Below are 144179 nucleotides of genomic sequence, written 5' to 3' on the forward strand. Positions count from 1 at the left end.
ACCTGCCTGAGACCTGAAAAACTCGGCCAGTTACAGACATGCTCATTCACATCTGGGACAACAGTTTGTAGCACAAAGCACCAGAAGTTTCCTCCTTTCATCCAGCTCACTGAATAGGAGGTATTCTCAATATGGGAAAGGTTCCCCCCACTCTTCCTGTTTTTACAGGTGCTGATCTTGCTAGACAAAATAGCATTGATAGGATGACAAGGATAATGGCTAATAAAGCCTTTTATTCTGGGTAGCCTCTTCAAGAGATCAGAGCTATTTCCTTCAGAGGTGTCACCTTCCCTCCGCAAATGACTGGGCTGATGTGAATGAGCAATACATAGTTTTCAAGTTCCTAGGCAGAGGGATATGTACTTGGCACGTTGGGATTTTAGACTCAAAATCTCCATACCGACATCAACACCAACACTGTTGGTGATTCTTAGTCTGTAATAATCAGGTATGTGACTCAACTACATATTAATAGTGTTTACTGCAGTCAATAATACTAGTAATACTAATAGCTTTAGTCCTAAACCAAAGTGCAACTACATCATAAATGAGGTGAAAGAAGGACACAGACGCACATTTCGGCCTCTTCTCCTCACGTTACTTAAAATTGAGAGAGATCACGCAGAGCCACGTGGGAACAGTGCCTTTTGGAAAGCATCTGTGGAAGGCCACGGAAGAGGGCTGTTTCCAAGGCCTCTCTGTGCACACAATGACTTGGCAAAGTGATCTGTAAATCTTCATCGCCCTCTCACACAGATCACCACTCTGATGCTGGTCCTCGTCTGGGACTGGGAGATACCATTTTGATGGTCCAATAGGTAGGGAACTGTTTATCAAAAATGGGTGGTATCATGACTGTTTCTGGGAACAAAAGGCTCGGGACTGCAAATGCAGAGATGTATTTTTCCTAAGCTGTTAACTCTGAAAACCACTGAAACAGAAACACCTCTCCAATTTCACAGTTTGGATCAGAAGCAAAGAACTGAAGACGACGTGCACTCTTAAAGCTAATCTGCATCATACACTGTATAGGGCAGGATCTCAGACACACTGATTAGCTAAATAGTGCATACAGAGGAAAATACAAGCTATTTGGGCACTGATGAACTGCAGAGCCGTATCACAAATTGATCTATATATAGTGCTCTGCTTTGCTTTGCTTTCACCAACTCATCTTCAAAAGGATTTATTCTGAAAATAAATCAACCTGCCAGAGAAATATTTCCTCTTCTTCTTGCAAACATGGCTCCCTCCCATACAATGTGATGTAGTTTAACTGGCTGTAAAACAGGTTAGTTATTACATGGCATTTTTTCAGATAAATTTATATCACTGTTCTGATATGGCAACACTTAAGGAAGAGGTGCTATCATTTTCAATACATAACATTAACATGATCAGCTGCATATAAACACCTGGTCAGTTCCTCCCCCTCTGAGTGTTTTACAACTCAAGTAAATCTCATGTAGGACTTACCAATTTTTCTAACATAAAATTTCTTAACAAGATATTGTCTTTTCTTTACAAATAGTGGAACAACTGTTGCATTGACAAGTACCCCAGATCACATGTTGCTCTGGACTGTGTACCTTGAGGCACTTCGGAAAAAAGCCTTTTAAATTAGATTTTCTGAGAGTGGGGTCTGTCAAATACGTGGCCACCTTTGGCAAAACACAACATTTGAAAAAAAAAAAAGAGGCTTAATCTAACGAAACCAGACTGTCCTTGTAGCTATTATGTGTCTGAAAAATCTATGATAAGGTTAATATGCTTTGTCACTTATTTGGATTCACTTCTTTGCTATGGGCAAGGCCTGTGGTTTTAAACAATCCTGTTTGTGTGTAAATAAATGCCCTTTTAATTTGCCATAATTTCAAGTATTTTGTTTTGTAGTTATAAATAATTAACATACCTTTTATGATTTTTTTACTCTGTTTTACCTTACGGGGCATACTTTCTCTTCTACGCACATGTGTAACCTCCAATAGCAATAATAACAGTTATGAAGTATGTCCCCAGGGGAGACAATTTCCCTAAAAACCTTTAAAATGTAAATCTATGCACCATTCTTGCCAACATGTATGCTCCAGTAAGTGAAACTAATATTCTGTACTTGCCAGCATAATAATCCAAAAATTGAAAAAATTCCAAGCACCAAAGTTAAGAGAAAGTTCCTAATTTTAACTCTGCATAATAACATGCATGGTGTTACCTCCAACTGCATAGTTACTTCTTGCCACCTGACTTTTGAAGCGTAACTTTTATGGAGGACAAGAGTGTTGTATTTAATTTGACTGTATGCTTCTGCTAGTATAACTTCTGGAAAATGTAGTACAAAAGTGTTATATTCTAAAGAGCTCCATGAAAAAGAAGAAAGATGGTGATCCAGCCTTATTTGGATAGATAAGGAGAGAATGCATAACCACACACTTAATATATTTAGATTAGCAGCTAGAGCAATTAGGATCATAGTTACCTTTGATCTCAGATTGGTTTTCCACAGTTTAATTCCACTTAATGCAATGGATGTTTACACATCTGGGAAAAAAATTTGATCTATAATAATTATTACCATTTGCCAACATGGAAGATTGTTATTAGTTGTGTTCAACCTAAAATTTGAGTACGTGCCCTGCTGAAAACTGTAATACTATGTCTATGTATGCATAAATACACACGAATATACATTAACAAAATGATGCTGTAATATTGAAGAGTAAGGTTATAGAAGCAGAAACGCATTCAATTTTTAATTAAGGTAGTGATTATGAAAAGGGTTTATTGGTCTCTTTTTATGTTTTATTCTAAGTTCAGAGATGGAATTTTTCAAGCATAAATATAAAATATATAAATATTTCTGAGTCCTTCCTCTCCCAATTCTTCTAGGTCCCTAAAATATATATCTTACCCATTCTGCAGCGGGGCATGCAATACTAACACCCATACCAAAATATAATACTCAGAGTGATGAAATTACACAATTACTGTTGTGAATGCACCTTTTTTTGTTAGGAAATAAATTGGCTTGTACCATAAATGTTGACAAATGTGTTTCATAGGCAATATCCTTCTCATAGTGAAGTCAATGTTTGTTACTCAGACAGACTGGGATCAGACTCTCATTGTCATTTAATTTGCTAGATCCTGTTCCCATTACTATTTTAGAAGAATGCATTCCCAACAGTCATCTGATGAATGATTTAATGGACACATAGCCTTGTTTCTGGTGCCCCTGTTATTTTTGTAAAGACTGCTTCTCTGAGTTTACTTCTCCTTCATGGTTTCTAACAAATCTAAGCAGTATATCATTAATATTAATCACTGCTATTTTACCAGCAGTAAGTAAATCAGGAAGGCAGACATCTCATCCAATATTGATACTTCTACCATAAGTATATTATAAATTGGCCTGAGAAATGAAATATTACTGGAGATTAATACTTGAGAAGATAAAATTTTATTTTTGTTTTAGTTCCCTTTCATCTTCTCCTTAAGAGTGCTTTCTGACGGAGTATTATATTATGGATTTTGAACAAAGCTAATGTTTTAAAAAACTGCTTGCAGTTTTAATTTAAAATCATGTGGATAAATGTATGTAGATATATCAATTATTTTTTTAGTTTGTAAGCACATTTAAACTTGAAATACAGGGTAGATTCTCTTTCCTCACATATTAAGGACATTTTTAGGACAGCATCTCTCAAAATTACATTAATGGTCACACTACTTACACTAATGCAGCCATGACATAATTTAAACATCATGTGTCACCGTACATCACCTAACGCACCCTGGGGAATCATTAATACTCTGAGACCCTCTTTTTCTGGGAAGGGGCTGGAGAGGTAACATGGTTTCCGTATTGTAAAATCAGTGAGATGACTATCTTGTTGTCCTGTTTTATAACACTTCTGGGAAAAAGAAGAAATGAAAAAATATTAATTGCGGGTGTCTCTCTAGTTATCTTTCTAAACCTATTAACAGGTATATCCACAAGACCACTGGTGTGCTCCAACCCCTAATGGTTTGCTTCATATTTGCTAGAACTGCGTCTGCATGACTCTTCATCAGCTTCTGTACATGAGAGCTCATTAAGTTACTGTGATGCAAATTCCCGTCACAGATGTGTTGTATGCTTACTGAGAGGGCTATGTTTGTGGGTACATCTATGTTAGCATAATTATACCCATGCAAATATTTTTAATACAGGCAAGGCCTAAGGTAGCATGATGTTTTGAACTTTAGTAGGTATAATCTACTTAATATATACTTCAAGGTACTTGACAAAATCTGAATATAATTGAAAATGCAATTCTAAACAGCAGTTTGCATGTTAAAAAATTATCTGAAAGGTATATCCCATACAAACACAAATTGCACTGGGAAGAACTATTACACAGCTTATGTTGTTATACATCCGGAGTAAAGTACCATTGCACCTCATTTTGACTTGTTCTTAGCTCCAAATAAACGTTACTAGAGTCACTGTATTTTACTTCAGTGGGATGCCATGGTTAAAGCCTGAACCACAGAAAAAATAACAATAGCTGTCTGATTTTGCACTTACCTAATCTACTGTGGCTTATTTATTGAACAATGATACATGCAAACAAATTGTGCCTTATTTTTTAAGATTTCATTTTGGATTCAATAAAGGCTCATGTAACACAGAAAGCTGGTGGGACAGTTTAAAGAGTATCCAATGTTCTAGCTGTAGCAAACAGAGCAAACATCTGATTTTAAAAGGCAATATGCTCCCCAGCACATGCTGGATCAAAACCCGTAACCTGTGAATAAAATCTTGAAAATTATTTTTTCTTAGTTAAGAAGTGAAAGAATGATTGTTAAACAGGTGCATTTACGGGCATATTTTAATACACAGCAGAGGAAAAGGTAGCTAATCATTTGGAGTTCTTCAATCTGCCAACTGCATTAAGCAAGAGAAATATTGTTTGGAGGGTCAACTTTTTTCAGAAGTTACTCTTCCAAATTAAAAAAAAATAAATACATGCAATGTACAAAGAGCTGTATTTCTTAAAGTTTACATGATAAATGTTCTGCTTGTGAAAGTGTTTGTGCCCGGATTGCATTTATTGATCCTCTCTCACATAAATACAGCAGTATTCCATTCTATCTCCAGAACAGTGACTTTCTTTAAATTGTTCATGGGACAAAAAAAAAAAAAAAAGCACCCCAAGCAACTATCACTTGGATACGATGATGCTTGCAGTTGAAATCCATTTGGAGAAAGAACCACACCAGATCAGAAGGCAAGCAGATGAAGAGCGTGCCCAGCCTCTGCAGAGCCAGGGCCGACGTGCCCAGCAGAACAGCCCGGAGTCTTTCACGGCGCAGGGTGTTATCTCAGCGCTGCCGCCCGAGCTCATCTACAACAAAGAATTATCTCCTGGCAAAGAAAAATGGAGACCGTGATCCTGAGCACGTCTGCTAGGTGAAGCAAAGTTAACAAACAGCAAAATACTTCCACTTTTTCCGGAACTTACTTTTTTTTGCGGTCATTGCGAATGCTCCTGCATTATGTGCTTTATTTCTACGATGTACATACACACGCGGACGGTACGCAACATCTTCTTTAATGTTAGTTAAGGCACTAACCGGCAGTTGCTTGCAGGGGAAACAATCCCTTCATTAGCCCGATGACCTTATTCATCCTTTTGCCTAACTTCGTCGTGGATTGTTTGTTGGGGCTTATATTTGGGTTGGTTTTTTTTTTTTTTAACACTTCATAACGTTTCCCATTTTCCTCCGATCCAGCCTGGCCTTGCCTAGTTGATCCAGTAGGGGTAAGCCGTTGGCTAGTGGGGCAGCAGGAAGGGCCAGTGACCCCCATATCCGCCGGCCCCAGCGCAGCAGGGCCGGGCCCAGCCGGAGGCGGCCCGGCACCGGCTGGAAGAGTTGGGGTGACCCGCCCGCCCCCGCCGCCGGCATTTCACCACCAAACCGTCGGCCCGGGAAGGGAAAACCCAGGGCAGCCCGGCTCCTCGGTGTCACCCCCGGGGAGGCGTGCGCTCCGCCGCTCGGCCCCGGCTGCCGCCTCCCCTGCGGCCGTGGGGGCCGCGGCGGGAGAGGAACGTTGCTTGGAAGGGCTGCGACGCGCCGCGCCAGGGGGGGAGCGGGCCGGGGAGCCCTCCAACGTGACCCCCCCATCCTCCTCTGGTACTCCCCTTTTCGGGATGCAGCTGCAGTCCCGCTTGGCGCGGCGGGCGGTCGCCCGAACCAGCTCCGGGGGGCGCCGCGTCCGGAGACCCGCCGGCGGCCTAGGGGGGGACGACGAGGGGGACGCGCCGGAGCCGGGGCCGGAGCCGGGGCCGGGGCGGGGGGGCGGCGGGGCAGGATTAGGTTTCAGGCCGCCGGGGCGTGCCTGAGCGCGCTTCCCCCGCGGCGCGGCTCGGCGCCGTTACTTGGGGGCGGGAAGGGCGAAGGCGGAGAGCGGGGCCGGGCCGCGGGGCCCACCGAGCCGCCGGGGTAAGCGGGGCGCCGGGGCCGGGCGGCGGAGAGGAGGGGTGGGGGACCACCCCGCCTGTGTCGTCCTCGGGGGATGCGGGGAGGGTCCCGCCGTATCGCTGGAGTTTTGAGCGGCCTTTTAAAACGTATTTATCTCGCGAAGTTCTATTTATTGTTGTTCTGTTGATCGGGGGGGGGGGGGGGGGGGAGGGAAGACGGACGGTTGGAGGAGGAGAGAGGCCGCCGCCGGCGGCGGGGGGGGGCTGGGCCTGTTGCTCCTCGCTATCCCCCGCCCCGGGCCGAGCCGGCGGCGAGCGGCGCTGGGGGCCGGGCCGGGCCGCGGGCCTGCGGCGGACGGTCGGGTGGTCGGTCTGCGGGCTCGGGCGGCCTGGCGGGGAGTCGTCCTCACGTAAACAAAGCCGAACCTCCCCCAGTTGCGGCGGGCAGCGCCGCTCGCCCCTTCCTCTCCCCGCCTCTTTTTTTTTTTTTTTTTTTTTTTAAAAACCCCAGCCGGAGCGTGTCACGCCGGGGGAGGAGGTCTCCTCACCTGCTGTCGCTACAGACCGGCGGGCGGCCCTGGGGCCGGGAGGCGGCGGGCTCCTGGTCGCAGCGGCCCTTGCCCAGCGCTTGCGGTCGGCGGCGTTGAGACTCGGTGGGAGGCAAAGCCGGCCCCGAGCCCCGAGCGGGACCGGCGGTGGGTGTGCGGGCTGCGGGCGGAGCGGCGGCCGCCGGTGCTGGTGGGCTCGTGCCGGTACCTGTTGCCGTGCCGGTGTTGGCGCTTCTCGTAGGTCCGGAGCCCGCTGTAGGTCCGTCTGTAGCATCCCCCCCCTGGGTCTGCGTTTAAACGTGACCGTGTTGGCAGAGTGGAAGCGGAGGGGCAAGGCGCAAGCTTCGGTTGTGGCCTTTGATGGGTCTGGTTGTGCAAAGGAAAGGGTCTGCTTTTTGGGGTGGTTTGTTTCTCCTGTGGTGTCTGTCCTGTCCCGTCCCGTCCCCCCCCGTCCTCCCCCCCCCCCCCCCCCCATTTGCTGACTACCTCCATATGTTACTGGAAAGAGGAATAGGAAGAAAGAAAATAAAAGAAAAACTCTCAAAAAGCCGGCCATTTGATCTCCGTGTACCACATGTAACAGACTTTTATTGCCACTTGGCTGAATAATGGATTTTGTTGTTTTTTGTTTTTTGTTTTTTTTTTCCTCCCCTTTTCTGTAGTTTTTATAAACACTGCCTCATCCCTTTGTGGTTTTGCTTCTTAACACATGCAGATTTTGTTAGTAAAAGCTGTTGAACAGAAAATGTCCTTACTGTCTTTGGAGCCAGAAAGGATAGCAGGAATCTCCTGCCGGAGCAGAGCAGTGATTTACCGTAATCAAGCTGAAGGGGTCTGAATTCTGCCATTGCAGAAGTCTATTGTGTAATGCTTTGTGGTTTCCATATTAGCACTGCATTTTCCAAGATAACAGCAACTCGTTGGGAGAGAAGAATCTAAACTGGAAAAGAGGAAAGTGGTATAATATTTTTTGGAAGTGTTATTTGATGCTCCCGTGGAAATTGAAAGTAATGTAACATTAGAAGATAAGAATGCAGAATGGGAATGTCTAAGGACATATCCACCTTAAGTAGCAATACTTTTTATGACAGAGGACATCACCTTATTCTTTTCAAAATTGTTATCCACTTTCAGTATACTTTTTTTTTATCTCTCCATATCTTGTTAACAGTAACATGCATATAACAATTACTGATTAGCACTGGTGTTTCTAATGGCTTCCTTTGTGCTTTCAAGAAGCTTTTTCATCATGAACTGGATCCATTCTGCCCTCTCAGAACAAAAGTGCACTAGGAAAGTTAGATCAATATCAGCACTAGGGAAAAGAGAACTGCACTACTTACGTACTAAAGGGTGATCTTTATATTCCATCTGGCTGTGTCTGTGGATTCTTCAGAGAGGAATGCCATACAAACTTTCAGTTGTGTGGATCATTCTAAATGGTTTTATTTTAATAGAGAACGCTAATCAGTCCATTCAGAACCATTATAAAGACCTTTTAAATCATCAATTCCAAGTTTCATGTAAGAAAATTTAAAATTCTGTGGAGTTTATCCAGTAAATTTTCTAATTGGCTTCATATTTGAGCACACTGCTGAAGCAGCTTAAGTCAATACAATGCCATGTTGGCAGTTTACTGTATTGTCATTGGTAAGGACAGTTTTGTTTCATAGTTGGCATTCCCAACAAGTCAATATATAAACATGCCATTTTTGGTGAGACGGTGTTGGAGTATTTCTTTCGTAGGCTTTTCAGACCCCATCCTTTCATCTGAGACACCTTTCACGGTAGTCTTGTTATGTGCTGTAATGATTTTCTGTATTACTCGCCTGTTATTGTCACAATATACAATCAGAAGTTTGTGGGTTTAGTTTGTGAGGAAAATGACAACTCTTTGTTGAAGCTTACTGGCTTCAATGGGGCTTCTTATTCGTTTACGTATGGTGCTGTCACCTCTGTGAAAAATCCAGTATACACTAAGAAGTGCAACTCTTATAGGAAATATGTTTCATCAGGTTTAACTGAGTTTAATGAATATGGTAATCAATTGCCTATGCTGAAAACATAAAGAGGCAATATTAACCATGCCCGGGTTTCATACCTGAATTCAGTAATGTAGTGTCACATATATTCTGCATATACTAAAAAGTTGCTTTTCAGTTTCTGAAGCTAATCCTGTATTTCAAAAGTTAGAAGAAAGTAATTCCAATTAATCTCAATTTAAAATATTTACTGAAAGATTGATATTTTTTTTTGTAAACAGATGATCTGTTAGTTTCCTTAACAAAAAAAAAAAAAAATCCCCAAATCCCGTCAGAAAAATTTCCTCTACTATGTTGTTTTTTCAATACTCTACAAATTACTTTTGAATACCCTGTATCACACACGTTTAGCAGTAGCTGAAAACATTAAGTATAGTTTAGGCCCATTTCCAGTTGCAATTATAACTTGCACATCAGCTAACGTAGATATTATGTTCCTGTAGGGCTCCTTACAGTGTTAAAGAACATTACTAATTAAACACAGCAAACAGTTTGCTTGTTCATCCAAGAGCATTGTACATTAGTGTGATGTGTACAGAAGCTTAAAAAATAGTTGAACATTCAAAATTCTATTTTCGTAGTTGCTTCAAAATACATAATGCTGTTCAGCTCTATCACAGTACTTTTCTCTAACATGCAGAGCCACTACTGTAATCTTTTTACATGTTTTTGATGCATTCAGTGTTGTGCTGAATTTCAAGAGGCTAGTAACCTCACTTTTCAAACAAAACTGCTTGTAGTCTTAATATAGGCTGTGTGTTAGTTTCTGAACTGCCTTTTTATGTCTGCTTTGAATGTTTCAGAACAATTTCCATTAGCATAGCTTTTAAATGTAAATTTCAGGCTTCTCGTGCTTGCCTGTTACACTCCAGGTAGTCAGTGGAAATCTGCTTTGTTCCTTGTGGAACAGCGCGCGTTACTGTTGCTTGTATTAAATCCTTAATTTGAATCAGTTCTCTGTCACCCAGAAACATGGAGTCCAGGGTCTCTCTGGTGGTAAAACCAAGCAGTTGATGTTAATTTGGCAAGCTTATCTCCTGTCAGTAAAACGGTAGGCTAGCCTTTTACCCCCCTTCTTTCTTCCTTTCCACTTTTTGTTTATCCTCCTTACCCTGTTGTTCACTGCTCTCCCGCGTTTACTTCCACACCCTTTCGCTGCGTGCTCAAGTATGTGTCTCTCTTTCATTACAAGTAGTGAAGGCTATACCAGTCAGGCTACAGTTGTCAAGTCCTTGTAATATTGATAGTAATCCTAGACAGTGCTGTATGCAGCTGCAAAATTGCCTTTGTGACAGTGGAAGAGTACATAAAAAAGCATGAGATCGTGCAGTTTACCGTGAATGGTTTCTGCTGCCTTTATGCTGACAAGTCTCCCCTCAAGAAGTCTGGGGCTCACCTTAATTTTCTTCCCGAGGATGGTGGCCAGCGTGCGAGAAGTAGCTGGGCGAAATGGAAGAGCTCCTGGAAAATGCAGGCAAAGCAGAAGGTTTAGCAGTAATTAGTATCTTCCCTTTCCTGTGCTGTTTGGTTTCCGTTCTCATGCCAGGCATTGCTAACACAACATGCCTGTTTGAGTGATAGCCAGAAAGTGTGCGGGGGGGAAGCGACATGGGATAAAAATCAAATACTCAAGGATATCTCTAGCCCAGCTAAATCCAGGCCCAGGTGTTGAAATTTAGATCAGAAGTACTCTGTTTAGCAGCTATAAAATGTGTGTTGTGATTATCGTGCTGCTTAATTGAAACAGATTTAGTTTTAATCTCAAGCAACTCCTAGCCAAAGTTGGGACCTAGAGATCACTCTTAAGATAGGTACTTCTTCTGTATCCTCAGAGCAGTCCAAGTAATGCAGGAGCTACAGGGCAAAGCCTATTACTGTGTTTTCTATCTTTGGCATCGCATGTTTGCTAATCCAGTGCTATGAGCATTGGTTTCCAGGGTATTATCTGAAATGGCTTTGTGAAATAGTAGATGGAGTATCTGTCAATGAAACAGAGTAAGTTTCCTTGTAGGAACTACATGATCAGGTGTAAGGAATAATCATTGGAAGTGGGTCATCTTTCTCTTTTTCTGAATCTTTTGGCTGTCATGCTAAGTGGCTTGGGTGGTTGCAGTGGAAAGGAGGTGATCAACATACATTTCATGTTCTGACACCTGTGGATTTTAGTGTTTTGGGAGGGGCACAAAGAAACCAGAGCTGCAGCATGCCAGCTGTTTTCTTGCAACTGACCTTATAGTAAGGCAGCATAAAGAGTGGAGAAAGGCATATATAATGCATTTTTGTTTATTAGCATGGGAAGAATCAATTTTCAGAAGTGCAAGTTTGAAAGGGATTATCTTTAATTTTTGTGCATGCTTAGTAGAAGATGGCATGCTTCTCACCATGTACATGTCTAAAATGACTTATGTTTTCTACTTGCCTGCTATAAAACAGGAGGAAAAAGAGAAGGTGCTTTTTTTTTTTTTTTTTTTTTTTTTAAAGGCGTATCTTCCAGGTATCTGTGGCTTTAAAAACTTGAAAGTGAATTTAACTCTGTATTCCTTTAACAATATTTCTTCAAGTTGCTAATAAAACAGTCTAATTCAGTCAGTCTATGTTTTTATTACTGTGATGAGATTAATGAACTTTAGCCCTGAAATAAAAAAGTTAAATCTGCTTTGAGCTAATCTAGTAAGCTCTTTGAGGCATGAGCAGTATTTGTATCATGTATAGAAGGGCTGGTTTTGGCTTCAGACTCCTGTGATACAGACTGCCAGGAGTATGCAAAATTAGAGTCAGAACTAAACCTCCCATTTGTGCATCTAGAGGTCTGTGATGGCATTATAAAAAATATTCACTGTAGCAAATGATAGACATACACCTTTCAGCAAATAATCATGCATGCCTCCATACTTCTGCCTAGTGCATTAGCGTTAAAATACCTAGAAGCAAGCTGGTTTAAAGGCCAGGAGTTGCAGCTGGGTGGTGGTGGTTGTGGATATGTCTGTGTGGTGCATTTTGGACAGATGTATGCTTGCTTCCCCTGTACTTCGGCTATGTTAATGTGCCACTAAGCTTGTGCTGACAGATCCCACTTGTTAGCATGGATGTGGCACAGCAGGAGCACAGTCACGTGGCTTTTCGCCATTTCAGAGCGCGGGCAGAGTGAACAGGGGTCATCTTGGACTGCGACATGTAGAAATGCTGGTGTGCCTCAATGCATTGCATCTGTGTCAGGGGAAGCATCCAGAAGGAAAACATCCTGATGGCAGTTTCGGTCGTGCTCCCGCTTAGTGCCATAATCGACAAAAGCATTAAGCTGGTCAGCTGAGGAGGGATTCCTTGCTAATATAAACACAAAATAAGGAGAATTAAACTGAGAGTTAAAAATGGATTTGCTGACGCTAAGATAGCTCTCAAGCAGGATTCCTACTTCTAAAGCATGAAGTAAATAGAAAGTATGAGTGGCTTACCAGAGCTAAGAACCTCTTTTCATTGGAAATTAGATAGGATTGTCTCCGTCTATAGAGCGTGTTTAGGACTTGTGTCTGCTTTTAGAAAGCTTCTGTTATATATCATTAGAGTTCATACTTCTAGCATTGCACGAACACAGTGGTGACTGTCACTTGTAAAACAGGCCTCTTACAGCACACCAGGAATGAGATTTTAGGCAAGTTGAATCATAAGATAAGGCAATATCCTGCTACTCCAAAAGATACAGACTTTTTACAGCTGCTGCTCTTCTTGAGGTTCTCAGAGAGCTAAAGCAGAAGAACGTTAACCCTCTATTTTTCTTGATTAGTTTCCTCAGAAGCTGAGAGTTGAACATACGATGCTATGGGCTTGTGCATATAGTGCTGTGATGAACAGTATAGTGGCACTGAAATGGCTGAAAAATACTCCACATTGTTTTTTGTTTTTTTTTTTTTTCACAGTTGTTTGGTTGCGCTCACAACATGCCCCAAGAGTAGCTGTAGAGGGAGAACTAGAATGGTGAAACAGGAAAGAACTGCTTTGATTGGCATTGCCACTGAGAAAAACGCCTGTGAACATGACATAAATGCCTCTGTTTGTAAACAGGGGCTCTGAATAGAGGATGTGATAGTAGTGTGTTAATCTGTAAGGAAAAGCTATGAGTGATGAAGGTTTGGGGAAGCCGGTTCCTTCACATTGTTTAAATAATCCCATCCAGTCCTTCGCATGTAAAATAGATTTTTTTTTTTGTCTTGTTTTTGTAGAGTGAAAAGGTGAAAACACAAGATACTTGGTTTGGTTTTCAGATAATGTGCTAGGATTTGCCTTGCCAGTGAGAAAACAAACTCATAACAGCTTGTTTTTGTTAATTACTGATGATATGCATAATTTGGATCATGGAATAAGGTTACTTTGACAAAGTCAGATTCAAAGGATTTGAATGTCTGTCCCTAAGTGGTACATTTTCCTAAAAACGATGATCAGTGGTTCTATACCAATGTATTGGCATATTCAAATGCAATAAAATAAACTGGTGAGAAGCCTTAGGCATATTGAAACTAGGAAAATCTTGGCGATAGGACTTGAGGCCATTTTAAACCCACTTGATTTGGGTTTTCTGCACAAACTGCAAACAACATAGGCTTGTCAGAATGTTCATCCTGGCTTGTGTTCCTTCTGAGTGAACCTATGTTAATGGCTGTTTTCTTGCTTTTATTGTGAGAATTGATTCACGCTTGTCCTGCTCAGATTCTGTAACTAATGGTCCTGTTGAATTTTAGTTAGGCTGTCTTACCCAGATATCTGTCAACACCATTCCTTTCCCTATTTTTCTCCAAAGTTTCAAGAAAAAAATAATTTTTCCTCTGTTCTTAGAGATCGCAGCTCTCTGCATATTGGTAAGCTCACCAGATTCAAGTCAGGATGCTACGCTGAAGTGCTTTCCTATTATGAAGAAAACAAAGGTACCATTGTGAAAGATAAGGCGATCAAATGCACAGCTCAGTTCATACACCTGCAATGATATTTGAACTCTGCACTTCTCCTCAGCTATCTATCTCCAACAAACATATTCCGTCACTACAGATTTCTGAGCAATTGCAGAAAGGCTGATGGAAAAAAAAACAAAAACAAAAAAACCCAACAACCCAAAAAGCAAAAAAAAAAAAGAAAAACAAAGCAATTTCATAATTTCTTTCTTCCAGTGTAGAGTTTCCTGCCTGGAAACCCATGCTGGTGAAAACTCAGCCATCATCCAGATCTGAGCCTCAATTCCAATAGGTGTTAATAGTAGAGGCTATAGTGTTGAGTCTCCTGCAGGCCTGTGTAGCATGAAGACTCGGTGACTTTTCTTTTAAAAAGGGTGACTTTAAAAAATGTGCTATGGCTCATGCACCTGAAATTTTCAACATAAAGCTTGAAAACTGGTCCCGCAGGGGATGTTTTTTATGAATCACTGAAAAGGAAAGCAATGAAACTGTGTAAAGTATCAGTGACAGCTATGATTCATAGCTTCTGATTAAAGCAATGCAGGACATGTTGTGCAACAGTATGCAGACAGCAGCTTTGATATGGAAATGCAAAAATATTACAAAGTATATTCCTAAAAGCAATTTTCAGGTAGGTTTTAAGCTCCAAAGTGACTCAGAATATGGTCACCTCTGAGGTCATTTTAATTATCCAAGGAGATGCGGGTTTTGTGGGTTGTTATTTTGCGGGACTGTTTCTTGTTTTCAGAAGTCAAGCTTTTTTCTTCTCATTCAGAGCTTAGTGCTGCTCTAAATGTGACCCTTTTCCCTTTCTGTTATTTTTCAGGGAAATACTGTATTTGCTGCCTCATACCATTATTGGAATAGAAGCTGAGAAGCAGAAAAGATGTTGGAAACAATTGGTAATTTTTTTTATTTGTATCACTATATTTTTGTGGCCAAATCAAGTGTGCATGACAGATTTAGGACATTGGCATATACTCCTGAGGGAGGTTTTATAATTAATATCTGTGGTGCTTAGAATACATAGTGTATTTGGGATTTTGTATTTGAAAACAAAAGATGTACCATCATTTGTTTAATGTATTTAATTTTTAGCCTGTTGCCTTAATTTATTTTTTTTGATCTATACCAGAATTAAAAAAATTTGTATTGAAAAGGCAAGTGTTTTCTATTATGGCTATTTTTGTCAGTACTTATTTACAGTAGTCTGTAGCCACAGTTCCTGTAACTGAATTTTAATGAAGGCTCTTTCACTTTTATAACCCAGTTCTTGATGACAAAAATGTAGTTTTTGTTGGCTTCTGTTCTGTGCTCTGCTTCTGACTTCCTGATTCATTAGACGTGTTTGGGCTGTGTTTTTTATTCAGAACTGAACCATTCAAGTCCTCTCTAGTTTGAACAATAGAAAGGGATACATTTAAACCCGTTACCTGCTTGTATGTGGCTGTTCCTAAATTGCTACTGACTAGGAATGATTATCGCTACAGATACACATCGGGCTCTCCAGGCCATGGAACGCTTACAGGCAAAACTTCGGGATCGAGGTGACACTGCAAACGAGGAGAAACTGAGCTTATTAAAATCAGTGCTGCAGAGTCCTCTCTTTAACCAAATCCTCAACCTTCAGACTTCTGTTCAACAACTGAGGGATCAGGTAGGACAAGCAGCCTCCCAGGCGCAAGAGGAAAATTGCTAAGAGGGTGCTTTTAAAACGTATGTGTGTCTGCATGTTGAATAGTGAAATTAAATAGCCTAAATTAAATGTCTGATCCAAAACTTCAGGTCACTGACGGGGACATACCCATTGACTTCCCTGGCCTTTGTTGAGGCCCATAGCTTGTGTAATGTTTTTTATGTATACGCTTGTTACTTATGATGTGCCACGGTAGGGAACTGGTGGTAATAGGTGGGGAGTTAACATAAGGCTTTCTGCCTCTGTCCTTCAAAAGGAACATGTTTTGTATGAGGTCTTAGGATATTTTTTTTCTAGGACCCTTTTGTTGCTCTCTTGTGTCTTACTCTGCTAAAATGAGAATATATGAGGGAAGCTGTGGAATGTTGACTTCAGAAGGGCATGAAGATCTGTTGGGTTTTTTTTTTTTTTTTGTATAGGAATAAAAGATCAAAGAGAAGCAAGAGCTCCTACCTCCTTTTTCCTTGCTCATGATTTTAAATAAAAGTATTACTTTTCTGCACGTCTTCGGTGAGGATAAGAAAAGGGGCAGCTACTCGGCTATATTGACTTTATTATTTTTTGCTATAATTTAATTCCCTGATCAGCAGAATAAGAACTTGAAGAATATAAAAAATAGTTCAGTAACTGAATTAGGATTGAACTGGGTGTCTGGCTTTGCAAATAGTTGTTCCTGTTGACTCCTGCAAGATGAACAGCTCTGTGGCTGGTATGCAGAAATGCTGAAGTGGGAGGATGCATGCAGCCCCTGCATACTGACCTTATCGTCAGCGTGGAGCCTCATCTGGTCTCTGACTGGACTGTGGCTGGTGAGGAGTCTTCATAATCTTGATGCTACTTCAACTGTGTGTCAGAAGAGCACAATCTGGCCCTTTATTGCTTCTTGTGGATCATCTTGATACTATTTTACACAGACAAGAAATGAGTTAGAATGATGTCTACAGTGTTATACGTGGCCATGTTTTTCAGATTTTACATGTTTGGTATATAGAGACTTGATGACATTGGGGTTATTTTCAAAAACCTAGGAAAAAAAGCTGTTCTCCTCGAGGATTTGTTTGCTTTGCTATTTGAGGAGGATAATTTAACAGTGACATCCAGAAATCACATGAATTATTTGGTGATGACTCTGGGAACATGAAGTGAGAAATGAAAGTCTGCCTGAAACATTAATGGGAATTTGGTGAAAAGGCAAATTAATTTTTCACTGCCAGGCATCAGCTGTGAAGTTAAAGGATGCTTCTTTTTTTAAATAGTCACCTAAATTAGTAAAATGAAGCAGATGATAGTACAGATTGGTAATTTCAGATATGTGTTTTTTAAAAAACAAATAATAATTTTACCTTTTACCCTAACCCTGCAGGTTTGTCTGTGCAGTGACTTTAGTGGCCTGTGCATCTTGCATGGTACATATCCAGTCTAGTTGACAGGGGAGCTACTTAGATGTGAATTCCCTTCTTGAAATGTGAACACTTGCACATGCAAATGTATGCTTCTGTCCATCCTTAGATTTCAGTCAGCTCTTCAGGAAGTATCCTGTATTTTCTTTATACAATCATTTCTTCCCTACAATATAACATGAGGTTGTCTGTCCCTTCTTTGCTTTATTTAAATGTTTATAAATTATATTGAAACAGGACAAAGAATAAAATCATGAAATAGGCAGTCATGTTAAAAACCTGTTTCTTGGCATTTTCAAAGGCTCAGTTTTGTTCAAGGACACCCTTTAGTTTTCTTTTTATGGCTGGGAAGGCACTGTGCTCTTGTAACTCTTAAACTACAGGCTGGTGAAAAATGCAAGGCATGTGAATAGTGACCATGCCTTTCGTCCAAGCTGTGCCAGACTGAGGAAGGAGACAAGTTGTTTCCCAAGCGCTTGCAGCACTTGGAGCTGTGTTTGAGATAGGGTGACAAGTGGTGCTGACCTGTGCAGTGGCTAGGTGTTGCAGTCTCAACCCACTCAAGACTAAGATGGCTAAATTTTTTTAACGATTCATGATGAGCTGCACTGAAAGTTGAAAGGGGGTCTGTTTCTTCTCAAGGTGAAGTGTAAGTGACAGTCTGTTAAACTGCTCCTGTGCCTTTAATTAGTCCATGAGTTTTTTAAAGAGCTACAAAACTATCGCAAGATTCTCAGGAGGCGGCCATCTTTTAGGAAAATACAGGTTGAAAGGGTGGGAGCAGAGAAGCAATAATGACAATTTACTTTCCAAGTCAAACTGATTCCTTGCAAGCATCCCAGCAGAGGTGGATCACTAAGTGGGCCCGACTTGTGCGTCTGTAGTGGCCTCAATAAATGCGAGGGTAGGACGTATTCCTGTCTTGAGGCGCTCAGGAAGGCATGGAGATGATAGTGAGATCCCTGCCTTCTGCTTGTGCAGTGAGTCTGGAAAATGAGCTGGCAAATCTTGAAAACATCTCTCATGTTTTCCTAGCAAACAATAGGATGCAAGTATACAGTTTTAGCAGACAAATATTCCTTGCATTCCAGTGAGAGTTATTACCGTTTTTTATGGCTTAAAGTAGACTTCCTTCTCACCCCCCCCTAGAAAAGTGATCTTTTAAGCACCAAAAGATCAGAAAGAGTGTGTGTTTCTGCATGCATGGAGGTGTTTCAGATTTGCTGTCCCATTTCCTTAAAGCTTCTGTGTGTTAATCGGAAATTGATCCCCTTAATTGTTGGTGTGTGCTTAAGAAGAGCCTCTTGAGTTTGCACTTGTGTTACATACAGTGGTGTGGACTGAGTAGTATGTTGCTTTATCTGGATGTTTGGTGAGGCATGATGCTAAATTCAGCAAAACTGATGCTTTGGTGCTTCCTGGTGCTTTAAAGTTTGTTTTTTTTTTTTTTTTTTCTCTTAAATGAGCAAGCAGGATTTGTTTGCACTGAAGATACGTCATTGTGAAGTTAAGAAGTGAAGTGGGAAAAGTAGAGGCACAGCAAAGGGATGTTTTTTTGAGAATTACTGTCCTGACTTCACTAGTCACTGGAGTTGAGGAGCACTGAAGGAGCCAGTATTTTTTCTGCCTCTTCCTATCCTTACCCTTCAGTGAATGAATGATTGTTTTCTCGTGCTGAAGAGCAATCTCGTTTGAAGATAAGGGAGTGACAGAAAATAAAAATAGACATAGTGATGTTTTGAACCTCTCAATAATATTTTCTTTATAAAATATTTTAAAGAAAACGCTCAAATTGTGCTGGCAGTCCTCTCCTGCTTCTTTTCCTTGCCTTTTTGTCTGTCCCTTGTCTACCCCCTCCTCCCCTCCTCCTCCCACCTCCACTTCACTCAGGGCTCTGCCAGAACAAAATACCCTTCCCTTGGCTGGGCTGCATTCCTCAGATTTTTTTTTTTTTTTTTTTTTTGCTTGTGCGTTTGACCATAGTTTTTTGTTCACACTGCAGTGGTGAGGAAGACCCCCCCTGCAGCACAGCACGTACTGGGTTACATGGAATAGATAGGTGTCAGTGCTAGAGGGGATTTAGGGAAGAGGTGGAGAAACTGTCTTTTCATATTGCCTGTGAACAGTCACTTAACTCTGTGGTCTGCACAACTGGAGGAGACCTCTAGTTCCTGTCCTGAACCCCTTTCTGCAACAGCACCATTTGTTCTGGGTTTTGAAACAAAATGCTTATAAGAAATCACTTAGGATCTGCTCCACCGCCCTGAGGAGGACGGAGATGTCAAGGAGCAGCCAGCAGGGCGGTGCTGGTGCCAGTGCCAGTGCCTGTTCCTGGGGAGCCCCGGAGCCTTTGGCTGCGGCGCAGGCAGCGTGCCTGCGGGGAGCACCTGGCAGGGTAGGGGACATGGCAGTGCTCACCTCCCTGCAGGGCTGGCATGGCGGCTGGCTGGTGCTTCGTCGCTCTGGTTGCTGTTACAGCCGACCTTTTTGCTATGCAGGACACTTGTAGTCAGCTGGAGTGCTTACTCTGTGCTTCTTGGGGTCCCCAGGGGCCAAGGTCCAATGGCTTGAGTGCAGAAACACCCAGAATTTGTTCTTATCCAAGTTGAGACCTAGCAATGCTGATTACATTGCTTTAAATGTTGATACACTGCAGACATGGTTTGGATAGCTCCTTTTTTTTCTTAAATATTTTGAGCAACTGCATGTAAGCACTCTTTGATTATCTGTGTGACTCTAACATTTTTATCATACTCGGTGGTATTTATGAAATTTTCTTTTTGTCTTATGCCAAATTATGTCCACATTGCAGATGTTACATACAGTAAGGAGAAAGCCAATCAAGGAAAATTAGCATAAACCAGATTATAAAGCAAAGCAATATTCCTTCATATGGTACTTACACAATCACAGTGCTATGAAGCTACTTCTTGATGGAATTATGGTGATTTTATTACTGCAAAGTAGTGCAATTTATATGTTATGAAAAATATTTTGTGCAACCACAAGAGCATCATTTTTCTAAGATTTCCACTTGTGGTTTATTGCTCCCCCTGGAATGACCTATACTTCTGTGGTTAGCAAGAATGTATACCAGTTCTCAACTTTTGCATTGTATAAGCTTGTGTTTCAGGAGGGACTGGGAAGAGAGTGGTCGTCCTGTTTCTGCTTGTAGTTTTTCTGGGGCTTCTGAACTTCTACCTTTAGGATCATTATAACTGTTATTATAAAACAAAATTTTTTTTTTAAAGTGTAAGTGTGTGTGTGTTTCTGGAGAGGAGGCACTCTGAAGTCTAAGTTTTTGCACACACACATACACAAAACTTGTTCTGTTAACAGTTTGACTTTTTTTTTTGAGTTGTGTTTTTTTCTTTGGGTTTCATAAGTCAGAAGCCACTTTATGTGAGGTAGGCTTCCCATGTTAAGCACATCCCCCGTTGAATGTATAGCTGTATCTGTTTAAAAACAGTGTGATGAAAATGAGGTGTTGCTGTCAATTGCTATTGAAGAGCTGGTGTTTGATACTGCGTTGTACCTGTGCCGTAATCGTAGTTGTACTGAAGATGTGAGATGAAGCTTTTTAAGGTTGTAGTTAAACTGGTGTGGATTGGAGGGTCATTTTTGCCTTTTCCTGCTCTATGTAGTATGCAACACTTCTTTTCAGTGGTATTTCAACCATCATGCAAATAAAAAAACATCCAGTGTCTTCAGAATAATGGAATTAATAAGTAGTTATGGAAAATGTCTTAGAAAAACATGAACTTCTGTTTTGGAAGGCAGAAGGAATGGGAGAGGTCAGTCAATTCCCATATATTTGCAGTCATGTCCCAGCTCATACAAGTATGCAGAAGGGATGAAATGTCAGACTGAGAAGGTGGGCAGTTTGAACAGGATTTGGTCTATGAAAACGTATGACGTAAAACTAAAATATGAGTCGGCCTGGTGCTACTTCTATTTTAGCATGGGGATGTGTGAGTTTTCAACCAGAGAGAAAAATGAATATCCCTAAGGAGACTGTCATATCTTAATTGAAGAAATCCTTCAAACTTACATAGAGAAGAAAATGGTGATACTGAGCACATGTTCAGGTGGAAGTTTATGTCCCCGTCATGGTTAGCCTGCTGTTGGAACATTACAAACAGTGCAGGGAACTACCTAAAGTAATCCTCTGTTAAGCAGTACTAGCAGAACATATATAGAACATAGTACAGCATGGGCACAGAGCTCCTCTGCACGCGGAAGGTTGTGCTGTGTGGGGTATGGAGTGGTAGAAGAAATATTTTAGATTCAGAGAAGGCATATAATGCAATTCATTGTAAGGGCAACATGTCATGCTCAATAACCTTTTATTTTTGATGTGTAGCTCCATTTTTTTCTTTGTTGTTTGTGCATACAGGAAAGTGTTTTATTGTATATTAGAGAACAACAATATCATGATGTAAACACCATTTGTATCATTCATACTATTCTAAAAATGTCATATTTTAGGATTACTGTGGCTTGCTTGATCTAGTTTTTGTTCATTGCATGGTTTTTCTAGTGTTGCAACTTGCTCCTTACACATTTCTGCTGACTTTTTATCCAGAGAGAGGTTTCACAGACTAGGATTGTCTCTATGTTAGCAGTCTGCACACCATGTGGTAACATGGAAAAAAATTAAAGTGAAATTCATGAAGGAAGATGGAAGGAAAATAGACAGTGGGGTGGGCACAGCAGCACTTCCTCAGCTAGTCAATTTCTGTGCCTTAAAATTCGGCATGACTCTTTCTTTGTGAAACAGAAGGGATTCTAGCTTTCTGTATACAGTCTCAATTTTTGCTCTTAGCATTATTGTAGGATTTTCCTTCTTTTCCCTTTTTTGTCTTAGAAGGTGACTGCACACTCCATTCAAAGCAGGGAATTCGTGCACAGTTGGGTTTTATGGGACTATCAGTAATACCAGTGATGCTTCCCCTTCTGCCATCTTGAAGGATGGCAGGAAGCTCCTGTCACATTAAAACGGTCCCAAGATAGAGTAATGCTGTGCTTAGAACGGTGCTAAATGAAATTGAAGGCATTTCATGTATTTTCTCTAGGTTTAATTGAATTGACTGAGTCATTACAGCTCTCAGCTGCTGAGCCTTGCCTACTTTGTTTGAGGTTACCACTCCAAAGGCTTGTACCGAAGAGGTTGTGTGAGCTCTCACTAATCTACATTGGGCAAAATCAGCAGGTTTTGCTCGTACTGTGCTGTTGCTTGTTTTGGCTAACCTTGCTGGCTTTGCCTGAGCAGGTGATGAGTTCTCTAGTGACTCCTTTCACCAAGTCATCTCTGAGGATGGTAGCTTTCAACAGGAAGGGCAGTTCAGTGCTCATTGTAGAAAATAGCATTGCAATTTAGAAAATGAATCTATATCCATGACTTACTAACATTTGTGATATCAGAACCATGTAATATGGTCTTTGAGTGCACATGAGAAGTAGTTTGAGTTTGCATCTCACACACTCTTTGGCTGCTTTATCTTGGTGTGGAAATGTAAAAATGTTTTTAAATAGAAGCAGTGCAACACTGGCTGATTACAGCGGTGTTAAATGCTCTTACAAATAATAATTTGACCCATGACAATTTTTTGTGGGAAGGAACACGACTGTAGGATGTATAAGAAGATTTGAAGGTGGAAGAGAACAAGAACTGAAGCACATTAATTGACTGAGTTCAGTGATACACTTTTATACATTGACATGGATGACGTGGGGAATGAATTAACCTATTATATGGACTTATGCAGATAAGAAACGCAGTATGGCATAGACTTTATTAGTTTCAAATCCATGCATGTAGTGTAAGAGGAAATCTTGTGTTCACAGAAGAGCAGAATTTGATTACGTCTCTGGGTGTTACATGTAGTAAACTGCGAAAGAAGGCTTAGCTACCTGTGCCTTACAGGCTTGCTGAAATGACTGTGTGTAATTAAAGAAAGTGCATGTGTGCACATTTTAGCCATTATTACTTGTTTGAAATATAACCCAAGTGATTCCTCACAAATACGGACAACAGAACATAATCACTCTGTGGTGGAAATCACTGAGTTCCAAACATCCTGGTTTTCTTCTCTCCGTTTTTTACGGCAGAGCAGGCTAAGTGCTGTTGTGGACTTTTCTGTCCAGTGCCGACTTGTGGTATTTTTTTATGCAACTTGAGGGTCTTCTGAGGCACATAAGGTGTTCAACAAATGACATTTGTTCTATTGTATTTTCCTGAAGCACCCAGATGAGAAGTAATTGTGTGATGGAGAACAATACTGACCTTTTAGCAACCAGACTGTTAGGAGAATGATATGATAAACCTAATGGAAGTAGTATGCTTAAACAGTTGAGACTGGTGTAGTCAACATTTTAGAATACGTTTACAGTTTTGAAATTTGTTGTTGGTGAGGTTTATTCTTTTTCATCCAAATATACATACTTTTTTAATTTTCTTGTAAAATAATTGATAATTTTGTTTTTAAAAATACTGGTACTATAGAAAAAGCTTGTTCACACTTCTTTACCTCTACCACTGTGTTGGAGTACTTCAAGCAGCTATGCTGATGTGAACAAAAGAATTTTAGGCAGAGTATGGAAAATAATTTTAGATTATTTTCATGAATTTCTTTCATGTTTTATGCTGATAATTCACAACTAAAAGATAATTTTTCTTTTTAAAATGTCTTTTTAAAATTGCAAATTGGGATTTCAAGTATTTTTAACAAGCAATTGACTTATCATGATGCTCTTGAATAAGGAGGAGGTTTCTGCTGTGTCTGTAAATCTGTGTTGCTATTGACTTTTACAGGTAAATATTACACCTTCCATACATTCAACTGGTGAATTCCCCCAGCTTCTCCATCATGGTGTAAACGTGGGGTCCTTGCCACATAATGAGTCATATTTGTTGGCTCAGCAGAATGGCAGCCCAGCTAATGTGCTAGAAGCATCGATGAGATCCATTACTCCTCAGATGAATGGAAAGTCTCCTAGTGATGACTTTGAGCAGCTGATCAGAAATATGTCCCAGGTAAGCATGTCGTCTGGTAACCATGAAATGTGGTTACCACTACTATTACCTGGAAGACTAAAATACATATATGGTTATTTAAAAGCAATTGAGTTAATAAACAAACCAGAGCTCACTTGCTGTATGAAACAAAAATAACCTTTTAATTTGAGGAACAATTGGTAAATGAGAAAACAGTTGGAAAAGTAGGCTTGACATTATCACTGCTGAGTTATTGTCCTTAGGTGGGCAGTGTGCCTCTCACAGATCAGCATGCCATGATCTTTTTGTGCTCATTGTAGGACTGCCTCTCTATGCGTGAGGGAGATGCTTTGTCAAAGCATGCTCTTGTGTGCGTAACTAATGAAAACTAGTTCTGTGATTTGCTTGGAAATAAGATGGGAAATTCCTTTTTGGCCTTGCTACACATTGTTCTGTGATCTTACTGCTTTCCTGTGGTAGGCAGAAATGGTGTACGAGTCCCTGCAGCGGCTGGAGCTGAGAATGGCCAGGCATATATTATAGCGTTTTTCAAATTAATCAGTAACGGAGCCAGATAGGGGAAACCTGCTGTTCTCCTGGAGAGCCTTTTGCACGGTCCTGCTTTTTCCCTCTTTCTGAAATTCATCCTCTTTCCTAGTTTGGCTTGAGAGTTGACCTGTACCCACTAAAATTTTATAGACACATATATCCTGTCACTACTGATCTTAAACTGTGCATATTTAGATACTGTTTCCTGATTTCTTCTTCTGGGCTGTAATAATCTTTGTTTCTCACATCTTTCATAATTCTCCCTTTTCTGCATGATAGCGAGAAATAGGAACTGAACAACTGTGTTTCAGTTATTAGCTAGTGTAGCCTTGTCTAGCTGTAGCTGTCAAATTAGAAACTCATTTCCAACTTGTTTACCACATTCATTAATGCTGCTTTTCAACATTTTTAACATTTGTACCCCCTTTTTTTTTTGTGCTCAACAGGGTCGTCTTGTTGAGACCATTGAGCTCATTAAACCCTTAAGCGGTGGTCTGGGCTTCAGTGTCGTAGGACTGAAGAGTGAAAACAGGGGAGAACTAGGAATATTTGTGCAAGAAATCCAGGAGGGAAGTGTGGCACATAGGTAAGATCACTACTGGAATATTTTGCTGCACCAGGTGTTAAGATGACACTGCAATTCAGTTGTGTTGCTTCTGTTGTTTTTGTGGCACAAGGGCACATTTTTCTCGTATTCTAAGCCACACATCATAGCAGATTTGAAATTACTTATCACTACAGTTTATGTAATGTTGGAACAGGGCAGCAAATGACCTATTCTGAATTTCTAGAAACTACAGATGTAGTTTCTCTGTTATTTTTTTACAATATCTTCTTTGCAACAGGGAAAACGGGGAGGTTACTCTTCTGTGTCTTTGTTTTTAAAGCTGAAATACAGATTTTGCCATCCTTGAATGCACTGAAAAACAACTTGGTGCAAAAAAATCAGTTGTAACTAGCAGGGTTATTTGTTAGGTAGGGTCCCACTCAGTAGGTGTGAAACCCAGCTTTTAAGTCAAGCGAGGCTTGACCAAAAGTTGTTGGACTCTTAAAAAGAGATATTCAGCTGATGTTACCAGAAACTCAGCAATAATAATAGCTTGTTGAAAATATGCTTTAGACTTTAATCCTGATTCCACAAGTAGTGTTGAGAGAAAGGGATTTCTGCTGTAAGGAGAGCCCGAGGGAGCAAATGAACTTAGTAGTGAATGGCAGCAGCACTGGTTCACTGCAGAGTGGTGGTGTGTATCACTGTGTGTGGATTTGCTGATCAGGATCCTAGCTAGAGCTGCTTCGTGGTGTAATCTCTGTGTTGTGTGGGGTGGCTGAGTCATCTCAGTGCTATTTCTCACTGTGCTGTAGGGAGAAATTTTCTGGTTGTTTGTGGTCTGAACACTATTCTTCTAACAGAGGGCAGAGTGTGGCCCACAAGTTAATTCAGTTATGAAAAGTGGCATGCTCTATGTCATTACAATATTTTTTAATCTGCCTAAATTCCACTTCCTTTCTTTTTTTCTTTTTTCCTTCCTTTTCGAGAGGTCTTTGCTTTTAGTTCTCTTATTCCATGGAGTTGAAACCTGTCTACTGAATCAGGCCCTGCCTGATTCACTGGTGAGAAGAGAAACATTCAACTACTGTTACAAGGCTCATAAATCAGAAAGGCTCTGGCAGTAATAAGTCTTTGAGAGCACTCTGAAAAACAGTTCAGATTCACAAGTGAAATATTATGGGTTGGAGCTAAATAGCATTTTTCCTGAATGCTGTTGCGTACCTTGGCTTCTAAGCTGTAGGTGCTCACAAAAGCTGGTGTAATAGGTATCCTTGTTTTTGTTGCTGCCCTTTGTTTTCAAAGTATTGCCACCTCAGGATGTTGAAGACAAGACTCCAGATTTTCATTCATTTGTTGCAGAAAGTGTAGAAGCAGTGGTGGAGGCGTAGAGTAACTCATCTGTGTAGGCTTCATACACTTCCTTTGAAGTAGATCTGGGGAAGAGCTCAGTATGTAATTTTACAGTAGTGCTTCCTTTGTCAGAAAGTGAAGAGGTATTTTTTAATTTTTTCAGGGCTTTTTTTTTTTCCCCCTCATTGAGAAGGGATCTGTTTTACCATTTTCTTTCTGTTACTCTCTCTGCCTTCCCTTCTTTTTTCTTTTTTTTTTTACCCCTCTTGGTTTTGTGCAAAGCAAAATTTGTTTCTGTAACATCTTGATGAAAGTGTGTTCCACTCCACGGTTTGATGAATATTCAGAATGGGTGCACTGAACAAAGTGGAACACTTGGTCTGTTAAGCAAGAGACTCAAAGTCAAGAACAAACATAAGTTCCCAGGCTATGGTTGGGAGCGGCTGAGATCTAATATGCTTAGTCTCGCATGGGGGTACAGGGAAAAGAAAACTAGCTAGGGGGTAGTAGCCAGGGAGAGTGGCAGTGGGATTAGCTTCAAAGGAAGCGATCACCAGGGTGCCGCATCAGCTCCTTTCAGCAAAACTGCAGGGAGAGATTAAAAAGTGGGGGGAATAGAGAACAGGTTATTAAAAATATTGGAAAATTGTCAAAATATTGTAATTTCTGTGGCAACACTTCTCTGGTTTATCTTGTTTGTTTATTTTGTTGTCCCCTTCCCTGTTTACACATATGTGACAGAGATGGAAAGCTGAAGGAAGCAGATCAAATCCTTGCTATTAACGGACAAGCCCTTGATCAGACAATTACACATCAGCAGGCTATCAGCATCCTACAGAAAGCAAAAGATAACGTCCAGCTAGTTGTGGCTAGGGGCACTTTCCCTCAGCTCATCAGTCCTGTAGTTTCCCGGTCTCCATCTGCTGCTAGCACAGTTTCAGCCCATTCCAACCCGGTGAGTATACCCCAAACGTCTATATATTCAGTTCTGGGCACGTATGTGCTTACTGCATCTAGTATTTTGAGCCATTTTTTTTGTAACTTGTATGTACATTTCCTTCACTGTTGTTGAGGTTTTTCTTCTATTTCTTTGTTGTACGTTTTCCCATGCAAAGACTAGAAAATATTCAGGCTCTAGGGAGGGGGGGGGGTTATCTTGAACATTTTCTTTCTTCCCATCTGCCACATTCTCTGTATCCACCAGTGCAAGTAGACCATGTTTGCCTTACTTTATGAAGCTTTATTTGGAAGTAGCAGTAAACAGGATCTGTTTTTTCTCTTTGCCTTCTGCTTGGGCAAACAGAAATTTTTGGGGCGTTGCGATCTGATCTTCACCACCAGCTGAATGGATGCTTCTCTGTTTCTCTGTTGTCTCTTGGTGGTGGGGCTCAAGTAAAGCAACAAGAGAGCGCCACCAAAATGCCACGTGTAGGGACAATCTTCAGGACCTCCAGAAAACAGCTGTGCTTCATTTCCTTTCTTTTGAAAGCTTTTGCACATCTAGGTGCAGAGAACATAGCTCAGGAACATGGTGATGTTAATTGCACTTTCTCTTCCTGGTATCTTACTCATGTAATGGCTTGTCCTGGGGTGAAACAGCCTACCTTTGGTTTCTGTAGGTTTCACTGTTCAGTCATCTGTGGCTCTTCTTTAAAGGAATTGATAATCAGAAGTATATCGAGCAATCAGGCTGGAAAAAGTAGCTTTTAAAATGTTTATTGTAATCGTTATCATAAAACCTTTAGGGAAGAAATTGCAGAATTATTCTTTTCTTCTGCGTGCAGAAATAAAGCTGGTTGGCCATACTTTTCCTGTCAGCTCATAGGAGAGGCCTGCTCTCTTCCAGTGTTCCTGTGACACGCTTCTTCCTCTATATGATTGCCTCTGTATTCTCTGAACAGCTTCCCTTGCTTGAGAAAACATTCCTTTCAAACCTGCCGCAGCTTCTTTTTTTTTTTTTTTTTTTTTCCTCTAAGAGTGCCTTTCCCAGTCCTTGTGTTCCTCTCACTTTTGAATGCTGGGGGAAAGCAGCTTCTCTGAGCTGCTCTTTTTCCTTCAGGCTTTGCTTGATCATCATTGGTTTATGTTAAGACTGTGGATTTCCAAACAGGTACTACAGGGCTTCATATTTGCAGTACCTTGATTATTTGAAAATAACTGCTTATTTTCAAGATCCTACCTGGTGGAGCACCAGCTGCAGTTTTAAATTTCAGATGAGTTTACAGTGTGGTTTGTTCTTCAGGAGAAGCAATGCCAGGAGCTTCCAGTCCTCCCTTCAGTACCACCCCATGTGAGTGAGATAGTATTTGTCTGTCAGAGCAGTTTCACTCCTGTCAGAACATGAAGCCTGCCATAAGAGCTACTTCATTCTGGTGCTGTTGACATCAGACAACCCAAAAATCTTTGCTTATCAGTGGGGGGGCAATTCTGCTAATGCCTACCTTGCAATACTTGGTGCTGCGTTCAGCCTTAACCCCTGAATTTGTTTTATGCTTTCTCCTGCGCTTTGTTACAGTGGCCATTGTGAACATGCACTTGTCTGAAGATTTTAATTTCCAGTCCTGTGAGATTTCCTAGCAGCAGTATTTTTCTCACTGACTGCAGTGGGCCATGGAGGTGGACAGTCCTAGGCTGCTGCTTAAATACATTCAGCAATTTCTTGAAAGGCCTGATCCACTACCCAGCTCTAGTTTGTACCAGAGAAATTCCAACTGTTATGGAATGAGCAACCTATTGCTTAAATATTATGTAATATAATACCTAATAGTAATTGTTGGAGAGGTCCCATATTTCCACCTTCCTCCTATCTTCCTTTATTCAAAAACATACCCAAGAAATAAGAGAAAATATTTTGCAGGTTTTAATACGTATGTCCTTGTTTTAATCATTTGCAAGCTTATATTTATTCCTTTTAGGTTCACTGGCAGCACGTGGAGACCATTGAGTTGGTGAACGATGGCTCAGGTCTGGGATTTGGGATAGTGGGAGGAAAGTCAACTGGAGTGATTGTTAAAACCATCCTCCCAGGAGGGGTGGCTGATCAGGTAAATTCAACCTACCCTTCTGTTTACCATTCAGTAATGTGTGAAGTTACCCTTTACTTTTATAATTACGCTAAGTAGTGGTAGGTTTTTTTTTCCTCTAAGTGTAAAAAAGAGCAAACGGTGAAATTTATCCTCAGTAAAGGTGTGTTTAGCAACGGGGATCTGTGCATTTGAATGTAAAAGCTGGATTATGGTCTAAATCACATTTTCAAACCTTTTACATTATACATATTTCGTGTGGATGCATTTAGACTCTGAAATTTTCCATGAACATCCTGGTTGTAATCCAGCGGTGGGGGGGACACATAGCATTTACTTGCTAGTTTACTTCCCCGCCAGCTAAGAAGAGCATCTGCTTCTCTCTGCTGGGCTTACTGAAGCTTGGAGCAGGCATGTGGCTTCCTGTGTCTGCTTGAGGATATGGGCTCTCCTCCTGCCTGAAGGGCTCATGTAAATTGAATTTGGTGATCAAAGCTCGTTTCAAGCTTGTCTGTTGGACAAGTATCTAGGGCTGTGTTAATGACGGTCAAGGACTGAATAGGCACAGAGACTAGTTAGTCTTCCAGCCACAGAAGCGTTGGCGTGATAACAGGGCCTGGAGATGCATGGGCAGGATTTACTGCCGCACTCTTTCCCTGAACAGGTAGATGTGTTCCTTTTAGAGACCTGTCCCTTTAATACTTTTCATACGGGCTAAATTCATATGAAGCTTTTTAAGCAATTAAAGGTAGATCATTAGGAGAGTAAACCAGTGCTAAGCAATATAAATAAGTGGATCACAGTATGGGAGAAATGTGTTTTATTTTAGAGTTATGGTTCGTCCTGAGAACCAGTTTTTAAATAGAAGTGCAAAGCTGAATATACATTTGTATCCTGTTTTTTGAATGTGTGTTCGGAAATGAAACCTGAAGTTCTCTATCTACACACAGTTGTTAAATACCAGTAGGTAGTAATCATAACCATATGCGTTTTTTTTTCTGTGCTCAGGTGACTGACTGTTTGAAAAAAGGATGCCCTGGATATTTCTGGGGAAATTTTAGTAAAATTAGTGTGCCATCAGGCAACCTACATTTCTTCTCCATGTTATTGGGATATTGACTGGGCTCCCAAAAAAAGTCACCTGGTCCATTTTGTCTTCAAAGTGACTAAAGCTGTGTGGTCTTTTTTCTAATTGTGTGGTATGTGGGAGAAATGACGGGATGTTAATGTATTTTTTTCATCATTATTTTTCCTCCAGCATGGGAGATTGTGTAGTGGAGACCACATCCTGAAAATTGGTGATACGGACCTAGCTGGAATGAGCAGTGAGCAGGTGGCACAAGTTTTGAGGCAATGTGGAAATCGAGTGAAACTGGTAATTGCAAGAGGTCCTATTGAGGAGCCACCTCCACCAGCAGTCCCTCCAGGTACACCAGTACCCACGTCCACACCAGAGAAACAGGTAAGCAACAGTGAATATACTTAACTCATGGCAAACTTGTACTTCAGATTTCCTTTTAACTGCTATTTGAATGTCTTTCACACTTTATGTTCTCAAAAGTCAGGATTTTCTTGCCCAGTAGCAGTGACAGTCTGGGAGAATTCAAATGTCATGAATACACAGTGCGAGGAACTATATGCTTGAAGCCTTTTGGGATCAAGGCTTAGGACTTCCGTAAGGGTGATCTGAATAATGTCTTGTTCTGCACTGCTTGTGGTTGTGCAGTAATATATTGGGAACAACTGAAACCATGCAGTCTTTTCTTCAGACAGAGCAAGCTGGCTCTGTAGCATTTCTCTGTCCGCCTGTCCTTTTCCTCTACAGTAGCATTTCTTGGTTCCATATCATTGCAGCCATCCATCAGACAGTTCCTCCCTGTGCCAACCAGCACACAGATGCTGCTTCTTTCCTACATCACCTGGCATTGCTTGTTGCTAGACATCTTCCAAAAAAAGTCAACCAGCTGCTACACTTATTCCCCTGCTGATGATTGTACGCTCTATGCTGTTACTCCTCTACAACTGTCAGCCACTTAAAAAATGCTGTAAATATTACCATGTCCTGTCAGCTCAAAACCTCTACAAAATAGGTCATTTGCATGTTTGCAGCAAAGCCTGGTTTCATGGGAGCCAGGAACAGTAGTGTTATGTCACATACAGTTATGACCAGATACATTTAAATGTGAATATGTGGAGTAAGTGAATGAGAGAAGAAAAATGTGGTTGTTTTTGAGCCTACAACTAAATAGAATTTATGACTTACACATAATTTTTTTGTTTTACTTTTTCCTGTTGATTTTCTAGACATTTTCTTCTTGATTACAAATTACATTTCAGATAGGTCGCTCTGGAAGAAAAAAAGCCTTAAATTTTTTTTCATGATGACCGTTATTTTGCCTCTGTCCACTGTAGTGGTATCTGTGGAAAACAGATGTTCATCCCCTCCTTTGTGGCTATAAGGAAAAGAAAATTAATCTCGACGTGGGGTCTTCTGAATATCTAAGAGGAGAGACAGACTTTTGTGTCTTTGCAGCACTCAGAGGCATGAAACCTGGCTGTATTTTAGATATAAGGATCAATAGTTAGGCCAAGTATTATTTTTCTGAAAAGCAACAGTCTCAAAGGAGAAGCTGAATTTGATAATTTCCTCTGTGTTGTTTATTCAGTATTTGACTTTCTGAGCTTATACGATGCAATGTCGAAGGCTGTATTAGCAGCTGTAGGATGTATCACAGAATCATAGAATGGTTAGACTTGGAAGGGACCTTGAAGATCATCTAGTTCCAACCCCCCTGCCATGGGCAGGGACACCTCCCACTAGATCAAATTGCTCAAAGCCCCATCCAGCCTGGCCTTGAACACTTCCAGAGATGGGGCATCCACAGCTCCTCTGAGTAACCTGTTCCAGTATCTCACCACCCTCACAGTAAATAATTTATTCATAATATCTAATCTAAATCTACCCTCTTCCAGTTTGAAACCATTACCCCTCGTCCTATCACTACACTCCCTGATAAAAGAGTCCTCTCCATCTGTTCTGTAGGCCCCCTTTAGGTACTGGAAGGCTGCTGTTGGGTCTCCCAGAGCCTTCTCTTCTACAGGCTGAACAACCCCAACTCTCTGAGCCTGTCTTTTCTTTGTAGGAGAGGTGCTCCAGCCCTCTGATCATTTTTATTGCCCTCCTCTGGAGTCGCTCCACAGGTCCATGTCCTTCTTATACTGGAGGCTCCAGAGCTGGATGCAGTACTCCAGGTGGGGTCCCAGGAGAGCAGAGTAGAGGGCAGAGTCACCTCCCTCGACCAGGATATGGTTGACTTTCTGGGCTGTGAGTGCATGTTGCTAGCTCATGTTGAGCTTCTCATCCACCGACACCCCCAAGTCCTTCCCAGGGCTGCCCTTAATCCATTGTTTGCCCAGCCTGTATTTGTGCTTGAGTTTGCCTCAACTAACATGCAGGGCCTTGCACTTGGCCTTGTTGAACTTCATGAGGTTTGCATCTCTCCAGCCTGCCCAGGTCCCTCTGGATGACATCTCTTCCCTCCAGCATGTTGACTGCTCCACACAGCTTGGTGTCATGTTGAATAGGATTTCTAGTAGTAAGGAAATAGCTTATGGCCACAAAGTGGCAAAAATTTACTTTTTTGCCACCTTCCTCTCCATTTCCATCCTTTTCAATACTTAGTTCCTGGTAGATCTGTCCTGGTAGGAGGCAGGCTGGTTTTAAACTGCTTGCACAAAGTCTTGTTCTTGGAGGGAGCACCCAGTTAATGGTGCTGCAAGCCTCATTAATTCAGGTCTAGAGTGAAGATGATGATGGAAATGGCTTGGTATGTCTCTTTATTCCTGGAGAACACAGCATTGGGGAAGACTTCATGATTCTTTTAAAGCTGTTAGTGAGAGCAGAATGGCTTTCCAAAATGGACACTTCTCATCATGTCGCCTGTAAATGTCTATCCTGTAAAAATTCATGAGGTTATAGAAATTGGAGCAGTTTTTTAGTGGCATTACCTGTGGCTAAAATAAACCTCTATTATCAAGCAGAGAGGTAGTTAAAGCAGGAGGAATTTATTTTTCTTGTGTTTGGTTATGGTTTTGGGTGGAGTTGTTCAGATAAAGAACTGAAGTCAGATTCTCTTTTGGCAAGTAGCATCATAGCTCTCCCAAAGTCTTCTCTTTTTTGGCACATGCATACTCATCTTGTCAAACTTGGTTTAGTTAGTATTGCCTGGTTGCTGTATTGGCACTTTAAAAAATATTAGCTGCTATTTGTCCTGCAGAAGAGACAGAATAAAATAGGAGTATAGCAGGACCTTGACAAATTTGTACTACATTGCCATTTTAAATATGTGCATAAATATTGATGTCAATATAAATACAGTAAAATTGAAACTTTCTATAGAGAATCATATACTGATATATACCAGCTATGGAAGTGGCTAGTAACTATCCATTTTACACAGCCGAAAGGTGAAAAATAAAAAAAAAACACAACCTTTTAAAACAGTTGAAATTAAGTTTTGTAAGTTGATTTTTTTTTTCTCTTAATACAAAAGCAATATTGTTGAAATGGGATTTTAATATTTATTGTCCTTTCATTAACAATAAATATGTAAATTCATTATCAAAAAAATTCTTTGTTATTGAAGTTCACAGGGTTGTGGTAGATATTAGTGGAAATTGTCTCTATTTAACTTGCTGGAAGTATAATTGCTACTTTCTAAAACAGAATTTTTAAGTCTTCCAAAAACAAGAAAAGCAAGTGCCTTACTGGTTAGAGTTTTTTTTATGTTTTAGACTTGGCATGCACAGGAGAAAAATACCTATAGTTACTAAACAATTAGAACACAAAACGTAATTCTGATCTTTTTTCTCCTCTTCAATAACACAGCAGTCTAAAGCTGGTTCTGAGGAGGTCCCAGAAGGGCAGCAAGCTACACATTCTAACATTTAAGCGTGGTTTGTGTAACTTACTCTACAAGGGGCTCATTGTTCGATTTGTACAATTTCACCAGTCATTTTAGTCATCAAATAATGATCTTATAGGTTAGAGGGTAATATCCCAGGGGCAGTGGGGCAGGGAGGGCACGACAGAGAGGATTGTTACCTATGTCTAGTTTCTCTGCTGAACACTAAATAAAAGCAGAAGCAAAGTTGGTACTGTCTTGTCATTAGCATGTAAAATTAGACGCAAATGTAAACATCAAAGAATGTGGTGGATCTTTAAGGAAAAAAAAGGTTCCTTTCTAATCATGCTTTTCTTATTAGGCAGTTGCTTCTGTTGATAGCTGTGAAGATGGGGAGAAATTTAACGTTGAGCTCACTAAAAACAACCAGGGATTAGGAATAACTATTGCTGGTTACATTGGAGACAAAACATCAGGTAATGATCGATTCCTGCAGTTTACTATACAACTTGTTGTGTACTATGGTGTATGTGCATCAAAGACTTAATTTTAGTTTTGGTATAGCATTTCTAAAAACCTTGAACATCTGAAATCTTTTTGAAGTTTGTAAAGAAAAAGAAATTGTTTTCCTTTTGTGAGAATGACATTCAGATTAGAAGCAATCAGTTTCATTATAAAATCCCACCTCAGCGTTTTTTGAACAATTTTTATATTCACTCTTGGCTGAAGCTTGTGCTTATGTTTTTGCAAAACAATTCTAAAATAGATTGAGCCATTTTCATTAGAACTGGCTGGGCATTTTAAGTTACATTTTCATTTTTAAAAGGCTCTTACAAGATAATGCATTAATATTCTGAGCAGTTTTAAGAAGGTGTTCTTTTTTTTTTTTTTTTTAATGTGTATAGTACTGCTGGGAGATCAAGAATTCCTTAGTGACTTCTGGATGTAATAAACATTTGTTGGCCTCTGGACTGTTGCAGCCAATAAATACGTTACATTAAATAAATAAATGCAACAGTGTTCATGTACAGTTATGTATTTTACTGTATAATTTCCACTGCATTTTCAGGAAAATGATCCAGAATTCTGTTGGACCTCCCTAGGTGAGCAATGCAATACTGCTAGGAAGGGACAGTTGTCAAAGGTATTGCAAAACTTCTCAAAGAGAAGTATATACCCACCTATATATTTTTACCCATGTATATATTTTTAGAAAAGTGTATGGATAGATATATCCCATGTTATTTGCGGTTTATAGACGTTATTTGTTGGGTCTGAGAAGCTGGGCTAAATTTTAACAATCTGTTCCGTAGGACAGGATGGCAACGATTTGTCCACGCGTTAGCAGCTTCCAGATGAATCTTTAAAAGGCACATGAAATTGTAGAACGTGTGATAGATCTGATAGCATATTTTAACTGGTTTAGTGTTGAAGTATCATCAGTCTTCGATTTTAAATTATTGTGCTGAATGAAACTACATTAGAAAATATACTTGCCTTAGGAACTAATTGAGCATCTCACTTAATTTTGTGACTTAAAACTTAGTTAAAGAATGACTTTGCTGTCAGAGAACCGGCAATAAAACTAGTGGATAACAAGATCTGCAGCTGAATCTTTCACGAATGTCAAATAGCAACTTGTCGTGTTACCATACAGTTGTTACAGAATATAAAAACACTTGGAATTTAGTAAGACCAGCTATTTAATTATTTACAAAACCTGGAAAAACAACAAATTAAGAAAAAAACAAAAAAATTGTAAAAGTCTTGACTTAAATATTTGTAGTCTTATTCTTCCTAAGCTGAATATAGTCATTAGAGCAAAACATAGATTTAGCCCTCCTTCCTGCTAACTTTTGTCATATTGAGGCCCAGTAAATGACGAGTTTCAGGTCTTCAAAGGCACTGGTGTCTCTTGACAGCAGTTAAAACCCATTTTGTACTGGATTATCTTCCCATCAAACGTTTTCATTTAACAGAGTTGGAATATTTGTTGAGAGAAAGTAGATTCTGTTAAGGTTTCTGATGTCAATGTGACCTGTGAATCTCAGACCTGGTTTCATGCCAGTTCATGCGAGTATTTTTCTCAATTTCATGTAAACTATGCAAAATGTGCATGTAGGAGCTCTATAGATTTTCACTTTACTGAACTGTTGAAGTTGTTTCACATTCCAGTGTATTTCTCCTGAAATGGATTTCTTTTTGTAATATGTCCTTTCTGTAGGTGTTTTATATATATGACTTTTCCTTCTGATTCAAAATTGCTAACTGTCTGAAATGGCTGTTTTGGGGTTTTGATTTTTTTTTTTCCTCTTATGTCATCTTTTTTTTTTGTTGTTGTATCAAATACTGATTTACAACTGTAGTTAAAACTGATTCATATGTAAGCTGTAGTCTTGCTTGTTTATAATTTTCTGCATTTATTTATCCAAACATACATTTTCCTAAGCAGTCATTAAATACATAGAAAAAACAGAACTTGCCAGGTTAGTGTACTCAAACTGAATTTTCTGTCCTGCAGTTATAAATCTGACCAAGAGTCAGAGATATTTTTTTTTTTTTTTTTTTTTTATTGGTGCTGATTTCAACATTCAGATTAAAATAAGTAAGAATATTCTTTTGCTGAAGAATTAGTAGTTTAGCATTGTAAAATTTTGAATGAAATCTGGTCCAATGCAAGCTGTAGTTAATCAGGCTCATCCTTTAGGAAAATAGTAATATATGTGTTTTACTTACAGCATATACTTTCTTGATGATTCTTTCCTTACCTTATCTGGAGATTGTGGTGTGTTTTTTTTTTCTCCCTTTGGCTGGTGGCATTAGTTCAAGATTGTTGCATTATTTAAATTGTTTCTTTATAAATCAATTAATTTAATTTTCTCTGCTTCTTCATCCCAGAACCTTCTGGTATCTTTGTGAAAAGCATTACAAAAGGCAGTGCTGTTGAACATGATGGCAGAATCCATGTGGGAGATCAAATTATAGTTGTAAGTAAACACAGAAAGAAATGAGATCCCTTGTATGCAAAACTCTACTTCTAGTTGTAAAAAAAATATAGTACATTTACTCATATAGTACATTTCTAAAACATTTATAATTAGTGTTGAAATGGTGAGTCCTTTTTTTGACTGTGTTCGATCACATTATCTTTCTGATGATGCTACCTGTGTGTAACTTGAGTTTCTTAAGAAAATCTGTGTTGTATGTATATTTTTATGTATATTTTTAAAAGTATGTTATTAAAGTTTTAGATGCTCAGAGAAAGAAGAAAATATTTTCATGCATAAAGAGTTAGTTGTGTGGCGAAAATCATGTCATGAATGCAGGAATGACATTTTTGTGGCTGTCACAGATCTGTCCTTGCATTTGTGGGAAGGCAGCACTATGAACAAGTTATGATTTCTTTCCAAGTGCAAATGTGCCTGCATGTTTGTAGGTGGAAGTATATATGTTTGTTATAATGATTTAAATGCTGAGTATAAATGGCTAAAATTGATTATTCCAAAATTTGATTTCTTCTTCTAATGCAGATTTGGGTGACCTCAGACAAAAGAATAATAAACATTTTTTAAATATGTTTTTTTTTAAGTATGGAGGACAAATTAAATAACCTCAGCTTATTTTTAGTTACTTTATATTTAGAAGAGCATCATAGTTCAAAGAAATTCAGAGAAGGGCAATAAAATGATTAAGAATCCAGGGGGAGTTATTCTTCATGCAGGAGGAATTAAAATATTGGAATGTGTCTTGTATAGATGGAATGAAACAACTACAGGAGTCAAGGAATATAGTATTGATAGAAGTATTTTAGAAATTAAAGGCACTGAGGGGTGAGACAGAGAAAGAATAGGATAATACAGAGTTTGCAGAGAGAAGGAGAATAAAAAGTGGTGTGTACTAGGGATAACAGCATGAAATTGATTAATATCAAAGCCCTGAGTTTCAGAAAAAAAAACAAACAACTGAGTTAAAGAGATAATGGGGTATCTTCAAACAGAAGAGGCCAAAATCTTGTTCTTTAAAATATTAAAATGATGGACCAGAGATAACATCTGGCTGGCTGGGACAGCGTTTGATTGGGAAATTGGACTTAACGGTGTTCTGTAGTAGACTTCACTGCGTCTGAAGTTACGTGGCCTCAACAGCTGTGCTCTATAGTTCTTCCTACCACAGTGGATGGATGTGTCTCTCCTTACCCTCCCCTCCCCAGATCTCCTGGGCATGGCTGTGTTGGTTTATGCACCCAGTATTTCTTTCTTGGAGGTGGGGATGGCTGAGGCAGTCGAGCAGGCAGGCTGCACAGCTTGCCCCGCACAGCATGTGCTGTGTCCTCTTCCACCTTGCAGAGCAGATCTGCCTGGCCCCACTGTGATGGGCACCCAAAACACTTCTCTCCACTTTGCTGTAGTAGTGGTTGTTACCTAGCTGTGGGGTACTCCAGTGAAAGTGCTTCATGTATCCAATGTCGTTAAGTCATCCAGCTTTTTGTTCTTGTCCCTCTGCTTGCTTTGTGCTCAAGTTAACAGGTGCTGAGAGCTCACCATATTATTTTGCCCTTGACATTTTTTTTTTTTCCGGGTCGTGTCTTGTGGGCTGAAAAGCTGCTTAATCTTGCAGGTGGATGGAACAAATCTTCAGGGTTTTACTAACCAGCAAGCAGTTGATGTTTTGCGGCACACGGGACAAACGGTCCGGCTCACTTTGATCAGAAGAGGGCTTAAGCAGGAAAATCATATTCAGCCCCAGGAGGACTTCAATGCTGCTCTTGAAAAGGACTTACTGTTCCAAACAATGGATAGCAGCACAGCCAAAGGTAATTAAAACTGGCTTTGCTTTAAAGTTGGCTTGAAACATTTTTCTTCTCAAATGCAAACTGAAAATAAAACGCGCCAGATTCATTCTGGGTAGGTATTACTGATAGCAGAGCTGTTGTACATGAGGGGAGAATTTGGTTTACTATGGTTTGATTAATCTTTTAGACACAGTGGTATTATTTGCTGCATTTTCAAAGTGCGTGTTGAAAGCTCTGCACTGCATTGCACTTCTGGCTGAATTGCTTCAAGACTTTGATCCTGCAAATCTTAAATGGTAAGAAGGCAGTGAATGTTTTATTCTTGCTCAACAGTGAGAGCTGCATTCAAGAGCAAGCGAAGAGATACCCTCCACAATGAGCAAAAGCAAGTCGCAGTTCCTTTCACTCTTGCATGTCAGTGTTACAAACTCCAGGTTTGAGAGGAGTGACCTATATCTAGAGGTTATTAATCTGATAGAGCATTAACTGTATATGTATACAAAGTTCAGAAGCCAATGAACAATGTTATTTTGCTGCTGATGACGTGAGATTAGTGAAGTTGAATCTTATATTGTGCACACCTTGAAGTGTATGTGCCAAATCTTGAAAATCACCATGTTTGAACAGAGTATCTACACGGAGGGTGGATGCACATAAATCTTTTCAGCTACCTGTGTTATAGGTTGATGTCAGCAGAAGTATATCACAGCTCATAGACTGAGACATAATCCCTGCCTAGCACAAGATTTTGAAAGACCCAGTAGTATATTATCTGCATGGCATCCTCTCACTCCCACCTTCAGCAAAAAGTACAGAGGAAATGCTCAGAAAGTGCTGTTTCTCCAGCCTAGAGGTGTTCAAGGTACAGCTGACAGCCAGCAACATACCTGACAGAACTCTGTGGTAGGAGAGGCTATCTGCCAATGAAAAGTCTCTCAGGTATGCAGGTCTCCAGGTCTGTAGCGTTTTCCTTTTTCAGTGTCAGCTTTCTGAATTGCACAAAGGAAATAAGAGGAAGAAAAAACCCAAAGGTAATACAATAGTGCTAAAGAATGTTACATGTTTTCCAGTAAATTTTCTTTCAATCATAGAGATGCAGCTACTATGGTTATGCTTTTTCTTCTTTTCTTGTTTCATTGAAAAATTTTCTGGAGAAGGAAAAGCATTAATAGAAGACAAATTGTCTTTAAAATATGGCATTTCTTTTGGGCCCCTCATGCCAGATACCGTTTGCTAAATATGGATCCTCTGAAGTCCAGTGGAAGGGAGAGTCAGTGCCCTGAGGCATGCCTGTAAGCTTGATGAATATTAGAACACATAAAATAGCTGAAAAGGCATCTTCTTCTTTTTTCCAGGTAACAGTGAAACAGAACAGGGATCCCCATCACTTCCATGCAGTACCAGTGTGGTAAATATTGGAGAGGACATGAGACAACAGGAAACAGGTTCTCAACATTTAATATTTTATTCTGTGAAAATGCACTTGGGTGTGCTTACACAAACATCAGGTGTTTTGTGTGTCATTCCATCTGTGTGCTGTGTAGCTGAGGTACGGCTAGAAAGTGAAAGTAATCATACATGTGAGCATGTGCTCTTGAGTGCTCTACTGTATGTGTCTGAAAATAATTATGTGTCAAAGATGTCCCACAAAGCAGTCTGCTTTTGCTACATGCTTAGCCCTCTTTTTAGTTTACTTTTGTATTTCTGTTCTTTTTACTCTAGTTGTGTTTTAAATGTTTTCCCTCCTCATTCCCCAACATGCCTTATCTTTCCAACTGCCTACAGCTGCCCAGTTGCAGTTCCAGGACTTCTACCTCTACTGATAAAATTCCTTTTCACAAATGCCTGAGCTTGTATTCATTTCAATCTGTGTTCTCTGATAATTTTTGAAATTCAGTCAGTTCTGCTGCACTGATACAGTTTGACTTTTCCCACACTCTTTGGGGAAATTCATATTTTCTAATGGATATTTTCCTTTCCTTCTTGAGCTGTTAGGGCACTGTGCTGCATTTCAGAAGTCACACGTGATGATATGTTTTCAAGGTTAAGACAGCACTTGATGTGTTTTCGAACACTTTCCTGCTCCCAGAGCTAGCGGGGAGCTAAAAAGCATCACTCATATGAGTTCTGTAATACACATCTTTTCCTAACTCCTGTTTTCTGTTATCTTAGATAGTCAACAATTTCTTCTTAACACATTTCCTTCAGATACTGCAGGGTCCCTACATTGGGGAAAGTGTTGTTATATTTGAATGCCACACACCTGGCTTTATTTTTAGTTATGTCTCTGAGCAATGACTAGCTTTAAAACACTGACTGAGGTTGTTAGTCACTTTAAATTCTTACTAAAAGTCAGTGGAAATTGGGAACTTCATGTTGTAATGAAGATTCTAGCCTTCACCTGTGGTGGGCATTCAGATCTGAAGAGTTTATTTTGATACTTACTGCAGGCACAGCACAGACCATGGGCCTCGAATATGTAGGGTCCTGTTAAATCTGCTGCATTTGCTGGCTGTTGTATCTAAATACTGCTTTTTATTATTTTCTGCCCTAGAATCTTAACAGTGTGCATGTGGGGAAAATTAGCAGGAGGAGAGCATTTCTCTATGTTTCAGCCTGCAGATAAACTTTCAATCAAGTTAAGAGTTGCTGTAGTTTGCTGCATAGCCTGTCATTGTATTTATCACAGCATTGCTATTTTTATCCCTTCCTTCCCGTCCAATTTTATTGCTATTCTTTAGGTATTAGGATTATTTCTCATTGTATGTGTGCATGTATGTGAATCTAACAAAAAAAAAAAAAAAAGAGCTAGGACTTGTGTTCTCTCACTGCCCTCTAGGGCCTACAGTTTCAGAAAAATCTTTTACAGTTGTGCTTACAGTTTTGAAAGTACAAAACCTCCAGATTTTGTTTGAACACTTTCCTTGGACACTCTCTGTAAAATGCAGGGTCTGTCCAAAAGAGTCAGTATGCAGTATCACATATGTAAGTATTTTGGCCGTCCCCCTGAATCAATCTGATCAGCCCTCATACAGTCTGTTTTAACAGATGCCCAGGGCATGCATGTAACTTTTTCATTTTCTTTGTGCCCATTATCTTGTAAAGTTGCATTAAATTCATTCAGCACTGAGGCTAGTTTCAGTATATGTCCTTTCTTCCCAGCCGTGCACACCAAACTTTTTGACTGAACTTCATGTCTTTCAAAATACATAGTTAGTTTTGCCAGGGTGGGATCTAATAATAGTTGGCAAGTTTTTCCTCTGGTAGACACAAGCCTGGTGAGGCAAAACATGCCAAGTTTTTATTCATATTTAGGGAAATTCTGGCACCATGGGAATGATTGTGTAGTCTTGCATGGTCCATATGCTTTATCAGATACAGGAATAGACAGGACATTTTACTTTTTGTCACAGTAATCTCAGACATAACTTTTAGATTTCCAGCTAACTACTACAGAAGAAGCAGCTACGAAGGCAAAGTGGCAGAGGATTATGGGTTCGAATTATGAAATAGTGGTAGGTAAACTTTGATTAATATTCTTAAATATTCACCTATTATGTTGCTAACATACAGAGAAATATGTTTGTATTGTATTTGTTCCTTTATTTATAAAAATCATATGTATGCTCCTTAATCTGTTGAGATGATTTCATTTTGGTTATAGATTTTGTATACAGATATATATTTTTCTGTATTGATTTTAGCAAAATAATCACGGGCTACTTAAGTTACTGTGCCTATGAGTATTGTTTCACGTATTTCCTAGCTTCAAGAAGATAAATGTGTATTAAGAGAAGAAATAATATTTAAGGTGAATTTTGAAGCTCCCTTCATTAACCAGAATTTGAAGCTGGTGCTTGAAACGTCCTATCCATTCTGCATACTGAATGAATTGTTCGATGTAATGATCTAAATAATTCATAGGACATTGACTGTAGATAGAGATGAAAAGCAGTATCTGAGTTTACGACTTTATTTCAAAATTATGTGCCAGAGCTGTAGTCTCTGCAAAAGTATCGAGATATATTGTTGTCATATACAGTTCCTACTTGTTTATGTTGAAGTGTTATGTGATCCAAGTTTCACTTTTTACCTGACTGTCCCCATTACATATGACAGTATTTCTGATTTCTCACTTATGGAATATTCACCTCATTGTATGTAAATTGAAATGGAAGTAACAGGTATGGCTGTAAATATGCCAAAAGTTACCATTTCTTAATCTTATTTTAGGTGGCTGTAGTTAACAAATTTAGCGAAAGCAGTGGGCTAGGGATAAGCCTTGAAGCTACAGTGGGACATCATTTCATCAGATCTATCTTACCGGAGGGACCAGTTGGACGAAGCGGCAAGCTGTTCAGTGGAGATGAGCTGCTGGAAGTAAGAAAAAATACTTTATCTTAGTCTGCATTCAGTAAGATTTTTGAGCATTGACTTGCCTCTCATAGGTTGTGACTGTGGGAGTGTAGCATATCTAACTGCATACCAGCCGTAACCAGAAGTGCTTGAGCAGTCACTTCATATGCACCTATGCATATTTATGTGAATGCATGTGCTTACATGCATTTCTCAGCTGGTAGCTGAATTTCAGATACCGGTCAAGGTCACCAGAAAAGAATACCTAGCAAAAGCATTTATATTTCATAAGAATATTCCTTCACAGTGAAGGGACTAAACATCTCTTTACTTTTCTAAATTATTTTCTTAGAATTAAAATGTGAATTTGGTTCACATGAATGCAAGAAACACAAAGTGACGGAGTATGTGGTGTCATAGTAGGGTGGTGTCATACAATTTATGAAACTGTCCATTCATTTCAAAACTTATCTTGGTGCTGATTCTGAGCACCAAACTGAATAGATACTAAGGGTTTCTTTTTGTGTTTGCCTTTTTTTTTTTTTTTGTAACAAGGTGGTTAGTGAGTTGGGGTGGGATTTTTTTATCAATTTTTGTTCATTGTAATTTTAAACACTGTGTGTACTTCTAAACACTGTGTATTCTTTTTTTATTGAGGTGAATGAGATCTCTTTACTTGGAGAGAATCACAAGGATGTGGTCAGTATCTTGAAGGAACTGCCTATTAAGGTGACAATGGTGTGCTGTCGTCCAGTAGCTCCCCCCATCACTCACCCAGAAGCATTGGAGAGCCTAAGTCTGTCTGAGGTTCAGCTCACAGAAAAGGTATTTTGTCTTAGAAAACCAAAACAAAACACTGAGGAAATGGTTTCCTTGAGAAAAAAACATATAAAGCTCTTGTACAAGATTAGAAATATGTTTTAATATTTTAGGACTTGGAACGACATAAATAGGAAAAGGTAGATTATGTTCATTGATTGTACTTTAGGTCACTAGAAGAAGTCAATCCTGGTAGGTCATGGGCAGAAATATTCTGGGATGCAGGTCTGCCTACTTGAGTACTTAACTCTGTTCTGCAGCTGGGCTATGGGGGTACGGCAAACTGAACTGTGTTCTTTAGAATCTGAATATATTTAATCTGGTTTTGAACTTTGATTTCTGGGTTTGTGTTGTGCAGACCTACACATATGTTCACTGGCAGCCACACATCTGTCACTCATAACTGGAAAGCTTGGGGCAGCCTGATGTACTAAACATGTAGGAATGGCCTGCAAGTATAGTATACAAAGCAATAGCATTTCTTATATAAGCTTCTGTATGAAACCTAAGGGAGTGAAGAACGTATATGCATGTGTACGTATATGTGTGTGTTTTCTTTTTTAAATGTTCTGATTCCTGTCAGTGTTGCTATGTTTTGATCAAGGCATATTTTTAGACATACCATTTAATAACAGATATTTCCTATATATTTGAATGCATCTACTATTTAAGTTTTCTGAAGTTTTTAGTTTGACAAAAATTCCATTTTGTAAATATTTTTTCTAGTGAGTACTTTCATATACTTGCAGCATAGCTATTTTGTTACAAGGAAATGTGATTTGTGTGCTGGATTTATCAGACTTGTTTGTTAATTTTGCAGAGTTCTTGCACTTTGTGTTTAGAGACACACTGCTGAGTTTTTATCTTGCTTTCCATGAACAGTTTTGTCTCTGCAGATTCACAGATATTTACATTTTATTGGTGAACATTTTTTTCAGGCTCGCATAGAACTTGGATTCATTGGCTCCTCGGACACAGAGGGAACAGCTTTGGAAATAGCTGATGAAGGTCAAAGTATGGAAGAGGTGCAAAGCTCATCTTTGGCGATGTGGGAAACAGAAGTACAGCACATTGAGCTGGAGAAAGGCAGTATGGGACTTGGATTTAGCATATTGGACTACCAGGTAACTTCTCCACTCCTTTCTTTGAGTAGAGGACAGAATATTTTGTATTGTTTGGATCTCGCAATATGATCTAAATATGTATTTTAAGGGTAAACATTAATGGAAACCAAGCAATACAGTAAAGCTAAACGGATATCACTACTGGAAGGTATCCCACTAGCTGTATTACTTACTCCTATTGCTGTATTAAGACTACAGGTTCTAATGATAATCGTAATACTCGCCCAGATGAATAGATAATCGGTAATATACTAGGGTCTTCAGAAGGCTCATCATCTAATGCCCCAGGCCAAACAAATGATGTAATCAGAATATTCAGGCATTTAGTCATGTATTTTGTACCTGCATTGAGGTGCTTAGGGCAAGATCCACTAAAGGAATTATGTGCTTAAAGAAGGATTTACTAAAATCTAGAACTGCAATTCTGAAATCCCGTGCTTAGCTGCTGTCTGTCCAGGACATGCCTAAATGCCCCCATTCATTTTGTGTTTGACTTGAAAATTCCTGGGTATCTCAAGCTATGATTCTTGGTGTGTCCTGATGAACAGTTCAGTGCCTGTCTCCTACCTGCACTTGGTCAGGATCCCGGAACAAATGTTACTCCTGTTCCCAGTTGTCACAATGGATAGTTTTTAATCTGACTTCAGGTGATTTCTCCTTGCGGTCAATACAGCCTTTAGCCCAGCTGTTTGGTAGTGCTGCAGAACCCAGTCTCCTCCCAGGTCTGTGCTGATTCTTGTCACTTCCAGGTGGAAATTATGCCCACAGGGCACTGCTTAGAATTAATCTGTGCCTCAGCAGTATTTTGCATTCACACAGTGATTGTTCTTTAATGTGTTATGATAGTCTGCAGTGAGAAACCATAGCTGAGCCTCGGTATTTGGAGTCCATGTCAGCCCAAAGTAAAGTATATTTTTGCTTCAGTCTCTTCTGAAGCATTGCCAATGTGTTTAGTTACTGAATTTTGTTTATGGGTGGTAATACTCATGGGTTGTGGGAAGTACCTTAAATTGTTTTATATATTTTGCAAATGTGAGTTTAAATATATCCTACAGTTCTGGTCAGCTTTCTGAAACTTACCTTGTTTTTTTGATGTTATAGCATTTGTGATTTGTCATATGTTCTATCCTTTGACTTGTGGTTAAAGCATTTGAGTTTGTCACTGAAGTTTCTGCTTTCATCTAAGACTGTGAACAATAAGCTTACAGTGAGATTTATCTTTGTATTTTGCTGTTTGCTGTTTCCATCAAATTTTCAATTAATTTTCAATGAACAGACTAAAAGACAGTTATGTTCATACTAATACGTGCCTCCTGTTTCATACAATGGCAGGCCTGTAGGAAAGTCTACATAATTTCTCACCCCAAGGATGACTGTGACATATGCTAGAGAGGTGATTTTTTTCCAAAAATGTGTCATGCAGTGTCATCTAAAGTGACAGTGTAAATACTTGTTGTTAAAATAGTGGAGAAGATGTCAGGGTTCAGGCTTAAGCACTATCTCCAGCAATGCTAGTTGTATTTCTACTTGTGAAGTACTTTATTGCTCCACGGCATTCTTCTTGCTGCATTAAGTACTATGAAGTGTTAAAGTCTCGGAGTCCTTCTCTCCTTCCCTCAATGCATCTTTCTCACAGTAGCTTTCAGCAGTCTCCAACTCCTGTGGTTTTGGGTGCTACCCTGATGGTGTGCATCCTTTTCAGATGTGCATCTTGGCATGGAAACTTGTTACAGTTGCATTCCAGTTTGCAGATGTTTGCTTTTGCTATCAGTAAAGCTGGTACATTATTACATTCTCATTTTCTTCTGTGCATGTGGTCAAGTGAATTGTGATATGTTGGAAGTATTAACATGTAATGATGATCCTTGTGAACGTAATTATATAAGAATCATGCAAATGTGTGCACCTGTGATAATTGTTATAACAGTACCATATGTTCCTGTTACTAACATTTGATGCTAGTGTTTTTATAAAAATCTGTGCATTGGAGTGGTTTTCTTTCTTGAAAGCAAACACCACTTTGTTGTGTCTTGTTGATTAGAGTGCTGTATTGGTATGTTCCTGTCTCCCATAAAGTGTTTAATTACACATGCACAAGGACTTGCCTCTTAAAAAGTGCTTTCACAGCTGAGCAAGATCTGGTGCCATGAAGTATAAGAGAGTTATTGAAAATACACTCTGGTGGAACACGGGGCTTATGTGTTAACTTTGCCCCAGTCTGCACTGTCTAACTGTATTCCCAGACTGCTGAGTATAAGGGAGGATGAAGTCTGCAATGCTGTCATTGCAGTAGGAAGTATCTGAATTTCTGTTGTGTAATTACTCATTACAGTACAAACAGCACTCTGCAATTTAGCAGTATTTTATGCTGGAGGTATATGATGGAACATCACCTAGAAAGAAGTAATAATTTTCACATTTGAAAATTAAAAGTAGGTGGAAGTCTAAATGTATGGGCAGTATAGACAAGAGGGTATGTTGCTGCTGAGGTTTTATCTGGAGCAGAGCTCCAGCTTTTTTAATAACCCAACTGTGCTGGGTTATTAAAAGCTCATTCATAAAAACTAGCTTCTCAAGACATAAAAAAATAAGTAAAATGAAATGTTTTTCTTCCTTTTATTTAATTAGGATCCTGTTGATCCAGCAAACACTGTAATTGTGATTCGCTCATTAGTTCCTGGGGGTGTGGCCGAGCAAGATGGCAGACTTCTTCCCGGAGATCGGCTTATGTTTGTCAATGACATCAACTTGGAAAATGGCAGCCTGGAGGAGGCAGTACAAGCACTGAAAGGAGCCCCAACAGGAATAGTTAAAATAGGAGTTGCCAAACCATTGCCTGTAAGGATTTGGGAATTTGATGGGGACTTTTCATGTCATTTAAGCTGGTACATCCTAACTTCTGCATACGTTTTCTGTGCTTTGGGGTACAGCTGGGTTGCTCAAAACATCCATGAACTATCTTTCACGTATTCCTGTGTCTCCTTGCGTGTAGGAGTGGCCTGTGTGTAGTGCATGACTGGTGTAGTGATTTCAGGACGCAGCAGACCTGTCTTGCAGCTGAGAAAACAGCGAAGCATCTTACAACTGGCACAGTCTTTCAGGGTTGCCAGGCATAATTTTGTACACTTTACAGGGTTTCAAATGTCAAAAGTCAATTTTATGTGGTTTGCCTGGGATTTGCCTATTCCTTTGCTTTGCAAGGTATAGTACATCTGCAGCCTTTGTATTTAGACTGCATGCTTTATCTTTAAACAGTAGTCTTCAGTTCGTATACCTCAAACTGGTTATTTTAGTATAGCCATAAATAATTTCAGGCTTGATTTTAGAAGGTGGTCTGTAACAGTTAGAAGAAGGAGGTTGAAGGAGGTCCAGGGTAACGGAGGTTGTGGATGCTAGTGGTCTAGTGTTCCTGCTGTGTTAAATTCAAATCAGTAGAATGGCATTAGTTCATACGTACAGAGAATATACCTTTCGCTGTATTTGTAAGTCTATGGGTTCGTTTTTATTTCCATGAAATGAAAATCTTGTAATCCTTGTGGATGCAGACATCAACCTTTTTCTTCTTAGTAAATCTTTGTGGAGAGGGTGGGAGGGAATCGCTGATGTTTAAGTTACTAGAAACTTTGCTTTTCATAGTAAGAGGGTACTTTTTTAACTTCCATTGTTAAATTTGCTGGAAACTCTGTGTGTTACATACTAAAATGTCTTGCAAATCGACGTTTTCAAACTTAAGAAGACGTCACTCTAAAAGAGAAAATGCATGGGGGTTTTGTTTCTGTTCCTGGCAATTTGTAAACATACAGCATTTGCACTTTAGTTTTTCATAGATTATGCTTGCCAATTAGTTAAACATTGTGAATAATCATTAGCTTTTTTGCAGTACTGGCTGAATACACCTAGCATCAAATGATGTTAGAAAAACCTACTGGTTTATAGTCAGAATTGTGTTTTGTCCTCTTGAGGCTATTCCACTTGGCAGATACGATCTTAAAACACAGACAGTGGATTCAGTCTTGCTGTCTGCTAACAAGATTACTCTGCGGCTAGCAAGGTCATAAAGGCCTCTGCTGTTAGACTCTTTGCCTGGTGGCAGCTCTGATGGCAGTTTTAGTATATGTTTAATAAGAGCAGAAATTGAAATGAGTTTAAACTAAGCTGTGGGCTCTGTGGTATAGCTGGATAGGCCTTTTTCATTACTTGGGAATGTAAAATGAGATGTGAAGCTGAATCAATTCAGGTAAATTTGAAAAAAAAAAAAAAAAAATTGTCTTTACCTGCCCAGCACTACGACTGTGATTGAAATGAACTCTTTGCTGCATTTGGAATTCATTTGCCTCTCTAAACCCCCCCACATAATGCACTCTGCACGCCCTGTGTCCTGGCCACTCATCCAACTCAGAGCTTCGTTCTTTCTGCAGCTTTCACCAGAGGAGGGCTATGTCTCTGCTAAGGAAGATTGCTTTTTCTACACTGCCCAGTCACTTGAGGAGGAGGGGCCAGCTGATTCAGCCCTCTTCCATGCTGAGCTGGCTCTGGTTAGTGGCCCAACTTACCAAAGATTTCTTAAGTCTTTGCATTTTGTAATGAAAGGGGTTGCTTTGTCACTGTTCATGCTTATTTTTTAGTGTTTACTGTCACCACATTACTCATCCACCATAGTTGGGATGGACTCCCGCATGATAGAAACTGGCATCTGGAGATTTCGGCTGTTTGCATGAGCTGAGAATCTGGCCTATGATATGTTAGTTGCTGGAAAAAAAGGAAGTATTTTGCTGAGATTTTCAAAAGTACATGGCTACCCACTTCTTGCATGCACTGAATATCCCTTTTAAACTCTCACCTTCTGTAGAGATGTGCTATTTTGTAAATAAATGTCTTCACCTATGTATCACAATACATCACTTCTCTATCTTGAATAATTTTGGGAACTCTCTTTTTGCATGTAAGCCAGCCTTACAAGGAATGCTGTTTGTCTTCAAAAGCTGCCAACACTTCCTCTTAATAGTGTTCTTTAGACTTCAGCATCAATCAGTGATTATGAGATTTGCAAGGTCAAAAGGTGTTCACTTCCACAGTGTGGCTTACCTGAGCATTCAGTGCCTTACGTATCCCAGAAGTTACCAATAAGAACTCAGATAAAAAATACAAAGGGATTAGGACTCTACAAAACCCCTCAAAAACCAGGATATAAATATGTCCTGAGTGTGTCTTCTCATGGTTACTTATACTGATCTGGGTCTGATACTGAAATTATTTGGCCCTTATTTTTCTGGGGACGAGTAGGGAAGCAGTTTCTACTAAACACCAGAACTTAACTGATTAGGAAAAAAAATCAAAACCAAAGACCTGAAAAGGATCCTTCCAAAGCAAAAATCTCTGAATTACTGATTCCAGTATGTTTGCTATTTTTCCACATTTGGAAACAAGTTGGTTTTAATAACTTGCTTTTAAACAAGTCTGCCTGTTTTTTCTTCTGCAGTTTGTTACCTTGGTACAGTAGTTAGATAATAGTATTTGCCTTATTTTATTCATTGAGAAGACGACAGGTTATGTATGGTAAATATCCTTTATTTAAAGATGTGTTGAAAAAATGAGATTAAAAGTTAAGTATTTAAAAATTTGACTCCTATCTGTGATTAATATAAAAAAAAAATAAAATGGTGAAAGAAAATTAAATTGTGTGGCAGATAATAATATGGTTAAATTGTCACTCTGTCAACTAACTAATTAAATGTGCAAAATACGAAATTGAATGTGCCATCACCCAGTTGAAGATGTGTTTGCAGAGTGGACCCATGAGATACGGTTTTTCATAGATAAATCTGCACTCAGATTCTACAGGTCTGTCCCTGTTTTTCACAATCCTTTTTTTAGGGCATAGCTATGGTAACGCTAGTCTGTATTTTCCAGAAGATGGGCTGAGAGTAAGTTACACCGAAGGAGCAGTTTGAATTAGCTGTTAAGCCTTTAGGGTTGCAACAATAAAAAAAATGGATCATTTGTACCCCAAGAAGGAATCACTACGTTGAATCACTGCAGATTGTTGCCGTTGTGAATACAACATAATGAATTCATAGTACTATTAGCCACAGAGGCTGAAAAACAACAGTTAGGTCCCATCTCTGCAGGTGGGTGCACTTGACTGCTTCATATAAATTTATAATATGGACATGGCTCTGAACTCACTGATCATTTTTGTTAGCATACACTGCTTTCTTGAGTTATGCCAGGGAAGATGAAATTATAATCAAAGTGTAGTATGTGAAGCACCATAAATTAAGTCTTTTAGGACTTATTTTTTTCCTAGTATTTGAAAATATATGTCTTGAAAAAAGTTATATTTCATTTAAGAAAAAAAAAAGGCAAAAAAATAGTGCCCAAGTCCATGTCTGGAATTCTTTTTAAAATTCTATTTCTCATGTAAGACAGAAAAATTGTCCATATTAGTCCTGTTGTCAAATGTAAAATATTTTGGAAATCATAAAAAAATCATGTAATAATTTTTTCTTGTAAATTATTGGAAAATGTTGCAGTTTCCAGAAGACTATCTTTTGTACCCTTTTGAAAACAACCGAACCTTTGAAGTTGGGTGAAGAGAAGATGTCTGACAGGTGGCACTAAGTGAAGCTCATTATTTTTTCAGTGCTAATTCTTGTAAAAGAAAATTAAAAAGAAGAAAAAAAAAAGCCTTAAAGAAATCAAAATATTCACACCAGGGAGTACAGCAGAATTCTCCCAGCACCTTGTACTTCTGTTAACAGGCATGAGCCTGCCTCAGCCCTACAACTCATTTTCAGTTGGGACTCTCACTTTACTTACGATGTTCTTTACAGCCTCTTAAGGTGTAATAACATGAATTGTAACTGGAGCAGAAATTTTTCCTACTGTGCTGTGCAAATGTAATTTCAATGTAAAACATGGAGGGGGAACAAAAAGAAAGAAAATGTCAATCAGTATGCAGTGGCTGAGGTGCATGTGTTCGGGGCTTATGTGGTGTGAAGGTAACAGATAGCCTGGCTGATTGAATTGCTTTTGTTGTTAGGTGGACTCCGGCGAGGCAGATCTAGCGGATGAGTCCACCTTTGAATCGCAGTATTCTCTAGAGGGTGACGTCTTCCAGGCTTCAATGATAGCTCTGCATGGCAGTGCCTGTAGCGGTGAGATGAATTTGAGCTTCTCTCTTCCATTGTCAACTCACAAGGTAAAAATAAGGGTGGTTTTATTGATGAAAAACTTTGATTCTAAGTGTGAAAAGGCTGTATTATTAGATAAAAATGTTTTAAGTCATCCTGGTTCAAACTGCAGTCTTTGTTACCAGATTAAAGTGCAGTTTTGTTTAGGGTAGTGCTGGTGTCTCTCAGACATCTGTGTTGAAGAGAGATGTAGCTAGAAGATTGAAATCTTGTATTTGTGTTTTGTAGAGCCAGATAAAGTGTGGTGAGATGTTTGTAGTGTGAAAGCTGTGGTGAGCAGTCTGCTACAAAAACTTAATTGTTACTTCAGAGCATAGTAAGGAGTGGTAACACAAAATAACTGCATTATTCTACAACATTTTAGGTAGGAAAAGCTAGAGTAAGTTCATTCTAATCTTTGCTTTTATGCTTTATAGTTAATATGTTTGTGAATTCATTTACTGTGTTCTTGAATGAAATGTTCATAACGATACTGTAATTAAAAGTAAATCTGTATGTATCAGACCTCTGATTGCTAATAATTTCTATTTAAAGTCAGTAAATGAAGGTAAGTTCTTTAAGAGTATCTTTTTTCTTGCTGGTCACATACCCATAATGACTTGGTTGTATCAGAGTTGGTGTTTTGTTTCTCTCCATGGTTTTTCATGCTCTTTTTTCTTGGCAATCTATAGATTTATTTCACCTATTCAGAGTCTTCCAAGTAATTTCTCCTAGCAGTCATCTTTGAAAGCAACACTGTAGGGATTTCTCCTGGGTTTGCAGTCTGTGGTCTTGAATAGAGTAGTTGCTGCTTTTTACTCCACACCTGAGCTGCAGTAACTCCGTTTATCCATTCTGGAATATGTTCAGGCACTGGTTGGAAAGCTAAATTCATCTTCTAATGGTTTCTGCTAATCCACAAAAGAGCACGTCTCTGCTGTGCCAGTGGGACAGATTGCATTGTTTCACTCTGTAATTGTTGCTTAAACGGATTATGCATTTGGCATGCTGAGAAGCATTTATGAGATAGAGGCTGGATTTACATTATATATCACGTTCAGGCTCTAGAAAGTCTTAAGTTATTTTCAGCATTGACTTAAAGATGGCTTCGATTTACATGTTTTTTTTTTTTAAAGATTATGGTCCTGACTTTTCAGTGTTCTTTGTGCACCAGTGTGAAGTGAGTATTAAGTTCTCATCAGGTAACGTTTTATACTCTGCAGTTAGGAGTGACTTCACAAAGTAAACATAGTGAGAAAATCTGTTCATAGAAGATGACTTTTGAAGCAAGTGAATTGCAGTAAAAATGTAAGAAATTGCAATTCAATGCTATGAGGAATGCAGAGGTATTTCAGCTATTTCTGACTGCAGGGAAGTTCAAAGGTTCTGAATGCCTTTGGTGTCACTTTTAAAATAGGTGATGAAAAAAAAAATTCTGAAAGTAATGCAAATGCTCTAATGAGACCTCATGTTGCTGTAGCTGCAAATTCAGTTATGAAATCATGTTTGTCTTCAAAAATTACAGCATTAGCTTTAAGTGAAACAAAAATAAAAATGGGCATATGCTGCAACTCTAATATGTATATATGGCATATGGAATAAATGTTGAGTATGATCTGGGTCTTGTTTTCACTGATTTGTAAATGGATACAAAACAGACTTAAATAGAAGTCCCAGCTGTCTTTGAAACCTTATGAACTAATTTAAATAGATTATAGTCCTGGTGTTCTGTTCTCCAAAAGGTAGGAAATTATTTTATTGATTACATCATGCAGATTAATTGTATTTAGGCTTTGGTCAATTATCTTCTCAGATGCTACTTAAACCACTCATTTACAGGTGAACCTTTTTTGATGATTATCTGGGGACAGAGCAAGCATGTAGCATGTCATGAAAGATGAGAAAAACTAATTCTAAGGCCCTTGATACAAAATGTTGCAAAATATTGCAAAATCCTGGGAAATGTGTTTTCCTCATTTTTTGGTAAAGGAATAGAAGAATTAATAGGACCAGTGGATAATAACTAAAACAGGTAGAGGTAGACGTTCTTGTGACTACGTTTACTGTGTTTCAGAGAAAATCCCTAATATTGATACAGAGCCTCTTAAGTCCTTCTATGTTTCTAATGGCCTACATGTTTTTAAAATTACTTATTTTGAAAGCTCAGCTAGAGAATATTTGAGGATTTTTTTTTTTCAGAAGGTTATGATTATTGAAAATCCCTTGAAATACTTGAAATGCAGGACCTTGGAATCTTGAAAGTCAAACCAAATTTTATGTAGAGAACTCAATCCTTGTACTGCAGTCATAATCGATACACTTGCAATAAGTACTAACTGCTAAGCTTCTGTAACTGCATGATTGTAGTTCATTGTTGTCACACTTCAAAACCTCCATGTTCATTTTTTTGTTGAGATTTGACCGAGCTTTTGCTTTTCCCTCTTTGTGCGGAAGGGATATCTAAATATGTTTCTACTCAGTTAAATGGATAATTAGATTGTGTGTGTAATTGTCTGAGCTGTTTGAAATTGCTCTTTGCTTGCTAAGTGTTTTGAAAGTAAAGATCTTGCAAAGTTCTTCTGCCTGAGAAGGACAATTGGATGCTTTAATTTTAATAACTTGCTGGAGTTCTGTCTAGTTTGAGAATTTGTGAGTAGATGTTACTTTGCTGAAGTTAGTGGAGAGTTATTGATGAGTACCAAATTAGAATTTGGCCTTCAGCAGTAACTTATTTTCATTGTTTTCTGGTACTTTAAAACAGAAGAAATTGTCTGAGGAATCAAGTAAATTTTACAGTAAAATGCATGTAGTGATCTACTGAAGACGCTTAAGTTAAAACAAGTATGTTTAAATTCCATGAGATTAGTTTCTGTTTAAGATATTTGCATGAAATGTACGTTTTATTTTTACTGCAAAAGGGTGTTGATTGTTCATTGTCTCCTGTGTTTAACAGTCTGGAGAGGAATGTTCAAATGCTGCAGCTGATTTCTGTGTATCTGATGAGAATCTGTACAACATGGATTTGGATCAGAGAGTGGGAGAGCAAAAGTCTGTAGTGGACAATAGCCTTGAAACTGCAACTGGTTTTACTAAAAAGGATCCGCCTCTGGATGTTTCGGATGTCAACCAAAATGAAAGTGAAAACACAGCAACATGGACTGGATCTCAGACAACATCAGAAATTGCACTAAGTACAAGCCTTGCTACTACCATGCCGCTTGATCCCACTGGAAAAGTAAAGATTTTATGTTTTCTAAAAACAATAACATTTAAAACCTACAGAAAGGCCATATTACACCATAGAATCTCCTACAGAAATTGACACTGGCCAACAGCCATGTGTGGTTCTATGATTATAAATGTCCATCAGGTGTGGTAGCTCACATCAAAACGTAGAGATTTAGACCTGTCCAAAACAGGAGATAATTTATGGTGTTGAGATAGTCATCTCCCAGAGACTGGCGGATACAAGGGTATACGGAAGTCTGCTCATACCTCACAGCAGTAGACACTGCTGGACCACAGTGTCCCCATTGGGCAGGCCAGGGGGCTTTTCTTATCCCTTGTTAACTTCTGCGAAGGCATTGGTGCAAGGAAGAGGTGTACAGCTGGAAACCAGGCCTAGTAAGCCAAGGGAAGTGGTGTGTGTCTTGCATCCCCGTGTTCACACAAGCCTGTGCAGTTCAGCTCACAAACTGGCCTGTGATGCCACAGTGTGCAAACATAATATTCCTTTATATGACAGTCACTGTGACGTGTTTCTTTTTTCTTCCAGTCAGTGATTTATTTAGAAATTCTTAAAAGAGCTGCAATTTCATACAAGGTTTGTTACTTTAGCACTGGCAGATTGTCAGACATACCTGGTGAACCAATCTGAGAGCCTTTGAATTCATGCCACTAATTTTAAGAGTGTGACTGATGTCCCTAAATTAAAACATTCTTTGGGGCAGATTTGCTTTATTACCTGAATGAAAACAGCAAGTTGTGTATATCAGTTTGATCTTTGATGGACTGACTTTTCCAATGTCTGTATAAGGAATCAATATTAATTATGCACCTAGCTTTTGTATAAGGTAAAATGATTTGAGGTCAGTATGTCCAATCATATTTTTATCTCAGTATTCTGAACTAATGTTATTTTCCCTTGTGTTAGGATCAAGTGCTTTTAATGGAAAAGAGGTGCCCAGTGTCTTTGGAGGAAAGTTCTACAACCCCAAATTCTGTTAAAAACATATATGAGAGGACTATCACTATTGCAAAAGGCAATTCAAGTCTAGGTAAGGTAGTTAACGTTTTTTTGTAACCTGTTGAGGAACATGGCTTTCTGTTTTTCTCATATGTTTCGTTTCCTGATTTATTAGTAAAGACTAAACATTTCCCTTTTAGTGGGGAAGACATAACAGGATATTCATTCTTTGCTGCTCTTGCCCTGTTGGGCAATGGTGTCAGTGGATCCATTTGCTGTCACCATGAACACAGAAGTAAACTGTCCAGTCTCACTGGGAATTATTTTTTTCCCATAAAGGATTTTAGTCTTTCCTAAATTTTAACAGAACAATTTTAATGCCTTGGTTTTCAATGTCTCTACATTTATATAATACAGTGGAAAAACAAGATATAACCAAGGAATGCTGTAGAAGAACACTTTGGTCGAAGAGCTGCAGACTAGACTTTCAGATGTATGCAAACACAAAATGATCTTGCTTTTTGAGGATGGTCAGAAAGGGTCTAAACAACTTGTTTGCTTTGTTGCTACGTATTTGTACTTGTATCTTAAATGCCTCAGTATTTCTGAAAATCAGATCACTGATATATTTAATACGTATTATTTTTAGCTCAATGATATTATAATTTTGTAGAGATCTTCAGAGTTTTAAATACCTGCAATCTGCAACTTCCTGAGCATACCGACTAGAGGCACATTTTGGAGTGAACAGACACAACAGATGGAAATGTTATTTGTTGTCCTCTCCTGGTCTCTGGTATGGCCCTGGGACGTGTGAGAGGTAGCATGGGGCTAGCATTCTCCCACACCAGTTCCCAGAGCCAGTGTGTGGAAAGCTTTGGTGTGGGAGGCAGTGGTGCTCCTGTTCGTGGCCGATATGTTTCATTTGCTTTGGTTTAGGCAGGTGTTTGTGTGGGTACTGGCTGTTTGCATTGTCTCTGCAGATGCTTTAAGATATTTTGTCTGTAGAAGGGACGCTGAAAGCAGCCCATGGGCCTCTTGTTCATAAACAGCCACCGCTCAGGACTCCTTTGATGTGTAGAGGTGGGTAGGATGCTGTGATGCTGCAGTTCAGTGGGCGCTTCTGCCTGGAATAAACAGCCCTCTGATGGCTGGATGCTGCTGCCCATATCACATTCTCCTTCATGATACAGCCAGCCTCCAAACTGGATCAGGATCTGATCTGGTTTAAAATCAGCCTCCCCAAAATATAAAGCTGTAGGCAAGGCTGATGTGATATCAGTTTTGACTTTCATTGGTATGAGGTGCTTGGGTAACTACTGCCTTTACTGGCCTTATTGCCAGGCTGTGTAAAGTGCAAGTCACAGTGCAGTTCCAGGAATATGGATTTTGGATTGTGTTTTGTTTGTAATAACCGCTTAACCCAATGGAGCAGTGTTTTTCATAAGTGCAGTGAATATACAAAGCAAATTTAATGTCAAGCGTAGTACAGCGTGAAAATACAAACTTGGGGCAGGGTGCACAATGGCAACCATTACACACATGAAAAGCAAGACTGGCCTCTCGTGTGTACACGGTATGAATGTGAATATGCTTTCTCCTGGCTTTTGACTGTAGTCTTTTTTGTCCAGTCTGTGTGTGCTCTGGCCTGGGAAGCTGCCTGGTCACAGTGACCAATTTACATACATGGCTGCACTGCTTTTAACTTTCATTTTTACAAAAGGAGCTAAATCAAGAGCTGTGAAAGTTGCTGAAAGCTGCAGCTGCATCAATTACTTCAGTCAAGAACTGGCACTTCTTTTTTCCTTTTAAGTGGTGTCACCCATAGCTTGCAACAGCTCTTCAAATCCAGCCACAGCTGGAGCTGTAACCTTTTGATTGTGATTTTTAAAAGGTAAGAGGATGGAGCACCCACATGCAAGAAGAGCTGAAATGCCATTGTCCTGTGTGATTCATTTGGCAACTTGACAGTGGCATTTGCATTTTTAACCTGAAGCTGTAGCTGTCCAAAGTGTGACATCAGCCTTTAGATCTGTTGTAATGAGGATGTCAGGATAGAAACCGTGAATGATGTTTTTCTAAACTGCTGTTACACTAGCCTCAGCAATACTGTTGTTTGTTACTGGCTTAACCAAGCAGCAAAGTTAGGTTCAGAATTTCAAACCACATTTCAGCTGTTTGCTTGACAGTTTGCTTTTCTGTGCACGTTTCCTGTGTTATGGTGGAGACCACTCTGTTGCAGAGTTATTTTTCACATTCAGATCTGACTGAGTAACAGGTGTGAGCAGATCTGTCAAGAGATGGTTGTTGGAAGGAGTATGTGAGTATAAATGCCGGGGCATCCACCCCAGGACATCATCTGTAAATGCCATTTGTGATGTGCTCAACATTGTAACATTACTAATCTGAGGGGTAGGGGACAGGCAGTTTACCCTCTACTTTTTCTAATAGCAAGGCAATAAATCAGTGGCATTGTGTGTCTGTATCACAGGTCTGATACATCCATGTTTAAATTATGCCAGACCACAGCTGACATAGTTACTTGGCAAATCATACATATAAATTTCCAGTCAGTGGTAACACCATATTCTTTCATCAGTTTAATATAAAGTGCCATCATGAAGATGGGTTTTGCAGTTTTTCCAGAAGATAAACCTTGACTTCTGCATAGCAAAGTAATGGTACAGGTATTCCTGTGTCTAAGAAGCTTATTGTGCAGTTCCTTGCTATTCAGGGCCACCTTCTCATACTTTAGACTGCTGTGTTGATCTGAACTAAAAGTGGGTGTGAGGAGTCAACAATATTAAGAGATTTTTATTTTCTGGAAGGAGTCTTAAAAAGCACAAATGAATATTCAGATTAGTGTTGTTCTTTAAATTGTTACACTATTTTTTTTTCTCTGAGGCAGATAGATAGGCAGATGTTTGTATGGTTGGCTGAGTCTGGGTAGCCTGGGGCTTATAGCTGCCTTCTAAACTCTGTTCAGCCAGTCTGTCTCACAGGGTCTAAGGTCACACAGTAAAGTGCTCAGTCTCTGTCTTCTGTAGCCATGTTTGTATATAAATGGTTAGAATTCTTTCATAGTCAGTGTCCTTGGTGGTTTTGCTCTGGTTAGCTGTCATCTTCCTTCGACTGACAGTCTGGACAATAAGGTAAGGGCTTGCAGACATGCAAATGCACTCCCAGTGCTTGCTAGCCTGATGTTTACATGCAAAACCAGGAGAAACATGTAGTGCGATAGTCACTGCCTCCTTCTCCAATAGATATTCTTTTATAAGACACTCTTACTTCAGTGGCTTCATCTTATTAGTAAAGGAAGGCTTCCATGTTGGTGCAAAAAACCCCAAACAATAAAAAGAATTTGGCAGTATTAAGATACTGGAAGTTCACTGGGTGGACTTCCAGGGTGCTGGCCCTTCTGTTGCCTTAGTGAAGAACAGTTTTTCCTGGAATCATCACCAAGGTTGATTTCATGAACACCAACTGTCCTGAAAATAACAGTGACAACTCATGCATGTAAGAACAGTCACAAAGACATGTGAAACCCAGTACCACAAGTCCCTGTGGGCTCCCCATGGGGGAGGAGGGGCAAGAGCATCTCTGTCTCATTTCCCATTAGTGAAAAGAAAGTGACGTTAAATGGTGTATCTAGACATCGAGAAGTAGTGTCCTGCTGTGCCACAGCAGGTGGTGTAACTCAAGTGGTGGAATGTATCCATCAGTAGTGCGTGGGCTCTCACAGAAGTCAGGATGCTCTTCTAGATCTAACTGATGGTCCACCTAGGAAAGCAGGAAGGCAGCCACTATCTCAATGGGATCTGATTCAGGCTTTCTATTGAAAATAGGCGTGTGGTTGTATTGACCCTATGCTCTTAATTAACTGCTTATTCATTTCACTTCCATTCCAAAGAGAACCGTCATAAACTAAAGTGGAATGTGGCATGTAAACTCAGTGAACCATCCAGAAGAGTGGTAAATTTGACTGTTTTGGAAGCAATTTCATTACATCTTTTGTTTATTTTCTGTTTAAATTTTCGACTGTCTTAGTTTTTTCCGACTGAGCCTGCTATGTGAAATGATGTGAGGTAAAGATACTGTCATTGTGATTTGTAGCTGCTGCCTCCTGTTGGAAAGGAGGAAATGCAAGGCAGAATAAGAGCAACTTTATAGGCTTGCTGACATTGTCAGGTTGGCTGGCTGGCTTTTACCTTCCCTGCTCCAGGTTACATTTCTTTTTCTTGGCATTCAGAGCTGGGGCTCAAAGATGTTATTAACTGTTTTATCTGTTTTTCACTATAGGAATGACGGTAAGTTCCAATAAAGATGGCTCAGGAATGATAGTCCGCAGCGTCATCCATGGTGGCTCAATAAGTCGTGATGGACGGATTGGTGTGGGGGACTGCATCCTGTCCATTAATGAAGAATCAACCACTAACTTAACCAATGCACAAGCCCGGGCTATGCTAAGGAGGCAGTCGCTCATTGGACCGGATATAAAGTAGGTAAAACTGGGTGATTAATTGTGGTAGGAAGATGCTAATAATCAAAATTTGGTTACTTATGCAAGTATTCTAAATGAAAATTTTGTTTGTTTTTACAACATGAATTTACCTTTTAAGTTACAGCTTCAGATGGATAATTCACCTTCAGATTACAGCTTCATGGGTTTGAAAGATAAAATCACTTGCGTGAGAGGCTTTGGATGTTCTTAGAAAAGTTACTACTGTCATTAGTAATCATCATCATTAATGCCCTGGTTTTATTGAAGGAATGGAATTACTCAGAGTTTTGCATTCGTAGTATGATTCTTCTAAAGAAAGTAAGGATTTCCTCAAGGTGTTTGTGTTTCTCAAAGGTGGACTGTCCTGGCCATTGCACAAGTGATTTCATTTGATGGAGATCTTTGTAATAGATTTTGGTGTTGACTGCCAGACAGAAAGTATGACACATGACATTAATGCAGAAAAGTAATACTTAAAACATTTTCAGTACATCTGTGACAAACAGTAGAAACAGTATGTTTTGTGAAGTCAGTTCCAAGTGTTTAGTAGTACATACAAAGGAGCCATTGCTCTAGTGCATGAATATCTGCTCTTGAGAGTACTACTTTACACTTGAAGTAATTAATACAAGTTTTGAAAAATCCATGTGCTTGATGAGAAAGTTTCTTCTTCTCAAGTTCACTCAATTTACAGAATTTTAACTTCCCCTTGAAGTACAATTCTGTATAGCTGTCCTGATTGTGGAGTTAACTTTGCCCACATGCACCGTCTAGAAGTGAGATTGTTCCTAAGCTTGCAGACAGTGCTTTAGACACACCAATGGTGGGTTTACAGCTCCACAAATCTAGTAGGTTTTTTTCTCAAACCCATGGTAACATGGATTGGGTCAGATCTGCAAATGGGATTAATGGAGCTTTTGGTAATAAAAGCCTCTACTTATTTAAGAGGGTGGACTTGAAAGGGGTCAGTTCAGTCCCAGTGTGGTTGCAGTTAACTGTGGTTTCTGTCAATTCAACACTGACTGCAGGACATTCCGTTGTTCCCCAGAAGTATTCTAGCTTTGAAGAGACTTGACATTTTGGGAACAGGTAGGCAAAGTATCTTCATTGTGGGTGGTAGGTTTAATTGTCCGCCCCATAGGTGTCATGTGTTTAGGATTATGATTTAATGCAAACTTGTTTAAATAATAGGATATGCTCATATAATGAATTGCATTATTGTCAGTGCTGTCATGAATATGAGCAAGTCAGTGTTGATAAAATGCGACATTGATTATTATTGTAGGCTTTCAAACTGTATTGTAATTCCAACTGCCACGACTGAAATCAGTTGGTATGTGCGCATGCATGTGTGTGTACGTCTGCTTAGATACACAAATGCTACAGCACCATTCTTTTGTGAGGAGTCTTTATTAGTGCTGTAGTTACATGATCAAACACAGATGTGTTCATTATTTGTGCTTACCTTTTTATAGCTGCTTCATTTTACACTATGTGACTATAAGTTTTGTTTTGTACTCTTAGTCTTTTGCAGATATGTTGGAAATACCAAAATCTTGTCTTATACTTGAATATTCAGATTTTCCAGAGAAAAGTGCATCCCCTTTCTGAAAGATCTCACAGAAGAGGGGCAGTTGCTATTCGTATTCTTACTTTAGATTTTTGCCTTTCATTTTCTATTTATGTTCTTTGGTGCATTCCCATGATAAGGGTTTAAAGTGAATCCAGCTTCTGCACTTCAAAGAACTGTAAGACCAAATCCTTTGGTAGCTTCTAAAGGAGTCTTGCAAGAATAAGGACAGTATTTTTGGGCCTACATAGTTTTGATACAAAATTATTCAGCATAATTGAGCTTCTCTGTTAATTTGTACTTTCAGGAGCAGTACAGGATCCCAGAAAAATATAATGATACAAACGTGTGTAATGTCCCAAATCAGAAATTTGGAAATATGGAGCTTTATCTCATGATAGTTCTTCCTGTTTGCTGAGAGGGATACACAGCTATATAGATGTCATTTCAGAGCTAATGTGGTGTATCACCATGCAGGATTTGCAATTTAAGGGCCAGCATTTCAAATAAGCAAGTTGAATCTCTTTGGTGTCTTCCTCGGGAAGCAAGGGTGCACATGTACTCAGGTGTGGCCATCTGGATGTCATTCCTTTTTATCCATACAGGGCCGCAAAGTTGGCACCTTATCTTGTAGAGTGAGCATTTTTTGGGTAGCAGGTTGCCCCCCAAAAGTGATTACACAGAAGTATTTAATTTCAAAGCTGCATTTCAGTGGCAAACATGATTTGCTGAGAAAATATAAAGCTGTTCTTACTTGCCACATAAAGGCTTTGTTTTAATTTATTGAAGGAAATTTGATTTTGAATAGTTGAAGAACCAGCAATCTGAGTTTAAGACTTAGGTATTTATTTTTTTTCCCCCCTTTGTGTGTGGAAGACCAGATGTGTGGCCTTACCAGAATGCATTCTGTTTCACTTCTCACTCCACCTTGCCAGGAGCTCTTACATTTCTGTAATAATAGGCAGGGTTTTGTGCTCAGCAGCAGCTGCGTGTAACATCTGTCAGATAATTACAGAGCTGAATCAGAATTCACCTGCCTAAAGTGTGGGGATGAATTACTGATCAAGAAATAAAAGATAGATTGCAATTCCATTTTCTCTGCTTGTTAATAATCACTGCTATAGACAATAACAAAACGCAGATGCTTTCTGGGGGAGGTGTAGATGAAGTGGAGGTGGAAGGGGGAAAAAAAAATGGAAGGAAAAAAAAGAAAAAAAAGCAGCTCACACTTTTAACTAAATAAGTATGCCTCTCGCATTCAGCATGAGACATTGACATTTGTTAACACCATTGTAAAAAGATGCTGCATCGTATGCTTCACATTCTAGATCTTCTCCAGCACCTGCTGATGATCAGGCCCTCTGTTATGTGTGAGTATTGGCGATTCAGAAACTCATTATGGCTCTGTGTTGCAACTTGTCTGTAAAATCATTCCATGCTTTTATGACATCCGTAGTAATTCAGGGATATATCCAGATATAGGTACATACTCTGTCTCTCTTTGTGTGTGTGTGTGCATGCATGTGTGGCTACACATGTGGATGTGTATATATGTTCTTTTTTTTAAAAAAAAAAAAAAGTATGACTGTGTGTATATATATATATGGCTTTAAACTTGAAGATTGGAGCATACTTCCTAAGACTGGAATGAAAACACCTGTATTCTACAAAAATCATTGCTAATATTTTTAAATTTCATCTATGACAGCCACCCCAGACGTGCTCAGAGCATGTGTGTATGAGTGTGTGTGTACAGGGTTCACTGCTAGAATTGGCACGAGTACAGTGTACTGATATCTGGATTAATCTCAGTGTCATATTTTCTGTGGCACTTAATTTTACTTTCTTCATGTATAAAAAGGTTCAAGTTAGACCTTAAATGTCAATGGCAGTAATTTGTCATGAATGTTTTCCATACTGTGTTATTTGGTTTGTTGGTGTTTCAAGGTTTTGTGTGGCATGTGATAAACGTTCCTCTGTACTGCATGCGGTGTTGTGTTTACAAGATATTTTCATATGTACACTCTTTGGTGTTTCCATTGTCACTGCTTTCATTGCTAGAGCATATCTCTGGGGGGAAGAGGGTGGTTGTAGCTCTCAAGAAAGGAAACCAGAACACTTTCTCCTTCAAGCTGTACAGCTATGAAAGAGCGGAAATTATTAAACCTTGCATATACTTTCCCTTAAAATTGTTCTGTTGTAAGTAAGAATTGCAACATGATAGTAGAGCAGTCGTATACTTTTTTTCCTGTTTTCTGTGTCTTAATCCCTCTTCCCTGGTACTTGTTTCTCTTACTCTCTTCCCTGTGACCATATTAAGTAAATTATCAGTCCCTTTTGCAGATGAACTATTCAGGTGTCTGCGTGGACTTTTATTTCCACTTTACAGCCCAAGGTCAACTGAGTTGACCAGAGGAGCCCAACACCCTTTTTTTTTTTTTTCTTTTTTTTCTTTTGGGCCCCTCATCATTCCAGTCGCACTCTGAGCTGTTCAGGATGATGCTGGATGTCTTCAGACCTCACTGTGACCTCCAAGAAGTGATCTACAGTAGTTATCCAGCAAGTGATGGATTTGATAACTCTGGGGTGTCTGCCTGTGAAGTACTAAACAGGGAACAAATTCTTGGCAGATGTGAATCCAAGGTCTGTAGTACAAACTGACCTTGCTGTGTGTCACAGAAGGCAGGAGCAGGACAGGCAGCTACTTAGCAAAAGCAACTTTCTGGTATACATATTTCCTAAAACTAATTTTCAGCAGAGCTAGTTTTTTTTGTATAACTTTTCATTTCAATAAAAATATGCAAAGGAGAGAGGGGAGGAGGGCAGTCACATCAATAATACAGCTTAGCTAATAAGAGCAGGAAACCTTTGCAGTTAACTTTGGAAATCATGAGTAAGAAACAAAGGTGAACTCCTCCACAGAATATACTTTTTCATACATTTGATCCATGTAATTTGGTTCTTTTCTATGCTATTTTTTTCAAAATGCAAGTAAGTGTTCTATTTAGTAAGTGTTATATTTATGAAGTAGCTGGAGCATTGTCGAAGTTTAGTTGTAGATAACAGTGTAACAGTTAAAAAACATATTGAATGTTTTTTTGAGTACTTAAAATAAGGCAATTAGAACTGTAGTTAAGCACTAGAGTAGAAATAATGTGGTTTTCCAAAGAGCTAAAATGTAACAGCTCCCAGTGATACTATCTTAATTTAACTCCATCTGTGGAAATCAATTAGGTAATTTGGTTGCTCAATTTTAGATGCATTTTTAAAAATGGGGGAGTGAACCTCTTATTCTCAGTTCCTGTGCTGTACACAGAAAGGGAAGCTTACCTACCTAAGAGGGCTTTTGCAAGATGTTTGTAAGTAGCATATAAGGCTGTTTGAGTGCATCCTTTGAGCTGTACCTTTTGAATGTCCCAGCACAGTGTCGGTTATTCATTCATATAATGAAAAACAACAGGATGTCCGAGAAGTTGGAGTGCATGTGGTTTGCTTCCCAGTTAGCTGTTCTGTAATGCTGATGTTGCACAGAAGTATGAGGTAAGGACTGCTATGACCCTTGAACCTTGGGACGCTGCATAATTGTTTGCCACGTGCTCCTTGCACAAAAGGACTGGACAAGAGCTGAAAGATGTTGGACACTCTACTACCAGTGATCACACTCTACTGTCTATATACAGACTGAATCTGGGCATATCTGTTTCCTTTTTAGGACCCTGCCATTTTCCTTTCCATACTTTGAACAATAGCTTCCAGCTGCAGTTTAGCGTAAAGGATATTGTCCAAGCCTTCTAGCCAGCAGAAGGTTTGCTTGCAATTTTGGTTTCTTTAGTGCAGCTGTCTTTTATGGGAGAATACATTATTTCCTACTTAGTTTTATAGGGTGAAAATCGATGAATTTGATTGGGATGAAGCTGATGAATGTGACTGGATAAATGACACTTTTTTTTTTTTTTTTTTTTTTTTCATTGAAATGCAGCTTGCACATCTCGTAGCTTTTGTAGAAGGAAGGTTTTCTTATGGGTTTACTGGGTGGTGCTTCTGCAGCAGCATTTGCCCCATAAGAGTTTTGTGACCATAACACTAGCACTTTGCTATAGATAAATGCATTTGGAATTGGAGATGGCTGAGAAGTAGTAGTGATTATTTTCAAAAACTCTTTTCCTTCTTGCTTCTGTCCCGTTCACTGCTAGGGCTTCACAGAATAATTGCTGTGTGTCTTGTGTGTTTCCCAGTGCTGGAATGCCCTTAGGAATGACACATAAGAGTCAGTGACCTTCTGCTGAGTGTTTGTTCCCTAATGCATGTTAAATCCCCAGCACTTCAAAACGAAAACACTTTGTGTCAAGCACATGACACTTTTGAATTTGAAAAAAGGCCAAAGTAGAAGAGGGAGGAGATTTAAGGAAGAGAAAAAGCTGGTGATAGTATGAATGATTTAGAAATTTCCATTAAAGGAACTGGTGAGTTCCTCCTGTTCAGCACCCTAGGCAACTCCTTAATGACCATCTTCTGCACTTTCTAGATACAGTAGGTGTCAGAGGAGGTAGGGAACATGCTTGGGCACAGATGAAGAAGACAAATAAAGATGGTCCTTATAATAATTTTCATGGAATTCCAGGTTGGAAGAGACCTCAAAGACCACCTGGTCCAATCTTTATTAGCAAAAGCACAGTCTACACAAGATGGCCCAGCACCCTGTCCAGCTGAGTCTTAAAAGTGTCCAATGTTGGGGAATCCAACACTTTCCTGGGGAGATTATTCCAATGGCTGATGGTTCTCATTGTGAAAAATTTTGCTCTTGTGTCCAATCGGAATCTCCCCAGGAGTAACTCGTATCCATTAATGCTTCTCTTTTCTGTGGGACTCCTTGTAAAAAGGGAGTTTCCATCTTCTTTGGAGCCACCCTTTAAATACTGGAACATGGTAATAAGGTCTCCCCTAAGCCTTCTTTTCTCAAGGCTGTACAAACCCAGTTCTCTCAGCCTTTCTTCATATGGCAGGTTTCCCAGTCCTTTGATCATCTTTGTTGCCCTTCCCTGAACCCTCTGCAGCCTGTCCACATATGTTTTATATAATGGGGCCCAAAACTGAACACAGTATTCCAGATGTGGCCTGAGAAGTGCTGAGTAGAGTGGGATAATGACTACTTTATCTCTGCTAGTGATACCTTTGTTGATGCAACCCATCATCCTGTTGGCTTTCTTTGCTGTTGCAGCCCACTGTTCACTCATACTGAGCTTGTTGTCCATCAGGACCCCCAGGTCCCTTTCCACAGAGCTGCTCCCAGCCAGGTGGAACCCAGCCTATGCTGCACATCTGGATTATGTTTTCACAGGTGCAAGTCTTTACACTTGTCCTTCTTGAACTTCATAAGGTTCTTGTTAGCCCACTCTTCCAGCCCATCCACGTCTTCCTGCAGGGTGGCTCTCCCTTCCAAAGTGCCCACTTTCCCACTCAGTTTGGTATCATTGACAAAATTCATCAGAGTACACTTGACCCCATCATCCAGATCACTCATGATGATACTGTAGAGTGTTGGGCCCAGGGTCGATGCCTAGGGGACCCCACTTGTGACAGGTTGCCAGTTTCAAAAGGAGCTATTTACCACCACCCTCTGGGTATGGCCTGTCAGCCAGTTCTCCACCCACCACACAGACGACTTGTCCAGTCCATAACACATCCGTTTCTCTAAGAGGATGCTGTGGGAACCGTATTGAAAGTGTTGGAGAAATCTGGGTAGGCAATGTCCACTGCTCACCCCACATCAACCAAGCAGGTTACTTTGTTGTAGAAGGCAATCAAGTTTGTCAAGAAAAATTTGCCCTTCATGAATCTGTGCTTGCTTTTCCCAATGATGTGCTTCATTTGACTTGTGATAGCCCCCAGGAGGTCTCCTTTGATAACTTTGCCAGGGCCTGAAGATAGGCCTTTAATTTCCTGGACACTCCTTTAAGCCCGTCTTGTAGGTGGGGATGACATGTGCCTCCTTTCACTCTTCTGGGACATCCCTCAGTCTCCAGGACTTCTCAAAGATTATGGAGAGTGGCCTCTCAATGAGTGACATCAGCCAGCTCTCTTAATACCCTTGGGTGGATAGTGTCAGGCCCCATTGATTTGTATGGGTCAGGCTCCTGTAATAGTTTGCATACCAGTAATTTTTGGTAGAGTGTTTTGGACAGACAGCATTAGTCATATAAAAGTCTATTTGCTCTGCCTTCTGCTGCTTGCTGTATTCTGTAGAAAGCCAATGAGAGGGGTAACCAGTAACAGTGAGGGAGTGACAGACAGAAGAGGACTCCAAGCAGGGAGTGATTGAATGGAGAGGGCTCCAAATGAGAGAGACACTCAGAACTGAAGGAGTCTGTCCTCGGCAGCTTATATGTCCTTGTGAAGTGGTTAAGAATTTTTTTTTTTTTTTTGCCTTGTCATTTCTGTGGGGAAATAAGTTCATATTTCTTTAAACCATGTGATGGATGGGACGACATCCATTTTTTTTGGTGTTCTTTTTCTGTCAGCCTTACCTCTTGGCAGACTTGGATCTGATAGCTAAACTGCTTGTTAACAACTGAAGGTTTTTGAGAAGACAAAGCATCATTAAGGGAGGACCATCTAGGTAGCTGTGTTTAGATCATGGTGTCCTTTTGCCTGTAGAGGGAATTTTTTTTAAGAAATATTTTTCATGCCTTAATCTTTTTTCCTTCTCTTTGTTTCCCCCTGCCCAGTCTATTGGGCCATTTCTTTTTCTGGCCTTGAAACATGATTGGGTTACCTCAGGGCTTCAGGAGTCTGCATGTCATTTGACATGGCCGTCTGACTGTCCCAAGCTGGCTGGAAGCGCATGAAGGGGTGGAGGAAGGAGCCGAGTAGAGGATTGCTCCCTGCAGTGTAGGTGGTGTGCTGTAACACATTTGTATGTTGAAACCCATGCAGTATTTTTCACAAAAAGCATAGGAACCTAAAATAGATACAAAACCACCCAGGAAAGCACAAAACCTCCTGCAAACCAACGTCCAGAAGCATTTGCAGTCAGCATTTAGGGTGGTGATGGTGCTTCACACCTCATAGGTCCTTCAGTGTTTGTCTTTGCATGAGGTATCGCTGTTTTGACTGAAGCTGGATTGACTCAATTACACTTTGGTCATTGTTCAAGCACCATTGTCTTAAAATGGAGTGGCCAGCCCTCAGAAAATCGTGTGCTGTTCAGCTACCTCATTTGACCATAAATGCATATTTGTTGCAAATTCACAAAGGATTCGTGTAACTCCTTATTCACAATGTACCAGCATTGTGGCTCTGAAGTCAATAACCACGCAAATTAGTCTTGAGTGGCTTCCTCATATCCAGTCATCAGGCCCACCAAAGGTAGGACCATCAGTCCTCATGATACTTTAATCATGTCCCTTTTTATTGCAGTATTACGTATGTGCCAGCAGAAAATTTAGATGAATACAGGGCCAGTATAGGACAACAGGCAGAGGGAGCTGTGCCACTTGAACTTTTTCCTTCTCATACTGTCAGGTGAGTCAAAAGCCTTACTGTTTCCTCCCAAAGAGCTCTCAGATGTAACTCTTTCCATACACTTTGCACAATTCAGGAAGATAAGTTTTATTTTAGAAGACCTGAAAGATGGATGATTTTCTTCAGGCCAGCAGCCATTAGAATAGAAAGCCGTTCAGAATACAGTTTTTTCTTTGGCTAGCAAATTTTTCTGACATTTTCACAAGGCTCTTTCATAGGTGTTTGATGTACCCGAAAAGGAGATTGAATACTGCCTCATCCTAAACTTCTCTTAAATACCATGCAATTTGATTTATGTATTGCCACAAATACTCAGGGCCTCCAGCACAAGAATTTGGTGTCGATGGTCTTTCCAGACTGTAGACTGGAAAGAAAGAATTATGTGGTCCGTTTCCTTGAGTTTCAAATATTCGTTGCAGTTACAGGCCAAAATATTCAAAGTGACTAATAATTTTTTTTCTTAAAATTAATCTTCAAAAGCAGCAACTGTGTTTGAATGCTGCTGTTGTAATGTCTTCCATTTTGGAAACAATAAGTAATTACCTTCAGCTTTGATTTTGTTCTGGTTCCAAAATACAGAGTCTTTTATTCTGTGGTTGTCAGTAGCAACTTAATTGCAGAGACAAGTGCACAGGGAATCCCCAAATACAGAATGTGTTCTGACAGAGGTCTGAAAAAGAAATTCCTTACATGAACCGTGTGTACAAATTTTAATGTTGGTAGGGTGATACTATAAGTGAAATTTTTCAGTGAAATCTAGTGATTATGTGGGTTCTTAAAAGATTAATTGCATGTTTTCATTCATCAGCAGGGAACTCCCAGAGCTTCCAGAACGTGAAGAAGGGGAGGGAGAAGAAAGTGAACTTCAAAATGCAGCTTTCAGTAATTGGAACCAGCCCAGAAAGTAAGTGCAGACCTAGCTGCACAGTATATATGTGAAAAGCAAAAATTCTGAAACGTGTAATATATTTTAGGAGGAGCAAGAAAACAACAGAATTGCTGCACTTACATATATTGTGCATTGCAGGAGTAATTCACCATTGATTTTTGCTGCCATTGGGATAAATCCGTGCAATCTAGCAGGTTCTTGATTGCTTCAGTAATTTACCTTTATAGGCTGATTCTCTGGGAGCCAGTAAGAAGAGAGGAAGAGAAGGATTCAAAGTTTTGATTAGAATCCGAAATAAAGTGAACAATGGTAGACACAATTACAGACTTTCTGAGCAATTCAGGAGATAACTCCTGTTGAAAAGCAAAACTTTCCAAGGAGGAGTTATTTCTGAATTTTTTAAACCATTGTGCAAATCTGGGTGTCTTCAGTGTGCAGCATTGTCATAATCACAACAGATTTTCATTTATTTTGGTCCCTGTTTTGTCACACCAGGGTTGAACTCTGGAGAGAGCCTAGCAAGTCACTGGGAATCAGCATTGTTGGAGGACGAGGGATGGGGAGCCGCCTGAGTAATGGAGAAATGATGAGAGGGATCTTTATCAAGCACATCCTGGAAGACAGCCCAGCTGGCAAAAATGGAACGCTGAAAACCGGAGATCGGATCGTGGAGGTACCAGCCAAGTGCCTTTTGCTTGCAACACCCCCAGCATCTTGTGAGCGGCTGAGATGGATGTGTGGTCCTGGGCCAACAGCTGTGTAATTGCTCCAGCTGGCAGCACTTGAGCCATAGAGTGTAGTACCATCTGCTAGTGTTTGTGTGCAGACAACTTTTAAGTTGAATATATAACTTAAAGCATAAATGACTGACTGTGTGAGCAGGGGTCTATACACCCAGCAGTTCTACCTGCCTGTTTTAAAGCCAGCGAGTGTAGGAAAAAGCTTTTTTGGTTAAGCTGAAAGGTTTTACCTTTGCATATTGGATAGCAGCAGAAATGGCTAGTGAATAGCAAATCACGCAAATAAATGTCAAGCTTATTTCCCTCTTAAATCTTCATCAGGTCACATCATTCTTGTGCAGGAATTAAGGGAGACTATATTCCTGCCAATGTGATGAAAGCTGTATTTGATACAAAGGAAGTTGAGCATTGTGCCCATGCCTGAGGACAGGGTCGCCAGTGGCGTTGCAGGGAGGAATTTGTGTAGATTTCTCTTCTGCTTGGCCAATCTTGTGCTTATGCAGCCGCTTCTTTCTTGATTAAAGAAGAATGAAGATGCCAAAAGGAATGTGTCTTTCCTGTGATGGTTATCAGTAAGTCATACATTACCCTGTGTCCCATGTCAGGCCATTAGGCACTGCACTCTTCTTCACCCTGTGGGATGTCCTTAGCTGACTGTCCATCAGTAAGAACGTAACGAGCGGGGTGATGGAGATGGTGATTCTTCCCCTGGATCAGACTGGGCTGGCTTTGCATGGTGATACTCAAACTACAGTTTACTGTGTGCAACAAGATCCATATGAAGGATCTTGAAATAATACCTTAATATAGGTAGCACTTTCTACAACAGAATGGAAGAGTTTCCAGCATATAACAAGTTGGGAGGTAGAATTTTGCTTGATGGCCACAAAGTTAAAAAACATTCATTCTATCTGAATAACTGGATTTTTATGAATGTAGCGATTGTCTCTGACAATGATGCTTGCAGATGTTGGAGTGGGTGAGTGAAATTAAGTAACTAATGTTGCATCAATGTGACTGTTTCTGAATGGATTATTTCACTTTCTCAAGTTGTGGCATATCTAGGCTTTTCTCTGTACTAGTGTGAAGTATTTCAGACATGGGGAGTAGGAGAGCCTTGGTGGTGTTTAGGTCCTCATAAGTTTAGAATTTTCTCTCTCAGATGGTTTTTATTCTCTCTTTATTTATATTGGATAGTTAAGTTGAAGGTAGAGTTAGACTATTAAAAAGGTAGTGGTAATCCTCATTATATAACTTTGTGTGCAAGAATTACCACTAACAAATAACCTTTCTGTGTTAGCTTCTAGCTTTTATTATGGTCGTTGTGAGAATGCTTTACTGATGCTAACCTCACCATAACGTAGTTCTTACCTGGATCACAAGACAAACTGTCTTACACACTGATTCATATGAAGGCATGAAGAAACGCAACCAGGCAAAAATTTTTCATTAGCTATCCTTTGTAAATGCTTTCTTACAGAAAAGAGAAAGCTTTGCAGCTCTGACCTAAAAATTTAACTTCTGGGGAAAGCAACTAGTAGCTAAAATTGGTCTTAACTCTGCTTTACAAAAAAAAAAAAAAGGGGGGGGGTGGGGAGGGGGAGAGGGGGGAAGAAAGTACACTGCACTGACATAATACCCCATAATGAAAGACCCTCCAGCACCTAACAAGTTTCAGTCTGTAAATCTCACAAAGTCCTGAGAGGTAGGTTATTCCAAGATAGGATTTACAGGAAATGCTATTTGGCAAATGCTACCACTCTTCATATTACCTTATCTCTTCTTATTATCATGCCTTCTATATTACATTGCCTGTGGGAAAACGTATAGAGCCTGAACCACCAATGTTGAAAAACCTGTTTTTAAAACCATAGAGAATATTTATTTGATGTCCTTTCAGTGCTCTTGGAAATCTCAAACCTGTTTGTGAGCGACCTCAAGTCAAGTCAGTAGAAACCTTTCCACCAGTAATGGAGGTTTGGGCTTCGATTTTAGTCAGAGTTGCTTACCCATAACCCAAAGCTGACTCATGATTCTTGTAGCTTCATGCGGTGTTAAGATGAAGTCTTCCAATTACAGGTGGATGGAATTGACCTCAGAGATGCCAGCCACGAACAAGCTGTGGAAGCCATACGCAAGGCAGGCAATCCTGTAGTCTTTATGGTACAGAGCATTATAAGCAGACCAAAGGTAAGCATAAAGAGTATGAGAACAGATGTAATACATAGCAGTAGATGAAACAAGTGTTCAAGGTGGTGGTGTTTGGGAATGGGATATTTAATCCTGAAAGTTCCTTCTCAGCTATTTTAGGAACAAAGGTTTGATTTAAGTATTATTTCCATTTAGAATGAAATCGATTTGGATTTGGAATTACCCTCCAGCACGCCGTCCTCAAACTATTTTGAAAAGCCTCAAGAAAGATAATTTGTTGGGGGGCAGAGTAGGAGTCTAACTAAAACCAACTCTTAGAGATTGACAGCATGTCTGAGGAGCGCATGCAGAAATACAGCACCTGTTAAAAAATTCATTGGACATTAATGAAAGGACCTAGAAGTACACGGAAGTTTTCCGTCACTAAGCTGCATGGACATTGCAGATAAAAACTACTAAGCTTTAATATAAGTTGCTTGCATCACTAGAAACTTAAACTTCCTCATTGTAGAGTCTGTGTAAACTGCATGTTTATTTACTAGTTGTCTCATAACTCTTGTTCCCCAGCCAGAGTCTGTTTATAACCCTTCTTCAGCTTCTGCTCCCTGTGGGCAGAAAACTACTAACCCATTTTATCGTCAGTCATCTAAGGTAAAGTTGCATGAAAAAGCTCTATTGAATGTTGGTTATTGATGCTCAAGCTACTAAAGTAAGGCTTTTGCATTTGCTGTGATGTGAACAAAATGTCCACTGCTGAATGTTTAGGCCAGTTTGGGATGGGAATGATGCCATTACTTTATCACAACTTAATTTTATTTAAAGAATGTTCCTGTGCTATTTTTCATTGTGGTTCTTTGTTCTCTTTATTTTCCAATTATTAAGCTTTTTGGTTATTTCTTGACTGTTCATTAACAAACCCTTGTTTCTCTGTAAGCAGAAACATTGCAAATGCTCTTACTGTACACGTGTTGTGTTGTGATCTTTGTAAATCGCATTATATTTATTGTCTTCCATCTTTTGAAACTTGCATCTGTACTTTATAATGAGATCTTTTAATGGAATTTCCTGCCATCATTCAGGTGCAGTCACCCAGATAGCTAGCTGCCTGCACAAAGTAGCTATATTTAATATGGTACCACTATGTATTTAGCAAGGCAGTCAGTTTCAAGTGACATGTTGCTAACCAGTCAGTTTCTTCCCCTTTGTTTTTTTCATTCAGGCTGCTCTGGTAGTTAAAGAGATCTTAAGTGTACTCCAGAATAGCCCAAATAATGCAAATGGGCTGTGAAAAGATAGTTTTGCTAGCAAGCAGTTATCCATCAAATCTGTGTTTCATACTGATACTGCTCTGTGTATTTCCAAATAAGAATTGATCTATCACTGTGGTTATCATCCCACATAATTTGTAGGCTTAAAGCATTGTGCTATACAAAGTGCTAGCTAGTTTCTGATACCTTAGCATCCTGGACACATCAATAAAATGCTGAACACTAGTTAGTTGAAAAAAAGAAGAAAAAAGAAAAGTACATAAGAAAAAAAAAAAAAAGAAGGGTAAAATAAATCCTGTTATTTTAGTTGGGGAAAAAAGTTATTTTTGGGGAAAAAAAAAAACAACAAACAAACAAATCAGCAAAACGAAAAATACCCTTTATTTTAACATTTGCTTCTCTTGTCCTAGACTATGCATGATAAACCTAACTGTTTCAGCAAACTCAAGTGCTCCATATTTATCACAGTAGTCAGTCCATATTAATACAATGCTGTTGCATGGATTAGAATTTGAGCTAGCTCTGTAGTATTTTAGGTGTGATGCCTAAAATAGAAGAGACAAGATCTGATCTTTTGTTTCCTCTTTCACTGGGATTTCACTGTTTATATGCAAAGTGTTTGTGATGCATATTTTAGGGACTTAAAATTTCATCATCATACAATTTAAAACTTTCTGCTGATGACAAATGTAATGGTTAAAGTATAATGGGGTCATTACACTGGCAAATTACTTTTCCCAAACTTCTTTTTATAAAAGACAAAATCTAACATGAATTGCGTATGTAAACGGAAAATTTGTTGTACTGTAGGGAAACTGCCTGTTGACTTTCAGTGACTCACCAGTGAAGAAACCTTGTTCGTGCACAGCTCAACTTTTCATTGCTGAAGCTACTGTAGAATCAAGACATGCGTTGTCTTACCAAATTACGTTACTTTTGTTTTGCAAAACAGTATTTGAGAATAAATGTTTAAGGATGCATTTTCTATTTTCAGGAGCATTTAAAAAACTAAAGTGCTTTAAGAAAATTTTTAAACAGCAACATATATCTGGATTAAATTACCGTGATACAAATGTATCAGTTGATGCTGCAAGTTTTTCACATTCCTTTCCACTTACTATGCTTCATATTTTCCAGCAGCATTAAACTTACAGCCCTAAGATATTTAGGCAGTTGCCAGATGGATACACCTAGTGTAGGAATTACTTTTAAGTATATATTGAACATTATTTCCAACATACTGTGCAAAATCAGAGGCATTCCCTGTTTGTTAAGCCGGTTCTGATTTCAAAGTAGGTTACAGTACAAAAACTGCATAATTAATATATATGGTCAAAATACATCCTTTAATTGTCTAAATATGAAGACTTGTTTTGTGTTAAATAATAAGGAAATACCTTGTATTGTTAAAGGAGAAGACCAGAGAATTTAGTTTCATTAAACTGTAAATTCAGAAAATTACAAATGCATGCACACACATACAATGTGATCTGTAGAAGTTATTATAAGATATGAAGTCTGTTTAGAGATGTCTACTATTAATAAACCTTCTCTTTTGTGACATACATAGCGAGTGTGTTACCACAAAAGCTAAATCAAATTATAAGAATTAATCTATGGTTTTCAGAATAAAACTAACCCTACTGCATTATTACAAAGAATTGTGTTTATTCTTATCCAGAAATCCACAATTTTGTAACTAACTAATGTGTGAAAGTATCCCACATGCTGAGATGCTTGGACAAATTTGTACAAATATCACAGCAAGTAAATTTTCTGTTGTTCATGCTGCTGAATTCTGCACTTTATGCACTTTGTGGGCTAGAACAGGTATGAGGATTTGTGCTTTTCCTCTAGGCACTGCTAAACATAGCTGGCACAAACACAGGGCAAATACAGTTTTACTTACCTTCACATCTTTGTAGCAAAGTGCAGGAAGTGGGCCTTGTTTGGTTAGCACGAACTGCTAAATAAGTGTGTTTTTGTTTCATGAGTCACAAAGGGTTCATTTAAAAATGGTTTTGCTTAGTTCCTATTGTGTTTTCCTTTTAGAACCCTTCCCTGACTTTCTCGCAGAACAGTCTTTTCTGTAGGCCAGCTGTCTTCAGCAGCACTAATCCGTTTGCTGATTCTTCTCAGTTCAACACTAACAAGGTTGGATGATGACACACTGTCTGCTTTTGACTCACCAAACATTACATGTGTGCTGCTTTGCCGTTAGTGTCTCTCTGCATTTCAATTCTATTATACCAATTTGGGTAAAATACTGTGCTGATGAGAGTGGAAATTCTGTGTAGTGAATTAAAAAGGCACAGAGACGCATGCACATAGAAAAGTTCTGAAGAAGTTAAAAATGCCAGCTCCATTAATCATAACCATTAAATCTAATCTAATCAGAGCTACCAAAGGAGTAGGTTCTCAATTACAAAATCAGTCCCTGTGGTATATGTTAAAATATCCACCTGAGTGCAACTCTCATCAGCGTGGGGTGTTTTGCTGCTATGTACTTAATTTTCTTTTTATGTGGTAAGGACTTTCTAGCTTTGATATCTCTTTTTTTTTTTTCTTTTTGCATGAAAAAAACCACATTGGCAGCTTTGATTTTGTGATGCTGATAATATTTTCCTTCTGCCTCTTGAAAATTCTTTTAATGTACCATGAACAGGATGCTGACATCTTCGGAAATATGAGAAAAAAAAGTTAGATTCTTTTTTATGTGGTTAGTACTTACTGCATGTTATGCGTATTGGGAACAGAGTTAACCTCTAACACAGGAATAAATAAAGGCTTAATTCTTAGGTGCATGCATTTCTGATCTAATAAAACAATTTCTAGCTGGTTATACATCGTGGGAGTGATTGTGCCCTTTGTCTGTTTTCCCATATTGTCAAATATATCCAATGTGCAACAAACATTTATGACATGATATGTGATGTATAATTGTATGTGTGTTTTTGAAATCTGTCTTTGTGCTTGTTTCTGAGGAAAGGGAGTATAAATGTAACGCAAATGACAGCTTGTATTTTCTCTATTTTCAAAAGCATTTCTGAAAAAAATGCATATAGTTTTAAAGAAAATCTAATATTTTTTCAGTTTCTGCACAATTGCTTTTTTAACATTGAGATAAGAATGGCTTTTTGTCATCTCTGTCTGCTTCTGCTAAACTAAGGTTCATGTACAGTAAGAAACTTTGCTGGATCAGGGTCCTTAATAACCCCTTAAATATTTTTGTCCCTTTATAAATGGAGTTAATAAAGTTGCTGCAGTTAGTAAAATGAATCCGTAATTGAAAATGAGTTATTCATTAATGATGCTGTGTATTGCCAAAGGTGCTGTAACATGTGGATTGCTGTTTTCTGTTACTGTAGGAGGTATCGAATCCAATTAGGGTTACCTTCCGTTGTTCCCCAACTAACCCTTTTGCTCCCACACCATTTAAGGTTTGTCTTGATTCCAGTGAGTGGGTCCTACCATGTGTGTGCTGTACGTTTGTACGTTGCCTGTGATACCTTCCGGCGTACTGCTTCTTCCTCCACCTGTGCCTCCTTTGTTGAAAGTGATACTGCTCCAAACTTGCTGCTGTTTTTAATATTTGCTTGCTGTGATTGGAGTGACCCTGGTAGCCAAATGGGTTTATGCAGTGTCTGATGCTTTGCATTTTAAATGAAATACTGTGCTGTGGCACACTGAAAGTATTTCATGAGTTAAAGCATTTTAGGGTTTTTGTGTGTGGCCCGATTCAGGGAGCAAAAGTCTTATGTGTGTGTAAACTGTGGGGGCCAGCTTCTGCTGCTGGTGATGCATGCATGGCAGGCTGGGTTCTGGAGGCAGGATGCGGTCCCCTCTGCCCAAATGGCGTTGTAACACCCTTTTTACCCTTCACACAAAGGAGCCTTGCTTTTACTTTTGTTTCAGCATTTCCTCAAATATCAGACGTTCAAATTTATGTATGCATGCATGGAGATACAGAAAGAAGCACTTCTTTGTCAATCAGATTGTTGTGGCTGCAGTTCATAAGTGCTAATCTGTCACCATGTAGCCATACATCCACACCTAATAGCACTTCCAGAGGTCCTTGACAGAAATTTTTTTGGGTTTTTTTGGTCATGTTTTCTTTAATTTTGCAAAGTTCTTGGACACTGTTATTTAGCAAGAGTACCACTAAAGCCATCTGTTAATTTTGGTTTTAAAACACAGAGACTACTGTAAGGTCTGCTGATCCGGTCTGCTTCACACTGTATTTCCTCATTTTTTCAGTATGTTATGTAGCTTTCTAGTTAAAACTCTGTGAAGCACTCTGAAAAATTAGTGCTTCTAGAACTACTCTTCCTTTCACCCCTTCTTGAGGTAAAGGTCTGACACCAGCTTTCCTCCATGTTGGATACATGAACTTTTGATTATGAATTATGACAAAGTCTTTGCTAGAATTCTGTTGCTTCAGTTGAAGTCTGTGTCTGCCCTGTAACTATTAGCATGTTTTCGAGTATAATTTGCATAAACTAGAAATAATTCATACATGAAGTTTAGTGATGCATGATATCATCTCAGTAGGATGGCATTGTCTTCGATTTGAAGCACAGATCAGTATGACTGATATGATACAAAAAATTATATAGCATTTATAAGTGTTTTTTATAAAAATGATTGGCTTGGGTGCCATATTAAAACTTCCAAACCTTTTGACATTTAATGACTTCTTAGTTAAGCTCCTAGATCAAGTTCCTGAATGAAAAGAAAGTCTTTTTCAAGCAGAGGCAGAATGAGGGAGCTGAAATAGGGCATTTGCATTTTCTTTAAATCTTTGGAATATACAGAGAATGAAGGTAACTCATCTTCCCTGAGAGATGGGGCCTTCCTTAAATCTCAGCATGACTAAATGAGTAACTTTTTAATTTTTTCAACACCTTCAGTTTAAAGCAGATTGAAGTCTTCCAAGGTGTATGTTGCTACTCATTTCACCGTTGCCTCTGATGAAGAAATTGTCTTAGTAATTTTGGCACCCAGAGATACCATCTGAGTTATTGTGTTCAAACTTTTGGTAATGGAGCTATAATGAAAGCTGAAATGGTGAGAACAGGACTATGAAGCTAGGGCAACACCTGAAAATCCTAGTGTTGGAAAAATACTTGGTTTTCATGTAAAGTTTTTGTTGTTTACATCAGTAGCTGATCTGCCAAGTATCAAAGTCTCTTGGGCATGCATAAGCTTCAGAATGATGATATTGAAAGATGGGTTTCTTGCCTACGTGTTTACTCTGAGCAAGCCAAAATGATGTAAGTTACGAACACTTAGTGGAATCCCTGATTGGAGTCCATATTCCTCAGGGAACCTGACTTGAATGGAGGCTTGCCAGATTGTGGATTTGGGCATTTAACCGTTATATTGCAGTAGTCATGTGTTTATATTACTAACTTTTTGAGAATATGAATAGACCACATAAATCAAGACCAAAAGTATTTTTCTCCTTTGTGATTTAATCTGTATCCTCCTTTATTCGATCTCCCCTGTGCAGCTTATATGAAACCAGTAAATAAGAATGAAGAAGTCCAGCTACTGTGGATTTCTTCAGTTATCGTTGGTTTCATTTTGTTTTTAAATTGTCCTTTCAATTAATATGCCAGTTACTTTCTTTTTTTCTGGAGGCATTTTTGAAAGCACTGAGTTCTTTGTTTCATTTCCCTTTCCTCCTATTTGGCTTCCAGAGCATACGATAGGAAGAAGTTACATGCAGTGGCTTTTAAAAATAAAATGAAGTAGAAGTGTTTTACAAATATGTCACTAAAAAAAAAATAAATCACTTCAGTCTTTGTAAGAGACTTCTTCTGAAACATAAAGTAGCACATAAAACTTTACTGAATTGGGCTTTTATTGTGAGTTATGTTTGCTTCTGAATACATTTTGGAGTGATGTTATCTCTTACCTTGCCTGGTGTTTGTTTCTATCTTGGATCTCTTGCAGCCTTTCTGTGCGGTGTTATTGATTTAGAATTCCAGCTGCTTGGTATTTAAACATCAAAGCCATAGTCATTGCCATTTTGATATTTTTATATACTAGTTTGCCCTACACAAAGTCTCCATCTGCTTAACCACTGCATTTTTCTTATTCTCCACAGGCATTTGGTCAGTCCGATTTAGAGCCTTCATTTTGTAACTTGCCTCTGCCCCCTCCTTCAGCATTTTCAGGAATGAGCTGTGATGTTGCACAGTCGTCTACTAGCAGAGTCCCAGAGGATGCAGAGAAGGAGGATGAGTTCGGTTATAGCTGGAGTAAGTTTATTCTCTGTGATAATGTTTGAAATATTCAGTGTTGAAATAGCTCTGTAGCAGAAAATATGGGGGGTCCAGTTTGAACTACTTCATTCTCATGTGCTTCATGGTTTGAGTGTTAAGTGCTGCTGTTAGCTTTCAGTTGTGCTTGGCCAGATCCACGTGGTGAAATATAAAACTGATTTGTTCTTCTTCATTGCACGCTAGTCTCTGTTTTCCTCTGTGGTCCAAATTCACTGTTTCACGTGTAGGACTACTTGAAGACTTTCAGTGTACTCTAGGTAACTGATGGCAGTGATTGATGTGATAACTTCTGTTACCTGAAGGTGTTACTGGAGGGAAGAGAATTGCTTTTATGTGTGAGAAGTCTTTCTTTCTAAGAAAAGTTTTAATGTTTTCTGAAGTTAGAAGGAAAACAAAGAACTAGAAATACTGTTATAAATCGTCTAAGGCTTAGTTTAAAAGAAAGTGTGATGTACACTTAAAATTTTCTCATGCAGTTTGGGATTATTCTGTCAGATACTGCCTACTGGACGCCAATCTTGACTCTCTAGGTGGCTTGTAAAACGTTCTAATATAAATCCATTCTCTGCTGCCCACACTTTTACATTTAGAAAAGATCGTGCAGCGCTATGGAAATCTACCGGGGGAGCTACACATGATTGAGCTGGAAAAAGGAAGGACAGGTCTGGGACTTAGTCTTGCTGGTAACAAAGACCGATCCAGGATGAGTGTCTTTATAGTGGGAATTGATCCAAATGGAGCAGCTGGCAAAGATGGCAGGTTACAGATTGCAGATGAGTTACTAGAGGTGAGTTTTTGCAATTTATACTGAAACCCAAACATACTGATTTAAAATGCACTACAATATTAGATTCTTGAAGCAATGTAGTTGTTCTTCAGTGGGCTTTGAAATCCTCAAGTTACCCAAGTTGACATTGCTACACTACCAGATTTTCGTTCTGGTGTATGCCAAATAGTTTCAACTGGGATTTTTTTTCTTGGTTATAAGTAAAGGTGTGCATGTATTTAAAATGGATAAAAATGAGGGAAGACAGCAACTTCTGGGTTATGAAGATACATAGAAGGCCAGTGCGTTGCAGACCATGAAAGATATTGGAGACCTTTAGTCTGTCCATCTGTGGAGTGCTCTAGACTTTCTAATTTCTTCTCTGTCTACTAGAAGTGTGATAATATCAGGATATTTTTATGTTGTGTAACATATAAAATGGAAATTGAATTGGGGAAACGGGAACAGATCCATTTGTATTATGGACTTTTATCTCATGACACATTTGGGCTGTTTTCTAATGGCTTTGGTGGAGGGACCCAGCCACTGAATGTGCAGCTAACATCCCTAATAGTGTATGACCATAAGGTGTATTTTTATGTTACCACAGTTCAGTTGATGATACTTGGAGACGTATTCTCTGCTTTTCCTATTCTTTCTGATACCAGTAGCTAACATTACCCTCACAGAAGTGCTTTGTGTAACTTCAGAACTTATATGTGGAGATGCTTGAGGATGCACTGGGGAGATGGTACAGGGAGGGAATGGTGAGACTGAACAAAGCTTGAGGGAGACACCGAGAGAGTAAACAATGTAGGTTGGCAGTTGCAGACTAGGACAGAAACTAAGGGTTTTGTGGCACTGTGGACCTAGTCTCATGGAAGCACGTGTTAGTTGCAGAGTCCATTGTTACCTGCTAGATGGTTCTCTTTAATCAGTTAAAATGTCTGTTTTTAAAACCTTGATGTTGCAGGTGCTCAGTATCCTCAGAACACATTGTAACACATCTGTCTGAGTCTGCTCTCATGTGGTTTCTTGCTTACTGTCCAAGCTGTAAACCTGCAAACTGATGCTAAGAGATTGTCTTACCTCTTCTGAGAGAGGAGACATCTGAGCTTGTTCCTTATGTTTCCAAGTAGCTGTCCATGACTTGTCTCCCAGCTGACAGCCTGACCTTGGTTCTTCACAAGCTCATGGCAAACACTGGAAGCAGTGCTGCATCTGGATTGTCACCTCCAGCGTAAATGACAGGGCTCAGTATCCCTGTGACCAAGCCTGGTGGACACAGCCTGCATGGTAGCTGAGGGGTTGCTGTTATGCGCAATCCTCAGCTCAGTGACTTGCACTGTTGCTCCCTGTTTGCTGCTTTTCTGCTGGTATTAGTTCTACCTCAGTGTGTGTTGCATTATTTTCCCTTTGTATGGGTCCAAGCTGTCCTTTTCCAGTCATTTCCCCTTTCTTAGAGTGGATTTCTGCACTGTAGTTTTCCATTTCCAAGAACAAATGCAATTAATAAAATGTGAGCAAATTTATTCTGCAAATTCACACTGATACTTCCAATCATATCTGAATCATAGGAACTTCAAGGTGTTTCAGTGAGTCTGCTCTTCCAAATGAAGACAGTGATTTTCATGTCAAATCTTCAGATTACAAATGCACTGATGTTCAGACGCCAGTATACAAAGTAGCTGGCTGAGGTTCGATAAATAATAGTGATCTCATTGCTGGATATAAGTGATTCATTTATTTGTTACGGTTAGAATTTCCCATGGCCCTGCTTTATCACCACATCAGTCATGAGGTGATCAATGGCACGTGGAAATAGATGATGTGCCAACTCAACCCAATATAACTCAGAGAATGACATTTTTACCACTGTGACAGTGTTAGTCTGAAATCAAACTAGAAGGAATTTTTTACTGAGGAAGGGAGTGAAAGCAGGACCCAACATACTCTGTTATTTTCATACAATTCCTGCTTTAGCCAGTGATGCGGGATAATGGATTTTTTTAAGGATTAAAAATTAATTTAAGTATAAGGGAATTAAAATATTTTGAGAAGTAATTGCAACCTTCCTTTATATAGATAAATGGGCAAATACTCTATGGAAGGACTCATCAGAATGCTTCCTCAATAATCAAGTGTGCACCATCTAAAGTAAAAATAATTTTTATCAGGTAAGTTGTGGTTAAAGGTTTGGCTATGAAGGTTTATTTTTAATATGCTCAAGTTTTGCAGAGTGCTTGTGCTTTATTTTTAATTTTGGTAAGGTAGATGCGCTTTTGAACCCAGTTCTTAATAGTTGTTAAATATGTCTTGAGTTTTCTGTTTTGATATTTGCATTGTCAGTGCCCGAAATAAAGTAAAAGAAAGCGCTAGACTTAAATTTGTTCTAAGAAATATGGTGCTGTATTACTACATGTTTACAACATTCTTTAACTGAATCTATTGTAGAAGTAAAGATGCAGTAAATCAGATGGCTGTTTGCCCTGCAAAGTCAGTAGAGGGCTCACAGTGTACTTCAGGGACGCTTCAACATCAAGAGGTAAAGTAAATTTTTGTTTTTATCATTTGACTGAGATACTAACAGTGTTCTGGATAGAGGAGTGCCCTCTCTTCTTAGCATTTACTACAGAAGATAAAGTAATCTAAGGGAAAAACAAATGAGATTTGAGTAAAACTGCTAAACTTATCGCAGTGGGGTCAATTCTGTTTTATGTTGTGTTCATCTAAACTATGAAGTAAATCTAGCATTCCTGTGAATAGGGTTATAGCAGTTTAAAGGAATCCAGAAAACGATCAGACCCACTTTAAATGTTTGTGCGCTACTTTATTTTGATGCAAAATGTTGAATATAGTTGCTCACAGTTGTATTTCCATTTTCTATTAGATTGATATCAGTGCTGCAAACTCCAGTGCTTGTTCTGATTTCGGTTCATGTAAAAACATTCAGTATGTGGAACTCCCTAAGGTATGTGCTAAAAATAAAGTTTACATCAGACACATTTGTATTCACTAGCTTGCTTTCTTTGTCTCTTACTGTCTTTTACTGGAAGTCAGAATAGAGATTTCTAGAGGTCTTCTCTTGCTGTTTGTGAATGGACCCCAAAGTTTTCCTGACCTACTGCCTGCCTTTGGCAACCTCATGTGTCTCTCTAACTTCGCATAAATTTGCCAATTGCTCTGTGTCTCTGGAAGAAGTGACCTCTTGTCCTATTTGCAGAACTTTTGGTAACCAGCTGCTGGTCATGCCTCAGGTAGAATCATTGCCTTAGTTGTTCAAAGTAAATGAATTAGCAGATTATAAGCATCAGATCCCCCCAAACAACATACATATTTAGTGGAAATTGTGCAGCTGGGGAAAAATGGCCAGGTGTTCTGTAACTTTGAAGCTGCCAGATGAGGGTGGAAAAATTGCTGCTTCTGCTTGTTGACATGGAGAAGCCAATTGCATTAAGTGGACAGTAAGGATAGAGACTTGCAGACTGTTTAGGTTTTCTCCTTGAAGGCATCTAGCCTTCCGCTATTAACCAGGAGAATATCTTGCAGGTTATGGTATCCGGATGATTTAATTCTAGGTGAATGCAGTAGAGACATTTCACTCTGCCACAAGTATTTACTAATTTCACAGGAAGAGCCTACGCTTTTCCATCCTCTGTGTTTTCCATTCCTGTTTGTATTTTTAATCTGGTTTCAAATAATGAATTTAAGCTATATAATGAAGTTTTATTTAGCTCAGATTGTAGTTTCCAAATATCTTGTGTTTCTTGCTCCTATTTATGAATTCAACAACTGAATCGCAGTTGACCTTGTAAGTTTCAAAAGAGTGGATTAGAATTTAGAAGTATTTCAGATTTATCTTGGTAGTCAATATACTGTTTGTAGGTTGGCAAAATCTATTTCAGAAAGAGATTAATTAAAAATAATGCATTGTGGAAACACAAACTTTTGTTATGTTTGCAGGCTTTGCTAGTCTTTAGTGAATGTATTCTAACATTTTGATAAACACAGAACCTCACTATTTCCATTTTTCTGTTTGTCCCAGGATCAAGGAGGCTTTGGAATTGCCATTAGTGAAGAAGACACAGTTAATGGAGTAGTTATTAAGAGCTTAACAGATCATGGTGCAGCAGCGAAGGTGTGAGAACATATAAAATCCAAATAGGGAAAGAAAAATGTTCTTTGGAGTAACATCCAGAGCTCATATTTTTGTTCTGTGTTGTTTCCAGGATGGACGAATCAAAGTTGGAGATCAGATCCTGGCAGTGGATGATGAAATTGTTGTGGGATATCCAGTAGAAAAGGTGCTTCTGAAGTGTCAGGAATGTTGCAGAAATCACTCCACTTAATGTAGGACGTGATTGTGTCTTAAACAAACCAGTGAGGTTTTCATGACTATATCATGACTTCATTTTCAAAGCTGGCTAAAGAACCAAAGATCTGTGGGCATTGTCTGAATAAGAAAACTACTGTAGACTAAGCTAAAACCTGAATTTAAAGCTCAGCTGCTATTTTACATTAATGCATTGCATGAATCATCTGTCTGTGCTACAAATGTGGTACTTTTTTTCCCCTGTGGTTCTATCTGATGACTGAGAGGCACTTAGTTGTGGGATAAAAGCTGTGGACTATCGCTGAATAATGACTCTTCATAGCTACTCCACTTTAAAAGTATTAGAACCAGTAAAGTTAATATGTGTAAATTTACATGGGTGAGTTGCATCAGTGGTAAATCAGATCGTCAACTGTGCTTATACATAGGGGAGTGTCTGTAATAACGGCCTCATTATATTCCAAGCCTGGTATTTCAACCCTTTGGAGAAAACTATCTCCATTCCTAAATAACAAGATTTATTTTTAACATCTAGCTCTGCAAACTCAATTTGGGTTCTGTAATGAATCAAGGAGGGCTTTTTTCCAGCACCTGCCTTGCTACCAAGAAAAGTGATTCTTTAGGCATGAGAAGATTATTTTCTGTTTGTTAAAGGGCAATCAGGAGAGCATCCATCTTACTCTTTGATGCGCTGCTATCTCTGAAACAGTAAATGAGTAAGAGATACTGATGTTGTCTGCAGGGAAGTAGGTAGGCTTTGGAAGAAGACACAGAGATTGAGTAAGTAATTTATGAGAATACTTCTAATTCTACTGAAATGTAAAGTCTTGGGAGGATTTGATGTCTTTTCTGTGAGATAGCAATTAATTTTGAAGGTTTTTCAGTATCCCTTTAAACTAAATTTTGTGTTACACCCTAGTGTCCTTCTCTCCCTCCCACAGTGCAGATAGTAATTTCAGATTTTCCTTCCAGCTGTGCATCTGATTAAGGAGCTAAGATGGGTGTAGCACAGTTATTTAAATCAGTATATGTTTTGGCATTGGCTTCTGCAGGGTCAGAAATGGGCTCCATCCAAGCATTAAAAGACAATACTAGTTTTCTGGTTTTTCTAATAATTCCTATAAACATAGTATTTTGTCCAGAGAAACCATCAAAACACTCCCACATTCTTCTCTGGTACAGTTTGGCAAAGTTTCATGGAAGCTACTTGATTAGCATCACCCAGGACTGGCCAACAGTTAATTCTAGTGCTGTTTCTTATAAAAAAATACCAATATTTGTCCTTGCTCATTACCAAAAAAACCTACGGGATTGTGACTTGTAGCTCCAGTTTGCAGAACAGTTCTTCTGCTTTATTTTTGTGTTACAACTGAACAGTCCAATTACACTCTTCACCAGTTTTTCTTTTTATCATTCAGTTTATTAGTCTCTTGAAGACATCCAAAACTATGGTGAGGCTTACAATCAACTCAGCGGAGATGGATAGCCCAACTGCAGCACCAGTCCCTTCCAGCACTGCCCCAGCAGAGAGGAGGAACATGCAGCCACCAGCAACTGTCCCCTCTTCCAGCTCACCAGAACCAGAAGCAGTCAAAAGTAAGATTCTCCTTGTGTGTCTGTCTACCCTGGGGTTGTGACATAAAAATGAAGACCCAGCTTGTAAACAAGTTTTCTCTTTTTGTATGCACTCAGCTGTATTCTGAGTTGCATTTTCTAGTACTTTCAGATTACACATCCATCTAAATGAAGCAGAGATGCTCCACACTGAAGACCTACCTCTTGCCTTCCTGCTGGCCTGTTGTAGAGGTGGGAGGATGGAGGGATTTCCTCCTCCCTCCCAACGGCTGTGCAGCAGGTGCCTCTGTCATGGTTTTGTAGAACTGAGCAGGAGGCATTCCTTTAAATGAGGGAGAAAAATGATGTCATCTTTCCTGGAACAGGGGAATGGTTGGGACTGCCTTGCCATTTATGACTAGCCACATTTGACTCTCCCACTTTAGAGTGGAGAGTTGAGATGCGACTGATTGATGGTGGTTATTGGTTAAGCAAAACACTACTAAGAAGCTGATAATAATTGAGTAATGCGCACATCACAATGTATACGTACATCACTGCAAGTATTACTGAGTCATATTTCTGTTGCTTATTGCTAGCAGTAGTATTGACACACAATTACACTACTGTAAAGAAATCTTAAAAAACACACGTGAGACCTACTAGGTAATAATTCTGTTGTCTTCCTGTCTGCATTTAGTTTTAGGGTAAAATCTATTCTTTGTCCAAGTCTATCCGTTCCATCTCCACCCTGCCACAGCAAGGCTTAGGGATAAAGGCCTGAGGAGATTTTGGCAGTTCTCCCTCCAGCATTCTGAGGATCTCTGGTTGCAGCTTAGCTTCAGTACCATTTACAGGCATCCACAACCAAACTGTTGGAAGATCCTCCCTCCTTTTGGTTCTCCACCTGATTTCATAATTTATTCCCCCACTTTCTTTTACCAAGCCCACCTTTTTGCTGCCCCTGCACCTTGTTTTCTATGCACAGACTCCTTCCAAATCAGCAACCTGTCCCAAACTACCTTTTCACTATTGATCTGTTTTCTATTACATCTCTACCCAACTTTGGTGTTTCCAGCAATGCTATGTAGGCCGTTTTTCACCCAATACTGTTGCAGCTAACTAGATGAGGTCAGCCTTGCATACCAAGACTCCCTTCCAGTTCTTCAGTTCATGTATTTCATGTACATTTTATGCCTTCTGGACAGAATTATACTTAAACCTTAACTCCTCTACTGTCTTGGTTTGAGGTAAAACAAAACCAACTTGCTTTTCAATAATTTTACTTTTCAGTTAAGTCGCTTCTAACTAACTGCACTCTTTGAAATTAACGGCATATTTTCCAGACAGTGTCTGCTTCTACCAGATAAAGTCTGATGTTTACAGTTAATACCAAGGAATGGTATGCAGAGAAGTTCCTGCTTATACTTAACAAACAAGGTCAGCTAACCAAGTTGGAGCGTCAGAAGCAGAAAAGCGTAGGGAGGTTGGACCTGCAGGGAAGAGCACACAGGACAAGTGACCCAAAACTGACCAACAGGATATTCCATCCCATTGGCATCATGCCCAGGACAAAAGCTGAGGGATCAAAGAGGTCAGCCTCTTTCTCCAATAGCCGGCAGCTGAGAAGGACTCTGTTCCTCTGCCATTGATACCGATACATGGGATCGTGACTTCAGCTCCCGTCCACTGCTGAGTCCAGTCTGGGACTTTCCCAGTGCCTGGCGGTAATGTGACTGTAATCCTGGGAGCTTGATAAGGTTTTGTCTATATTGTATGTATTTCATTATTTTCTTATTAATACTATTATCTTTTATTATTTTGTTAACAATATTTCATTAAAGTAGTTTGCTTTCTTTTTCAACCCATAACTTCTCTCTCTCATTCTCTCTCTCCTCTCTGAAGTGACAGAGGTTAAAGAGAGCATCTGTCGTTTGTTTATTGGCCAGCCCAGCCCAAACCATGACACCTACGTAGCTCAAACCGAGCATGAGCAGTTGCTCATCATCATGAACAACTTGCATAATAGAGCAGTAGAGTAATGTGTTGTATACTCACACAGAAGCTTTACCCTTAAAAAGTCTTAATTTCCCTTCTGGTTCCCTTCAGAGGCTGAGGCTCTTAGTTTTGAGGCTTACTGTTCCTGCAGGACCTATTGCTCACACTGTACCGAAGTATCTAACATAAATCCATATTTCTGAATGGTTAGGTCTTCTGTTAGTTTCAGTAGAACTTCTTTTATCAGTGCCCTTTTAAAGTGCCTCAGAAGGATTTCAATGCCTGTTTTTAGCTTTTGGAAAAACATAATTTTGGTTTTTCTTTAAAGCACGGATGACATCAGTGATGGAGATAATTTGAACATCCCAGACATTTTAATTGCTGATTCTTTACATTAGTTGCTACACAGTATCCTCTCCTAGTATTTTTAGTGTTTTTTTTTTCTTGTGGAGGATACAGAACTGACTAAAATACTAAAGCAATGATCCATTTGTGACATACCAAAGACATTGAATTTACAGGTAAATTGCTACGTAAGGACACCATATGTATTTGTACTATGAGAATATATTTTTACGCCACAGAACTTACTGCTTCCAAAAGCTGTGTCAGTGGCCAGTTAAAAGTTGGACTGGTGTAAAAAGTTCTTTTGGGGGGCCACTAAGTATAATGATGTGTATAAAACCTTTGGCTTGACCGTGAGTTGCTGGACTTGTGAAATACCACTCTATTTGGTTCACACTTACCATTCTTTCTCATGGTACAGATTTGAGTCTGAGATGGAATATTTAGTTAGATGGACCTTGACTTGACCCATTGCAAGAGTTCAGGGTTGACATCCTTGAATCCATGCATTTAAATACATACTGTGTACTTCATTTATCTCTGATCTACATTGCATAGTTGCTGGTATAGCTGTTTAAATTAAATTCTATCCAAAGTACAATCCGTTGTGTACAATAGCCTCTTTGGCTATCCAGACTATGATCCAGGTACTTGATAGTATAAAACCAAGACAACTGCAATTAAAACTACAGGATAGTACTTGTTTGAGGGGAAGTGATAGTCGGCAGCATCATTCATTCTCTGTAGGTCAGCTGTTCTGCTGTTGCTGTAGAGCTGTTAATGGACTCTCAAAATGCTGTTTTAAAGTCACTTTTCAAATATTGAGCTCTCTTACTCTAACGGTGATGTTAAATTGTTGTTTTAGACACAAGCAGATCTTCAACTCCAGCCACCTTAGCCTCTGATCCAGCTACTTGTCCCATCATTCCTGGATGTGAAACAACCATTGATATCTCCAAAGGGAGGACTGGTCTTGGTCTGAGCATTGTTGGAGGAGCAGACACTTTGCTGGTTGGTTGAAAAAATATGTGTGTCACTCGAGTGAAATAACAATAATGAAATTAAAATGTCTGATAGAAGAGATTTTGTGCTTATTGGTTTCTGTAGCATTTATAGAAAGATACCAAAGATACCCGTTCAGGAAAAAAAGAAAAAAAAAAAAAAAGAAAAAGGTGGTTTTAAAATTGGAAGTATAAATGAACTTCTTAAAGATTGTGGTAATTTTTTCATTGTACATCTGCCTGTTTTGTTTGTCATTGATGAATTATAGTAGGAATTTTCTGTTGTTCTTTGTTCAAAGTAGGGGTATTTTCTTTCAACATGCAATTTATTTTTGTCTTATTTATCCACAGGGAGCAATCATTATCCATGAAGTGTATGAAGAAGGAGCAGCATCTAAAGATGGGAGACTGTGGGCTGGGGATCAGATATTGGAGGTGTGGTGGTTTCTTTGGTCATTTTTATTATCATTTGCTATCTAGATGTCTTCTGTTTGTCTGCTGGAAGGTCCTGCATGCTTTATCACTGTATGCTTTCATTGCAGGTGAACGGGATTGACCTCAGGAATGCTACACATGATGAAGCAATAAATGTCCTCCGACAGACTCCCCAGAAAGTTCGTCTGACTGTGTACAGAGATGAAGCCCAGTACAAGGAAGAAGACATGTATGATGTACTCAATATAGAGCTCCAAAAGAAGCCTGGCAAAGGCCTTGGGCTGAGTATTGTTGGGAAAAGGTATGAATGTTCGTGCAGAGTTAATGTCTGGAGCTGACTGGACATGTTTATGTTTCTGTTGGGGGCTGGTGCTCAGATCCTGCAGGCTTGAAGGCCATACGTGTCATTTTTGTGCCTAAGCTAATTGGCCATCCCTAGAGGACCTAGCCCAACATTATTCAACAAAAGAATGAGGCAATGTTTCTTGTGTTCCAAATAGCAAGCCGTAAAAGTGGCCCTCAAATAATGCTGTAATGCAAAATCCATGTGTGTATTTGCAGAAATGATACGGGGGTGTTTGTGTCAGACATCGTGAAAGGAGGAATAGCAGATACAGATGGGAGACTGATGCAAGGAGACCAGATATTGACAGTGAATGGAGAAGATGTTCGAAATGCTAACCAGGAGGCTGTTGCAGCTTTGCTAAAGGTATTCGGAAAAGAGAAGTTGGATAAAATTGAAGAATTGAGATCTGGATTTTTTGAAAGCTTTAGTTTTATTCAGACTGAGTTCAGACTGTTATTGAGACGTCACTGAGAATGAGCTGTGTATCCAAACTTAAGCTTCCTGAAGTCTAGAGCATTCATATTTTTACACTTTGCCTGATGAAAATGGGACTAGTGGTCATGCAGGGTGCCATATGTTTATAGGGCAACAGAAGGCTTAACACTGTATTTTAAAAAACTTAACACTCTATTTTCTCCAACAAACTGATAACTGCTTAATTGTCTCACATTTTTAGACAGATACGCAAAACTGACTTTAAATGATGGAGAAATTGTCAGAGCAGTTGTGCCAAAAAGTGATTACTTTCATAGTTGATAATATTAATCTTTTTTTTTCTGTGTATGTCTAGTATCACCTTACATCCATTAAATACTATAATGCATTTTCCAGTGACCAAAGCATCTAGTATAACAAATTGCTTTCTCACAAAGATAACTGAAGTAAACTATCTGCAGCTCTTGGAACCAGAATTTCTGTTTTCAATACATTTTATGCTTCCGATGTTCTCCCCCTGTTTCCAAATCAGAATGAAGTCAGATATAGGACATTTCCTGTGGTCTGGCAGGAAGTCCAGCTGGTCAGCCAGCTTGTCTGTTTTCCATCCAAGGTTTTGAGACATTCCTGCTGCATGGTAAGGATTCTATTGAGTCAGCGTTTTCCAATGGAAAACCATTCCACTGGAAAAAAAATAACAGCCACTACTCATAGCTGATGCTTGGAAACATAGACATAGGATCGTGCTTCACACTCACGTTCAAAGGTATATTTTTCCAGGTCTTGAACAGTTCCTCAAGTTGTTGTTTGGTTTATTTTTGGGGGGAGGGGATGTTAGAAAGGGGAGGTAGGAGCACTTTTTCTGTATTTTTAGCTTGTACCCATAATTGAGAATGCCAGAACTGGGGTCTGTATTCTGACAGTGAACTCGTTAATATACTCTTCTGGTCTAATAGTACTTTTCCATTCTTACTAAGGATAGTGCATTTCTTCTTCATATGCTGCACTTTTACAGCTCCTCTAAATGAAAATGACATTTTATGTGGAAAGTTTCTTTCATTTTGGCAAGCATTTTGTAGTTTCTAATTGAAGATTCTTTATTCTCACTTATCATTCGTATATTCATGTTTTAAATACTTCATACCACTCAGTAGTACTTGTCCTAGCCCTGAGAAATGAGGTTTTAAAATACCTCAAATATATTATGGTTAACAATTCTCTTTTGTTCAGGTATCAGTTCTGATTTCGTTCACGAGAGTAGGATCTAGGATCAAATTTTGTTGAAGTGCCTGAATTGTATTTTGCCAGAAAATTATTTATAAACTTTGGAAAACCCCAATGTATTTTAAGTAGCATAAGACCACTAGAATGTGTCGTCAGGCTTAGAATTCTGCCTGCTCTTGCAGTGTTCCTTTGTAAGTATCCCTAAAACATGTGAAAAGCTGTTCATTTTTTCCCCTCGTTTGACTTACAGATTTATCAAATGGGAAGAGAGAGAAAGCTGTAATAAAACTAAATGTGAATTGATTTATCACAAGTCAATTAGAAAGTAGTACTTCCCACTTTCACTTGTTATAACTTTTAAATCTCATTTGTGGGTTTGCATTTTATGTGACAGTGCGGTAATTTTAGGTATATAGATTACTTCCTCAGTTTTTCATTTTGGATAAGAGTTATCCACGTGGTTTAATACAAGTCAATTCATACAAACAGGAAAGAATGGGTTTGCTTGAGCTCTGATCAGGTCTTTCCCAGGACATACAGAAATCAACATTATTTAAAAACTAAAAAGCAAGTTAATAATAAATCTCTTTTAGTATCACCCCTAAGAGAATAACAGCAGGATATGAGGTCTGGAAACCTTGTTTGAATGGATATGTCCTGTTGTTAGTTTGGATATATTGGTCCATTTCTTACTGAGAATTTTCTGACAAAATACCTAAACTGCTGTTAGGGTAATACGGCTAAAGCATGATGAATAAAGGAAAACCTATATAATATTAAGTTGTTTGGATACAGGAGTTCATACTAACAACTTCCCAGTGGAAGAAAGAAGGAAAAGCAAAATAGCAACAAAACTTTGACATTTCTGTATTTGAATACGTTGCAGATAGGTGGTCTTCTTTTGACACTACTTGTATTTTCTCAGAAGTCCAATTTTGTAATTGTTGTTTGTGATAATAACTTGTCTGTTTTCAAAATCGGCCTAATGTCTTAGTTTCTAAATATTTGATTGCAGCGTGAATTTTCTTCTGAGACACATATTTCATTTATATTTTATGTATGTAATAGTGTAATTAAAAGCTTAAACAGTAGTGAAAGGATTTTCCAATGTGCAAACAGTCCATATTACCCAGCTTCTTGTTGAGAGTCAGATGCAGAAAGGTCACTTAAACTACAGATAGATGTTTGGAAAATCTCCTGCTTAAAATTTCTTCAGTTATGTTGGTATGGATCCAAAGTAACAGGTAATTTCAAGAGCAGAAGAGAGATGACTAACTACCAGTTTAAATAACATGTTCTCAGTCATATCAACAGAAATAATGATTAGTACTTAGAGGTGTCATACTATTTTTAGTGCTTATTGTGAGAATAGTCAATTTCACTATTCCTTGAAAGATGCCATCTTGAAAGTATATGTTGATATTACAACTGAGGAGCCGGAACTACTCCCTATTAAGTCTGTATTGTAATACTGGTTAATCAAAAAAGCACTGTGCTCACTATTGAGTGTCATGGTGTACTTAGTTTGTGTGGCTCTAATCCTGCCATGAGCTCTGTCTGCTCAGTGCTCATTGCAGGGTTGTTAGCCCGTTGTTTTCCCTTCTGACCATATTTTTTTTAATACTGCCATAGGCTTCAATGTTGTAGACAGAAAAGATGTGTTATAAGTGACTGGTTCTTTAGTGTTCATTAGGTACAGTAAGACTAGAGGTCGGAAGAATAAAAGCTGGTCCATTCCACTCCGAGCGGAGAACATCCCAGAGCAGCCAGGTGTGTAACTCTAAAACTGTTCAGTTGGGAAGAAATAATGGTTAAATAATGAAAGCAAATAAAAAGAATTGGTTTTCTGATGAAATTATTTGCCACATACCTGATCCAAGATGAAGAAAAGTAGTTTTTATCTGCTTTGCAGCTTTTCAGTAACCATCTTATATGTTCACTTTAGCATATTGTATCTGTTAAAGACATTATCCAGCCAAAAATGTTTTCCAGAAATGGCTTTGCTGTGTTGCCTAGTCTGCTTTTTATGGCTCCAACTTGGGAAGCAGAGAGAGCTCTGATTCTCATTGATACCAGAAGAATTTGGAGTGGACTTTAAACCTCTTTGTTACTTTAGGAGTGCTTAGCATGGAGTGGAGTATTGTTTCAGTAAACTTAGTGAATTTCTCCACTCCTTGCATATTCTTACCATAATCTTGGTCATCAGAAGCAGGAAACCTGCACCCTTTCCACCAGGCTTCTCTCAAGTTTGTTTTATTGTTGGTCTACTGGTGGAGTGTTACAAATTCACATCAGTTTGTATGCAGCAATGCATCCTTTATGTGGTAGCAGCTCACATCATGATTCTCTCCAGTAGGAGTTATATTTCTGAGAGTTCGCAAGTTACCTTCAAACTTTCTCTGGTTATAAACTGGATATGCAGATCATCAAGTACTGCAGATAAATAGTTTTAAGACAGATCATAATTAAAGAGTTTGAAGTGATCAGGTTAAGACTGGGTAAGACTGAAATGTTAGGCTTTCTTCAAAATGGGTAATGCCAAACAAGATGAAAACATGCAGGCTCTTGGCAGTCTTAATTAAGTAAGAAGAAACTCACAATGTTGAATGTTGTGAAGAGTCTGTAACAGTCAGGGAACTAGTCTATAGTCTATAGTCTGTAGTCTGTAACAGTCAGGGAGCCGTGTTGTTCCTTTACATTGCCCTGCAAGTATAGTAAAAATCTTCCTGGAAGTTGTGCAGATGAAGCTGGGTGGAGAGCCTAATCTTTGTTTTAGCTGATGCAGTGGGTGAACATGAGAGTACACATGAGGATGTATAAAGATGCGTCTTTTGTATTCTGTCCCTACCTTGATAATCATGGCTAACTTTTGCACCAGAAGATCTCTATAAGGTGATAGAAGGTGCAAATAAAAGAGTCTGGCCCTCAGAAGCAGAGCTTTGAAGTGTTGCATGGGGTTGTAGGCATGCAATCTCAGTTGGTCTAATAATTTTTCAAATGAGGAGCCCTCTAGAATGACCAGGAAATATGTGGAGGTTCACTGCGTCAAGTTTAACTGGGCACAAAAAAAGTAAAATACAGCAAAATCCTGTGAATACAGTGGGTTACGGTCTTACTTTTATCAATTGGATGTCCAAAGCTGGTCTCTAATCTCAGTCTAACATTGTATTTAGGTCAGTGAAGGAAGTGGCAGTCTCTCATCGTTCAGTGTCCCGGTTTCTGGTTCCAGTGCTCCTGATGTCTTTGAAAGTGGTCTAAAGAAGAATACCAGTAAGGCTTCTTTGGTGGTTTCAGTATTTTATACATGTGAACTGGTAGCGGAGATCTTTTCTCAGCTGAGATAATTTTCTCTAAAATGTTGTCATTATGTACTGTAGGCCTGAAAGTGATTTCGTAGTCATTAAAATGCTGCAGGGGTGGTTATTGTACAGTACATCATATATATCTTTGAATAGCTTTTTGTAAAAGAAACTAGCACCTTGTTATACTAGCAGTTTAGAATCTAAGTTGAGCCATAATTTTCTATTTAATCTAAATACGTGTACAGTCAATCTGCCTGTTCATAGAAACTAAAAAGCAAGTTAGTAATAAATCTCTTTCTCCAGGTACTGTATAGTTAAATTAAAATAGATGTGGTATAGCTGTCTCATGCTCAAATTTAGAACAAAGTTACTTCTAACCAAAGTATTGCTAGCAAATAATAGTTTTCTCTACTCTATTTGAGCATGCTTAGCAGTCTTATTCCAAAAGTTATTTCAATGGAGACAATGAATTACTTTTTCACTCATTTTCAGTCCTATTAATTTAACAACAGCTACTTTCAAAATCTTAAAATGTATGTGGATAATAAACCAGTAGAAAGTTAGAATCATCATAACGGTTTGGATAACTTTAATTGAAAAGTTTCCTGAAGTTGCTAGTTTAACCTTTCTTTTTTTAAATTCATTTGACAGCAGCTTCTGAAATACAGGGACTAAGAACAGTTGAAATAAAAAAGGTAAGTTAGAGCGTGAAGTGGTATATATTGGGAACAGGTTTTGCAGATGTTGTCAATAGGTGTGTCTACAGAAGGGAAGAAGTCTGGCCCTGTTAATGATTTTGAGGGAGGAATTGATGTGGCAATAGCTAATTAATTAGCCTGTCTTTTCAGGTGAAGACCCTATGATCTCCACTCCCTATATTTTTATGTAAAATCAGTGCGGTTTATGCTATCACATTTTGTGATTAGTTTTGAAAGCAAAAGGAGGAAGGGTTAGTAAGAGATAATGGGACCTAGTTTTACTGTTAGTCATTAGGCTGAGTTAAATCCAGACTGCTTAGTGAAGTCAGGGGAACTGTACCAAAGTTGCAAGGCCATTGTTTGGTATTTCGTGCTTTTCTTCACACATATTTTTAATAGGTAGACTCTTAAGTGACAGTTGCCAGGTTTTCAACTGTGAAATTCAGTGGACTGCCTTATTTACAGGAGCATGAGATCTGAGTCACAGACTGCTTCTGATTATCCAGAATATTTGCCTGGCATCTAATTTGCTTGATAACATGTATTTAGCCATTCTCTTTTTACAGTAGAATCTGCAAATACCAGTTTATAATAGCAGTTTTTGCAGTTAGGTAGTAGGTTATTGTATGGTAGTGAACAGCAAGTTTGTTCTTCAACAATAGGACACTAGGGGGAGCATAAAGATTAATTCTAGTCTGCGGGAGGTTCATAATAGGAGATTGATACAGACAATATTAAAGGCAAGCAATCCCAAACTTTCTATGCTGGCATTAAGGGTTTGACACTGATTTCTGTAAGTATTTAGTTTGGTTAAGATAAAACATACAACTAGGTAAGCAAATTGTCACTTACCACTGATAGGAAGAAACATGTATTGTGCTCTCTGTGCTTCCTCTAAATGATGCAAAGTGTATTACCTTAAAAAATGGCTTGAGATAAAAAAGCTGTGATTTTCCTAAGATAGGGGCTTTAATAATTTTTGAGACATGCCTACAATTCTCTGTGCGTGTTTTTCTTTGTGGAAAACTCTAATCTTTTTTCATGACAATAACAGGGCCCTGCAGATTCACTAGGAGTGAGCATTGCTGGAGGTGTAGGAAGTCCTCTTGGAGATGTTCCTATATTTATTGCCATGATGCATCCAAATGGAGTTGCAGCTCAGACTCAGAAACTCAGAGTAAGTTAATTGTTAAGAAAGTTGTAAAGATTGCATGAGTAACGTACAGTAATTAGAATCATAGAATCATGTAGGTTGGAAGGGACCCTTAAGATCATCGAGTCCAACCATCAATGTAACACTGCAAAAACCACCACTAAACCATGTCCCGAAGCACCACATCTACCCATCTTTTAAATAGGTCCAGGGATGCCCGCCGCCCTGGGTAGCCTTGTTCCAATGTTTGATAACCCTTTCAGTGACATTTTTTTCGTAATGTCCATCCTAAACCTCCCCTGGCATGACTCGAGGCCGTTTCCTCTTGTCCTATTGCTTGTTACTTGGGAGAAGGCACCAACCCCCACCTCTCTACAGCCTCCTGTCAGGTAGCTGTAGAGAGCGATAAGGTCTCTCCTAAGCCTCCTATTCTCCAGACTGAACAATCCTGGTTCCCTCAGCAGGCAATAAATCAACAGTTTAATCATAGTCATCAGTGCATCTGGCAGTGACAAGAATTTTTGCTGTTTGGATTGACGAAACAATAACTCATATTGGTAGCATGGTAAAAGGTAATTGCTGAAAGATACCGACTTTGGGAGGGAAGTCTTAAAACAACCTTGGATCATAGAGGTAATCAGCTTGTGAAAATTAGAAGTAGAGATAGTGGTTCAGAATGATGGATTCTGGAAGTGAGCTCCACTGATGAGCAAGGCTGTCTTTCCTGCAACTATATGTATGCAACCTGGTTTATCTCTCGTGTTTTCTATTTTTATCTGCCTTAGGATAGAGATAGTACTTTTCAGGTTCTTAGTTAAAGTGGCAGGTCTTATCTGATACAGCACTTACATGCGTACTGTATCTAATCTGTACCAGAGGTGGTTGAATTTGACTCATGGTCCTTGGAAAATGGACAGTGTTATTTCAGGATGAATTCAAATGTATAATCTCTGATGATTTACTACTTTAGTCTGTCTGTCTTCACGTGGCATGCAAAATGCATCTTTTTTTTTTACATGCTGTATATTTCTAGAGTATTAGGATCAGTTCTGTAAAGCATCATTACTCTTTTACACTGAATACACTAAACCAGTGGAATTTGCTAGTTGTGGTGTTGAATTTTCTACTTTTGTATTGGATCATTATGTAGTTCAAAGATGACTTGCCTTTCTTCCTCCCCTATATCACTGATAAAATCAGGCTGAAGCAAATACACAGATCTGCTATTGTTGCAAGAAAGTGACAAAACCACGTAACTTAACTTAGTTAAATTTTCTACATTTTCTTCTGCAGGTTGGGGACAGGATTGTTAGCATCTGTGGAACGTCAACTGACGGCATGACTCACTCCCAAGCTGTTAGTCTCTTGAAAAATGCTTCAGGCACTATTGAGTTGCAGGTAGAAAATCTTCAGTGACATTTGGAATATTTTCTGAATACCATTTTGCCAGCTGCTACAATGAATTATTTTAGTGTCAGCATTTTCATGTTACTGGTTTACGAACTCTTGTTCCTAGGTTGTAGCTGGAGGAGAAGTGAGTGTCATAACTGGTCAGCAGCAGGATCCACCTACGTCCAGTCTTTCATTTGCGGGACTAACTTCAACCAGCATTTTTCAGGATGATTTAGGGTCAGTGACTATAGAACATACAATCTCTGTAGCCTACTATTGTAGGTGGAACTCAACCTAAAAACCTTACAAATTCTGGTAAATAACGGGTGAACTGTTTGACTTGATCATGACTGACACATTTGATATATATGGGACCTGTAGGCCGTAGGTCCTCCTCTGCATTTTTGTGATGTGATTTGCTGTGCTGCTTTATTTTGCCCCCCTGTAGAATTATGATGGGCTCTGATCTGTAAATACAGCCTCCTTTGTTTCACTAAGCCTTGGTAGCTGGGATTAATTGATACAGCCAAAATGTTTTGTTTCAGACTTAAAATAGCAAGACCCTTTCCACAGTGGTACCTGCATTTCCATATTTTGCCTTCTAGTACTGGGCTATCAGGATCATCAAATTTTTCTGGTATACAACGTATACTGCTTCTGGTATAGTGCAAGATACATCTATGTAAACAAGTTTTGCCTGAAACTGTATCATAAATCGGAGGCGTTTTTCTTTTAGGAACAGGGAAAGAGAAAATGGGGTTCTTTAGCCACATAGATCTACTTTGAAAGATAGAACTTCAAAATTTTTCATAGTCAAAGTATATGTGGGGAAATGTACCTATAAATGGGCTGTATAAAAACATACATACAAAGACACAGTCACATATTAGAGGAGGAGAGATGCAATTAAACTTTACAACATAGACTATTGAGGCTAATTTTAGATGTTTTTTAGGAGGTGTAATGGGTTTTAAAGTAGGTATTTGTTACGGAGATTTGAGATACTGGGTTTGCACCTCTACTACTCCAGTAAGCACTGTTAGTGGGTCATTGCAGCTGTAACTGTGCCCTGAGCTGGGTGGAAGAGGTGTTTGAAATAGGTACCTTTAAGTAATAGCAAGGGCATTAGACAGTTGCAGTGTTCTACATGAACTAAAATTTCCAGTTCATTATAATAAAAGCATTTGTATTTATAGTGGAAAGGGAAATGTATTGCTTAGCTTGAAAGGAAATATGTTTTTTGTGGGATGTTCTACATTTTAAATCATAAGTTCAGACAAACTCGCAATGCTGTTTCTCCTTGTCTTAGACCTCCTCAGTACAAGAGCATTACCCTGGATAGAGGACCAGACGGCCTAGGATTTAGTATTGTGGGCGGTTATGGCAGTCCCCATGGAGACTTACCCATTTATGTGAAGACAGTGTTTGCGAAGGTAAGTGTAAATTTGTTCAGTCAATCCATTTATTAGTTAGTTCACAGCAGCTGCTATCTTAAAACATGACCTGAGTTTGAAGTCAGAAGATTGTTACAGTTTCTCACAGCTTCTCTTCCTTAGCGCAAGTGCTAGTCAAAATGTTCTTGCAGAATTTGAAGGCTATAGTCTTAGGAAGATTCAGAATTTCCAAATGCATGTGAAATTCTTCAGTTGAATTCTTAAACTCTCAAAGCTGAAATTGTACATATACTTAGAAAAACAGCTCCCTTGTCTCATGTTTGTGTTTTCTTAAGGTAGTAGAAGGGACTGTTTTATTTCAACTGAGAATCTGAAAGGTAGACCAAGATAAAATAACTGAACTTGGTCTGGACCTTTGGAGAAGTTCAGGTACTAAACTGTATTTAATAGTTGGACTGCCCTAGGAAACAGCTTTCAGTCAGAGAAGACTGGAATCAAGAATTGCAAACTTTTATGATAAATCAAAGTACAGAGCTGGGTTTTGATTACTGTATTTCTTAAACCAGTTGCTGAAAACTTCTTCAGGTCTTGAAAATTTTACTTCTGTGATAGTAGAGTTTAAATGTTATAGTAGCTGGACAAACAGGGTTAAGGGAATATAAAAATCCTGTACATCTGATTTCTAGATGTTGTGAAACTTAGAGCAGGGCGTACTGCAGCACTAGCAGGGTGCACTGTATTTGAATCATTGAAAACGAAATAAGTTTTCAGGGATTTTGTGCACTGAATCTGTCTTATTCAGACCATAAGGACAGTGTGGCAGGGAGAAAAAGAAATCCATGAGTCTGCAGTTACATGTTGTATCGTTTCAGGGTGCAGCAGCAGAAGATGGACGCCTGAAGAGGGGGGATCAGATCATTGCTGTGAATGGGCAGAGTTTAGAAGGGGTGAGCCATGAGGAAGCGGTTGCTATTCTGAAAAGGACAAAAGGAACAGTCACTTTGACTGTTTTGTCGTGAACTGGCTGTCTAAAAGGGGTAGGGTCAATAAGACTGTATTATTTACATTCCGCATAGCAAAGAGAATGGAAATGTTTATATAGCCTTCTTGCTCTTCCAGCTTCACAGGGCTGTGTTACAACACTGAAGAAAAATATCATTTAACCATATTTTTGTATGCAATAGAAGTATTTCTTTTACTGTCAAACCACTGCAATGGAGTTATGTCAACCATGGAAAGACATGGATATTTTTCATATTAGTGTTATAATGAATGCTTGTAAGCCACTAAAAAAATGTTGTCGTTAATAACCACACAACAAAACTGGAATGTTTTGCTAAGAGGCTTTGGATATTTGAAATATGTTGGAAAAATGGTAAAGTCGCCAAGTCAACAAGAGGGTGGCATGGGCAGCAGTAGTCAGAAAACAAAAGTGAGGTTATTGAAGAAAGAAAGTATTAACAAAGTATGGAATGTTGGGAAAGAAAAAATATGTAATCTGGAGGTAGATGATTAATGGACTTAGATGGTTATTTGTATTATTTCACCATGCCCAAGCAGAAGGAGCAGGGTATGTGACTTGGGTGGGGTTTTTTTTGCTTCTCTGTTTGTGTGTTTAAATTTCCTAAGTCGTGGTGTATCAAAAAAAAAGAAAACTGTGTTTTAGTTTTTCTTAGGTTTGAAGGTTTGATTGTTGGTTTGTTTTTTTTTTTTTTGAGGCGGGGTGTGTGTGTGTGTTTGGTTTGACAGGAGAGGACTTGTGCTCAGGGCTGAAAAATCCAATTGCTAGTGGAAACTACTCTTGGTGAGTGAGAGTGCCCAGCAACTACGCTATAAGAACTAGACTTTTCTTTTGCAATAGTAGTGGTTTCTAGCATTTATGGCTGTGAGAGCAAACTTCTCAATATGAAATGTGTGTAAGTGAAGGTTGTCCTCTTCCAACGTGCAAGATTAACTGCAGGCTCAGTGCAGATGTTTCTGTGAGTTGCTTGAATCAGAGCCATGGACAAACTGCTCAGGGCAGATTTACTTAACTGCAGGCAGAGACTTGGGGATGCTGGTTAAGCCAAGGTGGAAGAAGTTGATGTTACAGTGTTGCTGCCATTATCAGTAGCAGCAAAGGTGGAGTCGTCCTTGGACTGAGGAAGCCTAAAACCAGGAGTAAAGGGCTGAAAATCCCTCCCAGTGGAGGTGAGTAGTAAGACAGCAGTGAAAGTCTCTCTGCATCAGCATTAAGCAGAAGAGGAGATTTGAGGGCTGCCAATAGTGTTTTGGGGTTATTAATTTTAGAGGCGCAAATACAAGAGAGTGTCTAATAAGTACAAGGCAACCATGGAGCTGTTCTTTGGGCAGCAGTGTGGTCAATAAATTTATCAGCATCCTCAGTTGCCTAAGTTTGGATTCTAACTAAAACGTTATCCAAAAACCTCACTCACTGAAACCCAGAGCAGATTGTAGCCTGCTTTTGCCTCTGCTCCTTCAAACTGGCCCTTAGGAATCTGGCAGATAAAGCACATTTTGCCCTTGATTTACCTTTCTGCAAAAAAACTTTACCAAGTCTTTTAAGGGAGAAAAATACCTAGCTAATTAACATGCTAATTAGCAGAAGACCCTTTATGTTAATTAGCAAAAAAAAAAAAAAAAATTGTAGCAAGAAGGCCGCCATGTCAGTTGTCATTTAAGAGAAATCTGAACTGAAAATGCAGGCAATGGTCAGGCCATAATTACGGTAAGATACAAAACACTAGCATTTGTTTTAGTGGGACACAAAAACAGTATTAGGAATGTCTGTGAAATAGTATTAACAAACTGATAGCTATGTCTAAGTGAATTAACTAAAAAGCCACCCTTTTCCTCTCTTTAACTATTCTAGAGGTGACACTGTGGTATGCTAAGATGAAAGAAAACAGGTGGTACCTTTACTCGATGCTGTTGTTACTGAATTGCTCATCTATACTTATGCCTTGGTTAGAGTGAGAAATGCCTACATTAGAGTATGTAAAGTCACTTTAAATAGTATCTATATTTGTAACAGAAGTAGTGTACAGATATTTTGTTACTGCTGTTGTGTCTAAATGGAGGATTTAAGTGAATAAATTCCAAACTGTCATGACAAAGAAATAAAGTTGCAGGTGTTTTTCTGGTTCCTTCACCATTTCATGCTTGTTCATTTGGTTGTGAAAGATTAATTCAAAACAATTTAAATTAAATTTTAAAAAATACGCTTTGTGTAAACCTTAAAGCATTTGCTAAAAATTGCTTTATTTGGATTTTAAGATTTTATCTTTGCTTGCGAACTCTTAGAAAATCCATGAGATCAGATATCAAAATTATGACAAGCAGAGGGGAAAAAAAGGTATTTGTAGATTTCAAAAGGCAATGGCAATGCAAATCGCATTTCTAAGTAAGAAGAAATTATATTAGGAATAGCAGTAATGATGTCATAGATGGGATGGGTCACTTCCACTACCTTTCGCAGAGCAGGACTCTGCAAAAAGTCATTCTAGGTGTCTGTCTCACCTATGAACAAAATTTTACCGAAGTGGGTATTGCTGTGTATGCTTGACCCCACAGGACAGGTGACTAGTAACCCACTGTTCAATTGGTTATATTCCTAATGTGGAATTCATAGATTTTGCTTGTTTAATTCGATGGTAATATCATTATACTGTCTTTTTTGTTGTTGTTTTTTTCCTCCCAGAGAGGATGCATATCTTTTTTACTTCTGTAGGCACTGTAATTTTCAAATGATTATGCATGGTAAAACTATGTCTAAAGCAGAACAAGCAAATTTTATTTCAACACCTCAAAAAATGGCAGCACAGTGCTCCTTCATGACTTTATCCATGGTGCTTAGGGACGTGATTTAGTGGCGGACTTGGCAGTGTTAGGTTAACAGTTGGACTCTATGATCTTAAAAGTCCTTTCCAACCTAAATGATTCTATGATTCTATGTAGGAATTAATATGAAGCCGCCTTGCTTTTTGAAACAGACAGCATTAATCATTGTTCAGTCTGTTTAAAAAGCATTCCTTCAGGCACGGGACTTGCCATGAGGCATCAAAACAGTGAGCCATGGAGCCTGAGACTTTGTTTTTAGCTGTGACCCACGCTGCTGGGTAAGAGCACAGGATCAGCCCGGAGCCCCAGACCAGGAAAGCTGTTGCATGACCAGTGTTCTGTGGCTGCCGTGCACTGGACCATGAGGTGTAATAAACTTTTCAGGCTTAGCATGTTTGATTTTCTTTGTCATTTGGTATTCAGTGCAACTTTCATATCACAGGGGTTAGTCCTGTAAGGTGCTAGGTATGGTGGCCCCAGTTCTACCAAGTCTTCCAGCTTTGGTTACATTTTTCCCATGTGACTGTATTACCTATGGGACTTGATAGGATTGGAATTGAAGGACCTGGTGTCTTAAAGGCTCCAGCCCACTGTCTGTTCAAAGACCCAGTCCTTTCTTCTAACTCTGCTTATGTCTCACCTCGTAATCTTAGAGTGGCATTAATGAAGGAGGCTGTCACTTTTTCTAAGCATGGGTCTGGACAAAGCACAGCTGCCTCCTGGGAATGCACATATTTCATTTCTTGGCAGTGAACAGGTATTATTGGCACGGCTCCTTTCCTATTAATTCCTCTGCTGGATTTTATTTCTGGGTTAGCTTTATGAAAGCAATGGTATTGGTAATTATCAGTTGGGAGAGTGAGTGGAACTTAGTAGCCGTTGAGGATCCCCTTCCCTTCAATGTATCCAGACTCTTTTTTAAAAGAAAACAAAAGAAGCTGTATATTCTGTAGATGTAGAAATGGATGTGCCTAAAGAAAAAAAAAAAAAAACAAACCTAAAAGAAGAAGAAAATTGTTGTCTTTGTTCTTAGGTGGGGAAAAAGTTGTTTTGCTTTACCTACAGAGACTTGCAAATAATGTAGAGGAACTTAGTACTATTAATAGTGTTTTGCAAAGAATGCCTTATCTCAAAGTGAGAGTGACATTGGAAAAAGGCTCATAGTGGTTTCCCACACACCCCTTTTTCTTGCTTTTTAACAACAAATTCTCTGAAGCATCTAAAATATTCACATGCAGGGAGCAATTTTGTCTTAGGCACCACTTGAAACTTACTAAGAGTACATAAATTTTTTCACTTCCTTTACAAATGCTATTAAAACCATGAACATTGTTTTCGTTAGCATATTCAACACCTGCAGCGTATATACAAGCTGTTTTTGTTTCTTGCTGAATTCGAGGTCATGCACCTTCCTCAACAGCTGTGTAGATCTTGATATTAATGCATTTCAGTTCATAGCCGCTGTTGCAGGGTTATGTGTTAGCTTGTGAAGTTGTGCCACTGGTACTTGGGAAAATGCAAACAGTGTCAGGTTAGACGGATGCGTTTCAAACACTTAAGAACTGTATACCTACTCATGGAAGATGATACCTAAGCAGATGGAGGTTCCTGAATTTTTGACATATGTTTTCATTCTCCTGTGGTGAAATCTTCCACAGTATTATTGATCTTTCTACTCCCAGCAAAAGTGGTCATGTGAAATGAGCAGAAAAAAATAGGTGTGGCTTCTCTTATTTCAGTAGAAAGGAGAATAATTTCTGGTAAACTACTAATCCTGAAAGCTGTGTACATCTCAGTTGAAGATAACAGAATTATCCAAACTGGATTATTAAGTTTTAACTCAAGATTTTTTGTTATGTTGCAGTAGCTAATTGTTTTTAGAAATTGAACTAAGCAGGCTTTCACTTTGTCTTTCTCATCAAACTACCTTCTGGTCAGTCCATTCTTTTTTTTTTTTTTTTTTTTTTTTTTTTTGATCTTCAGATAGGTATTTTAAATATATTTGGTGATTCTGTGATTTTAAATATATAATTTTTTTTTTATTATTACCTAAAGGGAGTGCTTGAATCATGGACAGTAAATCTCACCTGTACTCTTAGCTGAGTGCTATATTGGATATTTTAAGTGCTTATTTGTTGACACTTGTTAATGTTTTCTGATATTTCAGCCTTTGTCATCTTATTAGTTAAATTACACTTTAAGTGTAGTTCAGTTAAGTTAAGAGTAAGTACACTTTGACTGAGCAAGGTAGACATTATAGCTAAAAGGGAGTGAATGTTCTTGATGAGTATTTCTATGGGATGTGGGATACCTTTTTGAGACTCAGCATTGGTCAACAACAGTGTCATTGTTTGGTGTGTTTTCATAGTGTTTTTTCTATGCTCCTCACGGTTCGTAGCTACAGAAGAGTGCATGATACTAGGACTGGGAGGACTGAGACCACAGGGTACATTTTCAGGATGCTTTATCAGGTTTCCACTACTGTACACCAGACAGAGATAAGGGAGCCTGAGTTTCTTGTTGGGCACCTCACATGTGCACTTAGGCTGAGGCACATTCAAGGTCTTTGCAGGTTCTAACTTTCAAGTATCTTCTGATCACATTGATGCCATAGCCACCATGTCCAACACTTCAGAGTTTCACATTGTTGGGGATTTTACAGAAAGCAATGGGAGCAGCATCTCGGATAGTTAATAGGAAATTAGTTATTACCTATTTGGGGAGAATCTTTGTCTGAAACTGTCAAAGACATACGCATTTTGTTTTGGCTTGAAAAAATTTATTCATTACTCAGTGTTAAATGTGAATATGTCTGAGGGGAGTAGAAAGGTCAGTGTTGCAGATGACATATAAATACCAATATAATTCTAATGTTTAAAGCAGCATATGGTCACTGGAATTCCTGTTTGTAAGAGGAACCACTGAGGACAGATGATAAGAAAGACTGTCATATGGGGAAAACATTAACCTTTGTTACTGTCACTGAGACCAGAAGATGGTTAGAAGTGATAGTGTTCATATTTTTGTCATGCTTTTTTAGTAAGTCCACACCAACTTTTTTCCTCAGATTTTATACTTTTTCCCAAGCATAAAATGCCTGCAAAGAGCTAATAAGGTGGTACCTTTTTGATACAGTTTGAATGAAAAAAATTAGTCTGTCATTGTTTCAGATATGTCATTTTTCTTGGTGTTGATGAATATATGCAAATACAGGTAGGGAAGGAAAATGTTACTCTCAATGTTAGAATTCTCTTGGGGAATCCAAACAATTCCAAACCTGGTGTCTGGGCTGGAGACTTCATTTTTGGTAGCCAGGGATTTAAATAGGGCAAGTGACACATTTAATGTAGTGAGGTAGTGTTGTTTCGTGGTGATCTTAAATACTGGATAATACCAGCTGCATCTGCAGCTGCTTCTTTTTGCATACACCCGAATGGTTCACTGCTTGAATTTCCGTGTCCTGGAAAAGTTCCTGTAAAGTGAAGGCTTAGGCCCCACCATTTCCCTTGCAAGTTATGCTTTAATGGAAAGTAAGATCCAGCAGCATTTGGGAAGAATGACTGTAGGTTTCTGTCTGTATGAGAAATTCTGAATTTTAGGTCACAGGCGGACTGATGCTGTTCCTGAAGGACTTGCTGTCTGCAAGATGCGGTGGTCCGAAACCCACCGCTGAGCGTAGCAAGGCTCCAAGGTCACTCCTGATGGGATTGATGCATACTTGGCTCTCCTCAGTGGGGATACAGGTGCGTACCACAAATCTGACATGCTTCACTTGCAGGCCTAGAAGTCAGGGTTTTTTTGTTTGGTTGGTTCTGGGTTGTTTTTTTTTTTTTTTTTTAAGATCTAGCCTTGAATGTCTTGGCTTTAATTTAAAAGTTACGCAGAGGACCTGCATTTTTTTCTACCTTTATCTCCAGTTCTATCATATACTTCCCTTTTCAAGCATATACATAAGGAGAAGCAATCCACTCAAATTTGTTGTTATTGTAGAGTTAGGTTGTTCTAACCAAATATATGCATTAATTATTTCATGAAAATGTTTATGGACACAGTCTCCTGGTGAAGCTGTTACAACCCCTTTCACAACACAGAACAACAGCAAGTGATTGCCTTCATGTTAAATTGCATGTCTAACAAAGCCTTTGCAGTAAGTATAAATTTGTCCTGGCCAGGAAAGTGAATTGCTCGAGACAAGATGGGAGCTTAATTTCCCATTATGACTAAGCACACTCTCTTTTCAATCTGTGCCTTATCTCCCTAGGAAGAACTTGGCTTTTTTTCATGTCAAATGGCAGCTGACCGTCAGAATTCTGTGTATATAGTCTCTTTGCCTCTGGAAAAACGCCTTTACTTTTCCTATTGCAGTCACGAGAGCTGGAAGAAAAAATATAACTGGACCTTTGTCTTTAAGTGCATATTTAGGGAATATTAGCATTTAGTAGAAATTACTCATTAAGAGTTTACTGTTTGCTGTCACGTGGCATCCCCTTCTTTCCACCCTAAGAAGTCAGAGACTCTTCAGAGCTATTTATTTTGCCAGCAGCCAAATCATTCCTGTCTGCACTTCCCCTGCTCTCCTTTCTTTTGATTTGTGTATGTGCTGGGGGAAGGTATTACGTGTGAGGGGAGGATGTCAAAGGCTTTGTGTGTGTGTGTGTGTGTACGCATGTGCACATGCGTATGCATATATGCATATGCATGTGTAGTTTGGGGAATAGTACTATGTAAGTGCTAATTATCAGCCTGCAGCTAATTCCTTCCAGGCATGATTTTTTTTTTTTTATGGAAGAAATTAAAATAGACACTCTAACCCTTTGTTATCCTTAGGTCTCAAAGGATTTTAAAAAAGGGATGTATTTAAATGTCAAGAAAAACTGCAGCAGAGGGATTATCTGTTTCTTCTCCATTAGATTGTGATTGTCATGATTCCTGATGAGCCCTTTTCTAATGTGAGTGTACATCTTGTCTATTAGCTTGGTATTTTTAAGAATGGAGTACATTACAATTCGTGCTTTCAGGGCAATGAAATCCTATTTGAAGTTGAGAAAGGGATACGGATGCAGCATTTGTGGGGCTAAGAGTACCTCATTAAGTTAAATTACACTCCAGACTTCCTTGCTGCTAAAAGCTTTTTATTTAGGATCTTTAGTCAAAGATCTCATGTTCATAGAACTGTTCCTTTTATATCTAGGAACTGTACTCAATTGATGTTTTGAACTCCTGTGCCTGTATGTATTATTTACACTCAGACTTGAGCTTAAACCTTTAATCTGTTGGCCAAGCTAGCAAACCTCTTTGACCAAGGCCAGAAGTGGCAACCTTGAATTAGATTAGTTTCCTTCTCAATGTCAAGGAGAAGATGGACCAAGAAAAAATCTCGGGCAACAAGATGCAAGGAGACAAAGGTATTTGCTGGCGCCTGGCAGCCTGTTTGCTTTTCTCTGTAGTGAAAGGTGGCTGGAACTGCCCTACTCTGAACTTCCAGTTCAAGAGTGAGTGGGAGCAGGAGAGGGGAAGTGCTCACCCGTTTAGGCACAAATAGGCCTGGAGGTGGCCACCAGCAATCAAAATAACGCTGCCTGCATGAGTGTTTCTTTGGTATTTCAAGACAAAAAAAAAAAAAAAGTTTTTATGCAGCCAGCCGCTGGTTTCAGCTTGGGCACTCAGCCTGGGAGACTGGGGGTGCTGAAGCTTTGTGGGAGAGGCTGTTTGTCTGTAGTGCCCAGCCCCCTTTCCCCCCCGCCCCGCACCTTACAGTCACACTAGCCGCAGAAAAGGGACCTAGATTTGCCCACAGATGCTGACTTGTGTAGCCGCATCTCTACGCATTAATCATTTTCAGTACTAGCCGCTAGATAGCACTAGAGAATCAAGGTAAGTGTCGAACAGCGTGGGTTACAGAGATTTAAAAGAACTCGCGCACTCCAAAACTAACAACCACTGGAGTCTGTGGTTGGTGTTCAGCTCTGATCGGCAGCCTAATGGAAATTGTTCAATCAGGAGAAAGTTGTTTTAACTGCTGGTATATTTAAAATGTCTACACTGATGTATTCCCAAGCAAAATAACCCACAGAAGTAGCATGAACACTTACCCTACTCCAGCACCCCTTTTATTGCTTTTGATCTTTATCGAAGGCCACAAGCTTCAACAAAATGTACATTAAATCCAAAATGTTTCATACCAGCCATCACCAAACAAATGCTGTAAAATTGAAGTAAAAATACGCCTCTAAAAATATCCATGGGGATATATGGTTTCCAAAATTATGCCTTCCAAAACATATCCTCAACAGAACTCATTTGCAGATGAGGGTAAAAAGTCATCTTTGCCTGTCACTTTCTGGAGGTTTACTCTGTCCCTTGCAAAAGTAATTGGCACTTTTAGCTTTCCAAGGAGAGTTTAATGTAATGAAGAAATCTTTACTGACCATCTCTGTGAGAAGCCTAGAAATGTTTTTAATCTCTGCTATGAAAACCAATAAGGGTACAACTTTTACTTGCTTACTGATAACCTTTCGAGAAACCCCATATGAAGTTTCCTCTAAGGGATTAGGAAACACAAAAAGGTCTTAGGAGAAAGGCACGGGTTACTGTCTGCTTGTGCTGTGCATTTTCATAGCTTTTGCACTCCTGTGGCAAACCATATACTTAATGGATGTGTGTACTTTTGATCTGTACATTCATAAACAGTTTTTCCAGCAGTCTTGAGGAATATACACAGGTATGCGTGGTGCTGTGCGAGGCAAGAAACCTGGTAATCTCCTCTGAAAACTGCATTCCTGACTTTGGTTTCAAAACTGTGTAGGTGATCACAGATTCTTCTATTATTTATTAACAGGGTTTGTATACCCAAATGCCACATCCTACTTTGATAACATGTCTCAAGAATTTCTGTCAAGGATCTAAAATCTGAAGTTTGAAGGTCTTGAACTCCTACAGTAATATCTCCTAAATGCTTGTCTTGCAGGACAGATTCATAATCAGCTCAGGGCATCTGGGTGTTGTGGCTTGCTTCTGCTGTACATTACACAGACTGATACCAAAATGTGCAACTGTATTGCAGCTTATTTTTGCTTCATCTTAGGTACAGGAACTTCAAGGGCCGCAGTCTTGGCTGTCATTGATCGGAGCTCGCAGGAGCTCCCAGCGGACGGGGCCGATGCATGTGTGAACACTTTCACCCAGTAAGCCTTTTCTTGCAGAAATGACAGCCTGTTATCAAGAGACGCATGGGCTATCTTCGAGGCTTGCGTACACTTACAGTACATCCAGAATATCATTACCTACCAGCTTGCTATAGAAATTCACCTTTTCCTGTCAGTGTGTGAGAGGCGTATGTTTAAACAAGATAAGAGATTTAACAGCACCGAAGGTTGATCCTCTGTTTCTCCATGATTTAAATGAAGACTTTGCAGCCCTCCTCTTCCCTCCCGCACCAGTCCCTCAACTGCAGCTCGGAGGGCTGAACTTTCCTGGTGATAAGAGTCAATTACGCGAACACAGAAATGGGTAAGGTTTGTCAATCACACTTCCAGCCTGCTTCAGGCATCCTCTATTAGTCGACAGCTATTTGCAGTTGTCAGGCGGGGGAAGTGGTTACCTGCAGGACTGGAAGGTGAACTGGCGGCATAGCGCAGCTACAGCAAGATTAGCGGCTGACATTGTGCCACAAATCCTTCCAGCCCCTTTTTGGCCTTATTTATTTATTGCACCTAGAAAACTATACTAAGCATGTCCAGACTGCTACTATACTCCGTTCTCAAATGCAGCAGATTTTACAGAGTTTGTTGTGTGATTTGTTTTGCTCCAAGTGCCAGTGGCAGGGAAGCTGTTTTTGTAAGTGCTTTGAAAACAAGTTCCAGCAAAACTGATCTTTATCAGATCCCATTGAAAAGGCTGCACATACTGAATAGTGAAACGGGCCAGTTAAATTTTAATCTGGGTTACATAAAAGATTGTTCTTAAAGTGGCACATATTGACATCGTTCTCACACCCATTAACTTGCAGCTGGAAAGTGAAAAGGCTGAGACATATAAAACCTCTGTGTGTGTGTGTCTCTGCATATGTGTATAGACGACTTTTAGGCAGGTTATGGTAGAATCGCAGAAACCCTTCTGCAGCATCTTGGATGTTGCAGTGTTTTGTTTTGTCCTCATGGTGTGGGGGGATGGTGCCTTTCAGACTAAGTTACGTAATTCAGTAGCTCTTTTGAGGGAAGAGTCCTTGTTTTGAAGACTGTCAAATGCACTGTCAATGCACATGCACGCTGCTGTCAATGCACTGAGGATCTTTTTCACTTAAGTTTAGAGAAGTAGTGAGGTTGTGCCCAGAAGCCCATGTGTGGGCTGAACTGGTAAGATTCCTAAGTAAAGGCAAAGGGATACAACAGATACACTTGGGCAAAAGACAGCTCACATTTAGCTTATTACAGGTGGCAAAATTTAGGTGAGTTGCCCACGTACAATCCTAGCCAGTTGTTTTTAAAAGTACGTGCTGTTGGATGCTATTTTTTGTGAAGGACCTGCAGTCCCTTACTGCAAGAGGAGAAGCAAATAAAGACAGATGTGCTTAGATAAACCAAACTACCACTCCTGGGAGCTGTAGGACTGCACCAGTGCAGCCTAGGAAAAGTGAGAAGACAGTCTGGTGCTTTTGTTCTTTTTTTTTGTCTTTCTGATAGTATTTCTTATCTGTAGTGAAACTTGAAGCAAGAATTTTTCCAAGTAGCAACCTCTAATCTTTAATAGTCATTTTAATGTATTTACAAGGTTTCTCTTCTAATTAACTTTATTTTAAAAGGACATGGAGTTTTTGTAGGGAATTAAGAACAGGTTTTTTTTCTGTGTTGTAAAGTCACACTTTAGGATATTTTAAGGTCTAAGAACAAGTAAGTTCTATAATGTGCCAAACTCAGAGGTCATTTACATACCTGTGATACCTATTAATCTACATCAGAGACCTGTCATATTTACAGCTGTGTACCTCAGATGGTAAAATGGCCCAAGGCATTTCTTTCCCCTTTCGATTTCAAATGCTGTTCCATTAGTGTTGGGTATGACTTCACTTACACGCAGGACTGCTGCTTAAATCGCCTTGGGGAAATCTTTCCTTGATTCACTTTTTTGCCACAGGAATTAACTATTAATCAAAATCCCGGGAACGCTGCTGTAGCTAAAAGTGTAGTCAGGTGTGTTGCAATGGCCAGCTGCTGGGTGATGTGGTAAGGCCAGGTGGGAATGCCATACGCAGAAGCGTCAGAAGCAACAGGATTCAAAACCTCAAGAGCTGGAGGGCCAAAATGATTTTCCTTAACCTATTTGCTGCTGACTCTTTGGGAAGTCGCACATCCTCCTTGTTAATTGTATTCAGTCCCCAAAGACAGGGAAGGCTGTCTTTGAGGCTGTGTCTTCAATGCAGTGTAGTCTCAAAATGATGGGTGATGTAGTCTTCATCTGCAGGGAAGGATCAGAGCAGGGAGGCAGGGTCAGAAATAGGAAGATGGCCATCTGTTTTGTCACAAAAGTTGTGCCTTTTATTAAAGCTTGAGCTAGGCTCAAGCCCTGGCCCAGGGAAGCCAACCACACAATAAAATCGTATGGTTTGTTGGCCAAAAACAATTGTCAAACTCACACTTCACACATTTTAGTAGTGATGATTAAACCTGACTTCCTCTCCACTGTGCATGTGGTCTTAAACTTGCTTGCACCAAAATTGTGTGGGTAATTGTTTGCTTGTGTCCACTGCCCAGCATTATTTAATTAGGAAAATGTGGTCGACAGGAGAGACGGAAGCTGGAAAAGACAGAATCCTTGTCAACAACCCATGTGGTTCCCGAAAAAGCAGAGTGAAAGTGTGCAAAGACAGATGGTAAAACACTTCATAAGTGGTGGTATGTGTGGGTGCTGACAACCCAGAAAGTGAGGATGAGCAAAGGTATCTGATTGAAAACGTCGGGAGCCGCACGCTCTGCTATTCTCCTGTCTCAGGAGAGCTGCAGGACGGCTTGGCATCGCCTTTCTGGTGCTCTGTAATCACTCTTCTAGAGCTTACAGTGCAGCTCAGTAAGGCATGGCTCAGAGAGGTCGAGAAATTTCCTGCCTCGGTATCTCTGCTGACAACAGGTAGTCTGGGAAAATTGTGCTCTGTCACTTAAGAATCAGTGGGGAGGTCTGCTAAGCAGTCTCCTTTCTGTTTTCATTAAACGGCAAACTTTGTCTCCCATACACCTGACAGACACACCAGATATTCAGGTTTGTGCATTTTGATCCCTGAAGCCCGGGTAAGATTAAGCAGGGACACCACCAAAATAAAACAAAATGGGGGTGTCTTTTGCAAAGTGCAGTTGCCCCAGGAAACTGTCTGCGGGTTATGCTGTGGCATTCAGATGAGAGATGAGCTGAACGCAAGCAGCAGTCAGCCTGAGAGATGGCTGACGTTTAAAGCTGAGCTCATTTCCAGAGAGAAGAAGCGTATGTCCTGTATTCTTTATTGATAGGCTCCTAAGGTAGGTGATGTGTGAAAATAAACCTGAATTTCAGCTAGAAAGTCTTCCCTCTCCAGCTGTATAATTACTGTTTCCCTCTTTGCTCTTTCCAAAGACCTATAATTACTACTTTAGCAGATAAAACCTGTAACTGGAGTTAAGGCAACTCTAGTAAGCAGCTGTCTTTGTGTTAGTGATTAAGTCAAGCAGGGCAGATCTTAATCAGATTTGTAAAGCATAAATTTACCTTGTAGCCAAACCAACTGAAACTAACACAACCCTTACCATCTGCTCAATGAACGTTTCCAGCAGTTGTGCTGCAAACATCCCTTGGAACTACCGTTATGGAAAAATAATTGACAAACTGTCAAAATGCAAAATGCTTTAAGGGATGATCAGTCCAGTGGGTGGCATCAGGGGTCCCCCGGCCTTCAAGGGGCCAGAACAAGTGCCCATTTTGCATCCAAATGTACCTTTTTAAGCCAAAGTGTAGTTGTGATGCAAATCCAGGTACATGATTCCACCCATTAAAGGTAGAAATTCATGAACTTCATGAAGAAACTTGTTCAAATACCCTGATAGAATAGAAATAAAATCCTTACTAAATACATTTATTTATCTGGGACAAATAGGATGTAAATTGCCAGAAAAATCTTACCATATGTTAGGGAGTGTCAGCTGTGCCAGGCAGTGTGATGGAATTCAGGAGTTTATTTCAGTTTTGATAGAGGTTTCGGGTATCAGCCCCTGGGAAGGATGATACCTGAAGCCCAACTTAAATGCCTTTATGCAAACACACGTAGCATGGGGAAAAAACAAGAGGAGTTAGAGACATGCGCACGCCAGCAGGGCTATGATCTTATTGGCATCATGGAGACATGGTGGAATGGCTGCTACAACTCGAGTGTTGGAGTGGAAGAATACAGACTCTTCAGGAAGGACAGACAGGGGACACGAGGAGGGGGTGTCGCTCTCTACATCAATGACCAGCTGGAGTGCATGGAGCTCTGCCTGGGGATGGATGAGGAGGTGAACGAGAGCTTAGGAGTCAGGATCAATGGGAGGGCAGGGGCAGATGACATTACAGTGAGGGTCTGCTACAGACCTGACCAGGATGATGGAGCAGATGAGGCCCTCTATAGGAGGGACAGATAGGAGCAGCTCACATTCACAAGTGCCCTGGTCCTCATGGGGGACATCAACCATCCCAATATCTGTTGGAGGGACCACACAGCAGGGCATAAGCAATCCAGGAGGTTCCTGGAATGTGTTGATGATAACTTCCTTCTCCAACTGACAGAGGAGCCAATGAGGAGAGGTGCTATGCTGGACCTTGTTCTCACCAACAAGGAAGGGCTGGTGGAAATGTGAAGCTCAAGAGCAGCCTTGGCTGCAGTGACCATGAAATGGTGGAGTTCAAGATCCTTAAGGCAGCAAGGAGGGTGCACAACAAGCTCACTGCCCTGGACTTCAGGAAACCAGACTTTGGCCTCTGCGGGGATCTGCTTGATAGAGTACCATGGGATAAAGCCCTGGAGGGAAGAAGCCCAAGATAGCTCATTAATATTCAAGGATCACCTCCTCCAAGCTCAGGACTGGTGCATCCCAACAAAGAGGAAGTCAGGCAGAAACACCAGGAGGCCTGCATGGATGAACAAGGAGCTCCTGGACACACTCAAACAGAAAAAGGAAGCCTACAGAGGATGGAAGCAAGGACAGCTATCTTGGGAGGAATCTTGGGAGAAATTCTCTGAGCAGCCAGGGTCAGGTTAGGAAAACTAAAACCCTGATAGAATTAAATCTGTCCAGGGATGTCAAGGGCAACAAGAAAAGCTTCTACAGGTACGTCAGCATAAAAGGAAGACTACAGAAAATGTGGGCCGTCTCCAGAAGAAAACAGGAGACCTGGTTAACCAGGATATGGAGAAGGCTGAGGTACTCTTTTTGGTCTCGGTCTTCATCATCAAGTGCCTTACTGTCACAGAAGGCAAAGGCAGGGACTGGGAGAATGAGGAATCGCCCACTGTAGGAGAAGACTGGTTTTGAGACCATCTAATGAACATGAAGGTGTACAAATCCATGTGACATGATTAGATGCATATGCAGGTCCTGAGGGAACTGGTGGGTAAAGTTGCTAAGCCACTATCCATCATATTAGAGAGGTCATGGCAGTCAGGGGAAATTCTCACTGACTGGAAAAGGGGAAACATAACCCCATTTTTAAAAAGAGACAAAAAGGAAGACCCAGGGAACTACAGGCCAGTCGGTCTCACCTCTGTGTGTGAGCAAGATCGTGGAGCAGATCCTCCTGGAAACTCTGCTAAGGCACATGGAAAACGAGGCAATAAGTGACAGCCAACATGGCTTCACTAAAAGCAAATTGTGTCTGACAAATTTGGTGGCCTTCTACAGCGGGGTTACAATGTTGGTGGATGAGGGAAGATCATCTGACATCATCTACCTGGACTTGCGCAGAGCATTTGACGCTGTCCTGAATTATATCCTTGTATCTAAATTGGAGAGACATGGATTTGACCAATGGACCACTCAGTGGATAAGGAATTGGCTGGATGGCTGCACTCAAAGACTTGTGGTCAACAGCTCCATGTCCAATTAGTGACCAGTGATGTCTGGCATTCCTCAGGTGTTGGTATTGGGACTGGCACTTTTTAACATCTTTGTTGGCCACATGGACAGTGGGATTGAGTGCACCCTCAGCAAGCTTGCCGACACCAAGCTGTGTGATGCAGTTGACACGCAGGAGGGAAGGGATGCCACCCAGAGGGACCTGGGCAGGCTGGAGAGGTGGGCCCGTGCAAACCTCATGAAGTTCAATAAGGCCAAGTGCAAGGTCCTGCACATGAGTCAGGGCAATCCCAAGCACAAATACAGGCTGGGCAGAGAATGGATTGAGAGCAGCCTGGAGAAGGACTTGAAGTGACCCAGCAATATGCACCTGAAGCCCAGAAAGCCAGCCATACCCTGGGCTACATCAAAAGAAGCATGGCCAGCAGGTCAAGGGAAGAGAAGTGATTCTGCCCTTCTGCTCCGCTCTGGTGAGACCCCACCCTGAATACTGCATCCAGCTCTGGGGCTCCCAACATAAGAAGGACATGGACCTGTTGGAGCAACTCCAGAGAAGAGCAACAAAGATGATCCAAGGGCTGGAGCACCTCTCCTATGAGGACAGGCTGAGAGACTGGGGGTTGTTCAGCCTGTAGAAGAGAAGGCTCGGGGGAGACCTTGTAGCAGCCTTCCAGTACCTAAAGGGGGCCTACAGAACAGATGGAGAGGACTCTTTGTCAGGAAGGGTAGCGATAGGATGATGGGTAACGGTTTTACACTGAAAGGGGGTAGATTTAGATTAGATATCAGGAAGAAATTCTTTACTGTGCGGGTGGTAATGCACTGCCCCAGGTTGCCCAGAGGAGTTGTGGATGCCCCATCCCTGGCAGTGTTCAAGGCCAGGTTGGATGGGGCTTTGAGCAACCTGGTCTAGTGGAAGCTGTGTCTGCCTATGGCAGGGGGGTTGGAAGTCGATGATCTTTAAGGTCCCTTCCAACCCAAACTATTCTGATTCTGTGAAGTTGTATAGATAAATATAGGCACAGCTACCAGTTCAGGTTATTCCAATGGCTTGACTTTGCTGGTAGCTATCTGCCACAATGGTGTTCAGTTACGACTTCATTATTCCAGGAGATTTGGAGAGCCAGGAGACACAAATAAACTGGAGACTGCATTTACAAGGTACATGTTTCCAAAGAAATGAATTTGTAGGGTGAAACTGTTGTTTCTGAAGAGATCCATCTTATTTATTTTTCAGTGTAGTTATTCTCGACTAATTTTCATGTAGCTCCTTCAGCTGACTGCTCTTGTGGCACAGCTTACCTTTAGTCTCCTCCAGAAGGTCTCCAGTGTGGGTGATCCTCTATATAAGGTAAATTAGTACAGTCAAAACTGTGGTTTAGGATTGAACTCCTGATCCAGGCTGAAGTGCTAATGCAGGGAAACCCAGACAAAAATAAATATACTTGCAATAAAATTTTGACAATACAACATAGTTCTCGTTAGCAATCAAATTTTTTGATAATTTTTAGAAACCAGCAGATTTATTATGATGATATCTGTGCCTTGATAGAGAGGTAGCATTCAGTTGAGGTCCAAGTCTACCCTGTTTCAAATGAAGGACATAATGAATGTATTTACATGTAAGAGGCTGCGTGCAAATAGGGAGGAACTGGGCTGTGGCTTAGGTAAAGCTTGTGTGTTCTTACACAGAACAGAACCTGAGTGATGGGATTTAAGTATATGCTTTAGTCCTGTCCTCAACAGAGATGCTTCCATGTTTTATGGCTATAAAAAAAAAAAAAGAATCTTTTTTCTTTGCATGTGTTTTAGGAAGGAAATATTAGATGGCATTCAGGAATCGCCATTGAAATATACATCTTTACAACATGCAGAGTCTGTATCTCCAAATTACTACCTGGCCACTGCAGTTTCACAAATCAGTCCTCATCTTAATGTATTAAGCCACTATGACAAATCATAAACAGCGTCTGGGAAGTGGCATTCCTGGCTTTTTGCCAAAGATCGATCACCTCCTCTTTGAATTGGACCGAGGACCTATGCTTATTAGCAGTTACACTGAGTCCATCAACAATTCTGGCATATTTAAGGACTATACGGGGAATGAGGTTCACATGCAAGATTATAGTGCAGAACTTCTGAGAAGGTGCACTTGCCTGTCCTCTGTACCCAGGAGAGTTGCAGTGCTAAAGGGAGGAGCAATTGGAAAATCAGCTAAGCCCACTTTTCTTTTTTTTTTTTTTTTGGAGCTTTGTGGGTTGAAATCAATACCGTCAGTTCTAGCCAGAAAGTCAGCGATGGTGAAGGAACGAGCAAGAGGGTTCAGGCAGATGAAGTGAGCAGCAGTGTTCCGCCCACAGCGGGGAGAAGTACCGCAGATGTCAATGCTGCCAAAGTCTGAAACTCGGTGTGTTTCTCCGGGAGGGAACGGTGCCATGCTGCTCTCGGGTGAGAGGACTTCCCAAGCGCTGCGCTCCAGCTTGGCCCCGCCGCGCGCTGTTTTTCGCATCCTGCTCAGACAATGGGCTTTGGGCTCTGATGCAGGGCAGCGTTTCACAGATCAAAACTGCAGATACGTGGGACAAGGGCCAGTGGGCTCTGCTAGGTTAACGCAAATTTTGGCTCTGACCCTTCCCTTCTTTTCTGTGCTTTTCAACCGCTGCTGAACACGGCAGTGACAGTTTTTCAAGGGTTGTTAGCTCTTTGTGTCACTTTGCCCTGATTAGCTGTGAAGGTATTACTGAGACACTGCTGGAGCAGTTTAGGGAAGATGTAGTGAAGTGGAACAACCTTCACTAGGTTGCTGCTTTTGTGATCAGTAGCTTCTGATGTTGCATCTTATGCTTCATTTATTTAATGGAGTCATCGTAGGGAGAGGATAGATTTTCTTTTTTCTCTCTGCTGTTTCTCCGTGAGTGGTCACAAAACCACAGGTTACTCTTTGTGTTTTCGCTTCAGTACTTCTAATGTAGTAATGTATGAATCCTGAATTAGGTTTTCGAGTCAGAAGTGCGAGAGATATATACATATTTACTATATATAGTGTATATATTTAGTAGATATAGTATATATATAAACTATATAGTATATAAAGTATATTTAGTGCATGTGTAGTGTACACTATAATATGTGCTATACTATAGTGTACATATAAAATATATGTATAATATAATAGCATAACTACACGCTATCTCCCTATACAAATGCGTATATAGTGTATATATACTGTTTTATAAGTGTGTGTATATGTATACACACACACTGTTTCAATTGTATTTACTCTCATCCGCTTGCTGTTGGATGCAGTATTTAGAAACGTGGACCCATGTAAAGCAGATATTGCAATGTCTCAGTATAAAGTCTCTTGAGCACAAAATGGGTGAATTGGCTCTCACAATGCTTTAAATTCAAATGGTCCTCACACACTTACTTGTTACAAACCTCCAAATAAATTTCCCCAACTCCAAGTACCTTCAAACTGTTTGCTTTCAGGAGCTACCTTAATAGTTTCCTTTTCAATGCCATGGGTACATATTTGCACGTTATTAAAGCTATTCTCCATCTTGTCTTATTACATAGTTATTATTTACTCTACTGCATACAAGTGTTGCGTTTTAACAAACTGTGACAACTCCAAAATTATAATAATAATTTAAAACTTAAAATCTATATTATATATACTTCTTGCTTTAGGGGAATGAAAAGGACCAGATGATAGTCTCTGCTTGACAGGTAAAACGTGTGGGCCACTTGTTTCTGTTCAAAAGGCATTATAGATCAAATTGGAGAAATAGAACTGGTCTAACCCATAAGCTGGTGCACGTTTGCCATCAGCAGCAGTATTGTTTTTGGTGTCAGCAGAGATTGCATCCTGTGGTGCTCTGTATCGCATGGTGCAGCAGAGGAAAGGCGAGTCAAATGCCAGTGGGCTGCTGGACTATGCACAACTGGATCATAGGATCATAGAATTATAGAATGGTTTAAGTTGGAAGGGACCTTGAAGATCATCGAGTTCCAACCCCCCTGCCATGGGCAGGGACGCCTCCCACTAGACCAGGTTTCTCAAAGCCCCATCCAGCCTGGCCTTGAACACTTCCAGGGTTGGGGCAGCCACAGCTTCTCTGGGCAACCTGGGCCAGTGCCTCACCACCCTCAGAGTGCAAAATTTCTTCCTGATATCTAATCTAAATCTTCCCCCTTCCAGTTTAAAGGCATTCCCCCTCATTCTATCACTACATGCCCTTGTAAGATGAGAAGCAGCATGCCATGTGTTGCCACCTTGTGGGACAGCTCGTTCAGAGTGGAGTTGCGAGCAGAGACATCAGACTTGGAAGAATACCATACTGTGACTGCTGGCATTCTGGAAACAGCCAGTGACCTGTGAGCAGAGATAAAAAGAAATCTGAGCTTGGTATTAGTCCCCAGGACTCACTACTCTTGCCGCCTCAAAAAAAACAGGTTCAACAAAACATGTATCATGGACAAGGGACGACTTACTATTTGTCATGCTAGGTGTGCAGGAGGATAGCAACAGAAGCAGATCTTGTCCACGTGGCAGTGACCACTAAAGAATACGATGACAAAATGAGTTCAGCCAAAGTGACCAAAGAAGCTGCAAAACTATTTTAGCTGTAGAAACTATCACAGTATAGTGTTTCCCTCAGAGATTTCTTGGAGTTATATATATATTTAGAACATTTTAAAGAAGGGATTTTATTCGAAACGGCAGTTTCTTGACTTAGAAGGGCTATTGCTCTCAGGAGTCTAAATACTTTGTTATCTGTACATCCACTGAAATTGCCAAATGTGTCTGTACAAAAGTATAGGAAAAATAAAGTACCCACAACTAGACCGCTTACAAACAGTTCTCAGACATACTAGCCACCTACACTAGTTAACTGAATTGCTTTCCTAGGTCTTACCCCTCACCTAACCCTTCACCCTGTTTAGACTATGAACCTCAGTCCTTCCAGGATCTGAAATCTTGAATGTTTTCCTCAGGGTAGGCATGTAATACTTTTTATTTGGGAGCACGTTACTTCCCAGCACAGTAAGGAAAAGGGCTGACTGTAAGCTGCTTACCACGGGAGCACCACGGGAGCACTTACCAGGGGAGGTACCTTAATGGTCAAGGATATGATGTCCTGCTCTACGCAAAGTACTGAAACTTTCTTTGGGCCGGCACCTTGTAGAGTGTGAGACTGCTTGGGTAGCTCACCAATCGCATGACTTAACCTAAAAGAAGGAATTACGAAGCTATATAAGTTGTTTAGCTTATCTAAACTGTATAAGCTACTGTAAGATGTTCAGTGGAGGAAGGGGATGCAGTTCTCCCCACTTAATAGTAAATTAATAGTAAATAGTACTGGAAGGGCTGTAATACCAGAGCCAATGTAATTCAATAAAAGGGTTCAAGTGGGAGATTATAAAAGTTTCTAGCAACTTATAGGTTCTGATACAGACTGGCCCAGGGAATTTGTATTTGGTCTCGAAAATATTATCACAAGAGAACTGTCAAAATATTCAAGAAAACTTGAAGCATGATTTAAAAATTGATGGTCACATCTGGTGTCCTCAAAGACTTTGGGACGGCTGCTGACAAACTGAGATGGTATTTGGTTTTGATGTGGCTGGCATAGAAAATGGATCACAGATATAGGCTAAAAATTCCATTGTAGCTGTTCTTGAGCTTGAATCACGTGGTCTTATGCTTCAAGTAAACACACAAATTTGAGTGGTGGGGGGAGCTCTAGTCTTCCTATTTATTTGGGAATTTTTCATATGTTACACTTCACCAGTGTGGCCAAACTATCAGCCCAAGGGGCAGCTCCAGTTTGTCAGGACCTCAGGGTTGGGAGGGAGTGGAAGTGATGGGAAATGACTGTCAGGACAGTATCTGAAACATGTCAGCCAAACATTTAGTTCTGTCAGCTCACAGCCCTGGGCTTAAACTGGGATTACTCATGCAGCCTGCAGAGATGCCCTGAACACAGCAAAGGCCTTCCAAAAGACCGAAGCCCCCCCTTGTTCTAGGTCCTTCAGCTCTGGGATATGCAAGAGCACCTATTACTTTGCAAAAATTTGAATGGGAAGTCCCAAGCTCAGCAGAATAAATTCTGACTGCACTGAACTTAATTGCAACAGTCTGTCTGGTTTTACAAAGGGCAGTATTTCACCTGGGAATTCTATTGCTTAGTGTCACAAACTGCAGAATCTCAGCAAGAGGAAAATAAAACCTCTTCAACCGAGAGACTCCAAAGAAATAGAAAGTTGTGCCAGAATTGTTCCCGAATCCACCCTGAAGATGTAATATGTGAAGCCAGGTAAGCAGCAGTCCTCAGATAAGGTACGTTTACAGTTGTCATGTGATGGTGACGTGGTTATGGTTCATGAGAACAGTAACGATCTATTTAATGCAGTATCTGTGATGGGTTAATAATTGAAACTCACAGCTGCTGTTGCAAGGACATGGTGTTCAGCCCTTCATTCACAGCCAGATATTTGGCTGCTAACTGGATCTTAAGCAGTGGGTTTGATTAACTGTGCCCAGGTGTCTCTTCTGTTAAAAGGGTGGTAACTACACATTCCAGGAAAAAGAGAAGGGACAAGTTAGCGGAACAGATTGGGATAGGCCCATGGTGTTTTATTTCAACTAAAGAACAAAAAGTAGCTCTTCTAAATTGGCTCCTGAAATAAAAAAAGATGCAGTTTGGTTGTTCATGATGGACTTATGGATATGCCTGTTGCAGAGAAGTAGAATAATCAATGGGATTGTATAATGAACTTCTCTATTAATCTCTGCATGAAGGAATCTTAATTGGTGCTAAAATAATAGGTCATTTGTGTCCAGCACTGTAAAGATGATGAGTTTTTTCTTTCCAATAAGTTATTTCATACAGGAGGGACTCTTACAAACCAACTATAAAAATATCTTGATCTCTGACCTTGTTTGTTGGAGGTTATGTAACTTTTCCCAGATAATTTTTTTGCTGCATTGATTAAAACCTATTGAGCTGTTATTTAATGCTTAGCCACTGCACTGTGCTTTTGAAAAAGAGGTCATAAAAGGATTTTCTCTGTCTGTCTCTCACTCTCATAAAATTGAGTACAATTTTTTGTCCTGAGTCTGTTCTCCTTTGCCCACCTGAAGGTCTTAGTGCTTTGGAAATTTCTAGCTTGAGCCCACCCAAACTAAAAACGCTGCCTTTCTCTGAATCATGGAAACATATACTTGCCTACAGAAAATCAGTGATAAAAAAGTACAGGTGGAACTGAACTGCTTAAGCACAACTGCTCAGTGTCATTTAAGGTGCTTTACCTGAGACATCTCCACTGGGGTGGAAGAGACAATTCAGTCCAAGAAAATTCATTTTCTGGGTTTGTTTCATCTGAGAAGGCTTTGCTGTGCCTTCCACTTAAGAATGTGGAAGTCTTGTGGAAAGGGAACTATCGATGTTTCCTACTCGTTTCCTTAGAGGCAGAAATCATCCTGAACGTTGCCTTGTGAATGCATCTATCTGCTGCTAGCTACATTTCAGAGCAGCAGTGCTGGCAGAGAAAGGAAATCGTGCCTCTGATTTCACGGGCAGTCTGCACATGTGCTCAGTCTGGCGTTTTCAGTGTGTAGGATTTGAATCTGTGTTTATGCAAGTCTTCCTAGTTAACACTAAAACAGCACAGGGATCACTATCCAAAAAATAGTAGCTCCCACCTGGGATCATACTGCGTGGTGGGCCCATTTTCTACGTGACATCAGTTTTAGATTGTTGTCTATGCCCAGCCTGCTTTTCTTGTATAGATTTAGGGACAGAACAATATTTAGGGTGTGATTTCCTATTAATTTCAAGGGTAATAACATGCCTACATTAACTCCTGAAGTTCTGCAAATTTGTCTCAAATTCACGTAAGCACTTCAGCTTCGCTGAACTCTCTTCACACAGTTATGTTTGCACCACTATGCCTTGTTCGGTTTGTTGCTCTTAAATCTTAACTTTGGCGGGTGATTGATTTTCTTCTGTCCTCTTGGCTTATTTAAGTTTCTTGTGAGCCTTGTTATAGAACAGAATGTATGAAAAGGGACAGCGTAGGAAATAAAAATATAATAAATAAGAAAATCAGGAAGTTGAGAGGGTCAAATGAGTCAGTAGAAAGAAACTACAGCCACTCCTACCTCTAATCATTTTGACTGTGTATTGTTCCTGAAGATTTGAACTCTGTAAAACAGACAGATCATGTGAATTTTTAATACAATCTTGGTTGCCAGGTAAGTAAATAATAACATTGTGTTATGTAAAAAACTTCTGCTTTTTTTTTCTGGGGCATTCATTTTGCAGTTCCTGAAACCTGAATTCAAGCACTGGCATCATCCTTCTGTCTCAGTAAGAACATTGTGCAGTCCAGCCTGGATTCTGTCACTTCATATTCTTCTACTGACATATTGTCCTGTTGCTCCCAAGTCTGTGATTTCCCTGAGCTAGTGAAGAAAATTGCAGATAGTATGTCTGGAGTCAAACATCTGGATATGCATCCACTGACACTTCTAAGAAGTGTTCTGCGTTCTGAGGATATGTGCCTGTTCTGGACAAGGAGCCCTGGCTCACAGTAACCCTTGCTGCTGAGATGGGATCCCTAATAGATGAGGATCCAGCTCTGATCCCACTTGGCTGCATAACCCTGTCTCAGAGAAGTGGGAGCACAAAGAAGGTGTGAGGACGACTAGAAAGAATGCCTGCAGAGAGATAAGGATGATAAGATTTACAGACAGAGGGAGGGAGGTTGGAACAGGATCATAAGGTGTGTGAGGATCCAAGAGGGAAGACACCTACAGGAGAATAGTAAAGTCTGAAGAAAGAAAGCAGAGAGGTTAATCTAAGGAGTGCCTGATGTCACTAAGTCACCAGTGTGAGACTTGTGGGTGGAGCTGGTGGCAGAGGGTAGCTCAGCAGCACTGAGGATCTGGCAGGGCATCTCCAGGCACTGGCTCCTCTCCCCCAGTTCGCTGATGCTTTCCTCATCAGTAAGGGCTGTTTGAGTGCCTTATCAGGGTTGTGAGGAGATCTGAATCCTAACTCTCTTGTGTGTCAGCTGAGAAACATATTTCATGTTTTCAGTTGTGTGTGTCTTGCCTGCAGGGTCTTTTCGTATGGCTAAGGGGAACCAACCGGACTCACCAGAAGAAGGTTGTTTGTTCAGTTTGATATTTACCTTTTAAAGATTTTATTTTTTTATGGAATTGTTACTTATTAGCAAAATTTTGCTGGACTGGAGTGCACTCAATGCCTGAACTGAGTGGCTGCTGAAAAAACATTGCTTGAAGCAAGCCGGTAATACCTGACTCCAGGGTTGAAAAAAGCGGACATATTGGGCCAGCAAAAGTATGTTAGGCATTGTTATCTCAGACTATGTTAATAGGCAGGCTTCTGTAATGAGTCAAATGGCAACTGCCATTTTAACTTAAATATTTCTCAATGGAAATAAGCTTCCCCTTCTTTTCTTTTTTTTTTTTTTTTCCTTCCTCCCCCCCCCTTTTGGTTATTTAATACTTCAGATTTCTCTCCTTCTCTCATTCTTGTTAGAACTTTATCAATTATTAACCAAGCCTTCCCCAGCTTCACATATTTAAAACAGCTGGTGTGACTTCAGCAGTCCTTCATGATATTTTTGAAACCTGGTGATTTAGAGCTATAAATAATAAATTTTATTTTCTTTTCATGTTGCTTGATTTTTTTTCCATCACTGAATTTGTAACAGTTGTCTCATGATGCATTTGTGTTACCTGTGACAAATACATTACATTCCCACAGACTCAGGAATTCAGGCTGTTGCACCAAGAAAGGTTTCATGCTTGGATGTAATAGGTAGGGAATCACAGATTAATTCTGGTACAGTGCTTCCTGGAATTCAGCGTGACCTATTCATAATGCTGCATGTCTAACCTTTTCTCTCTCGTTCTTATAGGGTGAGGAAGAAGAAGAAAACAAGAGCTATTGGTTTTGGGTTTAGATTCTGGAAATTAAAGAGCAGCTCAGTGACATAGCTTTTAATTTGGACCCATAGTTGGTCCCTGTAAATGCTCAGCTCCAGATCTTTCAATCCAACTTGAATGGCCTGGCTGTTCTGAGAAGCTGTTTCCTACCACCGTGTGAAAACAAAATGTCGATTCACATAATATATTGCTAAACGCAGTTCCAATGACGGCCGTGACTCAGATCATATTGCATTCAGTGGCATGCTCACACTCTCCAAACACGACCTCCATAACAAATAGGTGACAGATGGGAGTACTTCTCAGAAAGTTGCCCCCTCAGGCCCTCACGTATACATAGCTTTTCTTCCCCAGGCAACAGGGAGGTATTTAGCGTTACAGCACTGCCAAAACTCTCAAAAGTGATTTCTATTAGGTAACCATTTCAGTGACATTGCTTTTCTTCAAGACTTGTGGCATTGTCCTACAGCGAGAGTTATGCAATGTTTGTTCATACTATTGTGGTGGGTTAATTGCGGTGGTGATTGTTCATTTTAATGTAGGTTGTATACGTTTTTCAAGCAATGAACATGGTTTGCCTTTTGGACTTGTATTATCCAGCTATCCACATAGTGTCTTTCAAAATTCCATACGCATGAATTCCCTTTTTCCTTTGCTGTCAACAACACAGATCATTTGTAGAATAAATTGTAAATTTTCCCCAACCTTCAATCCAATGTCAGACTGCAGCTCAGCTCCACCAGATGTTTTTGAGTAATGAAAAGCACATAAAATGTTGATTTACGCCTGTTTCATGTGCATAAATATGTACAAATGTCTGTATATGTCTATATAACCTATGTATTTGCCTGTCTCTGAACTAATTATTCGTGTTGTGTTTCATTCATAAAGAAACAAATGACATTTGAGAGACACGATATGGATCTTTTTCTTTCTTGGTCAGGGTTTTCTTTCAGGAAAAAAGGTTCTCGTTTGCCTTTAAATTTTCTGGTAACTTATGTCTATTAAGAAATTGCATCTTCCTTCTTTGGCTCAGTCACAAATTATGCATCAGAACAATAAAAGGTTTTCCTCTTCCTCTAGTGAATTGGGCCAACAAAGTTATTGCTGGGATTTGCCAGTTTGTAGGTATTCAGAACTTGATGGAAGTACTTTTTCTGTGCTTTACTGTCAAATGATTTGATCACCTGTGTAGCACAGTGATACCTCCATGTGAACGTGCACATGCAGTACAAGGACAGTACTGTTCTTCGAAGAACTGAATATATTTTCTGCAGGAGCTGCACTTGATGGATTTTGAAAGGAAGATTTGTTAAGTGCCAAAGCCAACAAAGAAGAAAAGTCACCTATCGCACAAAACAAGCACTTTTTGAAGATTTAAGCATATCACTGGTGGCTGTTGTACATTAGCTTAAGGCCACCACATAATATATATTAGACAAATAAGTTGAGGAAGGTTATGCACACCTATTTGTATCAGGGCTATGAAATATTAATTTCAGTGTAGCTTCTGTTTAACTGAACTTATTATTACCTTCTCCAGGTTGTTTTAGGGTCTTCCTTGTGTCTAGACATACTAATAATGCTCCATTATCTTAGTTTACACCTAATTGAGGCAAACATGTGATGTTGTGTGATGTGATGTTGTGTGATGTGATGTTGTGTGATGTGATGTTGTGTGATGTGATGTTGTGTGATGTGATGTTGTGTGATGTGATGTTGTGTGATGTGATGTTGTGTGATGTGATGTTGTGTGATGTGATGTTGTGTGATGTGATGTTGTGTGATGTGATGTTGTGTGATGTGATGTTGTGTGATGTGATGTTGTGTGATGTGATGTTGTGTGATGTGATGTTGTGTGATGTGATGTTGTGTGATGTGATGTTGTGTGATGTGATGTTATGTTATCCCTCCCATTAAAACAATGCCAGTGATGCCCATTGAGAGCATCAGTTAAACTTTCAGAAAATTCGGGGGATGTTGGTTTGTTATTCTACGTGAATTATCTTTCATGCTGAAGTTACAAACAGAACACTATTGATTTTTTTTATTTAAAATGAAGTTGCAATGCACAATGCATTCCTCTTCACTCGATTTTTTAATTTGTTCTGAATATTTTCAGCTAAATCCTATGTGTTGAACTGACAGTTTTTTAGAAATTTGCTAAAATATAAAAATGGTGGTGACAAAGTTTGAACTGAAATACAATACATGTGATTAAAAAACCTGGTAGAGTATATAATAACATAGGCATAAACAAATAAATCTTTCTAAATATAAATTACTGTAGCTATATTGACTAGACAATCTGCCCCAGCATTTCACAGAAATAGATCTTTTTTATTTTTTTTTTATTTTATTTTAATGTATCTGTAGTCCTACACGGAATGTTGAAAATCTGGAGTTGTAAATATACTAGTAAATTAGAAACAACCATGATTTATTGCAAGCCCATAGTAGAAAGTTGTCAATGCTGATTAAAGCCAGGATGGATTTGAGCTGTGCCTCTTTCACCCTTTTTATTTTCTGGACGTTTCTCTTATACTCTCTATTGCTTATCAGGTGCAGTAAGATACCTGCATATTGAAGTAAGTCTTCCCCCTACCCCCTCCTGTTCACCCCACCCCATGAAACAAAAAGATACCACAATGAAAATATTTGGGTGGACAAAGTCTGGAGTTTGTGATTTAACACATTACCCTAATCTGTGTTCTGGGCTGGGCTGTGCTGTTGAGAAGGTGACACTCAAGAGTCTGGATTCAGGGTGATGTTTCTCCTTATTACGTCAAATACATCAGTGACTCAGTGCAGAATATGCGGTATTTTTGTGAGGCTTTGCACTGAGGCAGAAACATATGCCACAGGTGCTTGGGATATCTCTTAACACACTGCATTTTGCAGCACAGTTTTAGGTCTCTGTGTGTTGCCCCGCAGCATTTGGGAGCCACACTCAAAGCTCAAGGCACAAGAGGAGTGTAGTTCAAACTACTTTCTCTGCTGACCTTGGCTGCATCCGCTTCATGTGTATTATTAACGCATGGCCATTGAGTGATTTGAAACCCAGCTGATGAGAACTTATTTGTTATCCTTCTTCCTCATCCTCACAGATGATTTCAGTAAATGTGATACCAGAAATCAGGAGTCAGATGAGAAGAGATCTTCTCAGGAAAGAGAGCGTGTTCAGTTTCTTCCCAATGCTGGTGCAGAACATGGTGCTTCTTTGCCCTTCCCTGCTGTTTGGCTTGCTGCTAATCTTGTGCTTGAAGGATGTATTTATACTCCCCTCATTAGGCACGGCCTGAGAGATGTCTTTTCTGGCCATTCTTGTTCCTTGGGAAAATGTCCAAATATGACACACTGCAGTGTTGTCTTCCTGATCCTGCAGCTGGCCTGAAACACCGGTAGCAGAAAACAGTGCACATGCTTAACTTTGAATTTTACTGATAACAGCCAGGTGATGTTAATTCTGGCAAACAACAAATGTTTGCCTTTCCTACTGTGAGAATCATTCCTTACGGAAACCTGGAAAAACTTGAACCTTCTTACCTTGAACTGGAATTGTATTTAAACAAAGTATTTTTCTCCCCAGGTTCTAAGTCATGACCTGACTCATGATTACTGAATAAAATTGCATAAGAATTACTGCACTGCACCATGGTACAAATTATGGCATGGCTGATCATTTCATGTGGAGCTCCAAACAAATATTCTTCTACAGTATTGGATGTAGTGATAAGATGACATTGTTACCAGCGACAATGCTCTGATATATGTCACTACCCCCTGGTGACAGTGAATGGCTGCTGGCTGGAGGACTCCTGCAAGCATCTCCATGGTTTAGGAGATGTGTGCAGATGCTAACTTTTGGTAAGAAATAGAAGGAATAAGGTAAGAAACAACAGGTATTTGGTCTATATTTGATGATGTTATCTTCTAAAACTTTGAAAATTTCTGACAGAACTCAACTGTGTTCATTTTGTATGTTCGTGCTTCATAACTTAGGTGAGGTAAAGTGCATTTAGAAGACAAAAGAAAAGAATCTTAAACAACTTCATTCTGCAGGAGGAAAATGGTTCTGGGTTCTCAATGTTGCAACAAATGGTGTATAAAATGAGGCTTTCTTCAGTGTGAGCAGCGTGATGAGCTGTTGCATAAAGTTAACCAGTGGTGACTATAGTGTTCATTTTTTATTAGGACTTGTAAAACCTGTACCTATATATAGGCACAGTTGACCAGCAATGACTGGCTTTTGTGTCCGAACTGTTCAATCTGGATTCAGTGTGTATTTGGTTTGAGAAGGGTGCCAGATGGTTGCGAGATGAGTTATGAAACAGCAGGTATGGAACATCCTACCAGCACTATCTAATACAGAGTGGTATTTTTGGGTAATGTAGGTAAAAACTCACTGGGGGTTCGGGTTTATATAAACTATGAGGTGGTGGGAGAAGGGAGAAATGATGCGAATGCTCTGTCACTGTCTGGCAGTTCTCAAAACTGGTTATGAACATCTTTCCTCTGCCATCCTGAAAATACATATTCTTTTGCCTTAGACCATTTTACTGGAAGGAATTCAGTAAATGTCACTAGATGAAAGCGACAATTCTATGATAAAAGCAGTGATGTGATACTGAATCATCTCCAGAGCAACCTTCCCTTTTGGCTGTGGCAAAAGACTTTCTAGTCCTGGCAGTATTTGACCCTTTTTTCTCTCACCCATCTACCCAGTTTAGGTGTGATGTGTTTATCTGATGCAGAGGAATAGTTTCTCCTTTGTTAAAATGCAGAGGGTTGGAGGCCTAGCTTGTCCAGATCACTACACATCTTTGGAAGATTTGCTCTATTTGCTACTATGTGGGATCACTGGCTGGTAAAGGGCATGCATGAAAGAAGCCCTTGGTGAGGAACTTGCTTTACTTGTTCTTGGCGGTGGAGACAAACTGTGCGTGAACTCACCGCCCAACAGGCGGCTCATGGGGAGACACTCCCCAGAGTCTCCCAGAATCATAGAATGGTTTAGGTTGGAAGGGACCTTGAGATCATGTAATTCCAACCCCTCTGCCATAAGCAGAGTCACCTCCCACTGGACCAGGTTGCTCGGGGACCCATCCAGCCTGGCCTGGAGCACTTACAGAAGAGCAGGGACGCATCTTCCACACGTATCACCAGGACATCAGTCTCTCTGCAGGCATCTGGCTTTCTCTAGCCCAGCCTCTTGAGGCAATGACACAGTCCCTTGGGCATCTGTTTTAAAGCACAAAAGCCTTTGTGTAGGCGCTTACAAAAGAATGCAGAAATCTTTGAGCCAAGAGCTGAGATCACCATCTGTATTCAAAATAACAACAGAAAATGGCCATCTCTAGGGGCAATGGTGACTTAAAAATACTCTTGAGCAGAATAGTGTGGAAATCAGCTGGAGTCAGCTTTTGGCTGCAAACATACAACAGCCTCTAAATGTCTTAATGCTTGGGCACTATTCTATTAATACTGATTTTAGGCAGCTACTAACTGGCAGCACACAGAGGAATAAAGTAGTCAGGCTGCAAAAGACCGCCTCACTTTGAGAGAGTATCTGCCAGAACTTTTACTGTGCTCTAGGCTTGATTGTCAGTGAAAACAAAACTCGTTAACCCCTTCTATTCTTGGAGTTTTATGAAACGACCTGTTTCATTTGGTGAGTCCCTGCTTATACGTATTAACGCTTCTTTGTTCTCCTTTCTTTAATTTAAACTACCATTGACATTTCTGGGGATTTTGGGGGGAGAATGATAGAAACTTTGGTGCATGGATGCATAAGGATACTTTGAAAAATCAAAATTTGTGACATGAAGTACCACAGTTGAGATATAAGGCAAAAAAGGGCAGTAAGTAGAGAAACAAGTACGCTTTTCCTTCAGTTGGAGTGGTCATACAGGTTCCCATTATTCATAGGATAGTCTCCTTCAAATATGCAAGTGAAATTAGAAAACAAATTTCCAAGATAATAGGTTGGGGTTTTTTTTTCTTTTCTCTTTCAGAAGTTCTTCCTTAGAAAGGGACATCAATAGGCAAAAAGATTGTAAGTATAGAAATATTTCTGTAAGGAGTAAAAAGATCTGTTTCTTACTGCCTGTAACCAAATGGGTGTATTGAACAGATGATGGACTTAAGACGTTGGGCCAACACTCAGAAACAGCTGATCTGAGTTCCTCATGTCCTGAGACTTCCTGTGTATTCTTGGATACAAAGCTGTTGAATTTCATGCCACCTTTAGTTTTTGTGTTAAATTGAAAGATGAGGACTACTTCTACATTTCAGCTCTGTGAAGAGAGTGCTATCAATATTTATTGTTATTGAGCATACGTGTTCATCTTGGTGCCTCTTGTGTTCCTCTGTTTCTCAGTTCTGCTTTGTGTGACATGATGGCCTTGGCCTTGCAAATGAAGTTAGGTCCTGCTACGGTAAGGGCATATCAAATAACAGAGAATATCGAGAATAGCCTCACAATAGGCCTTTGTGGATCAGATACTGTGATCTCAGAGTTTCTCTGAAATAATCCTGTAAGTGGCTTGCCATTGCGGAGGCGGGCATAGTCATGATCTGTCTCAACCTTCTTCCAAAATGGTTTGAAAAGACTGTTATGCTGCACTTTCCTAAATCAGTGTGTCTCCTAAGGCCTTCAGTAGGCAAGGTGCAACTCTGTATGTCCTTGCTAGTTGGAATAGGGCTCCACTTGAGTAGTTTCATCTCCTCTCTGTAAGAGTCTTGTATACAGCTTTCAAAAACTCATTGGGTGTATTGTATGAGGGAGAAATCTGTCATTTTCATTCTTGCTTTCAGGAATGCAGGATGTCACTAACGGTAAACACTGTAAAGGGGAGTTTGTATCTGTGTGGAGTGCAGCGGTACAGGCTCTCCCACTCCCAGTGCTCTGCACAGAATACAGAAAAGGAGTACCTACTGGCTTTTTGGTGTTTTCCAGGAGATGCTAATGCCAGCAAGTGACTTGAGTGCAAAAAGGCACTAGAAGATGTGCACAATATATCATAACACAACTTGCCAGACCCTTTTCATTCAACATCTGCGAGCATAAGCATGAGAAGAGCAAAGATTTTAATGTGAGGAATGAAAGGTGCAAATAAGCCCACAGATTTTTATTCTAAAAGCACATGTTGTGAAGAATCTGCAAATCAAAGGGGACAATTTTTCTCAGGCAAAAAATAATTAATTGGAAGGCAGAATTGTCTGTGATAAGTTCACACAACTTTGGAAAAGGAAATTTTTTTATTCCTTTAGACTGTACAGACCAAGTAAGGACAACGAAAGACTCCAAGTGTTTGTGCCATCTTCTTAATTTAGAGCATGTGGTGATGGGGCATGTTTATGTGCGAAATATACACATGGGACCTCCAAGGCTGCCTGTGTGTTAGAGCAGATGCAAGTTTTGAGTGGAAAACTCATTAATTTTTTCAATACAGCTATTTCTGAAAATGGTCACAATAGCTTAACAATGCTTAAAAATGAGAGTGGTTTACTGCTCTGAAATATTTCATTCCACTGTATCTCTCACTCCACTTTATCTTTCCCTCCTGCCTTTCTTATTCATATGGCACATGAGTTCATGAAAGTACTTGGGTCTGGGTGATCCAAGGGCATCTAAGTATCATTCTGTTAAAAAAATCTATTGTATACTCATCTGAAAATATTCTTGAGTTAATATATATACATATCTATGTCTATATATCTGTAGATAGATAGGCAGACAGTCAGACAACGTGCTTCAGACAATGCAGTCTGGTTGGTAATTTAAATACAACTTTAAAAGCTTGTGAGTCAGGGGTAGATCCAAAAGTAATTCCATGGAAATGAATGCAGAAAACCTAGATTTCTGCTGGGATGACTCAAATGCAAGAGATTTTCCTGCAGATTATATTGCAACAGCAGTTGCTTGTAAATTTGTTTGAACTTAATGAACCTTTTGATTAATTCTGAATTGATAAATTTATACAAAACCTTTAAAAAACAGTGAAGGCTGACAGGAAGTACTGCAGGAAGATTTACCAGCTCTTGTTAACATAAATAAAGCGTGGTGAAAAAAAAAAAAAAGAAGCATTTTTCAGAAAAGGTTGTGTGCAGAAAAAAAGACTGTTGCGATATGGAAAAAAAGAGGATATATGGGTTGGCCTGAAAAATAATAATATCTTGGTGAATAAGTGGGATCAAGGTAAAGGTTTGGTCTGAATTTCTTACATGAGTGAGTTTGTTTTGTTTTTCTTTTCATTTCAACTTTGTGTTTGAAGTCCGCTTCAGACTTTTTCAGATTTACTACAGAAACCTGACACGTATTCCACAAAATCACCTGGTAATACCCAAACTGAAAACTTTGCTTGTAAACATTCACAAAAAATACTTCCATGGCAAGTACAGTGTTTAACACTGTGCTTTTATGGCAGACTTTACTAATTGTGCATCAGGTAATTTGTCACTGGAACCAAGGATTCAAGGGAAAGGAACCAAAATGAACAATGAAGAGCAAAACATGGGAGGGATGTTTAAGCAGTATGAATGAAAGGAAAACCGGGTATTTTTTTTCAAATTTCTTTCAATAAAGTTAGGATTACTCCATTAAAACCAGATTTGTTACCTAAGGGGAATCCTGCCAGGTGGTATTTAGTTTGCTGATAGAGTCCGTTTAATCTCTGATGTTGCCTGTGAAAGAAAGCCAACACAGTTGTATATGCTAGGGACTGTCAGCAATTTAGTCAACTTTCCTACAAAGAAAAATTACAGTGCATCGGGCATACAAAGGAAAGGTGTGTTTCGACCTTTGGGCATTTGTATACTCTTACTTAAAACTTAGAATAGATGGGTTTCTTAGTCTTGAAAAACTATTTAGAGCCCCATCTCTGACTTTCCTCTTCAACTGAGCACCGAAGCAAATACTTTAAAACAACAATGGTCTGTTGAATTTATAGGGCTTTACGATGGCTACTTTTAAGCCTTTGCTGAACAGAACTGTCTTTTAATTAGATCAGTGTTGGGGATAGTTTGGAAAATTTGTTTCCATCATAAATATAATGAGCACGTTTGGGGTTCCAAGGGACGAAAGTGCTCTAATGTCTTTTCATCATGGAGCGTGTTAATGATGCTCTGGAGAAGACACGTGCACTGGTCAAGTGAGAATGTAAATGGATGAAGTGGTTGAAATGCACTACGTCTGCCACAAGTTGAAAGAATGGGAAGGCAACTAAGTGGGGCAAAGACCCTGCAAAATGGCAAGCAGAAAAACGAGTGGCACATGCTGGCTGTTGAAATGCATTCTGTTAGCCCCCAATCAGCTGTGCTCACTGACAGGGTGCAGGTGGGTGTTTTTTCTCCATGCTATTTGTTCTGCCACCAGATCGGCAGCAGAAGGTGGTGTTTTGTTTTGGTTTGTTTTTTTTTCCCCTTTTTCTCTGAAGCTGGTGTGAATGCCATTGGCCCCACTCATTGTGATGGGCCTGTTTGGCACCATAACCTGCTCTGAGCTGAGAGACCAGAATGCTAGAATCTTTCCTGTCTGTTTTTAAAGGTCCTTTCTATAATTCCCTAATTTTTTAAGATGTCTGATAAAGTATACTTTTAAAGTTGCCTGGCCTGAATTTTAAAAATATTTGGAAAGGATTATAAGACACTAAACACTCTCCATTACTAAGAACATGCTAAAATTGTCTTGAAATTTATGATTCAATTTTTTTAAATTTTATTTTTTGCTATTGCTTTTCTGTATTATTGCTTCAAAACAGACAGCTCAACAACTGCAATACTAGGAAGATCAGTTGGGTGACTTTTTTAAAATAGCAATTGACCATGAAACATTAGAACAGCAATATTAGAGATGAGAGAAAACAAGAATGAGCAACTTTCAGGTTTTTAGTATGTAATTTCAGAAAAGCTCACATATACCTGCTTCCTCAATACCATTGCATTTTATGTGCATTTTTTGCACATTAATTGCACAAAATATACCACTGTGTGCATTTTGCTTCTCAAAGTCTGATAATAGAAGCAGTTAAATATCACACGTGGGAATATTACGATCTGTGAAAGCCTGAAGTGTCTTAATTAGAGTCTTTTTTTGATGGATGGGAGAACATTGTTAGCATAAGTCCAGAAATATTTATGTTCACTAAGACAGAGACAAAGGTTTAACAAGCAAAACCTTCTTGTCCAGTGTATTCTCACTATCATAAGTTTTCTGACTTTCTCTAGTTTTGCTTTTTGAGCCAGGTTGATTTACATACCTTTTTCTGTTTAAATATCAGAAAAAATAATTCTGTAAATTAATGTCAGGTGTAACTGAAACCTAGTTATTCTTAATATTTTTATAATGGCAAGTATGACAGAGTAAGGCAAGCATGCCAGGATAAATCCTCTAAAAGCGCAGAAACAGGTATGAAGTAAATATAAACTCAAATGGAAATAATTTGCTTGCAGTAAAATGACAAAATTTCATATCAGTGTGGCTTTACCGGGCAAAATAATAACAGATCACACAGCTAGTTTTTTAAAAAAATCAGTGTCATGTACTCACTGCAAATTCTCTGGTGATCAGTCAGGTAGCAAGACATACAAGGAAAATTTGGTTTAAACACTATCTTCATCATAAAGTGGATTTATTTCAAGCTAGGCAAAATGACATTACTGATAATTAAATTGTTAAAAAAAAAAAAAAAAAAAAGGAAAGAAAAATGGGGAAATTTGATTTCCCACAAATATTTGCACCAAATGAACCATTTTGACTGCCAGGCAAACTACTGAAGGACTCCATCTCAGCTTCCTTTTCCTCATTATTGCATGCCAAAATCCAAACTAATTCTTTATTGTGCACAGATTTCATCACCTTAGCTACCTGCAGCTGTGGATTGTGACTGTAAGGCACTGAGGCTGCTTCCTGCAGAAATTTTTGTTGCGTGGTCCCCGTGAGCAGTGGCTGCTCAGGCTCCCATCTCACTCAAGAGCACCTCAATGATAAGACAGCTGCTAAATAACCCCCTGTGTACTTTGGACAGAAATCTCAGTCTGAAAGTGTTTCTTAGTGACTCGTTTCTGTTTGTCTTGTCACTACAGCAACAGGGAATTGTATTTTTACAGTTCTATTATATATCATGTCTTTTATCGCAGATGACCTTGTGTCCTGCTTGGGCTTGTAAATTTTTTGTTGCAGACAGACATAATGGAACACAGTGACCTGTTTAATTGAAAATAATTGAATATTTTCATGACATTAAAAAGAAATAATAATTATTTCGCTGAAAAAGAAAACAAAAGCTCTGTACGGAAGAGAAAAGGAGAATGGACAACTGCTTGGGTTTGTATCTCAGGTCTGTTATCTTTATCTCAGATACAACATTCACGGAATCACGGAATCACAGAATTTTCAGAGTTGGAAGGGACCTCTAGAGATCATCTAGTCCAACTGCCCCTCTAAAGCAGGATTGCCCAGAGCACATTACTCAGGACCGCATCCAGGCGGGTCTTTCGTCATTCGTAGAGACATCTGTTTCCAGGATTTACAAAATGATCAGGTTTTAAAATATTTTTAAGCAGACCAAATAGCTAGTCTTCAAATTATCCTTCTTCTGAAATATCAGTTAGCAGATTAGGTTTGCAGAAGTGGATTTTACCGTTAAGAAGTTATTCGCTAGCCAGTGTCCCGTGTGCCCTGTGACAGAGTTGGGATAGTATTACTCTCGCTGATATATAAAATCTTTATTACTGTAGATCTATGGAAAATTGAGAACCCTAATATGCTGGACGTCCTGCCCTGTATGAAAGCCCGGATAACCGAAACCCCCAAAAAATCCAGCTACTGTGCTGAACACATTTGTTTACAGATGAAAATACAAACAAGCTACTGAAATACATTGAAAGAAGAATGAGCATTTAAGTGCTAGGCTGTAGACTGTAGAATCAAAGCAAAAGGAAAATTGGGTAAATGAACTAAACTAAATTAACAGCTTCAAAGCTTTCTGCCGGGTGCAGTTAAAAACTTTATGTGAAACAAACACTCAAAATCAATACAAATTTCACTCTGCAAGGATGAAAGCTCTATGGGGGCACCTCATTTCTTCTGGCCTTCCCGGACAACGCTCTGCTGTGTGGGTGAAGAGCTACTACAGAAAAGAGCATGTGCTCCGGCTGGAAGTGAGGGGGCTGTACAAAGACCAAGGCTGTTTTACTGCTGGTATTTCAGTTGCATTCTTGTATGGAGTACAATGCTGCTTTGCACAGGGGGACATGGTGACCAGCCCAGAAATTACCACTGCACAAGTCTGAAGCAGGTTGTCTTCTAATACGTGCCTGCTGATTGCTGCAATAGACACAGTAACCCCTTATTTTCTTCCTTTGTATATGTACGCAAATTGTATGCTGATGGAAATTATATAGCCGGCATATTTAACATTGAGGTTTAGTGTATCAGCACAGCAGCATTATCTACAATTCCATATGAAAACTGTACAAATAAGCAAACCATAGTCAGTAGCCTCTGGCTGTGGAAGGTTTGGCCTGTGTATTAGAAGCAATTTCACTGCTGTTAAACGTAGAGTGCATGCTACACATTAGCTAATTTGCTCTATTATTTAATCCCTGTAACAGAGCCAAGCCACTAAGAACATACTGCTGGCCTTGCAAATTAAAAAGAAGCAATTCAAGTGACCAGTATCCGCTGCTGATGCAGTGCTGCTGTGGGAAGACCTGATCTCAGTGTTTTAACCGTGTATTATGGTTAAATCTGGAGCTATTATTAGTACAGTATTTCACACTTCATTGTAGCAGCTATTCCACAAATAATAGATAACTAGAGTAAGACTGAACCTTGTGTTCAATCTTGTGACATTAAGGTAATTTTTTACACGTTTTTGTGAAACTGTTCGGCACAATCCTTTCATGGTCGTTTTGGACTCACGAACTACTTGAAAAACAAAGCTAGGGTTCTGATGTAATTAACAACAGGTCTACTGAGTGCACTTTGGAGTACAGCTGTCCTTTTCCAGCAAACCTCTTGACACAGATAGAAGAGCAGCACAGCCTGTGCTGAGCTTACCTTTCGGTTGAGGACATTAACAAGCTGTAAGCACCGTACTGTAACAGCCTCATGGGGATATCTTCCCAGCCTTTGGGGGAACAGAGGACAAAAGGCAGCTCCACAGTTTGGAGGGGGTTAATGCTGTACGTGCGGGATAGTTGGGTGCTCTGCAAAGGGACAACGTAGAAAGGCTGTAGTGAAACAGACTGAACCCTCAGTGGGTGCTGCCTTTCAGGTTAAGGACATTTCTCCAGGGAAGGTTTGCCAAGGTTTAGTTCCCACTGGTGAATATGGGCAATCTGTATGAAAAGGGGTGAAAATCTTCCTATGTATGAGACTAATTTCCATGCCAAATGAAGGCAGAATTATTAGCGTGTGGTTAATAGCTCTTCTCTTTTCATAAATGCTAATGTTGATTTACTGGGAGAAGCAGAATGGCAGAAGAGCATCTTTTTCCCTTGTTTTTCCCATAGATTTCCCCTGAGTAAAACCTGGTATTTAATAAATGTGCAGTGCATTTTCCAGGCTGATTAGACTGTTCAGTGAGGAGCTTTTTATTTTTTTCGAATGTTATTTCTTTATAAACTTTATTTCCTTTTGTGAGGGCATCAGGGACCTCTTTTAAAAAATAATAGAAGTGAAGTTTGAAAAGAATGATCCTTCACAGCCATGTAGCATAACCTTTGAATGAAGAGGCATTTGAGAAGAGTTGGGACTGGTATTCAGTACAGGCTGCAGAATTACGGAATCACGGAGTTTTCAGAGTTGGAAGGGACCCCTAGAGATCATCTAGTCCAACTCCCCTGCTAGAGCAGGATTGCCCAGAGCACATTACTCAGGACTGCATCCAGGCGGGTCTTGAAAATCTCCAGGGAAGGGGACTCCACAACCTCCCTGGGCAGCCTGTGCCAGTGCTCTGTCACCCTCACTGTAAAGAAGTTTTTCCGTGTATTTGAACAGAACTTCCTGTGTTCTAACTTGTGCCCATTACTCCTCGTCCTGTCACTGGGAACCACTGAAAAGAGCCTGGCTCCACCCTCCTTCAACCCACCCTTTAGATACTTGTAAGCATTAATAAGGTCTCCCCTCAGCCTTCTCTTCTCCAGGCTAAAGAGTCCCAGCTCTCTCAGCCTTTCCTCATAAGGCAGATGCTCCAAGCCCTTAATCATCTTAGTTGCTCTTCGCTGGACTCGCTCCAGCAGCTCCCTGTCCCTCTTGAACTGGGGAGCCCAAAACTGGACACAGTATTCCAGTTGTGGCCTCACCAGTGCAGAGTAGAGGGGGAGAATGACCTCCTTCGACCTACTGGCCACACTCTTCCCTGTGCAGCCCAGGATTCCATTGGCCTTTTTGGCAACAAGGGCACATTGCTGGGTCATGGATAATTTACTGTCTACCAGGACCCCCAGATCCTTCTCCTCCAAGCTACTTCCCAGTAGGTCTGCCCCTAACCTATACTGGTGCTTTACATTCTTCCTCCCCAGGTGCAGGACCCTGCACTTGCTCTTGTTGAACCTCATTAGGTTCTTCTCTGCCCAGCTCTCCAGCCTGTCCAGGTCACGCTGGATGGCAGCACGGCCCTCTGGGGTGTCAGCTACCCCACCCAGTTTGGTATCATCAGCAAACTTGCTGAGGATACACTCTGTCCCCTCATCCAGGTCATTAATGAATATATTAAACAAAATTGGACCGAGTATTGACCCCTGGGGGACACCACTGGTTACAGGCCTCCAACTAGATTCTGTGCCGCTGATCACAACCCTCTGAGTTCTGTCCCGCAGCCAACTCTCAATCCACTTCACTGTCACCTCATCTAGCCCATACTTCCTCAGCTTCCTAATGAGGATGTCATGGGAGACAGTGTCAAAAGCCTTGCTAAAATCAAGATAGATGACATCTACGACTCCCCTCATCCAGCCAACCAGTTATAACATCATAGAAAGCTATCAGATTGGTCAAGCATGATTTACCGTTGGTAAATCCATGTTGACCACTTCCAATAACTTCCTGTTCCTCAACGT

General features: G+C 39.7%; 1 protein-coding gene across 1 annotated transcript; it reads left to right on the top strand.

The window, feature by feature from the left end:
- Positions 1-14833: 14833 nt before the first annotated feature.
- On the top strand, positions 14834-105359 carry MPDZ (multiple PDZ domain crumbs cell polarity complex component). The gene is made up of 46 exons (XM_082497804.1): positions 14834-14896; positions 15485-15651; positions 23905-24126; positions 25083-25222; positions 27278-27491; positions 29452-29580; positions 30818-31021; positions 34825-34939; positions 37362-37450; positions 39081-39276; positions 40611-40700; positions 42691-42770; positions 43489-43635; positions 44269-44436; positions 45369-45554; positions 48183-48392; positions 49973-50089; positions 52597-52755; positions 55680-55961; positions 56880-57003; positions 61212-61410; positions 64312-64353; positions 70400-70504; positions 71313-71408; positions 71889-72066; positions 74213-74323; positions 81665-81818; positions 82433-82629; positions 84694-84785; positions 85063-85153; positions 85499-85579; positions 86654-86746; positions 86838-86912; positions 88360-88537; positions 91704-91849; positions 92191-92274; positions 92382-92575; positions 92836-92983; positions 95963-96049; positions 97453-97549; positions 98233-98276; positions 99334-99456; positions 100726-100830; positions 100949-101061; positions 102134-102257; positions 103091-105359. The coding sequence occupies exons 1-46, from the start codon at positions 14881-14883 to the stop codon at positions 103235-103237; spliced, it is 6159 nt and encodes a 2052-aa protein (XP_082353930.1). The 5' UTR covers positions 14834-14880; the 3' UTR covers positions 103238-105359.
- The last annotated feature ends 38820 nt before the right edge of the window (positions 105360-144179 follow it).

The sequence above is a fragment of the Vanellus vanellus genome (assembly GCF_965231255.1).
Source record: "Vanellus vanellus genome assembly, chromosome: Z".
Lineage (NCBI taxonomy): Eukaryota > Metazoa > Chordata > Aves > Charadriiformes > Charadriidae > Vanellus > Vanellus vanellus.

What these genes read in the sequence shown, in the direction of transcription:
- MPDZ (XM_082497804.1), top strand. An exon ending in GGACGCTTCAACATCAAGAG is followed by an intron (nt 85,154 to 85,498) that starts GTAAAGTAAATT and finishes ATTTTCTATTAG; the next exon opens with ATTGATATCAGTGCTGCAAA. An exon ending in CTGTTGCAGCTTTGCTAAAG is followed by an intron (nt 92,984 to 95,962) that starts GTATTCGGAAAA and finishes CTGGTTCTTTAG; the next exon opens with TGTTCATTAGGTACAGTAAG.